Genomic DNA, 144,179 nt, shown 5'->3' on the forward strand with positions numbered 1-144,179 from the left:
GTGGTGTAATGTACATAATGTATTTTTACTTAATGTAGTTTTGGGGGGTATTTTCTACCTTTTATATTTTTCACAACTTTTTTTACTTCACTACATTCCTAAAGAAAATAATGCACTTTTTACTCCATACATTTCACCTGCATTTTGAATGCTTAGCAGGACAGGAAAATGGTCCAATTCATGCACTTATCAAGACAACACATGGTCATCCCTTCTGCCTCTGATCTGGTGGACTCAGTAACACATGCATCTTTTGTAAATTATGTCTGAGTTGAATGTGCCCCTGGCTATCCACACTCCAACATGATTTATACTTTTACTTTTGATACTTAAGTATATTTTAGCAATTACATTTAGACTTTTACTCTAAGTATTTTACTGGGTTACTTTTACTTGAGAAACGTTCTATTAAAGTATCTGCTTTTACTCAAGTATAACAATTGGTTACAATTGGTTTTTCCAACACTGAAAAAATGTGGAAAAACAATTAACTTTTTGTCCTGAATACAAAGTGTTAAGTTTGGGGCAAATCCAATACATTACTGAGTACCACTCCTCATATTTTCAAGCATAGTGGTGGCTGCATCATGTTATGGGTATGCTTGTAATTTAGCTAAGCACAGGCAAAATCCTAGGGGGAAACCATTATATGGACCAAATAGCCTATCTTCTGTATACCACCCCTACCTTGTCACAACACAACTGATTGGCTCAAATGCATTAAGAAGGAAAGAAATTCACAAATTAACTTCTAACCAGGCACACCTGTTTATTGAAATGCATACCAGGTGACTACCTCATGAAGCTGGTTGAGAGAATGCCAAGTGTGTGCAAAGCTGTCACCATGGCAAAGGGAGGCTACTTTAAAGAATCTCAAATATAAAATATATTTTGATTTGATTAACACTTGGTTACAATCAAATCAAATGTTATTTGTCACATGAGCAGAATACAACCTTACAGTGAAATGCTTACTTACAAGCCCTTAACACTTCTTTTTTCTTAAAACATTGTTGGTTAAGTAAAAAATATAAAATAAAAGTAACAAATAATTAAACGGCAGCAGTAAATTAACAATAGCGAGGCTATATACAGGGGGTGGTACCGGTTAGTCGAGGTAATATGTAGGTAGAGTTAGTGACTATGCATAGATAATAAACAGAGTAGCAGCAGTGTAAAAGAGGGGTCTGGGTAGCCCTTTCATTAGCTGTTCAGGAGGCTTTGGGGTAGAAGCTGTTAAGAAGCCTTTTGGACCCAGACTTTGCGCTCCGGTACCACTTGATGTGCGGTAGCAGAGAACAATCTATGACTAGGATGACTGGAGTCTTTGACACCGCCTGGTAAAGAGGCCCTGGATGGCAGGAAGCTTGGCCCAAGTATTGTACTGGGGACCCATGCCAAATATTTTCTGTCTCCTGAAGGGGAATAGGCTTCGTGATGCCCTCTTCACGACTGTCTTTGTGTGTTTGGACCATGATAGTTTGTTGGTGATGTGGACACCTGTAGTTTTTCCTGTAGTCCACAATCATCGCCTTTGTCTTGATCACGTTGAGGGAGAGGTTGTTGTCCTGGCACCACACGGCCAGGTCTCTGACCTCCTCCATATAGACGGTCTTGTCGGTGATCAGGCCTACCACTGTTGTCATCGGCAAACTTGATGTTGTTGGAGTCGTGCCTGGCCATGCAGTCATGAGTGAACAGGGAGTACAGGAGGGGACTGAGCACGCACCCCTGAGGGGCCCTCGTGTTGAGGATCAGTTTGGAGGATGTGTTGTTACCTACCCTTACCACCTGGGGGCGGCCCGTCAGGAAGTCCAGGATCCAGTTGCAGAGGGAGGTGTTTAGTCCCAGGGTCCTTAGCTTATTGATGAGCTTTGAGGGCACTATGGTGTTGAACGCTGAGCTGTAGTCAATGAATGGCCTTCTCATATAGGTGTTCCTTTTGTCCAGGTGGGAAAGGGCAGTGTCGAGTGCAAAAGAGATTGCATCATCTGTTGGGGCGTTATGCAAATTGCAGTGGGTCTAGGGATTCTGGAATAATGGTTTTGTGAGCCATGACTAGCCTTTCAAAGCACTTCATGGCTACAGACATGAGTGCTACGGGTCGGTAGTCATTTGGGCAGGTTACCTTAGCGTTCTTGGGCTCAGGGACTAGGGTGTTCTGCTTGAAACATGTTGGTATTACAGACTAGGAACGGGGAGTGTTTGAAAATGTCAGTGAAGACAATTGCCAGTTGGTCAGCCCGTGCTCGGTGTACACGTCCTGGAAAGCCGTCTGGCCCAGAGGCCCTGCTTAAAGGACTTACTCACGTCGGTTATGGAGAGCGTGGGCACACAGTCATCCAGAACAGCTGATGCTCTCATGCATGTTTCAGCGTTACTTGCCTTGACGTGAGCATAGAAGTAGTTTAGCTCGTCTGGTAGGCTCGTGTAACTGGGCAGCTCGCGGCTGTGCTTCCCTTATGTAGTCTAATAGTTCGCAAGCCCTGCCACATCCGACAAGTGTCGGAGACGGTGTAGTATGATTCAATCTTAGACCTGTATTGACGCTTTGCCTGTGATGGTTCGTCGGAGGGCATAGCGGGATTTCTTATAAGTTGGTCTCGCTCCTTGAAAGCGGCAGCTCTACCCTTTAGCTGAGTGCGGATGTTACCTGTAATCCATGGCTTCTGATTGGGGTATGTACGTACGGTCACTGTAGGGATGACGTCATCGATGCACTTATTGATGAAGCCATCGGAAGAATCACAGAACATATTCCAGTCTCTGCTAGCAAAGTCCTGCAGCTTAGCATCTGCTTCATCTGACCACTTTCTTATTGACCGAGTCACTGGTGCTTCCTGCTGTAGTTTTTGCTTGTAAGGAGGAATCGGGAGAATAGAATTATGGTCAGATTTGCCAAATGGAGGGAGAGCTTTGTACGCGTCTCTGCATGTGGAGTAAAGGTGGTCTAGATTTTATTTTATTTAACCCCCCCCCCCCCCCCCCCCCCCCCCCCCCCCCCCCGCCTCTGGTTGCACATTTAACATACTGGTACGAATTATGTAAAATGGATTTAAGTTCGCCTCCATTAAAGTCCCCGGCCACTAGGAGCGCCACCTCTGGGTAAGCATTTTCCTGTTTGCTTATGGCCGTATACAGCTCATTGAGTGCGGTCTTAGTGGCAGCATTGGTTTGTGGTGGTAGATAGACAGCTAAGAAGAATATAGATGATAAACTCTCTTGGTAAATAGTGTGGTCTACATACACATGGTTAGCAGATGTTAATGTGAGTGTAGCAAAATGCTTGTGCTTCTAGTTCCGACAGTGCAGTAATATCTAACAATTCCACAACTACCTAATACACACATCTAAAGGGATGGAATAAGAATATGTACATATAAATATATGGATGACCGAGCGGTATAGGCAAGGTGCAATCGATGGTATGAAATACAGTGTATATACATATGAGATGAGTATGTAAGATATGTAAACATTATTCAAGTGACTAGTGATCCATTTATTAAAGTGGCCAATGATTGCTGTTTAGCAGTCTGATGGCCTTGAGATAGATGTTTTTCAGTCTCTCGGTCCCAGCTTTGATGCACTTGTACTGACCTCGCCTTCTGGATGGTAGCAGGGTGAACAGGCTGTGATGATCTTTTTGGCCTTCCTGTGACATCGGGTGCTGTAGGTGTCCTGGAGGGCAGGTAGTTTGGTGATGCGTTGTGCAGACCGGACCACCCTCTTGAGAGTGTTGTGGGCAGTGCAGTTGCCGTACCGGGCGGTGACACAGCCCGACAGGATGCTCTCAATTGTGCATCATGCGATACTCTAACTCAGGCGAGCAAAACCTTGAGACTTCCTTTAGCTGTATGTTATTCATGTCGTCGTTCAGCCATGACTTGGTGAAACATAAGATTTTTTTTTTAATGTCCAGTTGGTAGGATATGCGTGCTTGTAGCTCGTCTATTTCATTATCCAATGATTGTACGTTGGCTAATAGGACTGACAATAAAGGCAGATCACCCACTCAGGGTGCCTTGTAAGGATCCGACGATGATCTTTGTCCCCGATATCTCTCTCTTTTTCCTAAGAATGACGGGGACGAGGGCCGTGTTGGGCGTCTGAAGTAAATCCTTCCCATCCTACTCGTTAAAGAAAAGGTATTTCTCCAGTTCGCGGTGAGTAATCGCTGTCCTGATAGCTAGAAGCCCTTTTCGGTCATAAGACACGGTGGCAGAAACATTATGTACAAAATAAGTTACAAATAATGCGAAAACACGCACAATTGGTTAGGAGATCGTAAAACGGCAGCCATCTCCTCTGGCGCCATTGTCATTACGTGATTCCATGTGTTATTTCATAGTTTTGATGTCTTCATTATTATTCTACAATATAGTAAATATAAAAAACTTGAATGAGTGGGTGTTCTTAAACCTTTGACCGGTATTGTGTGTAGATAGTTGAGGAATCTATTTAATCCATTTTGAATTCTGGCTGTAATAAAACAATGTGGAATATGTCAAAGGGTATGAATGCTCTCGGAAGGCACTGTCTTGACAATTTAAAGTTGTGCACATGGATTCCTTTTGTCTCTATGCACTCAAGTTGCAATCCCAAGTTTCAGGGGAGTTTTGTAGCCTATTTATTTTTTAGAGTTAGCCAATTTTGAAGATGACAACATTATTGGAACACTTTTGCTGTCCTACACTCTCAATACTGCCAAAACCATTGGATCAAGCTGAGAGGAGAGGGACAAAGAGGGTAGACCCACACAGCTTTGAGGGATATCTGCTGACAAGATTCTCACAGGCATCCGCTGCTTAGCTAGCCGCAAGTCTGCCTGCCCAAATCATAACATCAAGTTCCCCAAACCACCCGTTCCATCATCAGGACCATTCAAGCCTGCTTTGCTTACATCCTGGATAGATAAATAAACACTTCTCCTCCCATCCATCTCAGCTAAATGAGGAGCAGATTGGGGCCATATCATTTTGTGGTATTAGTGATTTATGTCCCCTGGAAGTGTTTTGAACTGTTAGCTACGTAGGTTAGCTTGCATGCTTGAGGAGATTTTGAAATGCGGTGCTTCCCCACTAAGACCGGAGACATGGATGTGTGTTTTTTAGCCATCAGTGTGGCATGGGGAATGGATCTAGTCCTTCATGACCAGTGCTCTGAGAGTCCAAGGCAAATATTAAGTTTAATTTTCATTTAGTCTCCTATTGACATCAATGCTGGACTAAATTGCAATTTGACTTAGTTAGTTGAAACGATGACAAAGTGGGTGACGCCTCTGTTTTGGTAAAAAGCTGAGGGATGGGCCTGGAGAAATGTAACCACTCTCAAATTCATAGAGCTATGGATGCAAGGACTGGCCATCATGATATCAAAATGTATAGTTTTAACCATGTTTTACGGCTATACATTATTTTGGTGTTCTCTGCAGTGCGCATCGCATAAAGAGTAATTTTATATTTAAAAAAAATCTAGATGATGATGATAATAATAATAAAGTTCTCCAAACAATTATATCCTTAGAGCAGCAAAAAAAACATACAAAGATGAATAAATACAGAAAAGTGGCCTCCCGAGTGGTGCAGCAGCCGTAACCGGGAGACCCATGAGGCGGCGTACAATTTGGCTCAGCGTTGTACGGGTTAGGGGAGGGTTTGGCCGGCTGGGATATCTTTGTCCCATCGCACTCTAGCGACTCCTTGTGGTGGGCCGGGTGCCTGCAAGCTGACCTCGGTCGCCAGCAGGACGGTGTTTCCTCCAACACATTGGTGCGGCTGGCTTCCAGGTTAAGCGGGGAGTGCGATTTTGTCAGGGTCGTGTTTCAGAGGATGCATGGCTCTCAACCTTCGCTTCTCTCGAGTCCGTAGGGGAGTTGCAGCGATGGGACAAGATTGTAACTACCAGTTGGATACCACGAAAAAGGGGTAAAGGTACAACCAATAAATACAGAAGGCCTTTGAACCCAGTCTGGCAAAAATAAGATTCATGTGGGGGAGAGGCCTACACACAATCTATATACACACGTGCCATTAGCCACATAGAAGCTAAATATTTGTATAATTATAGGTAGCCCTTTTTTATTTTATTCCAGGCTTCATCTAAATATTCTGCAAACGGAACTACACAATGGACAAAAACATTTTTTTCAGTTTCTCCTCATGGCTCAGCCACATAATGCCAGGGTATATCTGGTGGGCTTTCTGGAATAAGAGCAAGCGTATATCGTGGTAGAAAGGGCAATAGAGGATGAAATGAGTTTCATTCGGTATTTCTTCGAGGTCATAATAGTTACATTTCACCACAGTACCTGACCTGTTTCAATACGCAGGGGCAATATCCCTGATCTTAGTGTGCACATGGGGATCTCTTGCTTTTAGGTAGGTTGTACAAGATACATCTCTCATACACAAATTTATGATTAATCTCCTCCACCCACTTATTTGTTTTTATATTACATCAGTTTTTTTAATATCCATGTCTCCATTAATTTGGTTTCTGTACAGATGTTCAGTCACACTGTTGAAGGTCTGTCATTTCAGTTGTCCAGACTCCTATGGATAGATACCATTGTAAAACCTTACTGGCTATTCTGGCAATTGGCATACCCAACAGTCTATTCCGAAGTCTCACCATAAACTCCTTCCATCTCACCTCACAGGGTTCCCAGCCCATGTCCCAGTTATTGCAAGTGTAGGTGCAAACTTGTGGACACCTAAAAAGTAACGTACTGCTCTGTATGGACATGTTTGTTTTTGAGACACCTCTTAGCACCCCACACTCCTGCTGAATAGTCCAGAACAGGGCACCCGTGAGGTTATTTATTTTCTCTTAGAACCCCCAAAAGCTCTTCTTGCTGGTGTTCCGTATACAAAGGTAATATGTTCGTCAATAAAAATACCCAAATATTTACAATTGCTAGTAAACTCAAGAATGTCTACACCAAAACGAGAAATACTTTTCCTAGTACTTGGTTTTCTAAAATGCAGTAGGTGTGTTTTTGTCTGGTCACCATTTTTTGCACCAATTGACTATAAACTAAGATTTTCTGCAGGTCTTGTTCAGTTTCTGCCATCAAAAGGATACTTTGTTTCAGATCTTACTCCAGTATTTAACTGTTTAATTTCAAACAAAGTCGGCGAGGAGGTGTCTCCTTCTTTTACACCCGTGGGTGTCAGAAACATTAACACGCACACAAGCAATTGGTACTTTGTAAAGAGGCTGGATTGCGTGATTACATTTCCCATCAACCCCAGTTTTTAACAAACTACAGGCTAAAAGATCCCCATTTACAAAAAGTTTTCTGGAAATCAATGAAACATGCAAAAGTAGGCTTGTCTTTGTGTAATCTATTTCTGACTATTGTACAGACCGGGTAGATATGATCGATTACAGGCTCTGGATTTATGAAAAACATTTTGTTCTTTCACCAGAATGTTTGGATCCTCCAAGAAGGTCATTAGCCTACTGCTGAGGATGGATGAATATAATTTATAGACCGTACTTAATACACTTATGCCTCTATAGGAATGTAGAATTTGCCTCTTAAGCCTTGTTCACATTGGCAGTTTTTGAATTGACTGAAATCCTTTTTTTTGGGGGGTGGGGGGGTGGTTGTGTCTGAATCTGTTCTTTTTGGGGGGTTTTTCCCCCTGCAGTCTGACCAGCCAAATATAGCACATGGAATTAGATATTTAAAGCCACCTTCGTAGGTGGTTGAAAGATGGATACAAATCTGATTCCTGGCCATGCGACTTGTCTGAACCTTCAAATCGGTTTTATTTGTCCTTAATTGGTTTTTAGACTGTTTTGCCATACCTTATTGCTTGCTAGCTAGCTAGCTACTCTGACAGTTTGACAAGAGCATGTGGTAGCAACTCGCTTGTTCATTGTTTACAAACAAATTGGTGAAGGTGCTAGAAAGCTGAACAGCCAGCTAGTTGACTGCTGCTGCTAGCTGAAAAGGACTTGTTTTGTAAGTTGGAACATCTTATCCTTTTAGGCTTTTAGTGTTCTTACACTTTGATTTTGAACATTCAAAGCGACTGGGGAACATCCATGGCAGGCATTGTCACCTTAGCTTACTACACAACTTCTGAGTGATGGGAAACACGAGCGCCACCACCAATCATCCGACACCACTGCGCACACACCTGCCGTTACTATGACAACTAGCATAGCCAAATGACTGCTGTCTGAACACACACACACACACACACACACACACACATCCGATTTGGTCACTTGTAACTTGCTCTTTGTTCAGTCAGTATTCCAAAACTGATTTGAAAAACAAAACCGATTTGAGCATTAAGGCCTGCAGTGTGAACAAGGCTTTAGTGACTAAGGTCTGACTGACCTGACACACAGCATACCTGTTTGATTGAGTAGCTGCATACTGCAGTGACTCATGCTGAGAAGCGCATGCACACACACACACCTGGCCCTGCTCATCATTATCCTTGGTTCCCTGCCACCGTTGAGCTAACAGTTTGCCTTTTAAAGAAAAGCATTCATACACAGAATAATCGGGATACCAGATGTGTGTTTGTGTGCGTGAGTGTGTTTTGATACATGCCTCTTGCTCACATGGGAATGATGTGTTGCTGTAGGACTTAGTCCTATCTAAGCTTCATTAACACAACAAATCCAAACTCCTGAACTTTTCATCCATTTTACAGAACCATATATAGTAATGTTTGTATGTTTTGGTCTGCTGCTTAGACTTTGTCCTTGACAAACTGTTGCCTGAAGATTAGGACGAAGTCCTGTGCAGCGTTAGATGCTTCTGCAGTTTTCGTGCTTGTTACTTACTGCACGAGAGGGCTGTTTTTTAAAATGTATTTTTACAGATAGAGCCTATGTGTCCCAAATAGCACCCTATTCCCTATTTAGTGTGTTCTGGTCAAAAGTAGTGCACTATAAAGGGAAAAAGGATGTAATTTGGGACAAACACTGCTTGTGAGACAGAGCAAGAGGGCTGGTATTTCTACTGTGACTTAAGTAGACTTCTTACTCCATCCTTAATGATTAAGGATAGTCCTGAATGAATCGTGAACAATGAGTAAGAAAGTTAGACGCACAAATACCATACCCCCAAGACATAACCTCTCACCATTACAACTGTCGAGGGCTGAACAGCGTAGCGCAAAATAATTCTGTCCTCTGTTGCAACGCTCACTATTGAGTTCCAAACTACCTCTGGAACGTCAACGTCAACACAAGAACTGTTCATTGGGAACTTCATGAAATATGTTTCCATGGCCGAGCAGCTGCACAGAAGCCTACGATCACCATGGACAATGCTAAACGTCGGCTGGAGTGGTGTAAAGCTCGCCGCCATTGGACTCTGGAGCAGTGGAAACGCGTTCTCTGGAGAGATGAATCACGCTTCACCATCTGGCAGTCCGACGGACATATCTGGTTTTGACAGATGCCAGGAAAACGCTACCTGCCTGATTGCATATTGCCAACTAAACTTTGGTGGATGAGGAATAATGGTCTCAAATATGAAATATGTATTTTGATAATAAAAGATTTGTGGTTACTAAATGATTCCATATGTGATATTTTATAGTTTTGATGTCTTCACTATTATTCTACAGTGTAAAAAAATATAAACCCTGGAATGAGTAGGCGTCAACTTTTGACATGTGAGTACAGTTGAAGTCAGAAGTTTACATACACTTAATTTGGAGTCATTAAAATGTGTTTTTCAACCACGCCACAAATTTCTTGTTATTAAACTATAGTCTTGGCAAGTCGGTTAGGACATCTATTTTGTGTATGACACAAGTAGTTTTTCCAACAATTGTTTACAGACAGATTATTTCACTTATAATTCACTGTATCACAATTCCAGTGGGTCAGAAGTTTACATACACTAAGTTGACTGTGCCTTTAAACAGCTTGGAAAATTCCAGAAAATTATATGGCTTTAGAAGCTTCTGATTGACTCAAATGATGTCAATTAGCCTATTGGAGTTGTACCTGTGGATGTATTTCAATGCCTACCTTCAATCTCAGTGCCTCTTTGCTTGACATCATGGGAAAATCAAAAGAAATCAGCCAAGACCTAAGGAAAAACAATTGTAGACCCCCACAAGTCTGGTCCCTCCCTCGGTGCAATTTCCAAACGCCTGAATGTACCAACTTCATCTGTACAAACAATACACGCAAGTATAAACACCATGGGACCACGCAGCCGTCATACCGCTCAGGAAGGAGACGCGTTCTGTCTCCTAGAGATGAACGTATTTTGGTTCGAAAAGTGCAAATCAATCCCAGAACAACAGCAAAGGACTTTGTGAAGATGCTGGAGGAAACAGATACAAAAGTATCTATATCCACAGTAAAATGAGTCCTATATCAACATAACCTGAAAGGCTGCTCGGCAAGGAAGAAGCCACTGCTCCAAAACCGCCTTAAAAAAGCCAGACTGTGGTTTGCAACTGCACATGGGGACAAAGGTCATACTTTTTGAAGAAATGTCTTCTGGTCTGATGAAACAAAAATAGAACTGTTTGGCCATAATGACCATCGTTATGTTTGGAGGAAAAAGGGGGAGGCTTGCAAGCCGAAGAACACCATCCCAACCGTGAAGCACGGGGGTGGCAGCATCATGTTGTGAGGGTGCTTTGCTGCAGGAGGGACTGATGCACTTCACAAAATAGATGACATCATGAGGAAGGAAAATTAGGTGGATATATTGAAGCAATATCTCAAGACATCAGTCAGGAAGTTAAAGCTTGGTCGCAAATGGGTCTTCCAAATGGACAGTGACCCCAAGCATAGTTCAAGTTGTGGCAAAATGGCAACAAAGTCAAGGTATTGGAGTGGCCATCACAAGCCCTGACCTCAATCCTAGAACATTTTGTGGACAGAACTGAAAAAGCAAGGAGGCCTACAAACCTGACTCAGTTACACCAGCTCTGTCAGGAGGAATGTGCCAAAATTCACCCAACTTATTGTGGGAAGCTTGTGGAAGGCCTCCTGAAACATTTGACCCAAGTTAAATAATTTAAAGGCATTGCTACCAAATACTAATTGAGTGTATGTAAATTTCTGACCCACTGGGAATGTGATGAAAGAAATAAAAGCTGAAATAAATCATTCTCTCTACTATTATTCTGGCATTTCACATTCTTAAAATAAAGTGGTGATCTTAACTGACCTAAGACAGGGAATTTTTACTAGGATTAAATGTCAGGAATTGTGAAACACTGAGTTTAAATGTATTTGGCTAAGGTGTATGTAAACTTCCAACTTCAACTGTATATATGTGTCTGTGTTCTTTTGCCCATCTTAATCTTTTCTTTTTTTATTTGGCAGTCTGAGATAAAGCTTTGTCTTTGCAACTCTACCTAGAAGGCCAGCATCCCGGAGTCGCCTCTTCACTGTTATCGTTAAGACTGGTGTTTTGCGGGTACTGTTTAATGAAGCTGCCATTTGGGGACTTGTGAAGCGTCTGTTTCTCAAACTAGACACTCTAATGTACTTGTCCTCTTGCTCAGTTGTGCACCGGGGCTTCCCACTCCTCTTTCTATTCTGGTTAGAGCCAGTTTGCGCTGTTTCTAGAAGGGAGTAGTACACAGCGTTGTACGAGATCTTCTGTTTCTTGGCAATTTCTCACATGGAATAGCCTTAATTTCTCAGAACAAGAATAGACTGACGAGTTTCAGAAGAAAGTCCCTTTGTTTCCTGCCATTTTGAGCCTGTAATCGAACCCACAAATGCTGATTCTCCAGAGACTCAACTAGTCTAAAGAATGCCAGTTTTATTGCTTCTTTAATCAGAACAACAGTTTTCAGCTGTGCTAACATAATTGCAAAAGGTTTTCTAATGATCAATTAGCCTTTTAAAATTATACTTGGATTAGCTAACACAACGTGCCATTGGAACACAGGAGTGATGGTTGCTGATAATAGGCCCCTGTACGCCTATGTAAATATTCCATTTAAAAATAATCTGCCGTTTCCAGCTACAATAGTAATTTACAACATTAACAATGTCTACACTGTATTTCTGATCAATTTGATGTTATTTTAATGGGCCAAAATTTGCTTTTCTTTCAAAAACAAGGACATTTCTAAGTGACCCCTAACTTTTGTGTATGAGATGGATAGATATGAGCATAGAGCTGGTACGGTAAACCAAAAATGATCAACACCGACCATACTGATCACCTATTGAAGGCATTTTGCTTATCGTTCATTAGGATAAGTAGCCTATACTAGAGAAATGTGAAGTTTGAAATAAAATAAGTTTGCTTATATGGGTGATTTGTTAATGGGACAATTGATGGTTACAACCATCAAACTAGTTGTTTAAAGGATAATAAACGGCTGTATATTGTTATAAACTTACCATTCTATTTATCTCATCAATTCAGGCAATTTATTGCAATCTCATTTTTTGTCTAACATAACCTCTGACCTTTTAACTTGGAAGAAAAGCTTTGTTCACATCTGACCGTCTACTGCAGGATAGTGAGTGTTGACTATTTGTGTATGTCAGTTAGGTGTTGGCATCCATCCATGTGGGAACATTGTTTTCCTCTTTTTACTGTCCCTCTGTTTGGCTTTTCTCTTACAGTTGACCCATATTCCTCCTCCCTCCTTTCAGCGATCATTCTAGCCAATGAATCCTTTCGATTTGTCAAGTGAATCATGCATGCTCCTGGTATCAGTCTGAGTCCCTTAGTTGATTTGTTGACTCTTCTCAGGCCAGGGTCTTATTGGGCCAGGGACATGCGGACTAGGTCTGTGTCCGAAATGGCACCCTATTCCCTATATAGTACACTACCCTTATTGGCCCGGGTCAAAAGTAGTGCACTATATAGGGAATATATGGGACTCAAATTGGCTGTTGTCCAAACGGGCGACCATAGGCCAACCTTTTTCCTGTCACCGCCAAACCCAGTCTCCGCCCCGTGGCTTTGTGGGTCGTGGTAGCTGTGGTTACTGGTGGGGAGCCCTGGCTGCCACAGGTTGTCCCAAACAATACCCTATTCCCTTTATGGGCCCTGGTCAAGAGTAGTGCACTGTAAGTAGTGCGCTATATAGGGAATAGGGTGCCACTTGGGACGCAACCAGGAACTGAGAACCGGCAGTTAGTGTCTCCCCCAGTCTGGTAGTCATGTGACTGGTTCCACTCCAACCCTACCTGCCTCTCTCACCCCACTCTGGTCCCATCTGGCTGTGGAGGCTGTTTGTCAGAGGAACTAGATCTACAGCGCAAGCACGGGCTCACTCAGAAAAGAGGGAAGGCATCATGAAAGGTAGGCTTCAGTGGCTCTGTAGGATTGCCAGGCACAGAAGTCTCTTTGGGCCTCCTCCCTCCTCTCTTTTGCTGTGTTTTTGTCTTGTTTCTACTGTTCATTCATATCCTGCACTGACATATCTGCTTGGTAATGCAGTGTAAATCCTAATTTATTTGCTGTGGTGACTCCGGATGGGAAGGGGATCTGTTTTGTGTAACTAGGTCAGAGAGGAGTAGGGGTGGTGGGTGATAGAGGGGTACAGGGATGGGGGGGGGGGGGGCGAGAGATGGCTAGGGAAATTAGAGCGACGAGAGAGGGGAAAGAGTGCAGCAGCTAGAGCCTCTTGTCAGCATTGAAACTTGTTCAGATAAGGGGCTCTGTCACGCATGGCTCCCGAAAACTCTCTCTCCCATTCTCTGCCCCCTTTGTAAACACCAGACTCTTTGAAGCCTTATCTCTTCGGTGTCTGTTTATTTGGGGGATTTATAGAATTCATTTGTTTTCGTGTGATATTCCAAATGCCTGTATCGCAGAATCAAGTTTTTTGGGGGGTATTTTTCGTTTTTCATGAGCGTTTATGGCCGCTTGTTCTCATGCAGGTATTCTAGCAGTTAAGAGCGTTGGGCCAGGAACCGGAAGGTTGCTGTGTCGAATCCCGGAGCTGACTAGGTGAAAAATCTGCGGATGTACCCTTGAGCAAGGCACTTAACCCTAATTGCTCCTTTAATCACTCTATATCAGAGCACCTGCCAAATAACTAAAATGTAAATGTCTCGTTCGCTACTTCTGTGCTATGCACCTTTCCATTTACATCAGAGATCTGTATATAATGACGAGATGCTCACGTCTCCACCCTAACAATGGGAGTCGTTGTCCCAAAGGCGGGAAGGAATGCGACAAGCTTAGGTTCAAAATAAGCGCATAGAAACGCTTTGGGCTTATTTTTGGACAGTTTTTGTCGAGTGAAACCTCTCGCTTCACCTCTTTCTCCCAAGCACCTACCACTCACAATAACAGATGAGAGGTCACTTCTTCCTCTCTGACAAACTGTTTCAACTCGCTATTTGCATTTGAGGTTTGGTCCAACAGAATCGGTCATATGGACACCGAAACACATGACTACATTATTGTAATAGAGGCGAAGTTAACCTTTCAAACCATACCCTGTTTATGTTTCAACTCCTCACATTTCATGCAGACACGACTAAAACGGATGTAGCAATGGACATTCATTCTGGAAAATGTATGCTCAGTTGGTCACGTACGCATTACGGTACTACGTATAGCTAGCGGTATTCAAAGATTGTTATACTAGCTGTTTAGTCTTTTATACATTTGCAATAAGCATAAAACTATTTATATAAGGAATTGGCAACTTGTTCACATTCTGAGAAATAAGGTAGGCCGCTTCAGTTCATCCTCTGAACAAAGTGGACAGGCTAGCATGCTGGTCAAACAGTTGGAGATGGACAGAAGTTTGTGTGCATAACAATTCAACTGTTTTGCCTTCGTTAACTGAATTCAGAGCTTGTGAAATTATACCTCGATCCAAGTTGGATAAACTTGAAATATAAATATTAACTATCTACTCACTAGCACGTGGGCTTGTGCTTGAGAGATTGTTTATGCGACCGGGGTTCATTTTCTATAATCCCTGCTGCATTATTAGTGAATGTGACCTCAGCATGAGCAGTTGACTGAAATTAAGCTAGCTATAATAAAAAGACGGCCAACAATAAGTTCTCATAACATAATACCTTTCCTTTATAGAGAGTACTGGTCTGCTGACGTAACTCGGCTGATGTACGCTCAACCGGCCTCCGCGTCGTGGATGCTTGTGTTGATCCATCTGTTAGCCCCGGCCTGCTAGCTTCCTGAACACCGTGTCTCCCGCTCGCCTTATGTGGTAATCGACTACCGAACGGCTCCCTGTTTCACCTTTGCTGCTCATTGGACCCTATGTTCACAAGGCTACTCAGCTGATGCCTGCTGGACTGTTCATTAACAGAGTACTTCATTTTGTTTACCTGCCGGCCCCAGCCTTGAACTGAGGCCCTGTGTGTAGCTAACTGACCCTCTCTGCCCATTCATCACCAGTTACCCGTTGTTGTTGTCCTAGCTGTTTACCCGTTGTTGTCTCACCCGTTGTCTTAGCTCTCCCAATCAACACCTGTGATTGCTTTATGCCTTTCTCTAATGTCAATATGCCTTGTATACTGTTGTTTAGGGCAGCTCTCATTGTTTTATTTTACTGTGGAGCCCCTAGTCCTGCTCAACATGCCTCAGATAGCCCCCTTGTCCCACCCCCCACACATGCAGAGACCGCACCTAGCTTAACTGGCGCCTCTAGAGATGAAACCTCTCATCGTCACTCAATGCCTAGGTTTACCCCCACTGTACTCGCACCCTACCATACCCTTGTCTGTACACTATGCCCTGAATCTATTCTTCCACGCCCAGAAATCTGCTCCTTTTATTCTCTGTTCCCAAAGCACTAGACGACCAGTTCTTATAGCCTTTAGCCATACCCTCATCCTACTCCTCCTCTGTTCCTCTGGTGATGTAGAGGTTAACCCAGGCCCTGTGTGTCCTCTCATTTGTTGACTTCTGCAACCGTAAAAGCCTTGGGTTCATGCATATTAACATCAGAAGCCTCCTCCCTAAGTTTGCTTTATTCACTGCTTTAGCACACTCCGCCAACCCTGATGTCCTAGCCGTGTCTGAATCCTGGCATAGGAAGGCCACAAAAATTCTGAAATTTCCATCCCCAATTACAACATTTTCCGTCAAGACAGAACTGCTAAAGGGGGTGGAATTGCAATCTACTGCAGAGAGAGCCTGCAGAGTTCTGTCATACTATCCAGGTCTATGCCCAAACAGTTCGAGTTTCTACTTTTTAAAGATTCATCTCTCCAGAAATAAGTCCCTCACTGTTGCCGCTTGTTATAGACCCCCTTCAGCCCCCAGCTGTGCCCTGGACACCATATGTGAATTGATTGCCCCCCATCTATCGTCAGAGTTCGCACTGCTAGGTGACCTAAATTGGGATATGCTTAACACTCCGGCCGTCCTACAATCTAAGCTAGAGGCCCTCAATCTCACACAAATTATCAAGGAACCTACCAGGTACAACCCCAAATCCGTAAACATGGGCACCCTCATGGATATCATCGTGACCAACCTGCCCTCTAAATACACCTAGTCTCTAATGTTATCAAACACATGAATAACTTGTTTCTCTTCAAATGGGTATAGAATACAACATTTTTAGAGTCAACTAAGGGCGTTTTACACTGTCAGAATTCACTTACATGTCATGTTGGGACAGTCGGTGGGACATAAAATTGAGTGAAATTTAAAGCCAATGTAATATGTACACTGAACAAAAATATAAACTTTTACTGAGTTACAGTTCATGTAAGGAAATCAACATTATCAGTACTGACTTACCACTCATGTATGTAGTGAAACCTGTATTATTGAGTAGAACATTTAAAGTACAGTAGTGATGAATAGTGTTTTTTGCGCTTGGTGAGGCTGAGGAGAGTAGGGGAGAGAGCGGTGAGGATCCAGCTTGCTTGGTCCTGTGGTCCAAGAGGCCAGGACAATGGAACAACCAGAAGGGTGTGAAGAAGATCCAGGTCCTGCAAAGAGGGACATTTTAATTGAGGGGTTTCATGTTAATGCTATAGGGTTATGTCACACAAGCGTGGGAGAGCGCACACTGGTGGGTTTTGCATGGGGAGTGATGCAGTGGTTTTATAAGTGCAAATATTTCCACTTTGCCTCTATTGTCTCTCCGGCATTGTGGTGTATTTGCTGGTGTTTATGGAAAAACAGAAATGTAGTTAGCTAGCTAGTTGCTTTGTCTGCACAGTTTCTGTCTGTTGTGCTGACTGTTTCCATGTGGTCGACTCGGTATGTTTGTAATAAACATTCTGCCTTGCCACACTACAAAGCTAAATTGAAATCACATTTGCTCCTCTCTCCACCATGTTGTCATAGTTTTGGTTGGCTGATAAAGTGGTAATGTTTCCCCTCCACTAATTAGCCTGTGAGTCACCAGGTCTTCTCTTCTCCTTTCCTCTGTCTTCAAAGTTAACGGTTGCTAATCCACTGAAAGAAAGCACAAAGCACCTCACCGCTCTCCGCTGAACAACCTCAAAGCTCTGGCCTCATGCCCAGTACCCTATGTCCCAACCAACTGACAAAACGTATACCAGCTTCACGGTTTACTTTTGTAACACAGGGTAAACAAATTAATACAGTTTTGATATACAGCTTATTAATTTTATCATTGAGAAACTCACTTCACAACCTCTCATATTTATTTAGCCTTCTGCTCACTCAACTCCCATAGGGGATTCTAAGTCAGTACCTGGTGATGAACACTAGAGGGTACTGTTTGTTGAGAAAAAGGCTCTTTACATGGCAGTTGATGGGAATCAGTTCAGCTCTGTGTCCTGGTGACTATTCTGTGTTGCTTGCTGATTTAAGACAATCTTTTCTGGGATTTGGACCCATAACGGTCAACAGGTCTTTCATTCAATGGGTGTATTTTCCCAGTGTGAGTCCACAGAAGACCGAACAGCCGTCCTCATTGAGTTTTCGTTACCGTCAGTTGGTCATCTTTCCTTTATTTCATCACCTTTATCCACTTGATTCTAATAGAGTAAATATAGACATGATGGCATTGGGATGATAATCCCCCCCTCTGTTAGTGGGAGTGACAAGGTGTTTAGCTGCTCTCTATATGTACTGTCATGTGAATGTCATGCTTAAAGCATGGAGGAAGGCCCGTTGGCTGCCCTGTTGACAGGACAGAAGCGTTCATTCTACTGGCCTACATCCAGAACATTCCCTCACCCTGTCATCGACACAGAGGACAGTTTTAACTCCCCACATCAACCCGATACTACATGGCAACCTCCTTTTCCATCACTTCTTATATGTTACACATACTGCATGTTCCTATGGGTTGTTGATATGATGAGAATCTTAGAATAGCCTAGTGGTCCATGTCAGACCTTGACTGCCATGATTTTGTCACCCCTACACCTTCTGGAGAATGTCCCTGTCATTTTCCACTAGTCATTAATACATGTATGTCAAAGGGACTCAGAAAAGATGGCTGCCTTAACCTTCGACATTACCAAGTATTTAATGACAGAACCAGCAACATTGAGAGAATATTACCTAGCTACAGTTATTTTCTAGAAAAGTTGGCGCAAAGTGTTTGCGTGTGTCGAGGTAGTGAGGTGTCCGAGGGGATGGTTGCCCTGTGACAGCTGACTTGATCCCTGTGAGTTGAGAGAGACAGAGAGAGTGAGTGAAGTCAATTTCTATTTCTGGGAGATTGAGTGCTATCAAAGCACCAGCCAAGAGGCCATAAATGGCTGCCAGCGTCTCCAGTTACCTCCTGCTGGTTTTGGGCTGCGGACGCCCACCCTCCGCTGAGGTGGAATTCGGACCTCTTCTCTCCAGACCCACACAGCCATGTCAGGTCTAAGCCAGGGCCGTATGTATCAAGCGTCTCCGAGTAGGAGGATTGACCCCCCCCCCCCCCCCCCCCCCATGTAATCTTATTTGTTGTGATCTAAAAGGGAAAACTGATCCTAGATGAGATGCACATATTGTCCCAAGTAGCTGTTGGTTTAGTGTGGTGCTTGCAACACCAGGGTTCTGGGTTTGATTTGCCCCAGGGGACCAGTACAAAAAATGTATGTGCTCCCTACTGTAAGTTCAGAGCGTCTGCTAAATGACTAAAATGTAAATGTGTTATCCCAGCCAGGTAAAACATCCAGGGATAAATAGAAATGCTGGGATACCAAGACAGACTGGCACCTCAAGTCAAGGGGTCACATTCAGACTGAATATTTTTACACATCCTGTATGAAATTAACTTTGATTTTAGTGTGGTGTATATGCTGTGGTGTGACACTGGTACTCTTTAGTACATGTGTTGTATCAAGTGGCTTCTATCTGTAGATTGTGACTGGTTGATGGTCTGAGTAGACATACACCTGGGGGCGAGAATCAAGATCGCCTCAAGGGATGTAAGGATCAACGGAGACTCATCGCTTCCCGATTCAAATGTTTAATATTCAAGCGCATCGGTGTTTCTGCTCATAGTACATTATTTTTACCTTTCGAAAATACCTTGTCTTATGTGACAACTGATGCGTCCTTTCCGTCAGTGTGGAACTGCGTTGACAATCATTGATCTACATGTCAATGTGCATGCCGAACAACCCCAGGCAATATCAGTAGCCTAGTCAAACTGCGCACTGTGCTCAGCTTCGCCTGCTGGCCAAGGGAGGCGGCCTGTTCCTGATCACGCAAGCCACTGCTAAAATGGCTTGCATGATATTAGGCTTTATTAGTTGAGTGACAACCTGTGTAATTTGCTAGGTTATTGTTATCTATGTGATGTTAAATAGTTTTTACCTGATTTAAAGTAAGTTACCGGAGACACAACTCTAATCTGGCTATACCTACTGAACGGGGCTGACAATAGATTCTATTTTCATTGTTTAGGTACACCATCGGCAATAGTTTGGGTCGTTTTGCTTTGACCAATCCGTGTAGATGGTCATTTTTAGATGGCAAGTTGACTTTAATTTCATAACGAACACAGCAATCACTTTTGCGAGGTTCACTGCATGGCCGATGCGAGAGAAGAGAAAATCACTCTAAATTTCCAAATGATTGACATCTGATTCTGAGTTGCGGGGGGGATCTGAAGTTGTGCTATATATTCAACAGCTGAACGATGAATATGGATACATTACTACCTCAAACACTTAATCTGCAAAAATGACAAGTGAATTAGTGTGTGTGGGGGGGGGGGGGTACAGGCTACATTTCTCCCTCTAATCTGATAGTGGGGGGGTAGATGCTTAGTGTGCCCCGTATGGCTCAGGTCCCTACATAGTACATACAACATTTACACACACACACACACACACACACACACGTCAGCTCAGAGAGGCCCAGCTCATGAGCTCCATCAGAAGCAGATTATAATTTAGAATGGAAAGTGAATGTGTTTATGCAACAAATGTTATTGCATCGATTCTTTCTCTAATCAAACTTGCACCGAATCGTTTCAAACTAAAATGCATTTCCCGTATCGGAGCCCATGTATCTAGATGCGTATCGAATCATCTTGAAAGGGAAAGATGCACATCCCTAACAGCCTCTTCAACCACCCCTTTAACTCCTTGTCATTGCTTATTTCCTCTCTTCTGTGTTTGATTGATCTAGCCTGAGTGGGAAAGCACCGTTCTAAATTTGTCAGCTCCCTGAATCATGCCTGCTGCAGATATAACTGCCACACATGGGGGAGGGGGGAGCGAGAGGAGGGAGGCGGCCGTCGTTCTAACGGTGCTGGCAACTCGTGCATCATGTCAGTCGTGTCCTACTAGCCCTCCTGTGCTTAGCTTCGATCTTCTCCCAGACCCACTGTGGAACTATCCGGCCCCCAAAGACCCAACACACTAGAGACCTACCCCCACGGACTTGCCCCCAGAAGACCTACCCTAACCTAGGCACTACTACCAACAGACCTACCCCAGCCCAGGAACACCTACCCCAGAAGACCTTCCCAGCCCACGAACACCTACCCCAGAAGACCTTCCCAGCCCACGAACACCTACCCCAGAAGACCTACCCCAGAAGACCTACCCCAGCCCAGGAACACCTACCCCAGAAGACCTACCCCAGCCCAGGCACTACACTATCACATCTAATCTGAGAGGAAAACTTAAGTAAGGAGTTGAGTTGGGGAAATGTTGGGGGAAGGTTTGTGAGGAGAAGATACCCTTTTTAGTAACCACATTGAAATACTGACTGGCTTCTAAAAGCCTTTATACGGTTTGAATGGAATGCTAGCTGGGCTGTTGTTGGGTATTTTATATTATGTGTTCAGTGAAGAGGTGGTCTGATTTGATATGATCGCTGGCTGGATGACCCCTATCTATTGGAAGTGAACTGGTTTGATGATGGACCATGAGGAAGGGAGAGAGTGCAGCGAAATGGGGTGTTGCTGAACCCAATGGTGTTCTGGAACAGTCCACATCCCCATTCTGGTTGATTGGAACAGTCCTTGTTGGAACCCATTCTCGTTCTCTCCTCACATTCCCAATTTCATTCTGGTACCTGCCTGTTTGACTTGGTGCTGCACAGCAACTCACCTATCCTATCCTAGCCCAGGAGTCTTCCTCCCAGACCCGTTAGAAGTATGACATGCACAGATTTTCAGCTTAAATCAGAAAATGTCAATAGTCAGTTTGATGCTGAACTTTTGTCCACCTTTTGTTGACCAGTATAGCTTTTTATAAAATCCTTATGAAGATTCTTAATGCTCTGAAAAGGTGACAGCCCTATGACATTTCCGATCCACTTTCTCGTGAGAGATTGTTGATATTTCCACGCTCATATACTGCTTCAGATTTATTATACCACAGATGAATGTGGTGAAGTGCAAAAAGCTTTAGAATAGGTGAAATTGCGATTTGGGTAGTTGGTTTGTCTCTCTGTGTGTGTGTGTGTGTGTGAGACCGTAAAGGACTGGGACATAGCTCTGTCATGACCTGACACTACAGCTGCACATTGTCCTGCACCTGTTCTGCTCTCTCTCGGTCAGGATCAGAATACACAGGACAGAAATAGAGCACAACTGCCCTGACAAGGAATGCGCGCATGCTTGCTCATAGGACTATGGCAACATAAACAAATCTAGGGTTGGGAATTGCCAGGGACCTCATGATACGACGTTATCACAATACTTAGTATCAATTCTGTATGTATTGCGATTCTATACTGTAATTTTGTGATTTGATGTTCCAAACATATTACTCACTATGCTTTGTCTGCTGCCGAGAGACGGAGCACGAGAACATTTAGTTTTCATCAGTCATGGAAATAAGTGCTGAAAACATGTTGGCTCACTATTTAAAAAGATGGAGAACAAGCTATAGGATGAAAAATACAAGAGTTTTGGCGCAAGTACAGCCAACTAGCGCTAACTAATGCTACTGTGGCAAAAAAATATTTATTTGTGGAATGTAGATAATTTTTTTTTTTTTATAGCTGCAGTATCATCCTAGATCAGTACCACATTAAGATGGCTTTGCATATACAAATCCAGAGTTGAAATGTGATCTTGAGGCCCATTTAACACCTGTGAGGGCGCTTCATTATTTACTTAACATCTCTCAGATGGATATCACCTGTGGTCTGGACAAGACACCTTAAGTGTGTGTAGGATCCTGTGTACTTAAGTGTGTGTTTGTGCACGGTTTCCACATGTCATTTGATTGGGGCCAACTGTTGGCTAAGTGTCTATTTAGCACCGTTCCATAAATACCCAGTTTTAGCGTTATCTAATAGGCTAACTGTGATCTAATTTCCGGGTAGCTTCTGGCTTGGGTGTGAGAAAGGAAAGTCCTGATGCCGTCCCCGTAGTCTACAGTTTCAGTCCCCCCCCCCCCCCCCCCCATAAGCCTTTCACCACTTTTACTTTGTTGCCATGGCATCTAACATCAGCTGTTTGTAATAGCGTCTGAGCCCCAGGGATTCACCCTCCGTGACCATCCAGTCTTTTCAGACGTTTACTGGAAGCACTTATATACTGTAGCTGTTGTCTTGGCAGAGACTGTTTCTTCGCACTCCGATCACTTCATGTGATGACCCTGGGAGAAGTCCATTTAAATGGATCCTTCTGAGATGGAGAAAGAACTTGATGTTTTGTGTGTTAAGATTGCAAATAGTCTCCCACTGCAATGAGTGCTGACATGACCGTCGCATCTCTCTCCAATTTTAATAAAGGTGTCCATACAATCTGAGGATAGATGGGGATGTAGACTGGATGTAGAGCTTGTTTACTCCGGCCCTGCCAGGAACAGAAACGAGTCCTATCACCATGCATCTCTCAGCCAAGTGAGGAAGTAGACGCACCGTTTTGGACAGGAGAGTACTCCAACTTGACATGTCTCATGTTGTTGACCTTCTCTTCATTTAGCTTGGTGATATCTTTGTCATCACACACTCCAATAGGTCTGTTATTAGAGGTTTGTTTTGACGGCCTTGTTTGGTCTCTCCAGTGATGGGTGTCCATAGAGAAGGCTGGCAGCAGAACAGAATGTTCAAGAGTACTGACAACAAATCGCCTGGTCTTAAGGACATGTGAGACTAACAAGAACTACTGCTATGTGCAATAGATCACCTGCTAGGCGTGTAATCATTAGAAAACAAACCTAAAATGAAGTTCAGAGACGACAGAGCGTCCAACCGTTGCAACCGACAACGTTTGTTTTGGTCTGTCTTGTCATTTAAGATGGGTTGGGACTGGGGAGGCCTCGTGTTCAGGTCAGGGTTGTGTTGAGTGTGACACACAATAGCTAAATGTTTTGCAATAGGAAATCTGTTCTTCTTGGACCTCCCCTGTTTCACTCAGTTTCAAGCGTTGAATTGAATTGGATCCTGGCCTACCTGACTGTACTGTAGGATCTCTAATGGCCATCCTGAGGTGAAGGGTCAGCTGACACTTCCCTAACCTCAAATGTTGTCTGGTGATGGATATTCTGTCTGAGACAATGAGGAGGTTTGGACTTTTATTGAGCGACACGTCCAACATCCCAACAGCCTGATGGTTCATGACACAAAGGTGGACCTGAGCCAGAGCCAGCCATGCAGGAGGAAGCCTCAGACCAAAGCCAGAGGAGAGTCTTAACAAATGTCTGGCTTGACCACGCAAGTCATTGGCCGTGTCAGAATACTTGCGTTCTTTGGAATGGGTGGTTAGTAATAGGTTCATCTTATTAAATATGTCAAACTAAATAAATTGTTTTGGGACACAACATTTGCTAAACCTCATCTAAATCTAGTAATGAATCCAATTCACACACTTATCAAGAGATCATCCCTACAACCTCTGATCTGGCGGATTGTATGAGTGTGCCCCTGGCTATCGTCAATAAATAAAAAATAAAATAAAATTGTGCCGTCTGGTTTGCTTAATATAAGGAATTTGAAATGGTTTATACTTTTACTTTTGATACTTAAGTATATTTACAATCAAATACTTTTAGACCTTTACCCAAGTAGTATTTTACTGGGTGACTTTTACTTGAGTTATTTTCTATTACGTTACCTTTACTTTTACTCAAGTATGACAATTGAGTACTTTTTCCACCACTGCGTATATGAACTGTAACTCAGTAAAATCTTCAATTGTTGCATCATTTTTTGTTCAGTGTGCGTGCGTGCGTGCGTGCATGCATGCATGCATGCATACAGTACCAGTCAAAAGTTTAGACACCTACTCATTCAAGGGTTTTTCTTTATTTTTACTATTTTCTACATTGTAGAATAATAGTGAAGACATCAACACTTTGAAATAACACCTATGGAATCATGTAGTAACCAAAAAGTGTTTGAGATTCTTCAAAGTAGCCACCCTTTGCTTTGATGACAGCTTTGCACACCCTTGGCATTCTCTCAACCAGCTTCATGAGGCAATGCTACCAAATACACTCAATTAGTATGTAGACTTCTGACCCACTGGGAATGTGATGAAAGAAATAAAAGCTGAAATAAATCATTCTCTCTACTATTATTCTGACATTTCACATTCTTAAAATTAAGTGGTGATCCTAACTGACACATGACAGGGAATTTTTACTAGGATTAAATATCAGGAATTGTGAACCTTTTTTTTTTTTTTATGTGTTAAGCTGTATGGCTAAGGTGTATGTAAACTTCGGACTTCAAGTGTGTGTGTGTGTGTGTGTGTGTGTGTGTGTGTGTGTGTGTGTGTTTTATTCGAACCAATTTTTTACTTTTAGCCTCCCATAGCATGGAACCTAACTACCAGTACCTTATTTATGTGCTTTCTGACCTACATTTACATGTTAGTAATTCAGCAGACACTCTTATTCAGAGTGACTTAGTGTATTCATCTTAAGATGGCTAGGTGGGACAACCACATGTCACAGGCATAGTAAGTACAATTTTCCTCAAAGTAGTTATCAGCAAAGTCCTTTGCTTATAACTTAAATTTCACTCTTTGACAAGAGTCAGAGACTCAAAGCCACGAGAGGGTAGAACACATTTCAAATGTGCTTGTTACACTGAGCTGGTTGTAATCTAAGATATGTGAGTGTGTTCTGATTTGAAACATATTGGTGACATTTGGACTGTAAGGTTGCGTAGAATAGCAGAAGTGTCAACATTGCGCTGTGTAGAATAGCTGAGGTGAGCGGTCATACTGTATTCTTGTAGACAGCAGCGATGATGTATAGAGGGATCTATAAACAGCTGTGGCACACATGCACGCACACAATTGTCGTAGACTGATTTAAATGGCATGTAAATAGCACAGACAACTGACTCCGATAGTCACCACACACACAGAGAGGGAGGCAGAGTGGACAGTCTCGGCAAGCTAGGATGCATTTTCCTACAGGTGTGGAGGGAGAGAGCAGAGCTCCGAGGAAGTGCCTTCCAGTGTGCGTGATCTATCTCTCTGTATCCAGGATCCCCTGGGGTTTAGCCTCCTGTCTGGTAGCACTTATTCCAGTACTAACAGTAACATCAGAACTGTCAGCTCTGCTGCTTATAAATGGAACAGACCCTTACCAGATATGTGTTGATTGGGTTCTGGCTGCACTATTTAGAATCATTTGGAATTTGGAATGTACTGTGTGATTCTATAAAAAAAAATCTGAAAGTTTCACCAGCTGCACAGAGCTTTTAAAGGGGGATTTATTCGAGAAACAAACGAGGAGAGAAAAGGGAGAAAGGTCTAGGAACAGACAGGGAGAGAAGGACTGGAATTGGGAACATGTCTGCGTTCCAATGGAGCTTAATTTGAGCTCTCCATTTTAAATTGGTCTAACTTATTGTGCCCTACATCCCATTGAATTAGTATGGCCCTTTCCTTTTTTTATGGTTATTTAACGCCATAGGAAGAGAGCTGAGTAAATAGTGTCAAAGTAACCAGTCAAAGGTTCATGGGGATATGAAATATGCCGACTTTCTGGTATATTACTGTACTGTTCTGGCATCTACCCTAAAACCTTTCCTTTTGTGTATTGAGTTTCCACACAGTCATTTCTCTGGGAATAGGTACAGCTTCTCTGTCTTGGCCAGCAGAATTTTCTGGTGTTTCAGTTGATTAGTCTTCCAATGGCACAACCTCCTACCTGCTGGCTTACCTTTTGACTGTTATGGCCTTGATTCTGGCTGACCAGTGGCTGAAATATGAAAGATACTAAATAAAGGGTTCCAAAATCGGTATCTGTCCTAGTCCCAGCTTTTCCCATACACTAAACAAAAATGGGATGACAGTTCCTGGGAATATTGCCGGGTGGGAATGGAATGGGAAGAACACCAGGAATGCTTTGGCAAATGGGATCGGTGGGGGCCTCCCGAGTGGCGCAGTGGTCTAAGGCACTGTGGCGCAATGCTAGAAGCGTCAGTAGAGACCCAGGTTTGTTGGTGCGGTTGGCTTCCGGGTTAAGCGGGCGGGTGTTAAGAGCGGGGTTAGGCGGGTCATTTTGGAGGACGTGTGACTCGACCTTCCCCTTCCGAGCCCGTTGGAGTTTCAGCGACGAGACAAGATCGAAATTGGTGAGGAAAAAATGCGTAATAATAATAATAATGAGTTTGGTGAAGTATTCTGGTGCTGTATGTTGCATTCCACCTTTTTCTCTCTTTCTGTGGAAATATTTCTCTCAGGGTCTACACTAAATTAAAATCTCATAATGGGTTTCAACTCTCGAGCTGCATGCTGTTAACCAACACTGTGGGGGTAGTCTGCACACATTGTTAGTGAGCTCTAAAGAGCATTCCACCTTGAGCCATCGAGAGCCACTTCTTAGGGACGCTTTTATCTGGGTTATCTTGGGTAAGTCTGTCAAAGGGTGGGGCAACAGGGCATAGCTAGCTAGTGTTTACGGATGGAGTTGGACGTAGTTATCTTGGTCCTCCTATTTGTGGCAGTTGTATCTGAGAAAAAGCTTGTGTGTGCAGTAAGCTGAGGCCAGGATCTTTTTGGAAGGTTTGAAGTTTGTGTGCTCTGCCTTGGACATTGCCATGGTCTGGTCTTTTGGACTGATACACATTGTTCTTGGGTGTTACTGGCCCTGGTCCCAATAGAGATGGTCTGGGTAAGTCCAGACCAAGCCTGGGTACCAGCCAGTGAACTGTGACGGTAAATACCCAGTCAGTGACCTCTGCTGCCCAGCCACTCAGCTAACACCTCACCTTATTAGGGTAGCTTGAACAGAGTGAGCTGGCTACAAACGAGGCCAACCTATCTTCCATTGTGTCAGCGTGCGTGCGTGTTATGAAGGGAATGTGTCTGACCTTGTGCAGTTCTCTGACTGTCCAAGGACCAATGACTGTTATGACCGCAAACTGGGACAGTAAATTTAGACCTTTGGTCCTTCTACAAGTGTCTGAGGAAATGTAGCGCTCCCAAATACGGACTGTCCCCAATGGCACCCTATTCCCTATGAAGTGCACAACTTTTGGCAATCAAGACCTTTTTCTTCTTACCCAGAGTCCGATCAACTCATGGGTTACCATTTTCATTTCTCTGTGTGCAGTTGGAATGAACTTGAAGGTAGGCGATAACTGGAAGTCTACAAGAACCGCTAGCATGGTAACCCTAGTTAGCAATTGCGCTAGTGCTGGTTAGCAACTTCCTTCAAATTGCATGCAGGGAACTAAAAATGGAATCCATGAAAGCAGAAAGTGGGATAATTACAAAAATGTTGCTCTATCCCTTAAAAAGCAGTCTCGGCAGAATTATTCTTTTTTTTGCAGTGGCAGCTAAATTAAAGGGGAACACCATCTTTACCTCTTCATGCTATGCCTACCTTCTGTATTAGTTTATGGTTCTGTTGGCGTGATGGACTCTGGGCTGAGTACTGCTGTGTGTCTGTAGAGACATGGCCAAACGTGCTGGACAACTCCATCGTTAATTTGCCAGAAGAGAGGGATATACAGTATTTCCTGTGGGAGAAACAGTAAATCTGGGCTTTATTTCTGAGGGGGAGGCCTGGGATGAGAGGTTGAGTTCTGGGCCCAGATTTCGAGACAAACCTGCTAACGTTTCCTGCTTTCCTTCGCCACGCACGCACGCATACACTCTATCAACGGGCTCGAGGAGAGATGCTGGGGTCGTTTAAAGTGCTATTGCTGTCACTGGATGTCTTTTTAAGTGTTTGTATACAGTAATTCAATTCTTATGTTGCATTAATCTGACACCCAGGCATCTGTGTTGTGTATAATTGGTGGGGAGGTGTGGACATGCTGCTGTTACGATGATAGAGGTCTCATCGTTGGCCTGTTTTTGTTCAACATCCCAAAAAAAGTGATTTGCTTGGATTGCCTCAGAAGCTGGCTTTTGTGTACTGATCAAATTCAAAATTTGTCAAATTACTGATGTTTGTTTTTGTATTACAAGCTCTTCCTCCCTCTCGTCTCCTTATCAGTAACTGTACTAACAAAGATCAAAATGACGTTTTTTTATAAAACAGAGGTTTATAACCTTTCAGACAAAAACAAAAATGTGCAGCATTGTACGCGTCTACATTTTTCAGACAGTAGAATTCTACTTCGGCATAGAATATCAGGGAAACAATACCAAACAACAACAAATTAACTTTAATGTACTTTTTTTATTAAAAAGTGGTCTGTGCGCATGCAGGCTGCACACAGGTAGCTCGAGATTATTTGATTGACAGTTCTGGTTGCTTAGTGATTGACGATGGTCCCGCTTCAGAAGCGGCATTCCTTTAGACAAATAAAATGCCCGTTCAGACAAACAAACATGCCATAGCCGAGACGCATTCAAGGTTACCACATTCCATATGAAATGGTTATAACATTAATCTCTAGTGGTTTACCTTGAAGATTTGTTATGGGATGCAGTTGCCAGATTGGGTCACTTTTTGAATGTAATCCAGCCTAATGCAGAGCAACAATGTTTGACTGTCCCGATATTAGCAGCCAGGCGTGTAATTACAAGTTAGTGCCTCTCCATTGGACCACAGGACTGGTTACCAGATACTTGTGCGTGTGTGCATTAATACTGGTAAGTGTTAGCTTGGTCTGTTTTGTACAGTCTTGCCAATTCTTATGCTCATTCGTTGTCATGTTATGACTAAACGGCACAAACAGATCTCGCAATGGGCTAGTTAACTGCCTCTGATTCCAAACTACATTTGTAATCATAGAGCTAGTACAGCAGGGGCCTTCAACCTTCTAGCCCAGGGACCCCCTCCCAGGCAAACCGGTGACCCAGAGACCCCCATCATGTCTTATCGTCAGGTGAATGGCAAGGAGAAGTAATCAACATTTTAAAATGAATATATTTTGTAGATTATTAATATTTTGCCCTCCACACATAATATTGAAAAATAAAGATGTTTTATTGTTACAAACACTGGATAGGTGCAGTGAAATGCCGTAGTAGTATAGTGTCCCTAGAGCAAATTAGGTTTAAGTGTCTTGCTCAAGGGGACATTGACAGATTTTTGCCCTTGTTGGCTTTGGTATTCGAACTAGCGACCTTTTGTTTAGTGGCCCAACACTAGCCACTAGGGTACCTTTCACCCTTAGAAGAGGAAGTCTAAACTTTATCGTAGCCTATTAGATAAAGTTAACTCAAACACGTTTCTGCTAATAGCTAAATAAAGGTTGGCAAGTTCATTCAGTCAAAGCTTACCAGCAACCAGCGGCACACGCTGATGCCTCTTTAAAGCCTATGGCCGCATTCCTCTGCCCAGGCGTTGCTGACGCATGCCAGATCTTACAACGCATGGATAGGTATTTTATGTATCAGCTACCAGCATACGTTATAGCAATCTGGTTCCTGAAAGGCACAGTCGGTGATGTGGCACATAACGATTGGTTGACGCAGGCGACCGCGACCATTGGCTCAATATTACATTGTAGAATAATAGTGAAGACATCACAACTATGAAATAACACATATGGAATCATGTAGTAACCAAAAAGTGTTAAACAAATTTGAGATTCTTCTAAGTAGCCACCCTTTGCCTTGACAGCTTTGCACACTCTCGGCATTTTCTCAATCAGCTTCATGTGGCATATTTAACATTTTTATTTTTGTTTACCCTTTATTTAACTAGTCAAGTCAGTTAAGAACAAATTCATATTTACGATGACGCCCTACCCAATTAACACGTGTGCCTTAGAAGTTTAATTTGTGGGATTTATTTTTCTCTGCTGCAGAGGAGAAGTTCATTAGAGTTACCAGCCTCGGAAATTGCAGCCCAAATAAATGCTTCAGAGTTCAAGTAACTGACACATCTCAGCATCAACTGTTCAGAGGAGACTGTGTGATTCAGGCCTTCATGGTCGAATTGCTGCAAAGAAATCACTACTAAAGGACACCAATAAGAAGACTTGCTTGGGCCAAGAAACACGAGCAATGGACATTAGACCGGAGGAAATCTGTCCAAATGTGAGATTTTTGGTTCCAACCGCAGTGTCTTTGTGAGACGCTGAGTAGGTGCACGGATGATCTTTGCATGTTGTCTTCCCACCGTGAAGGATGGAGGTGTGGGGGTGCTTTGCTGGTGACGCTGTCTGTGATTGATTTAAATTCAAGGCACACATTTTTTTGACATTTTAGTCATTTTAGCAGACGCTCTTATCCAGAGCGACTTACAGTAGAGTGCATACATTTTATTACATTTTTAAATACTGGCCCCCCGTGGGAAACGAACCCACCACCCTGGCGTTGCAAGCGCCATGCTCTACCAACTGAGCTACACTTAACCAGCATGGCTACCACAGCATTCTGCAGCGATATGCCATCCCATCTGGTTTGCGCTTAGTGGGACAATGACCCAAGACACACCTCCAGGCTGTGTAAGGGCTATTTGACTAAGGAGGAGAGTGATGGAGTGCTGCATCAGATGACCTGGCCTCCACAATCACCCGACCTCAACCCAACTGAGATGGTTTGGGATGATTTGGACTGCAGAGGGAAGGAAAAGCAACCAACAAGTGTTCAGCATATGTGGGAACGCCTCCAAGAATGTTGGAAATGCATTCCAGGTGAAGCTGGTTTAGAGAATGCCATGCGTGTATAAAGCTATCATCAAGGCAAAGGGTGGCTACTTTGAAGAATCTCAAATATATTTTGATTTGTTTAGCACTTTTTTGGGGGGGGGTCACTACATGATTCCATATGTTTTATTTCATTGTTTTGTCTTCACTATTATTCTTGAATAAGTAGGTGTGTCCAAACTTTTGACTGGTACTGTATATATTTCCGTGGACCCCTTGCACTCCCGCCACAGACCCCCTGTTGAAAACCCTGAGCTACAGTTACAGTACATGTGCTACAGCAGAGCCTGCATTGGTTTGCCTGCCCATCCTCTGGCACCGTAGGGTCGTCACATTTTAATGACTGATGATAATAGTAAGGACGTTGGTCTGCGGGTTGGGTATGCATCAGATGGTGATAGATTTCCATGGTCAAGGGAGACCAAAAGGCGTTGGTATCCTGTTCTGTTAGGCTGTTAGCCCCACCAAGCACCTCTGTGTGACCCAACCACACCTGCGTTCAAAAAGTGTTTTATTTTTTATTTGAATTAATTCAGCTGCACTTGATTTGAGATTACCTGATGGAATGGACCAATGGTATAGTCCCAAAAGTGCAATCCCTGCCCTATCTGGCACTCCAGACAGTCTCAATCAAAAGCTAAACGTTTTGGAAAGTAAACGATAACATTAGAACCCAGGTCTGGACCCAGCAGGAGAGAGCAGAGCACAATGTCTGCTTCTCTCCAGACTCAACACTGCATTCCTCCAGTGGACAGAGTCTAGTCCTCCTCCACTCTCCTCTGTCTATATGGGGATGAATGTTAAGAGTGAGTATGGGTCTGCGGTGGTTATGGTTATCCTATGGCTGAGCTTCTGTGGCGTCCTGCTGCCACTAGGGACAGAAGAGAGCTAAAATGTTTCACCCATTCAAGAAAATGCTTGTCGTTGTATTGGGTGTAGGAGACATGTTTCTCTAAGTATTTCCACATCTAATTGGTTTCAATGCTTTGTTTTTCAAGCTACATATTAGAATATAACTGAAAATTATCTAAAAATAAATTCCCACATTGGGTCTCAAAGGTAGGTAGGGTTGGTCAGATGGAATCTCTTGTTGCGGTTAATGCTGTTATTAGTGTATTGTAGACTACAGACAAACGTATAGCCGTCTCACCTGCCGTGTTACCAGATGAGCTCACCATGGAGGGAGAGAGAAGAGTCCAAACCTGCCACCTCTAATAAACTGATCTGACGTCACACCTGGGTTCAAGTAGGACGTGTTTGGACACTGCTACTGCAGTGTTGGGTTGGTGACATCATTTATTGGCTGAGGAATCAAAGTAATTTTGTGTGTGTGTGTACCCTCAGTGTAAATCTGCAGGTCTGAACTTGTATCCTCTCTATCCCTCTGACTACACGATCTTATTCAATTTCTGTGATCACACACACACACACTACTGCTCTTTTGGATTCTCTAGGGATGGACGGCCATAGTTTTTACCATAATGATACGGTTAGTCAGATGGACAATCCCATGACTGGAGCTCCATAATCGGCAATTTCACATTCTCTCTGGCTCTCTCACCTTCCATCTCTCTCTTAGCCTCTCCCTCCATCTCCCTTTCCTTTGCTCGCTCGCTAGCTCTCTCTCTCTCTCTCTGCTCCTTCGTTCTGTCACCACTGAGAGATGAGTGGAATTTATCATCCAGCTGAGACTGTAATTTTGTCTTCTGATCTCGCTCTCTCGCCCTCCCCTTGCTCTGTAGCGTCCCACTGCTGCCTTGTCACTGGGCCAAGGGAACACAGCAGCACATTCTCAGTACTTCCACTCTACAGTATATACCTTTCTCTGAGTCTGTCTGCAGGAGATAGAGGGACACCCAGCCTCTCGGGTCCAATCTGGGAGCATAGCCATGGGGCCTAGCTAATTTCTTGCCTGTAATCAGATTAGCAGGCACTGAGCAGCTTTAGTTAGGCTGCACTGGAGGAAGGTAGGGGGATGTCTGTTTAGTATTAGCCGTTAGCCAGTTTGCTATTAGCGTTACTGCTGGAGGAGACTAGAGGGGAGCTGTCAAGAGACTCTGCTCCACTCTGACTGCACAGAGAGAACCAACGCTGCACTGCAGCCACTACCACACGCTACTACTGCTGATCGGGGATCAGCTCCCTCACTCTCTTCTTTCTCTCCTTGTCCCTCTTTCTCTAACGTTACCTGACTCTCTCTCTCTCTCTCCTCTCTCTCTCTCTCTCTCTCTCTCTCTCTCTCTCTCTCTCTCTCTCTGTCTCTCTCTCTCTCTCTGTCTCTCTCTCTCTCTCTCTCTGTCTCTCTCTCTCTCTCTGTCTCTCTCTCTCTCTCTCTGTCTCTCTCTCTCTCTCTGTCTCTCTCTCTGTCTCTGTCTCTGTCTCTGTCTCTCTCTCTCTCTCTCTCTGTCTCTCTCTCTCTGTCTCTCTGTCTGCTGAGGGCAGCTCGTCCCCGGGCACCGACTGACTGCGTTTTTTGTTTCTCTGCATCACCTTGCAGTCAGTTGCCTGCCTGCGGGTCGGACCTCAGCACTTCTTTCTTTCCAGCTCTCTTTCTCTATCCCTCTCTTCTTCTATCTGTCCTCTGTACCTACCTGGTCTTGCAAGAATGTATCGGAACGCAAACCCGTGGATCTCAAACTACCTGAGCCATGTCAAGTTCTGCAGCCAAGGTAAGATGGAGCTGGGGCTGAGGATAGGGCTTTGGGTCTGGGACTGAGGATAGGGCTTTGGGTCTGGGGCTGAGGATAGGGCTTTGGGGCTGAGGATAGGGCTTTGGGGCTGAGGATAGGGCTTTGGGGCTGAGGATAGGGCTTTGGGGCTGAGGATAGGGCTTTGGGGCTGAGGATAGGGCTTTGGGGCTGAGGATAGGGCTTTGGGGCTGAGGATAGGGCTTTGGGGCTGAGGATAGGGCTTTGGGTCTGGGGCTGAGGATAGGGCTTTGTGTCTGGGGCTGAGGATAGGGCTTTGGGTCTGGGGCTGAGGATAGGGCTTTGGGACTGAGAATGGGGGCTGGGGCTGTAGCCTGAGGAAAGTGAGGCAAAATTGTCTCTCTTAACTGGCCCCGTTTCCAGTTGTCCTTGCGCTGTCTGCAGCTGTAGCCTCCAAGGACATAACAGTCGATAAGAGACTCTCTTTGACTGCAGGAGGAGGGAGAGTTATTTCTGGGCTTTACTTTCTGTCTCTAGTTTATTTGGACAGTTATGTCAGAGATATTATGTTTTCCTTGTGTTTTCTTGTGTGTAGTTAGTTGCACATGCCTGAGTGTTTTCGCGTCAGACTGTGACAAGAACTCTGAGTGCGTGTTTGAGTGCGTGTGTGTGTGTGGCCTATGTTTCTCATTCTCACAATTGTAAACAATTCCCACTCTCAGTAATGCGTCCAGAGAGTGGAACTAGGTGTTGAGTGGTGGTTCTGCTTGGTTAACTGGCTGAGAATTCACAACAGGTGTTCCTGGTGCCCCAACACCATTGGTTCCCAGCCATTAAAACCCAGTAGGAGATCCCATGTCCCAAATGGCACCCCATTCCCTGCATAGTGCACTTTTGGCCTATGGTCAAAATTAGTGCACTAGGGAATAGGGTGCATTTGGGACAGAACTGGGATCTGGTGGGTTGGAGGGATGATGTGTGTTATTAGCATAAATTTGACACACTGCTGTTCCCAGACCAATACTTAGCCATCAGTCATTTGATCAGCCTTTGACTACTTGCGTACTGCTAACGAGTCCACCATGGCTAATAAAGGTTCAATTAAAAAAATAATACATGTGCAATGTTCTTGCTAATGAAATGAGACTAGGCTTGGTTAGCTATTTATTGTCTTGATTGATTGATTGTCTATAATTGGCAAACACTAATACTATCTACTGTAGGCTAAGGGGTTTAAGGCTTTGATTGGCTCAGTCTCACCTGACTTAGTTACCCCTCCTAGTATTTATAAATCTAAACTAAACCCTTCCCTCACTTTATCTCTGATGCTGGGGGAGGTGTGTGTGTGTGTGTGTGTGTGGTAGAAGATGGGGTAGTAAGAGTTGTGATGTAAGTGATCCCGTTGTCGTTTTAGTGACATTTCTTTTTGGGCTCTCTCTAGTTCAGGGCTGCTCTGCTCAGGGTAATCCCCTCTAAACAGGGACATATGCTCTTGAATGGTCATTTCTACACACACTTAATTGATCAGCCCCATGTGGTTGTATTGCCTTCTCCAAGTATTAGTACTTGTGTATAGAACCTGTGTATAGAACCTGTAGTATTAAGTCTGTAAATGACAAGGAGAGAGATCTTACTCGGAACAGTAAACGGTCATTTCGCCCTCATAGCGACATAGTGTGTTTATCATGAAATAAACCACTGCTAGAACATCTAGGATCAGACCCCTTCATTGATGAATGAAATCACTTGATCCCCATGTTTCACTTTACTACAGGGGTATCAAACTCAATCAGCACACTAGCCATATAGAAAAAATACAACAAGTTTGTGGGCCAGACATGGCCTATGTTTTGTTTTTACAAAACACTTATATACAACTGGCCCAAACTGGCTGTTTTATTAGAGATAAAAAAATATGGCCTTTTTATAATGTCTGCTTATGTACATAGGATGCTCTATATAGCATTTTAACATATTAAAATAAGAAAATTATTTCTCCACCCTAATCAAAAAGTGTTTTAATAACTGTAAATGACAAAAACGTAGCTACGTTGTAACCTTTTCTTTTTTGTTGCATTGCATGGATCACCAGTGTAGTTGAATGCAGCATTGCTGTATGGTACACTCAATGTCTTCAGCCTAGTTGAGTATTCAGCCTAGGCTACTGCTCTAATGTTGCTGTAATAGGCCTATATTTTGTATTTTTTTTGCAGGTTTTGTTTTTTGGTTATTCATTGTCAAGCTTTAGAAACTGAAGCCAGACTGTAACATTTTAGTAGCCTAGCTAGGACTGTGGCATGTGTCTGGACACTATCCCTCTGCTGTGCGCTGTAAATGGGACACATGAAAGTAGCATACCACCCAGCATCCCGCTGCTGACTTGCCTCTGAAGCTAAGCAGTCCTGGATGGGAGACCAGATGCTGCTGAAAGTTGTGTTGGAGGGCCAGTAGGAGGTACTCTTTCCTCTATTAAAAAGAATGTATCCCAATGCCTAAGGTCAGTGATTAGGGACATTGCCCTGTGTAGGGTGATGTCTTCCAGATGGGATGTTAAACAGGTGTCCTGACTCTCTGTGGTCACTAAAGATCCCATGGCACCCCGGTGTCCTGGCTACATTCCTAATCTGGTTCTCATACCCGTCATGGCCACCTAATCATCCCCAGCTTCCAATTGGCTCATTCATCCCCTGTGACTATTACCCAGTTCGTTGCTATAAGTGCTCTGTCAACTTACCTGGTAACACGAAAGCAGTGCAATTGATGTTGAATCGACCGACACACATGCATCAGGCTGTAACTTCATAAAGTAGATGACTCCGCTGTTGACTCATTTATACTCGCTTGTGTGTCCTATTGTCCTTTAGTAGTAATTTATACCCACGTGTGAATCCTTTATCTTCTAACTTATTGACAACCAAGATTACATTTTCTGTAGGCTACAGCAATGACCCATTGGAACCCAAACTTTGCATGGATGTTTCGCTTACAACACGTTAAAACCTTCGGTCCGGTAGAAGATGCCATTAGTGATGACATGATACAGCGCACTGGATGGGTCTGGGAGGAGGGGTGTGTGTGGCAATGTTGGCAGTGCTTACTGTGACTTGTAGTGCAGTGCATCGTGGGTGGTATGGAAGCGGGCCAAGAATGACTTGATGAACCCAAATCATTGTGCGGGACGGATAGAAATGTGTCACGGATTCGGCCCCGCGGGCCTTGTGTTTGACACATGCTTTTAATAGCTCAGTCTACACGTGTGACGGTGTGAAGAATGTTTCACCTTTTAACACAAGGGTTTGGGACATCTGTGATCATTGTAGTGGTTTTATGCCTGTGTGTGGAACGTGTAATGCAGGAAGCACCCTCCTTTCTTTCTGTAAGGGTTCCTCTGCTTTATTGCATAGGGCTGCTTCTGATCTGATGGTCCTCCATTCCCCCTGTAGGGCTCAACGTGTTCACTCATCCAGCACCTTTAGCACTATGCCCTCAACAGCTACGTGTTGTTTTGCGCTACAGGGATACTGGGTTAAAAAGGCTAATCCCCGATCTGTTTGTGCCGCCTTGCCCATTCCTATGGTCGTTATCAAGCTTTGTCAATGACCGCAGGAGTTGGCTATTCAGCACAGCCTGGTTTCTGGTGTTTAACTGGTAGGCAGTAAGGACAAATATCTATATTAGTCCATTTTAATTCTCTTGCCTACATTGATAGACAAGATGAGTGGAGGTGTACCTACATAAAATGTTTTCCTTCTCTGATCACTCTATCCCTGTCACTTTATCAGCTGGTAAGATGACCTGTAGGCTACGATATAAGGAGGGTGGCTAAGGCCTGAGCTAGTATGTGTTTACCGGATACTACCCAGCTGAAATAATACTAGTCTCGTACCAAAACACATCTAGGCGTAGGGACTCTTCTTTCTCCTCCCTTCTCAAATGATGTTTTCCCAAAGCGGGGGGATTTTAAACATCATCCAAATATCCTTAATATGGACTAACAGATCTGGAATGGCGGGTGGTTAGGGGTGGGGGGCTGGCAGGCAAAGTGGAAACACATGTGTTCTCTCTCTGTCCCACAGAGTGAGTGAGTCAGTCAGTCCAGCCCTAGTCCGCGGTCAGTAGGGTCATGTTCATTAGGGCACAATAAAGCAAAACCTTGTGCAATGGAAACAAAACAAGTATTTGTTATTGTTCAGGTAGTGTTTCAGTCAGTTGTCATCCATTTGGTACCCAGTGAATATGAAGAAGAAAAGGAGAGCTGCACACTCTTGGCGCTCAGATGCAATAATTGAATAACCTAATAACGTTGATATACCCTGATGAAGACTGCTTGTCTGTCGAAACGTTGGTTATTAGGTTATTCAATGATTGCGTCTGAGCTACAGGAGTGTGAGGCTCTCCTTGTTCTACACCGCTAGCCAGCACCTCTAAACCCGTGCCTTTCTTTCCCCTCCAGATTCACCCAGTGAATATGACCCAGGGCACAGTGTTGTAGGAGCGTTCAGATCCAGCTATGTTAAACAAACATGTCTCTCTGACATGTTAATGAACCATGTCAGGTCTATTCGTGCCGTTTTCTATCGGCAACGTTCCACAGCGTTGAACCTAGTGAACAGGACCCTGCTGCTCTATAACCAACCACACTGAGGTCTAGAACGCTACAAAGCATTGAGCATTCTTTAAAAGGGCACGGTAACATCCAGCACCCACTTATATTAGGCTTCTACTTTGTAGTGATAAGGGTTGGTTTTTCCTGAGGATGGTGTGCTGTTTACTTCACATAGCTACCCATTTTATAATCAGTCTGCTAATAGACTGGAGATGGGAATTAACGGTCACTGTTTTTATGTCAAAGAAAATTCAAGACCGGTCTTGATGGCCATGCTACCGTAACATTGACATGAAACAGTTTCCACTGTTTTAGTTTTTCTATGCTTAAGATTGTGTTGGACATATTCAAGGCTGCTGCTGTCATCATAGGAGCTCTGAGGGTTGTGTGTTTTATTAGGGCAAAGCTTGACAACGGTCTTTGCATCGCTGGTAGCTGAGCATAATGTGTTGTGATGACAAGTTGGTAAAGGCTCATCGGTCACCTGTGTGTGAGGGTTAGTCACCATGTTTTTCATTTTTGGCTCCTCTGTATTCTGCACTCCGAGAGAGGCTTCTACTGGGTAGAATTGGTAGGTCTCACTGGCGCTGCCACACACGTGCGCACTTGCGCAGAGACACACTAAACACACACTACATGCACACAGACGACCTTGACGTGTGATCAGACTTTAAAGCCTGCATCCGTCTCAATGAAACGCAATCAATCCTCTATTGCCTTGAGCTGTGACCTCCATAGCGACAAGCCACTTCAGATGGATCCATAGTGCAATTTACAGTGTGTGTGTGTGTGTCCTGTGAGACCACTGTCTGAACTGTCACCTGGTTTCTTCAAATAAACACCATTCTTCCCTCCAAATGCCACCAAGTAGTGCACTATAGAGGGCCATTTGAGACACACTCCGTTACATTGTTCAACATGATTCAATAAAGGTTTTTGTTTTCCAATTTATTCACTTTCTTAATTTATATCCCCAGTGGTGCGTAAAGTCTACTTGATTAATGTGCTTCATGCCGAGTCATCCTCAGATGTTGGATGACCTTTTAGGAGCCTCTCATACACTCTGCCTTCCACTGTGTTTTTGTTCATTTAAAAACTGTGCGATTTAGTTTGGTCATTCAAAATTGCCTGTCAACTCTTCTCTCACGCAACTGATGAAGATCTCTTGGTATGGTCTAGTAGTCTAAATTGTGTTTTCTCTCCTTCTGCAGGACTTGGGAGTGAGACCCCCGTCAAACTTGGAAACGCAAGACTTCTACAGAAGACGGCTCTCGGGTAAGATTTTTTTGTTCACAGATAACATCAGTATTTGTGTACTGTATCTGTTCTGTGTATGGTACCATTGCATTTCTGTTAGTCTCTTCAGCCTGTGTATACCACTATGCTGCCCTGTGTGTGTGTTTTTATACTGCAGCAGGCCTGTTGGGACAGTGTCCAAACGAAGTGAGAAAGTGAAGGATAAGGTCACTAGTCTGAACGCCACCGCAGCATTAGTGTGATTGCGTTGTGTCAACGTTTTGGCCTGGTGTCAAGTACTCCACCCTCCAACATTCATGACTCCACAGCTCTGCATATATGCATCCAGTATCCATCCAGTTCTATACGTTTACAGTATGAGTACAGTATATGTTTATAGTTCTATACATTTACAGTATGAGTACAGTATGTGTAGTGTTTATACGTTTACAGTATGAGTACAGTATACGTTTATAGTATGAGTACAGTATGAGACTACAGTACATTTACAGTTCTATATGTCTACTCAATCTATGTATGAAGGTGATTTATTGTCCATTTGAATTCATAGTTAAGGAATGATCAATTGTAGGCTACCCCCAAATAAGGTATATTTGTCATAATTTACTCAAATGATGAATTACTTAAGAATGGGTGTGTCGTGTGTTCTTAGCCCTGTAATAAGCTAGTTCCCAACGGCCCCTTCCCTCAGATACTCTAGTGGTATATTTCATACCAGAACTGGTTTGTGGTGAAGATGTCCAACCCACTCCATTACAAACAGCCCTCAGGATATTTTTCAAGAATGTTCTTTTCCCAATGTAATGCTTTGCTAACAGCTCTTAGTGTGGCATATTGTAGATTTGAGTCTGTGAATAGACCAACAGATTCTACGACCTTGATGTGATTTATTCAACACTGAACACAAATATACATTTTACTGAGTTACATATAAGGAATTCAGTCAATTGAATTAAGTTCATTAGGCCCTAATCTATGGATTTCACATGACTGGGAATACAGCTATGCATCTGTTGGTCACAGATACCTTTAACACAAAAAAATGACAGTGTGTGTGGATCAGATAACCAGTCAGTGTCTGGTGTGACCAACATTTGCCTCATGCAGCATGGCACATCTCCAGGCTATTGAATGTGGCCCGTGGAATGTTGTCCCACTCCTCTTCAATGGCTGTGCGAAGTTGCTGGATATTGGCGGAAACTGGAACACGCTGTCTGGGGATCACACAGGCCATGGAAAAAACTGGGACAATTTCAGCTTCCAGAAATTGCGACATGGGGCCGTGCATTATCATGCTGAAAGATGAGGTGATGTCGGCAGACAAATTGCACGACAATGGGCCTCGGGATCTCGTAACAGTATCTATGTGCATTATATTGCCATAGATGATAAAATGTAATGGTGTTTGTTGTCCGTAGCTTATGCCTGCCCATACCATAACCCCACCGCCACCATGGAGCACTCTGTTCACAACGCTGACATCAGCAAACCACTCGCCCACACGACCCCATACTTCTCCAGCTTGCCAGTGGCGATCGAAGGTGAGCATTTTCCCACTGCAGTCAGGTCAAGACCCTGGTGAGGATGATGAGCACACAGATGAGCTTCCCTGAGATGGTTTCTGACAGTTTGTGCAGAAATTCTTCGGTTGTGCAAACCCACAGTTTCATCAGCTCTCCGTGTGGCTGGTCTGACGATCCCACAGGTGAACAAGCTGGATGTGGAGGTCCTGGGCTGGCGTGATTACACGTTGTTAGGCCGTTTGGACGTACTGTCAAATTCTCTAAAATGACGTAGGAGGCAACTTATGGTAGAGAAATTAACATTAGATTATCTGGCAACAGCTCTAGTGAACATTCCTGTAGTCAGCATGCCAATTGCACTCTCCCTCAACTTGAGATATCTGTGGCGTTGTGTGACAAAACTGCACATTTTAGAGGGGCTTTTATTGTCCCCAGCACAAGGTGCACCTGTGTAATGATAATGCTATTTAATCAGCTTCTTGATATGCCACACCTGTCAGGTGGATGAAGTATCTTGGCAAAGGAGAAATGCTCACTAACAGGGATGTAAACAAAGTTGTGCACAATATTTGAGAGAAATAAGATTTTTGTGCATATGGAACATTTCTGTGATTTTATTTCGGCTCATGAAACATGGGACCAACATGTTGCGTGTATTTTTGTTCAGTATAATAATGAAAATAAATGCAGAAAGTTTTGTTAATGAATTGCTCATTTTAGTTGATAGTATTGGACCAGGATTCACTGGTCGGCTATTTAGATTCTTAAACATGTTTCAAAACAATCTCACTTCCAAAGATGGTAAACATTTTTACATTTGGATCCTCTTATAACCTCAGAGAATTAGTGAATGGGGGGGAAATCGCTAGTTGCATATCGGAAATCTTATTATAGTTAGTTTGACTTTTTTTGCTAGGCAGCGCTAGTCGCCTGCACCTGCGTCAAACTTCCGGTATTTTTCATCCTAGACCTATAGCTATTTCTCAGTCTTTTATTTCCATTTAATGACCAGAACTCTTTTTCTAATGCTCTCTCGTCTCTGCAGCAGACGTATTAATCAGGTTTCCATCCAACCATTTAATGCGGATGAATGACCTGATGCATAAAAAAAGTCACGATAGTCCTTATGGAAAGGAAATTTGTCGGTAAAACTTCCCAATGTTGAAGAAACAAAATGCACCAAACAAGATTACTGTTTTTTGGTCTGTGAAATACATCATGCGACAAATTGCATTGGAAACTATTTAATGCACAAATATTGATAGAAAACCATGTCACAGTGAACTTCGATTCATACAATGACGTTGTAGCCTACTACCACGAATTGGAGGAGCATGAATAGTTTGTAGGCAGATGGAATAAGTTATGAACTTCATAACTTTTATGGTGGTTAAGTACACGGTGATGAGCTTCATACAAGTAAATAATAAATATCGAGGCTAGGTCATCATTTGAATGACGCTGGTGACATGATGATCGGTGCTTGGCTGCCAATTATAAAAATAAATAATAATAAAGCTTGCTTTTTCCATATCTCATCATATAACCTACCCTGGCCACGTTATCAGCAAACTGTTGGCTATTTATCACAACAGTTTTTGTGACAAAACCATCCTTAGAGTTGAAAATGCAATGGCAACACAAACTTAAGCTTTCATGTACCAAATTTAAAAAAGCAAATCGTCAAAGTGCTCTAATGTGCACTACGTCATGCACAGCATTTTAACAGCTAAATAGTCAGTTTGATGGCAACACACCTCTGGTGGGAAAATGTGCATATTCTTTTCTATGTAGACTTGAATATTCGCATGAATCTGTCTCCAATTGGATGAAAACCTAGCTATATTGAGCAATTATGTTTGGAACATCAAAATGAAATCGCAATACATATAGAATAGAGAGAATCGCTATACCTATCATATCTGCACCGAAGTATCGTGAGGTTCCTGGCAATTCCCAGCCCTACTGAGAATCCAGAACGCCTTTTTCTAACCCAGTCAATGATTCCCCTTTAGTCCATTCCTTTTCAGAGCATGCATCCCAAATGGCACACTATTCCCTATATAGTGCACCAGTAATATCAACACTTTTGGGTAGTGCAATATATAGGGTGCCATTTCAAATCAAATTTTATTGGTCACATACACATGGTTAGCAGATGTTATCGTAAGTGTAGCAAAATGCTTGTGCTTCTAGTTCTGACAGTGCAGCAATATCTAACAATTCCACAACAAATAAGAATATATACACTACCGTTCAAATGTTTGGGGTCACTGAGAAATGTCCTTGTTTTTTAAAGAAAATAACATTTTATTTTGTCCATTTAAAATGACATCAAATTGATCAGAAATACAGTGTAAACATTGTTAATGTTGTAAATGACTATTGTAGCTGGAAACAGAAGTTGGAGGCCCCGGTGCACAACTGAGCAAGAGGACAAGTACATTAGTGTCTAGTTTGAGAAACGGATGCCTCACAAGTCCTCAACTGGCAGCTTCATTAAATAGTACCCGCAAACACCAGTCTCAATGTCAACAGTAAAGAGGCGACTCCGGGATGTTCCTCTGCCCAGTGTCTGTTCTTTTTGCCCATCTTAATATTTTCTTTTTATTGGCCAGTCTGAGATATGGCTTTTTCTGTGCAACTACCTAGAAAGGCAGCATCCCGGAGTCACCTCTTCACTGTTGACGTTGAGACTGGTGTTTAGCGGGTACTATTTAATGAAGCTGCCAGTTGAGGACTTGTGAGGTGTCTGTTTCTCAAACGAGACACTCTAATGTACTTGTCCTCTTGCTCAGTTGTGCACCGGGGCCTCCCACTCCTCTTTTTCTTCTGGTTAGAGCTAGTTTGCGCTGTTCTGTAAAGGGCGTAGTACACAGCATTGTACGAGATCTTCAGTTTCTTGGCAATTTCTTGATGGAATAGCCTTCATTTCTCAGAACAAGCATAGGCTGACGAGTTTCAGAAGAAAGTTCTTTGTTTCTGGCCATTTTGAGCCTGCAATCGAACCCACAAATGCTGATGCTCCAGATACTCAACTAGTCTAAAAAAAAGGCCAGTTTTATTGCTTCTTTAATTTGCACACGTTTTCAGCTGTGCTAACATAATTGCAAAATGTTTTCTTATGATCAATTAGCCTTTTAAAATGCTAAACTTGGATTAGCTAACACAACGTGACATTGGAACACAGGAGTGATGGTTGCTGATGATGAGCTTCTGTACGCCTATGTAGATATTCTGTTAAAAAAATCTGCTGTTTCCAGCTACAAGTAATTTACAACATTAACAATGTCTACACTGTATTTCTGATCAATTTGATATTATTTTAATAGACCAAAAATGTGCTTTTCTTTCAAAAACAAGGACATTTGTAAGTGACCCCAAATTTTTTAACGGTAGTTTCCATATAAATATATGGATGAGCAATAACAGAGCAGCATAGGCAAGATGCAATGAGTAATGCAAGATATGGAAATATTATTAGTGGCAATATTAAAGTGACTAGTGATGAATTTATTCAAGTGGCCAATGCAGCCTCTGTTAGTGATGGCTGTTTACCAGTCTGATGGCCTTGAGATAGGAGCTGTTTTTCAGTCTCTTGGGATGCCACCAGAGTATAATCAGATTGTTAATTTCTCCTTACTGAAACGTAACCTGTTCTGACCTGTTCTGAGTTATTCAGTTTTTATTTCTGCCCCCTCTGCAGCTTCCAGAAAGAGTTTTCGTTCGAAGGGAAGGACGACCCAGCCAAGAACACCAAGGATATAGATGTCAAACTCTTGGCAAACCTCCCCAAAGGTGACTCGGTGGTTTCAGCGTGCTGTGCTGCATGAAACACATGACTATCTGACAAAGTCTGCATCCAAAATGGCACCATATTCTCTTTCATAGTGCGGTACTTTTGATCCGGAGCCATTGGGATACATTCTCTGACAGAGACTTTCCCAGGGTTATGGGGCCGAGGGAAGTGGTTTCTATTGTGCGACTTGGTTGGAAGGTTTGTTTGATGGCACTTGTTGCCTTGATAAGGTTCAGTTAGAGATAATATTGTGTGGTTTTATGGGTACAGCGTGTGTGTGTGTGGGCTAGGAGGTGATAGTGTGTGTGTAGTCCTGGGGTGTGTGTGTGTGTGTGTGTGTGTGTGTGTGTGTGTGTGTGTGGTTCAAATGGGGGAACTGGAGTTTGAAGACTCTTGACAGGAGCAGTAACCCTCTGGTAAAAGTAGGGATGCACCGATTATTACATTTTTGGCCAATATCCAATATTTTCCCTGCCAGAAAAACCGATACCGATAACCGTTATTTAAAATTTTAGCGGCCTTTTAAGCATTCTAGTACAGTTAAATAGTGATAACACACACACTGACCAAAAAGTTATTTTGTTGGCGTTTACATATGTCTCCATTACCAGTAAAACATAATCAAAATCTATTTCTTTCACTTACTTGCTGTGCTGTTTTGTTGTTTGTTCAGTCGTTTCATTCTCAACCAGGATTTCATCATACATGTCAACCAGTGAAGTTTCAGCTCTGTCTGTCTGTGGCCTCTCTTCCTCGGTGCGCACTGTCACTGTGTCCATTTCCATCTTGTCCAGCTGTGTCTGTAACATTTCATGTAAAACCCTGTTTCTTGTCTGCATTGAAGAGGTGGTCCTTGTGCCTAGCATCGAGCATGGTGGCAACACAGTAAAGAGGCTCAGAGAGAAGGCCACCGATTCGCATCTTCACAGCCTCTTGTAGAGTACTTTTACAAGTTTTAACCCCACAGTATGTGTGGGCAGTTTTGTTGAGCAGGCGTTTCAATGCCATGACAGAGGGTATCACATCTGCTGCAGACACAGTTGAGCTTATTTCTCCAGTCAGTTGTTCGAATGGAGCTAGGAGTGTTCATGTTTTAAACATGTTCTCAAATGCCATTGAAATGGCAGCAGTGGTATGAGAACCAGCACATTCTTGAACATGCATTACGGTTTCCTCAGTTCGAAATCCTTGCTGACCCACTGTGCTGTCAGACTCAGCATGCTCATGGGGCTGACATCGCTGGTCCAAATGTCATTCGTAGAGCTAATAGCAGTGACGCCCATAGTAAGTAGCTCAGGGATATGCGTTTTAACAATACTGTGTAACTCCGGTAGGGCAACATATGAAAAATAGTGCCTACTTGGTAGTGTGTACTTGAGTTTGAGGTGCTCGACCAGTCGGCGAAAGCCAACATCATCCACGACAGAGAACGGTTGGTTGTGGAGGGCAATGAATTCCATTATTCTGCCATTTAATGGATTTCGCCTTTTTGAGTTGTCTCAATGAAATGTTCTTACTCTTTTAAATGACTGCTCGACTTGAACTTGTTTAGTTGTCGGAAGTGTGCGCTTAGTATTTTTCTACATTTTGTTCTGTGCAGTGCTGTATTTTTCGTGGTGTCATCTACCAACGTTATATAGGTATGCACGTCAGCTTTGACATCGGTTTTGCACATCGGCGTTAAACTAGACATTGGGCCGATTCCGATATGCTTACCGATATCTGTCCTTTGCGAAACGGGTGCGCACCGATTTTACATGTAGAATTGAGTGAAAATGTTGGCAGTCAGATGTCTACAACGGGTGGTCGGCTGACAAACTTTAGATCCACATTCGGTGCGACGTGTGTGAGCCTTAAAGGGGGAATCTGATCCAATCCAATAGGCCGTTACCTGACTGTGGCCTGTTCCTATGGGTCTGGGTGTGTTCTGAGGGATATCTCCGGTGCCTCTATGTAGGCACTAGACGCGGTCATTATTTTAAGATCAATCACATGAAAGACAGTGTTTTTCCACTAGTGCCGGCTGTCACCTAAACAGCCGATTAGTCTCATTTTCAGCCGGCTACTTTTTCTACTTAAATTAACTAGGCTACTTTTCAATTCACTAGTCAGAAAAAAGTAAGTCGAGCCCTCTCCCGCTAGAATGAATGATATCCGTTGTTTGTTTTTTGTAGAGATCCTTTTTGTAATTACAAAAAGTGCCCATCATACAATTTGTTTGATTTAAAATGTAACCTTGAATGAATATAAAATGGAGGTAATTATGGCTATTTACTTAATTTCTCTGTTTTAATCAAATATAATTTGAAGAACAAACATTGTGGCAATGAATATCTTGCAGTAAAATACTTTAATCTCAAGAGAAGACAGGTTTGATGTTCTGATAGTCCTGATCTAGGCCTGGACAATATCCAAAACGACTAACAATACACTGAATTCATACATTTTCAGTCATTTAAATTGTAAAGACATCTCCATAAAGTATTCAATAATTTCGCTGTGCATTTCGGCTCAAATCATAGCATTAGAATGTACCAGAGGCCACCAAAATAGAGCTTGTTCGGCAAAAATGTCTTGACACAGGGAAGATTCTGTATGTATGTATGCATGTATGTATGTACAGTTGAAGTCTGAAGTTTACATACACCTTAGCCAAATTCATTTAAACTCAGTTTTTCACAATTCCTGACATTTAATTCAAGTAAAAATTCCCTGTCTTAGGTCAGTTAAGATCACCACTTTATTTTAAGAATGTGAAATGTCAGAATAATAGTAGAGTGATTTATTTCAGCATTTATTTATTTCGTCACATTCCCAGTGGATCAGAAGTTTACGTACACTCAATTAGTATTTGGTAGCATTACCTTTAAATTGTTTAACTTGGGTCAAACCTTTTGGGTAGCCTTGAATTTTGGCCCATTCCTCCTGACAGAGCTGGTGTAACTGAGTCAGGTTTGTAGGCCTCCTTGCTCGCACACGCTTTTTCAGTTCTGCCCACAAATGTTCTATAGGATTCAGGTCAGGGCTTTGATGGCCACACCAATACCTTGACTTTGTTGTCCTTAAGCCATTTTGCCACAACTTGAAGTATGCTTGGGGTCATTGTTCATTTGGAAGACCCATTTGTGACCAAGCTGCAACTTCCTGACTGATGTCTTGAGATGTTGCTTCAATTTATCCACCTAATTTTCCTTTCACATGATGCCATCTATTTTGTGAAGAGCACCAGTCCCTCCTGCAGCAAAGCACCCCCACAGCATGATGATGCCACCCCTGTGCTTCACGGTTGGGATGGTGTTCTTCGGCTTGAAGCCTCCACTTTTTTCCTTTAAACATAACGATGGTCATTAAGGCTAAACAGTTCTATTTTTGTTTTATCAGACCAGAGGACATTTCTCCAAAAAGTACAATCTTTGTCCCCATGTGCAGTTGCAAACCGTAGTCTGGCTTTTTTAAGGCAGTTTTGGCGCAGTGGCTTTTTCCTCTTCACAAGGTCCTTTGCTGTTCTGGGATTGATTTGCACTTTTCGCACCAAAGTACGTTCATCTCTAGGAGACAGAACGCGTCTCCTTCCTGAGCGGTATGACGGCTGCGTGGTCCCATGGTGTTTATACTTGCGTGCTATTGTTTGTACAGATGAACGTGGTACCTTCACGCGTTTGGAAATTGCTCCCAAGGATGAACCAGACTTGTGGAGGTCTACAATTTGTTTTCTGAGGTCTTGGCTGATTTCTTTTGATTTCCCATGATGATTTCCCATGATGTCAAGCAAAGAGGCACTGAGTTTGAAGGTAGGCCTTGAAATACATCGACAGGTACACCTCCAATTGACTCAAATGATGTCAATTAGCCTATCAGAAGCTTCTAAAGCCATGACATAATTTTCTGGAATTTTCCAAGCTGTTTAAAGGCACAGTCAACTTAGTGTATGTAAACTTCTGACCCACTGGAATTGTGATAGTGAATTATAAGTGAAATAATCTGTCTGTAAACAATTGTTGGAAAATTTGCTTGTGTCATGCACAAGGTAGATGTCCTAACCGACTTGCCAAAACTATAGTTTGTTAACAAGTTTTAATGACTCCAACCTAAAGTGTATGTAAACTTCCATCTTCAACTTTATGCATGTGTGTATAACCACTTCCTATACTCGGTCAATCATCCTAGGAATCCAAGATGGCGTAGCAGTTCAGACGTCCTGTCGTGTCCCGTGTATATATATATATATTTACATATTTTTTCTTCACTTATCTTTTTACATTTTTTTATTCTAAATACTCAACCTCAAAGCACTCTCCTGCAACCCGCCTCATCAATTTAAAAAAAAAAAAGAAAGTATTATTTACCTCATCTGAATTCCACGACAGAAGCAAGCCAGAGGTTAGCCATTTTCACTGGCTAACGTTGAAGTTCAGCTAGCTACGGTTAGCTGTCCTCAGCTATCCATTAGCTCGAAAAGCTATCGCCAGTTTTTGTACAGCGCGACTCAGACCAGAGCATATCGGACCTATTCTCTCTCCTTTCCTCGATTTCTACCGCAGGCTCTGGACATTTACACCTGGATCTTGCAGCTAACTAGCTGCTACCTGAGTGACTATTGGTAACGTCGGTCTCGGAATTAACACACACTATTACGGAGCTAGCTAGCTAGCCAGCTGAAGAATTCCGTCAGCCACTCGTGGGCTACTCCTGAGCTAGCCAGCTGAAGTGTCTCCTGGGCTACAACTCACCTATCCTGACCCGTTTTACTGCCGATGCGGAGCCCCATTGGGTCTTCACGACTGGATCACCGACGTTATCTGCCCGAGGGAGTTGTCCAACTGGCCCCTCCGTCGCGACGTAACCTGATCGCCCATCTGCGGCCAGCTAATCGTTAGCTGTCTTTTCGGCTGCGATCTGAATAGGTCTGTCGGACACTTTTCTTGGGCCACTATAACTAACTATTTTGCCAACTTGGACAGGTCCCCCCTTCCACACGGAACCCCACTAACCCACAGACGGAAACGCACGAGGCGGCTAAAAACAGACCTCCCTCCCATCTTCCACCAGCTTGCTACCTATGGCCCGGCTAGCTGTCTGATTCTCACTGGACCCTCTGATCACTCGGCTAAGCATGCCTCTCCTTAATGTCAATATGCCTTGTCCATTGCTGTTCTGGTTAGTGTTTATTGGCTTATTTCACTGTAGAGTCTCTAGCCCTGCTCATTATACCTTATCCAACCTCTCAGTTCCTCCACCCACACATGCTATGACATCTTCTGGTTTCAATGATATTTCTAGAGACAATATCTCTCTCATAATCACTAAATGCCTAGGTTTACCTCCTCTGTACTCACATCCCACCATACCTTTGTCTGTACATTATACCTTGAAGCTATTTTATCGCCCCCAGATACCTGCTCCTTTTTCTCTCTATTCTGGACGTCACAGACGACCAATTCTTATAGCTTTTAGCCGTACCCTCATACTTATCCTTCTCTGCTCCGCTGGGGATGTAGAGGTGAATCCAGGCCCTTCAGTGCCTGGCTCCACACCTACTCCCCAGGCGCTCTCTTTTGATGACTTCTGTAACCGTAATAGCCTTGGTTTCATGCATGTTAACATTAGAAGCCTCCTCCCTAAGTTTGTTTTATTCACTGCTTTAGCACACTCTGCCAACCCGGATGTCCTAGCTGTGTCTGAATCTTGGCTTAGGAAGTCCACTAAAAACTGTGAAATCTTCATCCCTAACTACAACGTTTTCAGACAAGATAGAACGACCAAAGGGGGCGGTGTTGCAATCTACTGCAGAGATAGCTTGCAGAGTTCTGTCCTGCTATCCAGGTCTGTACCCAAACAATTTGAACTTCTACTTTTAAAAATCCACCTCTCCAAAAACAAGTCTCTCACCGTTGCCGCCTGCTATAGACCCCCCTCGGCCCCTAGCTGTGCTCTGGACACCATATGTGAACTGATTGCCCCCCATCTATCTTCAGAGCTCGTGCTACTAGGCGACCTAAACTGGGACATGCTTAACACCCCAGCCATTCTACAATCCAAGCTTGATGCCCTCAATCTCACACAAATTATTAATGAACCCACCAGGTACAACCCCAAAGCCGCAAACACTGGCACCCTCATAGATATCATCCTAACCAATGTGCCCTCTAATTACACCTCTGCTGTTTTCAACCAAGATCTCAGCGATCACTGCCTCATTGCCTGCACCCGTAATGGGTCAGCGGTCAAACGACCTCCACTCATCACTGTCAAACGCTCCCTGAAACATTTCAACGAGCAAGCCTTTCTAATCGACCTGGCCCTGGTATCCTGGAAGGATATTGACCTCATCCCGTCAGTAGAGGATGCCTGGTTATTTTTTAAAAATGCCTTCCTCTCCATCTTAAATAAGCATGCCCCTTTCAAGAAATTTAGAACCAGGAACAGATATAGCCCTTGGTTCTCCCCAGACCTGACTGCCCTTAACCAACACAAAAATATCCTGTGGCGTTCTGCATAGCATCGAACTGCCCCCGCGATATGCAACTTTTTAGGGAAGTTAGAAACCAATACACACAGGCAGTTAGAAACGCCAAGGCTAGCTTTTTCAAACAGAAATTTGCTTCGTGCAACTCCAACTCTAAAAAGTTCTGGGACATTGTAAAGTCCATGGAGAATAAGAACACCTCCTCCCAACTGCCCACTGCACTGAGGATAGGAAACTCTGTCACCACCGATAAGCCCACTATAATTGAGAATTTCAATAAGCATTTTTCTACGGCTGGCCATGCTTTCCACCTAACTACCCCTACTGCATTCAACAGCACTGCACCCCCCACAGCTACTCGCCCAAGCCTCCCCCATTTCTCCTTCTCCCAAATCCATTCAGCTGATGTTCTGAAAGAGCTGCAAAATCTGGACCCCTACAAATCAGCTGGGCTTGACAATCTGGACCCTTTCTTTCTAAAATTATCTGCCGAAATTATTGCAACTCCTATTACTAGCCTGTTCAACCTCTCTTTCGTGTCGTCTGAGATTCCCATAGATTGGAAAGCAGCTGCTGTCATCCCCCTCTTCAAAGGAGGTGACACTCTTGACCCAAGTTGCTACAGACCTATATCCATCCTACCCTGCCTTTCTAAGGTCTTCGAAAGCCAAGTCAACAAACAGATTACCGACTATTTTGAATCCCACCGCACCCTCTCCGCTATGCAATCTGGTTTCAGAGCTGGTCATGGGTGCACCTCAGCCACGCTCAAGGTCCTAAACGACATCGTAACCGCCATCGATAAGAAACATTACTGTGCTGCCGTATTCATTGACCTGGCCAAAGCTTTTGACTCTGTTAATCACCACATCCTCATCGGCAGACTTAGTAGCCTTGGTTTCTCAAACGATTGCGTCGCCTGGTTCACCAACTACTTCTCTGACAGAGTTCAATGTGTCAAATCGGAGGGCCTACTGTCTGGACCTCTGGCAGTCTCTATGGGGGTACCACAGGGTTCAATTCTTGGGCCAACTCTTTTCTCTGTATACATAAATGATGTCGCTCTTGCTGCTGGTGAATCTCTGATCCACCTCTACGCAGACGACACCATTCTGTATACTTCTGGCCCTTCTTTGGACACTGTGTTAACAACCCTCCAGACGAGCTTCAATGCCATTCAACTCTCCTTCCGTGGTCTCCAACTGCTCCTAAACACAAGTAAAACTAAATGCATGCTCTTCAACCGATCGCTGCCTGCACCTGCCCGCCCATCCAGCATAACTTCTCTGGACGGTTTTAACTTAGAATTTGTGGACAACTACAAATACCTAGGTGTCTGGTTAGACTGTAAACTCTCCTTCCAGACTCACATCAATCATCTCCAATCCAAAGTGAAATCTAGAATTGGCTTCCTATTTCGCAACAAAGCATCCTTCACTCATGCTGCCAAACATACCCTCGTAAAACTGACCATCCTACCTATCCTCGACTTCGGCGATGTCATTTACAAAATAGCCTCCAATACCCTACTCAACAAGCTGGATGCAGTCTATCACAGTGCCATCCGTTTTGTCACCAAAGCCCCATATACAACCCACCACTGCGACCTGTATGCTCTCGTTGGCTGGCCTTCACTTCATCATTGTCGCCAAACACATTGGCTCCAGGTCATCTACAAGACCCTGCTAGGTAAAGTCCCCCCTTATCTCCGCTCACTGGTCACCATAGCAGCACCCACCTGTAGCACGCGCTCCAGCAGGTATATCTCTCTGGTCACCCCTAAAGCCAACTCCTCCTTTGGTCGTCTCTCCTTCCAGTTCTCAGCTGCCAATGATTGGAACGAACTACAAAAATCTCTAAAACTGGAAACACTTATCTCCCTCACTAGCTTTAAGCACCAGCTGTCAGAGCAGCTCACAGATCTCTGCACCTGTACATAGCCCATCTTTAATTGAGCCCAAACTACTACCTTTTCCCCTACTGTATTTATTTATTTTATTTATTTTGCTCCTTTGCACCATATTATTTATATTTTAACTTTTAACTTTCTTCAAACTACAAATCTACCATTCCAGTGTTTTTTCTTGCCATACTTTATTTACTTTGCCACCATGGCATTTTTTTGCCTTTACCTCCATTATCTCACATCATTTGCTCACATTGTATATAGTCTTATTTTTTTCTACTGCATCATTGATTGTATGTTGTTTTACTCCATGTGTAACTCTGTGTTTTTGTATGTTGTCGAACTGCTTTGCTTTATCTTGGCCAGGTCGCAATTGTAAATGAGAACTTGTTCTCAACTTGCCTACCTGGTTAAATAAAGGTGAAATAAAAAATTAATAAAAAATTAGTCAGTTGCAGTTTGGACTTCATATCTTTTATTGTTGAGGCGGGGTGCAGATTTTGTCAGTTCCTTGTGAATGTCTCTCTCAGCGATTTGTCACTGTGTTGTAAGAGAACAGAGTAGCTGGAGGAATCGTCACCTCATTATAGTTCAAAAACAAGACCAACAAACAAACAGATCTGTTCTTGCTCTAGATGTGAAAGTAGCCTGGTCCCAGATCTGTTTAAACTCTACATTCAACTCTGTTGGATAATGAGCTTAAATTGTCCAACCTCATCTGCTGTGATGCCTTTCTCCTATCATGGCTACTGAATTGGGAATTTATAAACATGATTGATAACTCTCACATTTTTCCTCTTGTACCTAACTTTGTTTCCATCTAGTTTCAGAATTGAGGAAGCGTTTTGAAAGCATCAGCCCAAGCACTAGCTGGGAAATGAACAGGTACGACTACGACGTTCAGCTCCCTCAACCATGTAATGAAGCAAGCAGTTATTGTAGTGGTGACTGTGATGAATAACAATGTGTGTCCTCAGCATGTGGCCACTCAAACAGGTATTCTGTCATGTCAGTCAGTGTGTCTGACTCTGTGTAGGAAAGAGAGGATTGCCCGGCGGTTGGAGGGTATAGAAAGTGAGGTGCAGCCCGCCATATTACCCAGCTGCCCCGGCCTAGTAACCAATCGGCTGCTAGAGGAAGACACACCCCGTTACACACGCGCCTCGGACACCTGTGACCCCTGTGTCGGTGAGGATCAGTAAACCGCACACATTGTACCTAGTGTTGAGCTACTTGCACGACCCAAAGAATGACAGAACTTGAGCATTGCTAGAGCTCCGTATAGTATATAATTATCGAAACCCGACCCACGCTTTTGGATATGAGCTTAGTCATTTGGAAGATATGCATTGACTTCATACATTATATACACTGAGTGTACAAAACATTAGGAACACCTTACAAATATTGTTGTGCCACCTTTTGCCCTCAGAACATCCTAAATTTGTCAAGATATGAAAGCGTTGAACTAATGCTGCTAGCTATTGTATTGTCATAATATTTTGTACACTGTGTATTACTTGTGTAGATTTGGTCTAAAGATTTTGTCTCTGTCTATCCCCTGTCACAGTGCAGTGTTACAGTAGGGAGGACATGGAGAGTCCAGAGATGATGACCCATCAGCAGGTCACTGCTCCAGAGAGGCAGTCCAGAGCCCGGAGCCGGCCTGAGGGCCAGACCGTCCCAACTGAACCCATTTACAGCTCTGACTCCGCAGGTACCGACCTGGACTCCAAGGCAGATCGGATTGCTCGCTACAAGGCGGAACGGCGTCGGCAGCTGGCCGAGCGCTACGGTATGTCTCTGGACCAGGAACCAGATGCCACCACCGATCACTTCTCCTCCCGATCTGGCTCCGCCCGTGGTCGCAAGGAGTCTGACACCTCTTTGGTGAGGCAGCAGGGCTACACAAATGTCAAGCCACGCCCCAGGGCGGAGTCTGTGGGGGATGAACCCTCCTACACCTCAGGTAGCTCCAGGGTGGGGAGAGTGGCCCCCCAGCCACAAGGCTCCGGCCAGGGGCGACCCAGGGTGGACTCGTTCACGGAGAGGGAGAGGGTGATGAACCTGGAGAACCAGCGCAGGGCGGGGCAGCAGGAAAGGAACATCAGCGCCCTAGAGCCGCCGCTTCCCTCTTCCGCCAGCTACATGGATGTGACGTCATCGTCGCCCACCTCGGCCAAGGTGCCCGTCGCTAACGACTACACCATCACAGGGGTGCCCCCCAGCTCGCCCAAGACGACCCGGAAGTCCTCGCTGCCCTCCCCCAAACAGGAAGTGTCCCCTGGGGACCTGTTCATAGAGCAACAGGCCCACAACATCCTCGGCAGACAGGGGTGAGTGGACCGACCTACTACACTGTCTAGTCCTCTTTCTCTTCCCCGCTCTTTCTCTTCCTATTGTTAAGGTTCTCTCTCTGTACAGTATCTTTCCCCTTACTGTAAATAAAACGTATGGAGAGGAGGAGAGGGATCATCGGTCTCTCCCTCTCTCTCACACGCACTCAGTCTCCTTGATCCTTTTAACAGAACTCTCACGAGGTCGTCCTCTTGGCAGGAACATTATCTGCGTCCAAATGGCACCCTATTCCCTATATAGTGCACTTCATTTCACCAGATCAAAAGTAGTGCAGTAAATACTGCACAGGGTACTATTTGGGATGCACACAATAATTTATAGCATAGAGGAAGAGCGATCTGTTCATGCAGCAGCATGCTCAGTCAATCCAACAGGCTTTACACACAGCTGAAGTCCTCCCAGGTCCAGTTTTTGTTGTTGCTGCATCGTGTTTGATGTTGCTGCATTTACAGTGCCTTCAGAAAGTATTCACTGAGGATGGATAAACAACATTGTAGTTACTCCACAATACTAACCTAATTGATAGTGAAAAGAAGGAAGCCTGTACAGAATAAAAATATTCCAAAACATGCATCCTATTTGCAGCAAGGCACTAAAGTAATACTGCAAAATATGTGGCAAAGCAATTAACTTTTTGTACTGAATACATTGCTATGTTTAGGGCAAATCCAATATAACACATTACTGAGTACCACTCCAAATTTTTAAGCATAGTGGTGGCTGCATCAAGTGATGGTTAAAGGTTTTCAGGATAAAAAAAATAAACTGAATGGAGTTAGGCACCGGCAATATCCTAGAGGAAAACCTGGTTGTCTGCTTTCCACCAGACACTGGGAGATGAATTCACCTTTCAGCAGGACAATAACCTAAAACACAAGGCCAAATCTACCCTGAAGTTGCTCAACAAGAAAACAGTGAATGTTCCTCAGTGCCGAGTTATTTAAGTCCAAACTCTACTTGAAAATATATGGGAAGACCTGAAAATGGTTGTCTAGCATGATCAACAACCAGTTTGAGAGAGCTTGAAGAATTTTGAAAATAATAATAGGCTAATTAATGTTGCACAATCCAGGTGTGGAAAGCTTTGAGACTCAACTGTACTCGCTGCCAAAGGTGCTTCTACAAAGTATTGACTCAGGGGTGTGAATACTTAGGTGAGAGATTTATTTTTCAATACATTTGAAAAAATGTCTTAAGTTTTCACATTGTCATTATGGGGTATTTTGTGTAGATGGGTGAGAATATATTTAACACAACAAAATGTGGAATAATTCAAGGAGTATGAATACTTTCTGAAGGCACTGCATGTATTTTCTTTTTGTGCCAGAATATTCAGTTGGTTGAAAAGCGACTTGTAGGGTATAGTTGATCAAACTTAAGGAGCAGCTTTATTTGTTGCTTCGCTGAACAGTTGCACAACCTACTTGAGCCAAAGTCATAAAGTCAACAAAAGCCCAGGTTATGAGACTGCTGATACAATGCAATTCCAACAATGACACAATATTAGATGTTCATTTAGGGATACTTTATTTGGGATTCATGGTCCAATGCAGTGTTGTGTCTAGTCTGGAGACATGGAGTTGTTCTCTCCTCAGTCCCTCAGGCTAAATTTAACAGCCAGCTAGCTGTAGCCTGCTGGTGCTAAACGTTGACTCACTGAGGGGAAACGATTAGAGACACATGCTCCCATTCCACAAGGCATCTCTATCTCTCTCTCCGCCCTCTCTCTCTCCGGTTTCAAAACTTGTCAGCGGCTGTGTTTCGTTAGCCATCAGGATGGGTGTTGGGTTACGGGGCGCGATGTGACTCCTCGGTCAGAGCTATGAGCACAGACTGAGACACAGATGAAAGCCAGCAAGGCCACGCCGCCCACCTGGAGAAAGAGTTTAGCGTTTAAGACACGGAGCAGCTCTCGCTCTCGTTGAAGCGCTCGTGCTCTCGCTCGCTCTCTTAGAAAACCCTCTGAGTCACATGCTGTTGCCCTCTGCTGGGTGAGGGCATGGCTCTGGATATCTGGTAGGACAGATGAAGGACATGCACTCAGTGGCAAGTTTTGTGTTGTTCAATCGTTGCTCAATTGGTATCAAGGGACCTAACGTGGGCCAGAAACATTCCCCACACTAGTACACCACCAGCCTGTACAATTGACACCAGGCAGGTTGGGTCCATGGGCTCATGCTGCTTATGCCAAATCCGGACTCTGCCATCAGCATGACGCAACAAGAACTGGGGTTCGTCAGACCAGGCAATGTTTTTCCACTCCTCAGTTGTCCAGTGTTGATGGCGCTGGAGCCTCTACTTGTTGTTTTTAGCTGATAGGAGTGGAACCCGGTGTGGTCATCTGCAGCAATAGCCCATCTGTGACAAGGATCGACGAGTCCGAGATGGCGTTTGGCACACCGCTGTTGCACTGTGCCGTTATTACATCAGTTGAATGTCTACTATTTGGTATTTTATTAGGATCCCCATTAGCTAAAGCCCCAGCTACTCTTCCTGGGGTCCACATGAAACATGACATAATAGAGAACATTTAATAGACAAGAACATTTCAAGGACAGAACTACATCACTTTAAAAAAGGCATACGTAGCCTACATATCAATACTCAAACGATCTACTGTAGGTCAAATTTTCCATAGACGTGTGGTACTGTGCATTGCGATACATGCTGCTGTGTGCGTCATGTCTGCGTGTCCTATCATTTTCCCAAGCCCCATTTGATGTCTCTTCATTGTTCATTTCGATGAACATTCCCGGATAGGATTTATTGTTTCATAGTTTGACATCTCTCCAAATACCAGAATGATAACCGAGCTCCCAGTAGAATGGGATATCCACTGAAGTACAAGGCAGATGGATGGATGTTTCTTGGTCATGCTAAATGTGAAGTCAGTTGTGTTTGTGCTGCAAGTGAAATGCTCGGGGCGGCCTAGCCACTCACTCACCCAGGGTGCGTTCGAAATGACACCCTATTCCCTATAATAGTGCACTACTTTTGACCAGAGCTCCATAGGACTGCGGTCAAAAGTAGTGCACTACATAAGGAATAGGGTGCCATTTTGGATGCAACCCCCAGTTTCGCTGACTCACTGCGTCTCCCATCCCATTGGTGCAGCCCGGAGGTGAAACTAACCAGCAATTGGTTCCTCCAGACCGATTCGGAAGGCAACACCCAATCCCTTATCAACTGGCCCTCCAGGTACAGGGTGTTTGACCCTCCCTTTCCTCCACCCCTCCCTCCCTCCCTTCCCTCCACATTCCCATCTTTTAACCGAGCCCGTTATGCCACCGTCACATCAGACCTCATTCCTCATCAACATTAATGGGTGCGTTGCTGTGTTTTCATTTCACTGACCAAATGCCCCCCCTCCTCCCACCCCCTTCGTGTTGTCCAGTGACTCTAAAGCCGGTTCTGTCTCAATGCCTTATAGAGTTGTGGCCTTACTTGCAGTAAGTGCTCTATTGCAGGACTCTCCCTCTTGTTTCTCTACTGACTAGGCTAGACTGTCTGGCCTAGTCAGAGAAACAAGAGGGAGAGTCCTGCAATAGAGCACTTACTGTAAGTAACGGGAGAAGGGAGGATGAAGGATGATGCTGGGAGTCAGACCGTGAGAGAAACCCTTTAGTCACGGCTCATCCCCCAATCCTTTCCCAGCCTTGACTCAGCAAATAGATCTTGTACAGTCTCTATCCCTCAGGCCTACACACAGTCTGAGGAACTTGAAATTAGAGCTGCAATTATAATTATTGCTGAGTTGGCTCCAATTTCACGCCAAAACATTTACTCTAAATCTCCTTAGATCTTGGCTAGGGTTGCAAAATTGCTGATAACTTTTGGTTAGAAGATTCTCGGATTTCTTGCTTATTCCCTTGTTAACTCAAGTAATCTTCCAACCAGGATTCCTGGAAAACCGGCCCATTTTGCAACCCTAAACTGGGCTCAGATCAGTAGTACTCTTGTGGGTACGACAGAGCAGTCCAAAAGAGATTCTGAGTGTATGTCAAGCCTTATTCATGGAATTGACAGGACTTTGTTATTATGGTAGGATATACGATCCATTTCTGACCAGATAAACCTATTATCAGCCACAAATCCCAAATGGGTTGTAAATAGACGGCTTTCAAAAAAGCCACAAGTGAGGGTGATGCCAGTAAAGTCCCGAATTGTCTGATTCTCTGCAGTACATCAGATATCAGCCTAGAATTGTGAGCCTAACAGAATGAAGAACAGCTGAACCTCTAGCAACGACTTCTGGATTTAGTCATAAAGGAATGTCGTTCAAAGATGAGGAGAAAAGCAGACACAGTGAGCTAACCTTCCACAGCCAGTCCTAGGCCCTGTTGCCCACCACATTCACAAAACACAATCTAATACAAGGAATAGCAACTTTGCTTAACTTTCTTCTTAAGTCTATAGGTAAGGGCAAAATGGCAGTTAATAAGAAATGAAGTGTTCTGTGAATCCAGGCACAGGCCTACTCAGCTGTGGAAGACTGTTTTGGAAGACTGTTGTGGAAGAGTCCTCCCTGACCTTAAGTAGTAGAGACGGGTGATGAGAGAAGGAAGAGGAGAGGGAGGGACTACTTTAACACTCCCAGAACCCCACAGCCATCACATACAAGTCTTACAAGTGCTACTGTTAGCGTTGCATTAGCCACCACCTGACAACAGCTGCTAGCTAGCCTAGCATGTTACCAACCAACCCCCACCACCATTCAGCATGGTCTGACTGTGCTCTGCAGCCAATTGATTCCCTGTTTGTTTTAGTTCTTCATGCATTTTGCATTAGTATCTCACTGGTTAGATGGTATTACAGTACATTCGTATGACGGTATTTTTCTCTGGGGATATCTGTGATACTGATGACATTTTGACCATTTTCTATAAATAAATACATGGAGACACACTTTAATAAGGGGGAGGAGGGGTTGAGAAGGGAGAGGGGTAGAGGGGAAAGGGAATGATTTATGGCTGAGGGAAGGAAAGGGATGTGTTGGGCTTTCACCATTTATTTCTCTTTTCTCGCTGCACTCTGAGTTTCAGTACAAACTGCAGTGAGTTGTTAACCCTCTCGGTCTCTCCCTGAAGAATCAGAGTTAGGGAGAGGCTCGTCAGGGAGGAGGGAATCCGACAGAGTCCAGAGCTGGGCCACCGTGTCGCTGAGGCCCCCCTGTACAGGAGACAGCCCCAGGCCACCACCTGCCCCACAGCCTACCACCATGACCACCAGGCTCCAGCCTACACCACCACCAACCCTCCAGGCCCGCAGCCAGCCTACTCTCACCCCCAACCTCAGCTCACCCGTCCTGGGCTGAGTGATGACCCCAGCTATCTGTCCATGGACACCGGCCCCGGTCCCAAGGCACAGCAGCCCCAACAGCCTCAGCCGGAAGAGGAGATGGAGGGAGAGGTGGATGAGGAGGGGAGGGGCGCCCATAGGGAGGGCAGACAGGAAGTGAGGACGGAGGGACTACTGAAGAGCAGGAAAGCTGTGCTGCCATCGGAGATCAGACGCAGGGAGAAGAGCACAGAGGACCCGCGTGGCAGCGGCCCCAGGAGGGGCAGCAGGGGAGAGGAGGAGCAGGCTGGCTACAGCAGGGCCCAAGAAGGCCAGGGAGTAGGACACGGGAGGAAGGCTGAGCCGGAGGGGCCCAGAGGAGAGTGCATGGGAGGAGGGAGAACCAGGATGAGACTGGAGGGATCGGACACAGACCCTGAACCAATCAAACCTACAGGGGAACACGTCTCCCGCCTGCTGGCCGCGGAGGTCAGAGCCTCAGAGGAGCGCCAACAACCGTGGAATGACAACGCCATTTACATCCAGACCAGGGGAGGAGCCATGACCACAGACACTCCCGTCTCCTCCAGGCGCCCCACGTCGGACACTGGGGCCCCTAGAGGCTCCATCCCCAAGACCCAAGAACCAGGGCCAGGGTGGGTCAGAGAGGCAGCAGTCCTGCAACAATGGGCCAGTGAGGATGGGATCGGTAACGGAGACCAGAGCCCTCCAGAGACCAGGGATGCTCGTGTCTCTGTGGCCAAGCTTCGCCACTCCTACCTGGAGGGTGCTACGACTGCTACTGCCCCAGTCGTCAGGAAACCGAAGCTGTAGGTGGTTCTCTTCTGTAGTACAGTGCTGTTCTACAATCTATTCTGCTAGGAGCTGCTGCTGGCTTCTATCAGGATCTCGCTCGCTGCCCTGCCTAGCTAACACCAACCTCCTGACTGAAATAATCGGTGTGATTATTCTGAACAGGGTTTCTTCTACTAACGCATAGTAGAAACACTCATCCAATCACTAACGCTAGCAGTAGAGCGTTTCGCGGCGGGGGGTTGACTGCTGCTTTCTCTTGGGCTGAGTGCCTGGACTAGCTGATGGACAGTATGGGGTGTGTGTTGTGTGTAACACGACGTAGTCGCCAATCAAGCGAATCTTTGCATGCCAATGGCTTCCACTGCTCCTCCAATGTAAAAAATCTGGGGTTGGGATTTTGTGTGGAAGCTCGCCTCTGTTAAATGACTGCATATCTTTCCCTGCTCTTTCTTTCGTTCCCTCACCTTGCTATTTTTCTCTTTCTTTCTTTCTTCATCGCCCCTTCTCCCTGTCTGCGTTGCGCCCCGAAGGGAGGAAGAGGTAGAGTGGGTGTACCCGGGGTGTACGGGGGTCCCCTGGAGAGGGCAGCGGGACAGTACGGATGTCCCATGGAGGGGGGACAGGGGGCGCAGGCCCAGACTCTACATCTCCCACGGAGAGAGTAGAAAGACTTCCGAGAGGTTTAGGACCCAGCCCATCACCTCGGCTGAGAGACAGCTATCTGATAGGTACAGTGTGTGTACTGTGTTTTTTAACGCATGGCAAACAGAATTGGTCCTCGTGAAGACTAGTGAGAGTGGCTAGTAGTCTGCTGTGAAGGAACACACTTCACAGGCTCATCAAGAAACCTATGCATTCTCTCTCAGGCCGCGTGTACTGTAGGCTGTTTGGGTGTTTTCATGCATGGTGAATATAGTCCTTATTTCTCCCCTTAGGAAAACACTATAGAGAGGGTCCTATAAGGAAGTGTTACTTTAGAGTAGGGTTGCAAAGGGAGGGTATATTACTGGGAACTTCAGGTTATCGCTGGTGTCTGTAATTATTTCTGTCCCTCTGTGTGGCCTCATCACAAGTAAAATATATACAATCATTCAACACATGTTTACAAACTGGTGGCAGTTTTATAAAAAGTCAATAGGGAAAATAATGCCGTTGTTTTTTCATTAATTAGGCTAGTTTCTCTTGAACTATATGGTCTATATAATAGAAACGTATGGACATGGATATAAAAAATATATACTTTATATGAATAAAATGTTTGTTATTCAAATATAATTAGATTTTCTGTTATTTACCAAAATTACTAAACATTCTGGTAACTTTGGTAAATTACAGGTAGCTTTGCAACCCTAGACCATGAGTTTTCTTAAATCAACCGTGGATCACACACTAGCCTACAGCATGTTTGTGTGTTCACATATCATGTACATAGGCACACAGGCTTATCCAGGGCAAAAACCAAAACGTGCAGCCCGGTGGACACCAGGACAGAGTTTGGGAAACCCTGATTTAGCAGACGCTCTTATCCAGTGCGATTTAGTTAGTGCATTCATTTTAAGATGGCTAGGTGGGACAACCAAATATCTGTCATAATAAGTACGCTTTTCCTCAACTTTATCTACTTGTATGTCAGTAGGTGAAAAAAGTGAAGTGCGATGTTGGTTCAGGAAAGACTTCATTTTAATAATTGTTCTTTTTTTACTGGGTGGGGGATTATTTTAAGATGCTCGTTAATGGTACAGTTTCAGATGTTTTTGGGGAATATGGGAAGGGTCTTTCCTATCCTAGCTTCAGGGGGAAGCTACTTCCACCTTTGGGGTGCCAGGACAGAGAAAAGCTTGGGCTAAGCGGGAACTGCCATCCTGTAGGGGTGGGAGGGCCAAGAGACCTGAGGTGGCAGAATGGAGTGCTCGTGTTGGGGTGTAGGGTTTGAGCGTAGCCTGAAGGTAGGAAGGGACAGTTCCTCTTGCTGGTCCATAGGCAAGTACCATGCATGGTCTTGTAGTGGATGTGAGCTTCAACCGGAAGCCAGTGGAGTGTGCGGAGGCTCTGCGCTCTTCAGCCGGGCTGCAGAGTTAGACAGGCAATTAGAAATGGAAAGGGGGATACCTAGTCAGTTGTACAACTAAAACTGAAACGTGTCTTCCACATTTAACCCAACTCCTCTGAATCAGAGAGGTGTGGAGGGCTGCCTTAATTGACACCCATGTCTTCGGCGCCCAGGGAACAGTGGGTTAACAGATTTTTACCCCAAAGGTCTACCGCCTGCATGCTGAGTCTATCCTGCCAGTGGATATTTCATGTGACCCGCGGGCGGATGAATCACTCCTTTTGTTTACTTTTTAAGGTCTAGCAGTCCTCTCTCTCAGCAGACTTATTTCTGTAAGGCTGTCTAATGCCTTAGACAGGACAACTCTCTCTGTTGCAATTTGATTTCTGTGCATGCGTCTCAAATGGCACCCTATTCCCTATATAGTGCACAACTTTTGACCAGAGGCCTATGGTAGTGCATTATATAGGGAATAGGGGACAATTTGGGACTTAGCCGGTGTAATTTCTGAACACCACCTACCCCATCACATTACCCCTGTGGCTGCTGCTTTCTGTCTGCTCTGTCGCTCCACTGCCTTGCTGGTAGTTGTACTCACAGTAGTAGTCCTTTACCATCGATTTCTTACCACTTGATAATGGATTAATAATATGAGTCCTGGTGAATTTCACTGCTTCAGTACTGGTTTTTCCTTTTCTTTGCCTTTTCTCCTATAGGTCTTGTTTGGGCCCAGATCTACCCAGCACTGAAGGTAAGTTCCTTTTGAACTTCATTGGGAAAAGATAAAAGGACGTTTGTAGCTTTGCTTTGAAAAGTAAAAGTGCATGCCATCGAATAAAGTTAATGTTTACTCTCCGCAGGTCTGTAAACATTTTAGAAAGATTCCCATTAATGACAACCGCTTAATGACGCAAGGCTCGTCATTACACTTCTGATTTTCTAAAGTAGAAACTAAAAACATTTGAACTAGTTTTATAGAGTCATTATTGGTGTTCACAGTAGCATAACATGGCTACAGTTTTACTGAGCAGAGTACTATTCATCCATCTGGTTCCTATAAACACACACACACACACACACACACGGTTTAATACCCACCCTCAGTCAGTCAGCAGTGTGGTGCGGCGTCAGTCAAAGGGGATGCTTTCAAGGTGATGTCATAGTGTCCTGCAGTGTGTCTGAAATGGTACCCTATTCCCTATATAGTTTAGTACTGTTAGACTAGGGCTCTGGTGAAAAGTATCACACTACATAGGGAATAGCGTGCCATTTGGGACCTAGACCCCCACCCCCTCGTACCCCTCTCAGATCACACCTGTATGTCTGTCTCTGCTGCTCGGTCTGCCTCCCAAACACACTGCGGTCACTTGCATCAGTGCAGCTTAAGCTTGTCTTTGTTTTCTACACATTACAGATGGTGATGATCATGATGATTATAAACCTTTGGCCTGTAGTATTTCAATTTGCAGGCACAGGCATTGGTATTTAAAGTCACTGTTTTGTTCATGATTCAAGCAAGCTGTTTTATTATGGGAATTGGTTTTCAAGATTCTCAGAATCTGGCTCTATTTGACACTGGATTTTTGCTCATCTTTCTCTCTCTGTTCCTCCCCTCTGTCTGTTTCTCTCTCTCTCTGTCGGTCTCTTCTCTCTCTCTCTCGCTCTCTAGCGGATGAAGAGAAGTTGGATGAGAGGGCCAAGTTGAGTGTTGCAGCCAAGCGGTCTCTCTTCAGGGTACGAAAGACACAATGTTGCTTTGGTGTATTCTCTCACCTGTGTTTACGTTGCTTCGGGGTAGCAAGGCGTGGACATGAGCTTGTAGACACACACACACACACACACACACACACACACACACAGCGTTCCTTCTCTGTGACTCAGTTACTCGACACATTGCTGTGAGCAGAGCAGCTGACTCTGAGTTTGATTTAGGCCTGACACAGACCGACGGAGAGAAATATGCTACTAATCAACTGCATAAGCATTGAAACTGTCTACTTTTCCATACAGAGTCGTCTTTTGGCCAACTTGCATGTGGAATATACTGTCAAGAAGTGCCAAGCTGTCCAAGTCATAGTAATAACACAGAGACAGCATATTTTTTAACTGAAGTCATAGTTTGCTCAAGCAGAGCAGGTCAAGCCTTTGTGCTCTTGCCAACTCCATTGCTGTCGTTGGCATGACAATTCCACAAGGAGTTGGCAAGAGGGCACACTGGCACAAGAGGGGAAGAGGCGAAGCGAGAGAGCTGACCCGCCCCAAAAATGTTCACACAAAAATAAAGCGTGAAGTTTTAGAGGTGGGTATTTTTTGTATGGAGGTCAATGAGAGAGTTTTGAGTTCGGTCAACATAATATTTAATTGCTAATTTGCTATGTGAGGCCTATTTGATCAAATATCCGTTTTGTAATGTTTGCAAGAATGTACTGATATAAGTGGACGCGGGTGACACCTGCCTTTGCACACCTTGATTTCCATTTGTTAGAATGGAGACGTTAGTATCTTGTCAGTACATAGACCGTCTTTGCAGGCACTCGGGCTAGGTCAAGCACAGTGTGCTTTCTTTTCAATCTGTCTCATGCTATCTCGGGCTACGTCATGATTAACTCTTTCCTCATATTTTAAGACAAAGTCCACCTTCACTCGCTATGCAAATGCTTCATTAAGATTTACAAAAACAAACAACCATTTCTTCCGCTCTTTTGATTAGGTACTTGGGCAACTCCAGAGGCTCTGGTTAACTGAACACGTTTCTTTAGTCTGTATTGGAATTCTATTGGAATACATTTTTATCTATTGGGCTCCCTTAACTCCCTTAAAACTGATAGTTTGAGCTTTTCATTGAAATTATGACACATTACTTTGGTCTCCTTGCATGGCCTCCGCAGGAGTTGGAGAGGAACACTGACGGGGGCGCCCCCAAACCCCAGTCCCGGAACGCGGCCATCGAGAGGCGACTGAGACGCATCCAGGACCGCTCTCGTACCCAGCCAGTCACCACTGAGGAGGTGGTCATTGCTGCCACGTAAGTCCCAAGTACACCTCCCCCTCCATCCATCTCTTTATTCCTTCATCCTTCCATTCCTCTGTTTCTCTCTCCCCTCTCTCTCAGCTGCCTGTGTGGTGGAAGAGCTGGAGAGATGGAGAGGAATGTGGGCTAGTTGTTTTAAACCTCAATCCATGAACCCGTCAAATGTGACCTCAACCTTTGATGTCAACACGTTAGGAAACAGACTTAATAGCTATGGGTTACCCGTCAAAACCGAAGCCCTTTTCTAGGAAGTGTCACTCCCTCTGTTCTGAGAGGTGATACTGTTGGCTCTCTGAGTCACAGTTAATGTGATTCAGGTGCTATGTTAATTCTGACATACTGTATGTTCCAATATGTTGTTCTCACATTCCTAGCCCGTTGGCCAACTCTCCTATGATGCGTCCCAAATGGCACCCTTTTCCCGACACGGTGCACTACTTTTGATCAGCGCCATATGGGCCCTGGTCAACGCAAAAGTAGTGTAGGGAATAGGGTGCCATTTGGGACGGAGCCGTTATGTTGATCGATTGCCACAGTCAGTGTTTTGATTTGAGAACATGATATGTGATTTGCCTGCTGGTTCCAATCAGTTGGTTAATAATGGGAGGATGGAGAAAGTGGCTAACAAGTCACAGGGCTTGCCACTGATCCATAGAAAATATCAACTATGCAATATACTCACTATACTCTGTCCTATTGTGAAGTCTACCATCTTCATTTACAGAGGAATTCCATTATTTTTATGTTTTCCTTGCCCTTTTAAAGAATTTTCTGGATCTTTTCTTCTCCTTCTGTCCTCTCGCTCTTCCTGTTGGCACCTGTGTCCCCATGTGACTCTGTCTCTGTCCCCTCCGTCTGTCCCTGTCTGTACTGTCACTGTAAAGTGTCCCGGCTCCCTCGTCACAAACTGTGTCTGTGGATACGACCCTAGCACGCATACCGAGCCCCACACTAGTCAGCTGCTCTGTAACACCGTACAGGTACACGCACGTCAGCACACGTGTGCATGGTGTTTTAGAGGTTAGGGGTCATCCTGACCTGGCCCAGGGACTAATCTCACTAGCTTGGTCCCAAATCTGTTTTGTGCTGTCTTTCCAACTTAAATGGTCAGAGTTGGTAAGACTGCACAAACAGATTTGGGACTAGGCTACAATTTAACAGCAGCTACATTGGTTGAATGCATGGTTGGTTTTTCAATGTTGTTGTTGTTTTTGGAAGCGAACTAGCGTTTGTTCCAAACAGTCTGTGTTTGGTTATATTAACCTTTGTTTTCGTTACTATAAATTTGTTCTCACCAGGTCAGGAGTAGTCTTTGGATGTGTGGCGCCACCTTGTGTATTTTGATGGAACAACCTGCATGTTTAATCTGTTGCAAACGTTTCTCAATTTTCTCTTTTCTTAACCCTTTATGATCTTACACTGTTGTCAAATTCATGGTATCCAAGATCTCTTTCAACCTCTCAAAAAATGTTGCACAGAGATTGTGCTTTGTCAACCGGGCAACACAATGACAGTGTATTTGTTCACACTGTGGGCTATGCGCTGGACTGTACACCCTGTCTCTGTGTGTAGCATGGCTCTCTGGCCTGCATGATCCGGCCTGCCTTCATGTTTTTCTCCCCCCGTCCCCCGTCTCCCCCTCTGTCGGTGTTCCTCCTCCCAGCCTGCAGGCGTCCTCACAGCGAAGCGCTGCGGCCAAGGAGCAGGCCAGGGAGGCACGGCGGGTCCAGGATGCCTTGGAGGTCCAGAGGGAGGGGCAGCGCACCACCTCCATGCTCCTCCAGACCACCTCCTCTCCCCCCGAGGAGACCCAGGCCCAGCACCATGTATGTATTGACGAATGATAGGACCACAATGGAAATGTGTTTTTGTGTTTTGAACGGTTTTTTTCTTTGTGTTATCCTCAATGATTTTAAGTGTGTTGTATCAACATGTGTGGTTGAATTGTTTTTAAATTGTAAAACTAATCAAAAACCCAGCAGGGCCATGGGGACGCAGAGCCAGATCTGTCCACCCTCAGCCTGGCAGAGAAGATGGCTCTGTTCAACAGGCTGGCCCAGCCTGCTACCAGGGTGACCCGGACCAGGCCTGATACCAGGGGGCGCAGGGCCAACGCCCGCTACCAGACCCAGCCCATAACCCTGGGAGACATGGAGCAGGTAGGAACAGAGATGTATTTATTTACAGTAAATGGTGCGGGTAGGAACAGATGTATTTATTTACAGTAAATGGTGCGGTAGGAACAGAGATGTATTTATTTACAGTAAATGGTGCGGGTAGGAACAGAGATGTATTTAATTACAGTAAATGGTGCGGGTAGGAACAGAGATGTATTTAATTACAGTAAATGGTGCGGGTAGGAACAGATGTATTTATTTACAGTAAATGGTGCGGGTAGGAACAGATGTATTTATTTACAGTAAATGGTGCGGGTAGGAACAGATGTATTTATTTACAGTAAATGGTGCGGGTAGGAACAGAGATGTATTTATTTACAGTAAATGGTGCGGTAGGAACAGAGATGTATTTATTTACAGTAAATGGTGCGGGTAGGAACAGATGTATTTATTTACAGTAAATGGTGCAGGTAGGAGGGGGTTCTAGCTGTATCTGTGTGATGGGATCATTGCTGTAATCATTTACTATAACCCTTCTTAGATTGCTCTTCCTTATCTCGTTCTAACGTTGATTCAACCCTCTTATCCCACTTTCAACATAACCCATTGTTTTCTTGTGGCAACCTGTTTAATATCGTTTCAAAGAAATGTTTCACTCGCACTCGCACACCTTTTTCCTAAGTGTGTGAGACTGTATGTATCTCTGGAACAGGACCCCTCAGACACAGACCCTTGTGATGAACAGGAGCTGTGGGACGAGGGCCCAGTAGGAGTCCCTCAGGGCCAGTGTGACATTACACAAGTAAGGCTCTACCGTGGCACTGTGGCCATTTTGTCTCACCAGCGTCCCTGCGTTTACCTGCAACTGGTGTTACGCTTGGCTATGGCAACACTTCAGCCTTGTCCATGTGCTTTTTGGTGAACAATTATAGAACATGCAATAGCATTATCTGGGCAAGCAGCAAGCGTCCCATTTCAGTCTATCATGAGGCCGTTTTCATGTGGTTCTTGAAACCACTGCACTCAGAACTGGTGCATTGACCCAAATTAGAACGTCAGCTTCATTAGAGAAACGCTTTGAGTGTGGATGCTCTTCTGGTTAATCTGGGGCTGCTTCATATGAAAGTGGAGTACAGTGGCATTGCATGCCCTAGAAGCTTTTGAAGAAAGTGTGTCTCGCTTCTGCTGCTAGTTCTTCATTGGCCTGTGACGAAGACAGTGTTGTGTGATGTGCGGACGAAGGCTGGGAATGGCTTGGTCCCAAATGGCACCGTATTCCCAATATTCCACTGAGCTGCTCTTTGGCATGAAAGAGGTGGAGCAGAGGAGAACAAAGGGCTGATCCCTGGTCCATTCTCTGAATGGAGGGATGGACTGAAAGCAGGTATTTGTCAGCCAGGGTTCATCTCCCACCAGTCACTGTGTTAGAAACAAGGTTGTTGTGACTGAAAGAGCGGGACGAATGAATGGACTTCTTGGACTGGTTAGTATGCCATACATTATAGGGAAGCACAGTAACGCTTAAAGGTCCAGCGCAGTCAAAAACATGATTTTCCTGGCTTTTAAATATATCTCCACACTATGCGGTTGGAATAATAGTGTTCAATTGTGAAAATGGTGATGAAGTGTAAGAGCTGTTTCGAAAGATCACCTGAAATGTCAGCCTGTTTTGGTGGGATGGTGTTTTGGCCTGCCTGGTGAAAATTAGTTCTAAGACCAATCAAGAAAGACTTCCAAACTTCCGCCAGTAACAGCTCGTTTTCAGTTTTCCCAATCCGACAGTCCTAGCAAAATACTTGCTTGAGAAATTGCTTTTGCTAAGAAGCCATGTTTGTTTTCCATCAAAATGTTCAAAAGGAAACAATCACAGTACGGTACTCAGTAGTGATTTGATATTGCGATAAAAGCGGCTGCAATCGGACCTTTTATCATTGTTCACTCCTTTAATGGTTTCAAGGTACGAGTGTAGCTTGTTCAGACAGAGCTTTGAGATACGACTACTTTCCTCTCCAAAACAAACTCGTCTCTTAAATGTACAGTGTTGTAATCTGAGCAGATTACCTCGGCGGAAACAGGTTTTTATGTCCATCGTAAAAGTGATTAGTGAAATCTGTCCTTTGACTTAGACGATGAGGAATGTCCTTGAACTTGATGCTGTCCACTGAATAATCCTAATACTACTCATGTGTAGGACATCTTCAGACCACAACAGGATGTGGAAATGATGTCACCACGAAGATGAGACTATTCTTAAAAGGGAACGTCAGGAGGTGTTCGCTTTATTGATTAACATCAGATTTTTTCGCTGATTTTATAATATTTTTGTCAGTTGAGAAGTGACATTTTTGGATTAATGGATGATTGCATCAGTATCTCCTCGTCCTTGAAAAGACTGATTCGCCTTTATTCTTGGAGCATGATTCTGTGAATAGAGAGCCAGAGTGGGTGGCTGAACTCATCCTGCCCTTCAGAATGTTGGCTGCATCTGGGTTCTGTTCATTAGTGCAGACTGTAGCAAAAGATTTTGCAACCAAAAATGAAAACAAGTGGTTCTTAGGTCACTCCCCGTTTCGGTCTGCTTCTTTTTGGTTACCAGTGAATATGACCCTGGACTCATTGTGCTTTGTGGTTGTCGGGGGTGGGGTGGCAGGCGACATGACTGGTCGGGCATGGCTTTGTGATGTGGGCTGTGATTGGCTAGACAGACTGCAGTTCTTTTGAACCACACGGGCAGGAAGTGCGATGAGTCACTCTGTGATTAGTCAGCGTGATTATCTAGAGATCCATTGTCTGTCTGGTAGCCTTGCTGCCTCTGTTACCGGGCGGACGAGCGCCTCTGCTGAGTGAACTTTCATCCTCTCCAGCTGACCTTGTTTTTTTCCCTCTCTTTCTCCCTACTTTCTTTGATCACTGTTATCTCGCTTTCTTTCCTCTCCCTCTGTCTCGCTCCCTCTCCTCTTTTCCCTCCACACAGATCCAAGCCGGGGCCAGGTTCGACCAGCTCTCCTCGTCAGCTCTCAGACCTGGGGCCACGGTCTCCACAGACCACGCAGGGGACATCCACCTGGTTAGGGGTTGCGAGGGTAGCCCCGCCGAGGCCACTCTTGCTGCACCCAACCCTGGGTACTACGAGAGGTCCATCCCCCGGCACACCAGTCCTCCCACCCAGATCACAGAACCCTTCAGTGCCGTCTGGAAGTCTGTGCCCGGCCCCCACCACCAGTCCTCTCTGGATCTCCAGAGCCACCAGCCTGACACGACCACAGTCCTCCCCCAAGAAGAGGAGTGCGGTCTGGGAGGAGGGAAGAGGAAGCTGCCCTCTCCAGAGGGAGTTGTCAGACAGGCCCCCCTGCCCCAGCCTCCGGCCTGGTCTGGGGGGATGGAGTGGGAGGAGGTGCAGCGTGTAGCTAGGAGAGGTGAGGGTGTGGAGCCCCAGCGTTCGTTGATGAGATCAGAGAGCCAGGACCAGAGACTGCACCAGGAGCAGAGGGGCTATCTAAGACCGTTATCACAAGAACTACAGGACCCAGACAGACTTGGGTCAAAGGTCATCAGCACTGGTAAGATAATCCTCTAGGGGAACAAGCCTGACCGTAGGAAGGAGGGATGTCTTTTCTGTTTCTTTCACTTTCTCTCACTTTGCCTCTTGTTCACTCATACTTTTGAAAAATCCACTTCAAATTCTTAGAAATTCTTTCTCTCCTCTCCCTCATATGAGTGATCATCGGTGTGTGTGAGTCTTATGAATTCATTTCCCATTCCGGTCATCCGACAGATCATGTTAGCTGTCTGTCTTGGTGCACCCACTTCTATGCTCTTGTTGTATAGTAAATCCATCTACACTACTCACATGTCAACATAGCTAATACTACCACACTTCAAGTACCAGAGGCTTGATCTCTCGTTAAAAAAAAACACATTTCCTGTTGTCTGTAAATTATGTTCACACACACAGGCTGTGGTTTCCCTTGAAGCTTTCCCTTATTTGACAGTGGGTAGACGCTAGCTGGCTCGCCCCTGTTTGTCTCATCAGTCTGCATTAGCGTTTGACTTGTCCCCCAGTGTGCTAGGGCACAGACCAGTCAGAAGAAATATGTCAGGACAGACAGACAGAGGGAGGGAGAGGCCAGTGGCCAGATGCACAGAGAGATGCGTTGCTAGATGCAGAGAGGCAGGCAGAGAGGCATAGAGAGGAAGACTGGGAGAGGAGGGCTAGTAGTGTCCAGGGGGCCACAGAGGGAGAACTAGCTGAAGAGAGAGAGGAACATTTACTGCTTTGTGGACTGTGTTACGTTGTGGCTTCTGTAGAGGGAGGTTCTCTGTTAGTGTTCACACAACTAGAGGAGAAACTAGGCTGAGGCTTTTAACACTTAGTGGCCGCTTTTCATCAGCCGCTTCCAGCTTCTTGATAAGTGAGTGTAGATTTGGTGTGTGTGTGTGTGTGTGTGTGCGTGCGTTCATGTGAACATGATTGTGTGTTTGATGTGGCTTTTGCTCTGCCTGCTGGTTATTGATTGTGCTAGGAGCTCTCCTAATGCCTTTTTGTGTGTGTGTGTGTGTGTGTGTGCGCAGAGCTGCCGGAGCCCAGCGTGTCATCGCTGAGAACAGCAGTAGCAGCAGGGCCACTAAGGAGTGTGTCTCTCGCTCCACATACACAGCTGTCTCAGGAGCTGGGCAGAGCGGACACGCACACGGACCGCAGCAGTGGTCTGGGGGACACACACAGCCTGGTCCAGGAGGACATGGAGCTCTCCGAAGCCATGTCAGCTAGACAGATGTCCATCAAAGACAGGTGAGCCACTCTTCTCTTTCTCATCAAAGAACCCCTGGGTTGACCAGGCAAAGCCTCTAAGCAGTAGTCGTCTCCGTTCATCCGTTTTGGGTAATTCTTATTGGCGAGGCAACTTTGCTCATTCTTTGTTTACACATGTGAGAGCATATGACATTGTCTGAACGGGCTGTGTCGTTTTTGTAAATGCTGTGTTTGTCGGTCAGAGGGGACAGCGACAGCCACATTATTATTATTTTTTTTTTAAATGATTGACTTGTGTTGGATATTGACACTCATGACTCAGTCGGTATGTTTATGCTTGTCGACTTGTATCGGCTTTTGATCTGTGGACTGTATAAGACTGCTTTTTGTTTTTGTTCTTATATTAGTACGTTATAGAGATGGTGAGAGCCTCACCTTGACTCTCATTGTGGAATGTAGGTTGCAAATGAGGTGGAAGGAAAGAGGGCAAGAGCAAGCAAGGGACCGTTGGGTTCGTTTTGACGTGAGTTCAAGGAATCTATTTTGGGCGTTAGGTTGTCTGGTTGGTTGGTTGGTGCCGAGCAACCCAGGAGGAAGGTCGGCGAAAGAGAGCGAGAGAAAAAGATGGGGAGAGAGATGCTCTAACTAACAAACCCCATTCCTCTTGTCTCTTTTAGAGGGAGAAAGTTGTTGTCTCCTGTTGCTGCTGCTGCAAATCAACCTGCTATAGCCACGGTAGCTAGCCACCTCTATTCAGTGATATTATTAGTGGCAGCAGAAATTGAGTTTGAATTGGATTTGAATTTAGCACTACTGTCATCTCTGTCGTAAATAGGTCTCTTAACCTCGTCGACGAGATTCGGTCTCTAGAACTAGGTCTATTGCTAAGCAATATACTGAGGCGTTTCCGCAGTTAGTCAGAAAAGCATTTTCAAAGTGGATCTAGATGGCTAGTCTCTTTATGAACTACTGCTGTCTATTGTAATCGGTGTCGTTGTTTTGTCAGGCTCTGGAGCGATTGGGGAATGCCGATCTGTGGATATGTTCATTTAAATCTACTTTAGGGAATTGGAATGTTTCCAATACAACAGTATTGCAGACCAGTGGTTTCACACATCCAATCTAATAATTACATAAGCTTGTTTCAGTCAGTTCACCCATGTCAACAAGCTGGCCATTGAGTGGCTGCAGTTGTTAACCCAGCAGGCTAGGATTGGCTTTTAAATTGATTGATGACATAATGGAATAACGTGTGTGTGTGTGTGAAATCCACCTCTATTCAGAACTATCTGCAAAATTGAGAAGGTGCATCCTCTTGAGCCATCCATGAAGTGCATGAAGGATCTATCATTGGCGTCACGTCACAAATTCTTTCGCGGTTTGTGGAACCTCTTGCCTCAAGGTCTCGTGTGTGCGAGCGGTTTGCTTTGTCGGCACTTCTTCTCAGCTACAGCTGCAAATGTCTCTCTGTAACCCCATTCTTTTCTCCAGGCGTCATTCTCTGACCCGTCCCCCAAAAACAGGACGCCCACTCATGGTTGGACACAGAGCAGTGTTTGTGAGTGGAGCGGAGGGCCCCAGTGCCCCAGGCTTTAGGACCACTATGCCTGTCTCCTACTAGGAATGCGTCCCCTTTATAGTCCACCCACTTTTACCGGAGTCTCCTAGAAAGCGCCCTCTACCCTCGAGGTTACATATAGTCTAAAGCTGGAGATAAATGCTGTTGTTCTTCAGTCTGAGGGACAGACTATGAGTATGGTTACATGCACACAATATTGCGATTGTCATGGCTAGTCAGATTTAATATAGTAATTTAATTAAAACGTTTACATTGCAAGAATAACGATGTCCCTAATAATCCTGTTTCCATGGACACATCTGAAATCAGGCTACCTGATGGCACTCTGATAAACGAGGAAAATCGTCAACCCAAAATAAGCATTCTACTACAGCGAACATGTTATTTCTGGGAAACCTATTTGATTCTGAGTTCGAACATATAAAGTTTATGTAAAACTACTTCTAAGACAGATACATTGTTGTTCCGAACTCCATTCACGCTAAGGAGGGCGGCTCACTCGGCTGGTGCTGACTCGTACACCGATCAAATACACCGCTGGGGCCTCCATTGAGGTGTTTGCATGTCCTAATCATTTGAGAGAGTGCTCAGAAAACCAGGTCTTTTAATTCCGCGTAAACTTACTTGGATTTTTACCGTACGCCGATTTTAAGATGAACAGAGGAAGGTGTTTTACATAAAGTTTTACATCTGCCTACTGCCATAATCAGGTTTTATATTGAATTGTTACTGTGTATGTAAACGTATTCACTGTGGCTATGATCTGAATTTATCTGTGATTCAACTAACAGTAAAATATAGATCGGTCTTGTCCGAGTCAATTTAGTGTGTGTATATATAGAAGTTACAGTATGTGCCTGTTTGTTGATTTGATTTAACTGAATATAGTATTTCTACCTCTGAAGTCTATTTAATACCTCCATTCGGGTACATATGCTAGCCATTGCCAGTGGTACATTTGACTATTTTGATGGCCATAATAACACTGTTATCTTCAGGGTTCTTGGGCTTGTCCATTTGAAGTGAAACTAAATCAGACATTGGCAGCAGACTCCCAACTCTTGTTTCAGCATGACAGACAGTTGTAAGTGTGGTTTAGCCCGACTGTGCTGTTGGTGTCATCATCAGTGTGTTTAGCTATAGTCCAGAATGAGGCTGACAGGGAGCCTGCAGTGTGACCTGCTCTGGTTAGGCTCAGCATCACTCTGTCTCTGCGCCCAAAATGGCACCCTATTCCTTATGTAGTGCACACATTGTGACCAGAGCTTTATGGTCCCAAACATGGTGTCGGAGCATCCACGCTCTCTGATTGGCTCCTTGTTGAGATTCTTCATTCTAAATAATGGACCTAGTTTGTAGAGTGACCGGCTTGGTCTAGGCTAAGGAGATGTTCTGGATTGTAAATGTATGACTTAGCGGAGACCATAGGGGCATCTATGGCGAACTACAACTCTACCATCCATCTCTCCATGAGGCAGAGTTCAGCTCTCACACAGGCTGCTGTCATTTTTCCAGTTGACCTTTACTGGACAGCTGGGTAAAAAGATCCACTGCATGCTGTGTAACCTGTCTTTTGTGTGTTGCACAACCATGGTCCCCGGGCAGAACCAAAACTGATGGCTCTGTCTGTGTGTGTGGCGCTCTGTCTGTGTGTGTGGCGCTCTGTCTGTGTGTGTGGCGCTCTGTCTGTGTGTGTGGCGCTCTGTCTGTGTGTGTGTGGCGCTCTGTCTGTGTGTGTGTGGCGCTCTGTCTGTGTGTGTGTGGCGCTCTGTCTGTGTGTGTGTGGCGCTCTGTCTGTGTGTGTGTGGCGCTCTGTCTGTGTGTGTGTGTATGTCTCTCTCTGTCTGTCTGTATGTCTCTCTCTCTCTCTCTCTCTCTCTGTCTGTATGTCTCTCTCTCTCTCTCTCTGTCTGTATCTCTCTCTCTCTCTCTCTGTCTGTATGTCTCTCTCTCTCTCTCTCTGTCTGTATGTCTCTCTCTCTCTCTCTCTCTCTCTGTCTGTATGTCTCTCTCTCTCTCTCTCTCTCTGTCTGTATGTCTCTCTCTCTCTCTCTCTCTGTCTGTATGTCTCTCTCTCTCTCTCTCTCTCTGTCTGTATGTCTCTCTCTCTCTCTCTCTCTCTCTCTGTCTGTATGTCTCTCTCTCTCTCTCTCTCTCTCTGTCTGTATGTCTCTCTCTCTCTCTCTCTCTCTGTCTGTATGTCTCTCTCTCTCTCTCTCTCTGTCTGTATGTATCTCTCTCTCTCTCTCTCTGTCTGTATGTCTCTCTCTCTCTCTCTCTGTCTGTATGTCTCTCTCTCTCTCTCTCTGTCTGTATGTCTCTCTCTCTCTCTCTCTCTCTGTCTGTATCTCTCTCTCTCTCTCTCTCCTGTCTGTATCTCTCTCTCTCTCTCTCTCTCTGTCTGTATGTCTCTCTCTCTCTCTCTCTCTGTCTGTATGTCTCTCTCTCTCTCTCTTTCTGTCTGTATGTCTCTCTCTCTCTCTCTTTCTGTCTGTATGTCTCTCTCTCTCTCTCTCTCTGTCTGTATGTCTCTCTCTCTCTCTGTCTGTATGTCTCTCTCTCTCTCTGTCTGTATGTATGTCTCTCTCTCTCTCTGTCTGTATGTATGTCTCTCTCTCTCTCTCTGTCTGTATGTATGTCTCTCTCTCTCTGTCTGTATGTATGTCTCTCTCTCTCTGTCTGTATGTCTCTCTCTCTCTGTCTGTATGTCTCTCTCTCTCTGTCAATTCGATTTGCTTTATTGGCATGACGTAACAATGTACATATTGCCAAAGCTTACTTTGGAGACAGACACAGCATGTTAATATTGTACGTCTCCCTCTCTCTCAGGCTGGCCCTATTGAAGAAGAGTGGCGAGGAGGACTGGAGGAACAGGATTAATAAGAAGCAAGACGTGGTGAAGGTGGCCGTGTCAGAATGCCACACTCAGCTATGGGAGGTGGAGCAGAGCTTCAAGAAGAAGGTAACCTGACTACCACTCTATATGCTGTCCTTTATCCACACATCCAGTCAGACAACTCCACCTCTACTATAGACTTTACACAAACACATGCTTAGCCTTTTGGCTGAAACTGATGCGATAAAAACTAGTCAAATAGGCTGTTTTTTCAGCCATCATTTTGGGGAAATCAAAAACCTTAATTTGTTGCCTACTTTTCTAATCAAGTGAACCCAAAAGGGCAAATTGTAAAAACACTTGCCTAAATGAATGAATCCTATGTGCAGAGTTTGTTGCTTCCTTCCCTTATCGCCTTCAGACACCTTTCATTTGTATCAATGAACCATAAATGAAGTGTAATGATTAGTTGAATAAGAAGTTGTTGTGAATGGATATTAAGTCACAGCTGTGGGTGTCTCTAAACAGAGGTGTTGTGTATGTTGTCATCTATATTGTGTGTCTGTCCATTCACTTATAAAGCATGCTACTTATGACGCTTATAAGCTTCCCGAGGCAATTCTTTGTACCAGAACTGCCTTTCATATCTTCAACTGCACTTACACTCAAGTATGATAGTCATTGGTGATTACTCAGATGCCTTTTGGAAAGATATATGTAGTACTGTATTAACAGCTAAGTTGTGTAAATTGTTAGGTCACCGTGTGTATTCTGAAGACATTGTACGGTTGTTTCCAAGTAAATGTAGTACTTCGAAGACCAGATTATATATGTAAGGTTGGCATAGTTTCCTTAATTAGGTTTTCTGGCCAAGAGAACTACCTGTGAAATATCAGGAAATGTATTCATTGATTTGACAGACATGTGCTTTCTAGTTTTGCACATTTATTTGGCAAACATGAGGCTATGAATCGAATTCTGTCATTTGAATGTTTCATTTGTCTACTGTTTTCTTTCAGACCTGCGCGTGTCTCGTCTTTAGCCTACTATAATCATTGCATGTTCTATATAACTTCTCCTATATAACTTCTCCTATTCTGTCTATTTGTCTTTCCTTATGTTTGCATGTCTTTTTTTCCATCTAAAATAAACCTTTATTTCAATCTCTGCATGCGCACTGTAGTTGTTATGTTTTGTGAGTTTTTTAAAGGGTGATTTTTCCACATACCTCTTTTTAGAACTATTCTCCAAACGTATCTATCCCCTTTCCGTCCATGCACCATGTTTTGGCTCACCAATCCATGTTTTTTCAGCTTTTGTCGTAACACAAGTGTTTATTGACTATAACTGAATGAAAATATTTCCTGGTGTTCCACATGCGATGACACTAGTCCAGAACAAAATGCACACTGCTCTTGTCAAATCATTACGCCCTTAAAGGATATAAAATTTTTTTTAAATGTAACCAAAAGAAGGCTTTTAATACCTGCGTCCGTATTCATGAAGTATCTCAAAGTAGAACTGTTGATGTAGGATCAGTTTTTCCTTTTAAATCACAATGAATAACATGGACAGGGACAGGGGGGGACCTGACCCTAGATCAGCTCTCTTACTCTGAGATGCTTCATTGGTTACACACCCTGATCTTTTACCTCTGTAGATTAAACTAAGAACACTGAAGAAACTAAATGTATAAAGTTGAGATCAAAGCATAGAAGTGAAACGAGTAGTGAATCAACTAAAACCGGCCAGGCTTAGGGCTTCCAAGGAAATCAAGAGGAAGGATGGATGTTGGAGTAGTGATGATGATGGAGTAGTGAATCAACTAAAACAGGCCAGGCTTAGGGCTTCCAAGGAAATCAAGAGGAAGGATGGATGTTGGAGTAGTGATGATGATGGAGTAGTGAATCAACTAAAACAGGCCAGGCTTAGGGCTTCCAAGGAAATCAAGAGGAAGGATGGATGTTGGAGTAGTGATGATGATGGAGTAGTGAATCAACTAAAACAGGCCAGGCTTAGGGCTTCCAAGGAAATCATGAGGAAGGATGGATGTTGGAGTAGTGATGATGATGGAGTAGTGAATCAACTAAAACAGGCCAGGCTTAGGGCTTCCAAGGAAATCATGAGGAAGGATGGATGTTGGAGTAGTGATGATGATGGAGTAGTGAATCAACTAAAACAGGCCAGGCTTAGGGCTTCCAAGGAAATCATGAGGAAGGATGGATGTTTTTGTTTTCGCTCTTTATTTCTTTTTTAAAATAGTTTTATCCTCCCGTTCAGCTTTTGCCAGTGAGCTCAATCAAGACCACCTCCCTTCTGAGATCAAAGGAGATGTACTGCAGCCTACAGTACAGTAGAAATTGAAGAGATTAGGGAAAAACAACCCCTTTATGGGATGTCATTGGTCCATGCTTATTAAGAGTTTGAGCTACACTGAGTCACTGCTTAAAATGCTTAGAAGTACAGCTAAAAAAAGCAACTTCAGTGACTGAAAGTGGGAAAAAAAAGTGTTGATCCTAGAAACGTTGTTTGAATGACACCTGCTGGAATATAGTTTGTATTTCAAATTCAACCTCTCAATAATCCAAATATCAGTGACGGTTTTAGAGGGAGAGCGGTTGACGTTCTGGGTCAGCCATGCGGATGACAACCTAGTCTACAGAAAAGAACACTTGTCCTTTTTTCTCCCTGCTGTGTTTCTTTAGGAGGAAGGGATGATGATGATGGATGAGTTGGCTGTGTCTGATCAGCTCTGGGTAAGACCGGTGTGTTAGGTTCCCTGCTAACACACACCCTGGCGTGTTATACACTACTAGTGGTGCTTTACGGGTGAAGGGTTGCAACGTTCCGGTAACTTCTCAAACTTCTCAGCTTTTCCTGAAATCCCGGGTTGGAGGATTCCTGGATTCCCTGCTTATTCCCACCTGAATCCGGGAATCTTGCAACTGGGATTACTTGAAATCCTGGGAATTTTGGGAAATTTACCCTATCAGTTTTTTCATTTAATACCGTGGTGCGAGTGGCCTGCTCTAATTCAGTCCTGCCGCTCATCAGGGGTCATATTAACTGTGGTTGATGCTGTAGCTTCAAGTCTCATCGTGTGTGTGTGAAGTGGTGATTTCATTGTGGATTGTTGCTGAAACCAATTCACCAGCTCGTATTCCTTGTCCATACAGCCATTAAACCCAAATGTATAAACTGCGTGATGTTGAATGTGTTGAATGTGTTGGATGAAGGTGTGCGTGTAAGCTATGACAGTGATTCCCATTTACAAACCACTGTCAAATTACAGATCTGTATAACAGATTGGAGGTATCATTGTTTATTCCCCTCTGTCATTGATTATGTCCTTTCTGTCCATCTGTGGGAACCTGTCTGTCTTCCCTGGCCCTCCCTCAATAGGAGCCGGTCTTTTCCACCCCTTTCTCTCCTCCTCCTGATCTCCCTGACGGGGATCTAAGTGTCGATCAGTACAGCCAGGTGAGACCATGCATCCGGTGTAATGGCCTTCATACTGTACCTGCTTGCATAGACAACCTAGCTGCCGGCTGGTCTGAGCTGGTTTTAAAAAAAAAATTTAAGCTGTTAAAGCCTCTATGCTTTATGCAGTTAGTGTTATTTCGCGATAACGTGCTTATTACCAAATATCTATACCAAAGATCATGATGCGTCTGTAGGCATACAGTATCTTACCATGGTGAGCTCATCTACTTTATGAAGGCATGTTCACTATATCCACTGTATACTCTCCCAGAAAATGTCTCTGACTGTTTTCTGCTCCAACTCTCCTGTTAAATCTGCTACCCTGCAATTATAGGACTCTTCAGAGTTGTTCTTACTCCTAGAGGGCTAGCCATGCGTCTGGAGGCGTTGTAGTGATGTTGACGCTTCATAGCTTTGACGCTTCATGGTGATGGCGAGATGAAATGTCACACCTTTTGGCTAGGCTTCTGGCTAGCTCTTTTTTGTTGTTGTTTTTGGCTGCATCCTCCACTCTTTCCTCTCATTTCACCCCCTCTTCTTTCCTTCCTCTGTTCTTCCTTTCCTCCTCCCATCACCCATCTTCCTGGTCAAATGAAGGCTACCAGCCCCCCCACGTCGAGCATCTTCAGCCCCCCCACATCCACAGTGACCAGTCCCTCTATGGCTAGGGATGAAAGGCACCCCTGGAGACGGAAGGTGACACATTCCCCCTCTCCAGTAGTCAACAGTCACAGGCTACGTCCCAAATGGCAACCTTATTCCCTATGTAGTGCACTACTCTTGACCAGAGTGAGGAGCCCTGGTCAAAAGTAGTGCACTATGTAGGGGATAGGGTGCTATTTGTGACGCACCCACACACTCGCAGGTAGCCCTGCGGTCATACGCTACAGAATATTGGTGTCTAGGGGACCCTTGTTTTGAGGATGTGTGTGTATACTTATGTAAATTAGCTTTTTGCGGGTGTTAGCATTTGTGTGGTTGAAAAACATAATTCTAACAGGTGAAAATGTGTGTGTGCTCGACATGCCTGTGACGCTTTGTGTTGTGCTGGTCGTGACGTCTTCCAACTCCCATGTTCTGCTTCTGTTGTGATTGGGTTCTCCTACAGTAGATAAACTGTAAAAGAGTACTGTGCATTCATGCCGTTCATCCACTATCTGCATTCTCTCACTTCTCTCTGTCAAACCGGTCCATTCATGTGATGGGGAAGGCCGTTTTCTAAAGGGTAGTCTGTGGATCTGCGAGAGTAAGACACCAGGCATTTATTTTAATGCGGAGGCCTGTGAGTATGTCGGCCACTCTGAGCCAAGGGGGTTGTTTGTTGTTCAGTGGTTTGCTACAGTTAGTGAATGGAGATGATATATTAGTTAGTAATATCTGTGGGGTTGTGGTGTAGTACGATCTTCAAAGTTCTGAACATTTCACCTCACTGAATGCCACCCTATTCCCTTTATAGTGCACTACTTTAGACCAGGGTCCATCAAGAGTAGTGCACAGTAGGGAGCCATTTGGGACACAGCCAGTGCTTCACATCACTGAATACACCCCAGTTCCCCCTAACCTCGTGTGTGTTCTCCTAGCAGAGGATGGGAGGAGGAGAGGAGACCCAGAGCCGCCGTATAGACATGTCTATCCAGGAGAGGAAGCAGCTGATCGTAGCCCGAGAGGAGGCCTGGAAGTCCAAGGGCCTCGGGGCTGCCAACGACTCCACGCAGTTCACCGTGGCCGCACGCATGGTCAAGAAAGGTCAGGGGTCATCTAATGCTGTATGATACACACGCGCACACCCCCGCGGCAAAACACGTGCGTGCATACGATCACGCATCCACAGAGCTAGGGTTTGTGTAGTCAGTAGATAGAAAGTGGTCTACGGTGTCAATTCCCACTTCTGTTATACCCATTCCATATAATCCTGCAGTTCCTTTTTTCACTCAGGCAGTTGTAAAAGACATTTCACTGCACCTATCCGGTGTATACTGTATGACCATTTAATTGTTTAGAATTTTGTTATTTTTTTCACTTGTGCAGGAAGTTCTTTAATGGACCCCCTATAATCCAATTAGCAGTATGACCTACATTAGGTGCGGTACCCGTCAGACAGACAGACGCGTTTCCTGTCCCCAGTCACGCCCTCATTTACTCCAAGTCTCGTCTGTTGTTTCACATAGTGGAACATCCCATTTATATCGTGTGTCTGTTTCAGGTCTGGCTTCTCCTTCAGCTCTCATCAACAGCCCTGTCATGTCTCTCCTCTCCAAACCCAAGAACACCACTCCTGCCATCTCCAAGCCTCTAGAAGGTCAGTAGCCCAACTTGGCTGTGTGCACTCGTTTACTTGCCCTGATTGACTTAAAAGCATCGGATTGGTGAAGATAGATAGTTTAGCATGTTTATTAGACCAGTCCAAGCGTTTAAACTCTTGAGGAGGACTGAACGAGTTCACAGTGAGAAGGGCATAAAATAATAATTCTGCAAGAACCTCTCCTCTCTGCTGTCTCTCTTTCTCCGTCATGTGAGGCCTCACCTTATCCATTTACTCACCTTGTTGTTTGGGGTAAACGGTTGTGACTGGGTTGTGTGGGGTAAACGGTTGTGACTGGGTTATGTGGAGTAAACGGTTGTGACTGGGTTGTGTGGGGTAAACGGTTGTGACTGGGTTGTGTCGTTTGGGGTAAACGGTTGTGACTGGGTTGTGTGGGGTAAACGGTTGTGACTGGGTTATGTGGGGTAAACGGTTGTGACTGGGTTGTGTGGGGTAAACGGTTGTGACTGGGTTGTGTCGTTTGGGGTAAACGGTTGTGACTGGGTTGTGTCGTTTGGGGTAAACGGTTGTGACTGGGTTGTGTCCTTAACTGTCATTAGACACATGCCGTCCCAATGTAAACACCATGAACAAAATCTCGAAGTCTTGTTTATCCCATCCGGGTTATTGAAAAGTATTTTCCACTCAACTTTATTTCCATCACTACAAAACTACTGTATGTACCAATAAACTTAGGACTGACCTACAGAACGGAATAATTTTTCCGATGTTGAGAGTGGGTTATAATCAGTCATCTTTATTTTCCTTTAATGAGAAATGAAGGAAATATCTGATACTGAAGGTGTTTTCAAAATGATTTTGCTGTATGCATGGTACATCTTCTAAACGACACGTGTAATCACTATAGCGACAGGAATTATTGGTGTGACTGTGATCGTTGTAATTCTGTCTGGCAACCAATGTCTAATTGAATGTAAACCCTGGGATAGTTTTTGGTTGTCCTCACTAACTGAAAAGCATTTATGCACGAGAGAGTTAAATGTCAACTTAATTGCAATCAACACATGCTATTCCAGGTTGACACATATCTGGTGCATGTGATTGACATTTTTCTATGGATGGATCTCTTCTAAATTCATTTAAATGCACACTCTGGTCAAAGGTTATAGGGAATAGGGTGCCATTTGGGACAGTGACTAAGTGTAGACGTCTGTCACTCGCCATTCAGAGTAATTCCTGTGCTATTATGTTGCTTTGCAGAGATCGAGGCAAAACCGGACATGAACCTGGAGTCAGACAGAAAGTTGGATAAGCTGGAGTCTTTCCTGGGCAGGTTGAACAGTAAAGGTCAGTGTCTTGTTCTAGTATACGGCCCCTCCCCCTTGACCCTAACCCTGTGATGTTTGCAGAGCTGTAAGGTGGAAGCAATATGGCGGAAGCTCTACCTCTTCACTGCTCATACCTATCCAGACCCTTCAGATCTGCAAACATGAAAGAGTTAAAGCCAAGGGGGAGAAGCACAAATTGGCAGCGACTGTCTCTCTTTTGAGGCCTTAGATAACCCGTCTTCCGTGTTGTCCCTGTCAGTGGGCGGCCTGCGTGAGTCAACCATCACGGTGACGGAGAAGACGGTCAAAGAGGTCATGAACTTGGATGATGAGATGTTTGATAAGTTCTACCGCCAAGTGGCTGAGATGCCCCTGAACATGAACAGCAAGGTGGACATCAACGATGACTTTGACGACATTTTCGGTGGTACACAGATGCCCAAGTAAGCACGCCCGTGCGCGCTCACACACACACACACACACACACACACACACACACACACACACACACACACACAGTGCAGAGGTCAGGGTTGAGTAAACACTGTAAAAACCTGGCACCTGCTTCCTGTTGAACTCTGAGCGCTCTCCTTTCCCCTCCCTAGGCTGACCTCCGCCATGGTGCAACACAAGCGGTCCGTGCGTCCGGTGCGCAACGTCCAGTCGTCCAGGAACCCTCTGAAGATGCTGGCGGCCAGAGACGACATCAGACAAGAGTACACGGAGCAGAGACTCAACATCGGCCTGCTGGAGAGCAAGAGGATGAAGGAGGAGAAGAGTGAGTCAGCTCAACAACCTGTAGCCTAGGTCATGCTAGAGGTTCTGGAATGAGAGCAGGGTTGGCAAGAGGTTCAGCTGTCTGAAGAGGAGGAAAAAAGAATCCCGGCATTTCAGTTGTAAATTAAGTAAAAACCAGGCTATGCAGAGGTGGCTGGTGTACTTTGTAGTGCTATGGGAGGCTGTTCTACAATATGTGTGACTGACACTCACATTAACACAACCACAGCAGCACCATGGGAAAGTGTTCTCCTGTATGTCCCACGACAGGCGACTTTCCAGAGCACACTTTCAATGTTTATATTCGTATCTACTCCCTAAACTACACTGCTTGAACTGATTCAAATCAGGCCTTGTTCTATAAATAAGTTTAACACCATGAATCCTGGGACAGGAGACGTAAAAGCTGTAAAAGGGGATCTACATTTAAACGCATTGGCGGCATCCCAAATGGCACCCTATTCCCTACGTAGTGCACTACTTTTGACCAGGTCCCATAGACATTTGGTACGCAGCCTTGTTTCCTGGTATTGTTCAAAGCAATCCTCAAAAGTTCACTGTTGTTTTTCTACCATTGTGAGTAGGGTAACTTGTTCAGCGGGCTGTGTCGGAGATAACAGCGTCACTAAAGCTACAAACTGAAACTCGCAACTTCCTCTTTCCATCTCTTAGGAGAATAATAAAAACACTCCATGAGACCGGGGGCCCTGAAAGGTTCTGGGCTTTGTTCTAATAACTTTAGGAACACTCTTGTATTTCAGGGTTGGGAGTATTGTGTTGCTTTTAATCTCATTACATTTTAGTATTTATAAAATCTTCAGCTGTAGTGTGTGTGTGTGTGCAGTCGGTCTCTGTGTATAATGTACAATATGTGTGTTTATAAGTCAACTGTGTATATGATGCATCTATATATCTCCTACTCGGTCTCTCTGTATTCCAGTGAATAAGAACTCTGGTTTCTCAGAGGTGGCACTGTGTGTGTGTTACACTGTGTACAAAACATTAGGAACATCTTCCTAATTTTGAGCTGCAACAGCTTCAATTAGTCAGGGATGCTGGCCCATGTTGACTCCAATGCTTCCCACAGTTGGCTGGATGTCCTTTGGGTGGTGGACCATTCTTGATACACAGGGGAAACTGTTGAGCATGGAAAAACCCAGCAGCGTTGCAGTTCTTGACACACTCAAACCGGTGCGCCTGGTACCAACTACTGTAACCCGTTCAAAGGAACTTCAATCTTTTGTCTTGTCCATTCACCCTCTGAATGGCACACACACACAGTTCATTTCCCAACTGTCTCAGTCCGTCTTTAACCTGTCCCCTCCCCTTCTTCTACACTGATTTGACATCAATAAGGGATCATAGCTTTCACCTGGCCAGTCTTTGTTGCGTAAAGAGCTGTTCATAATGTTTTGTACACTCAGTGTATGTCTTCTGTGTATAACTCCTCTAACCGACGGGTCCATCTCTGTTCCAGTGAGTAAGAACAGTGGATTCTCGGAGGTGGCTCTGGCTGGGCTGGCCAGTAAAGAGAATTTTAGCAGCGTCAACCTGCGGAGCGTCAACATCTCCGAGCAGATGTCCAACAACAGCGCCGTGCCCTACAAGAAACTCATGCTCATGCAGGTCAAAGGTGAGACGGACAGATGACCTCTCGTGACCTCTCGGCTCACTAAAAGTCAACTCTGGGATCAGTCATGATAAGAAACCCAGGGAAAGAATGTGGTTGGCTGCACGCGCTCCCCCCCCCCCCCCCCCGAACAGAGATGATTAGATGGTGACATGAATGCTGCTTTCACCTTTTAACCACCCACCACCATCTGCTAGTAGTTCTTAGGAGAGACATGCATATCAACAATGCTAAACGGAACAGTGTAATAGGCTAAGCGCTAAGCTGGAAGCCCAAATACATTATACACAGCAGTCTCTCTGACAGTATTTTACAGCAACAACAATCGCTTCCAATATACACTCCTTTATCTGCAGCATACTGACGATGGTTTGCCTTCACAAAGAAGGAAGGCAGTGCGTTCTCTCACCGTACTGTCACAGTAAGGAGACCAATATCTTGGTCTGTGTCTCAAATCGCTCCCTATTCCCTATGTAGTGCACTACTTTTGACTAGTGCACTATATAGGAAATAGGGTGCCGTTTTGGGATGCCGGATGGCCTAGATTAGACAGATATTGAGAGCAGCCTCCTGGAATAGACCGACGAGGGAAGACCTCTGTCTTCCATGAATCGCAGAGACACACTGTAGCCTGTAACGAGCATGCTAAGACTAACCATCCAGAACAGTAAGCAGCAAAACATTCCCTATATAGTGCACTACTTTTCATCAGAGCCCTATGGGCCCTGGTGAAAAGTAGTCCATTGTGTAGGGAATTGGTTGTGCTTTCGTTGTCTGACTGCTGCACGCTTATCGTCTAAATTAGCTTATTATTTTCTTCTGGCAGTTTTTTAGTCTGGGGAAGGAAGAAACTGTTGTGTGCATTGTGCCTATTTTCTGCTTATTGCATGTGGGTCAGGCATACAGTATCTGTCACAACAGTAACCCATTTCCTAGTGCTGCTGAGGTCCACAGAGGAAAATAGCCTAATTGGCATTTTTACACACAGCCACGAAGGATGCTCTTCCAGGGTGTCCTTTCCTTTCCAGAGGATATTTTAAAAACAGACTGTGTTTGTTGTAGTTATTTTGGTTCCTTTAGGCCACCACACCACTTCCATGCAGCTGTGGTGCTTAATCATGTTACCCAGGTCACCTCTCTCTACCGTGGGAAAACCAAATCCAATTAACAGTTTTGGACACAATCTTCATGTATAAAGTTAAGTATTCTTAACTGCCTCTTAACTGCCATTCAAAATCAAAACAACCACTAATATACCATATCTATCCGTGTCCGTCTGTTATATTAACCAGGCCGACGGCATGTCCAGACCAGACTAGTGGAGCCCAGAGCGTCCTCTCTGAACAGCGGGGACTGCTTTCTGCTCATCACTCCTCATCACTGCTTTGTCTGGACTGGAGAGTTTGCCAACGTCATCGAGAAGGCTAAGGTAAGTCTGTTGATCTTGTTGCTGTGTTCAGCAGTTATACATACGCATCAAATACACTCACATTGTCATAGGTTACATGTAATTGTAAGCAGTGCTGTCCACACGGTGTTAGCGTTGTGTAGGTATGCTCAGATGAACACGTGTAACCCTGTCTGTCAGTGGGTTTTAAAGGTCTGTTGTTATTAGGCGTGCTGCTTCAAGTCACGTGCAGGAAGTAAACCCGGCCTTGGGAGGAAGTAGCGTTGGCGTAGCAACACAGGAAGTGGTGTGTGTGCGTGAGGGGAGAAAAGCTGCCGTAACAGGAAGACTCTCACCGAGACACAAACGCAGACCTAAAGCTGTTGTTTCAAACAGACTCTAGCTCTTATTGGCCAGGAAGAAAACTGACCTGATTCTGAAATTCTATTAAAAAAAAGATCATTCAGACTATAAAAACTCATTGGGGATTTGTTCACAACACTTGCGTAACAGGTCTGTCTCGGGATATGCTTTTTAAGATGACATCTATTCACCTCACTCTTAATAGCTCATGAATTCTTGAAAGTCGGGAAAATCCTTGTCCGCACAAGGATTTTCCCGACATTTTTTTTATATATATATATTTTTTTAACAAATAATTTTGTAGCATTATTTGAGCTTAAAAATTACATTTAGGGGAATTTCATAAGGGAAAATATTTGTTTTGGGAATTTTCAAAATATGATTCATTTCTATGCCTGGAAATGCCCTTGTCTGGAGAAAAAGATCCCAATTTCAAACTCTACTAAAAAGTAATGGGATATTAACTGAAAATAATCTTATGTAGTTTCCTGCACTATCCCTCTGACTTTAAATAATATTTCTCCTAAAACTGATTCCTAAAAGATGTGTCCTGAGATTAGTCTAAAATCCTAAATGAATCAGGAATGAGAAGGGTCAGCTATACCATAAGGACCCCTTGTTCATGTCCTCATTACATGTAGTCCAACAAGACCACTCATAGTCTGGAAAGTTCTCTACTTTTGATAGATTCAAACAAACGATATTGGAATCACCATGGTTTCAACCGTGATCTGTCAACTCCATCTGCCTGATAGAATATGCATTTTGGTTCAAATATGTTTCATTTTAATTTAGTTTTAGAGTCAAATCAACTAAGGAATAACTAAATTGCTACTGTGTGTACCATATACCACGTCCACTCCGTCAGAGTGCTGAAAGATCTGATTAGAACGCTTATCATTTTTATTGGGGATTTTCAAATGAACAATTTTCTGTATTTTACAAATGTTTGTATTGATCTTTTGTTTTTAGAGGCAAAAATGTATTTTTGAGTATCGCTGTCATTAATATTCTGAAATATTTTAATCCCTGTTCTGCAACATATGTTTAAACTGTCAAAATATATATTTCAAATTTTAATATTAAGACAAATATTTGTGGGAAAAAAGATTGTCCCTTTCAAGAATCATTGAGCTATTAAATATGTAGCACAATGAATTGCACTTGATTTGGGCCTAGAATTAACAATTTGCTTCTTTTCTGTCTTTCCTTCTCAGGCTGCTGAGTTGGCCCAGTTTGTTCAGACCAAGAGAGATCTGGGTTGCCGTGCCAACTATGTAGAGCTGATCGAGGAGGGCATCAACACACACAGCTATGCTGCCAAGGAGTTTTGGAAGATTCTGGGCGGACAGGCCAGCTACCAGTGTAAGGATGAAGTAGTTAATGGGTTATAACTGTGGAGTTAACATTTTACCTACCAGTACCAGCTACCAGCGTACTAACTGTCTGTTAGTTTGGCAAACATATTTCAATCAGTCATGTTTTGGGGTCCCTTCTTTTGGCTTGATACATTCATGGCTATGTAGGTAAAAGTTATTTATTTTTAATGTGTTATGGATCCCCTCAACTGAAATGTTACCCACAAATGATTCCCAGTTATTCCTTGAATGCATCATCAGTTTTTAACACTTCCTGTAGCCGCGGGGACGCCAGACGAGGATGAGCTGTATGAGAGTGCCATCGTAGAAACCAACTGCATCTACCGTCTAGTGGATGACAAACTGGTCCCCGATGACGATTTCTGGGGGAAGGTTCCCCGATGCACCCTGCTCAGCCCCAAACAGGTTAGACATTACTACTACTACTACTAACATTGTTTGGTATGAGGATATAGATTTTCATTCTGACTGGATTCCAATCAAGTTAAGACCGAGATGGAAAAAGAAACCTGCTTGATCCTGGTTGATATCTCCTAAGTCAAGATTTAGACCATAACAGGTACACTACTCTGACTTGTGAGTTCCTCACTTTCAAATGACCATTTTGAGCTGAAGGTGAAAGTACATCATTGTACTGGTGCTGACTGCCCGTCTCTGTGACCCCTGGTCTGCAGGTGTTGGTGTTGGACTTTGGCAGTGAGGTATATGTCTGGCACGGTAAGGAGGTGACTCTGGCCCAGAGGAAAGTAGCCTTCCAGCTGGCTAAACACCTGTGGAACGGAACCTTCGACTACACCTGCTGTGACATCAACCCCCTGGACCCTGGAGAGTGCAACTCACTCATACCCAGGTACTGGGTGGCTCACACACATTCTTTCTCACTCTCTCACACACACACACACAACACACTAAGCCAAACCATACAGTGAGCTAGCCTTCTCTTTTAGCACCATCCCATTCCTCCAATTCATACACAGTACTGACAATACATCCTGATATGTAGGTCTCACGTCCTGGAACGTAACACATTTCTCATGTATGGTTGAGAGTGGGATTCCACGACCCTGTGAGGGTTAGGATTTTACTTGAGTTGCGAGGTAACTTCAAACCGTCTGTATTAAAACCGCTCCGGTTAGCGCAGGTGGGCTATTTCCATAACACCATGTACCTCCCTGCTATGAAGAGCCTAGCTAAGTATTCCACTACAGTATGTGTAAACAGCTCTAAGGCCAGGCTCAGCGGAACACAAGCCCTACATGGGCAGGATGTCATCACTCTGCTTTACTCTAAACAACCTGCCTCTATGCCCATGGACAGTTTGCTTCTTTAATAACAGACTTGCCAGATGGTCATTGCAAACAATTTTAAACTGACCTGCCTTGAAAAATAAAGGTTTAATAAAATATAATATAAAAGGCTCCGAACAGCTCTTACCTCTCTACCTCTCCTCTCTCTCCATCTGTGGTGTGCAGGAAAGGCCAGGGCCGTCCGGACTGGGCTGTATTTGGGAGGTTGACACAACACAATGAGACCACCCTATTCAAGGAGAAGTTCCTGGACTGGACAGACTCCAAGAAGAAAGGCACAACCAAAAACGGCCACGAACACCTCAACGAACACAAGGTACAGCGCCAAATAGTTTTTAATAGTTTTGTTTTTTTGTTCATCTCCTCTTCATTGTTTATCCTGTAGCTTCTCAAGAATTCCTTATAAGACTTGCCAAATTATACACTATTAGACAACAGGGAACAAAACCTCACTGTTCCAACACCTCATTCCCCATCTCCCCCTCTACTCCTCTCCTCCACCACACGCATCTCAACGTCCCGATGGCTTCCTTAACCCGTTTTGTCGCTTTGCCCTCCCTTCCAGGAGCAACAGACCTCGGAACAGAATACAACGCGGTCCTACGATGCGTCCTTGATGCTGCCGTTACTCCAGACCCCGGTGCGCACGGTGCTGGATGGGGTGGACGTGGGTCGAGGCTACGGCCCTGTGGCGGGGGACGACCGCAGGCACTTTGAGATCAGTACCACTGCTGTGGACGTATGGCACATCCTGGAGTTCGATTACAGGTGGGTGGGTGTGTAGCACACTATACAAATGGCACCCTATTCCCTACATAGTGCACTACTTGGACCAGGGCCTATAGGGACTGTATAGGGAATACAATGCCATTTGGGATGCATAATATGTGTGTGTCGTGGTGGGGTTGTGATAAAGGAAAAATACACATTTCAGTGTATTTGTATTTATTCCGGATCCCCATTAGTTGCTGCCAAAGCAGCAGCTACTCGTCCTGGGGTCCAGCAAAATGAAGGCAGTTTATACAATTTTAAAAAAACATTACCATACATTCACAGATTTCCTCAACACACTGTGTGCCCTCAGGCCCCTACTCCACCACTACCACATATCTACAGTACTAAATCCATGTGTATGTGTAGTGTGTATGTTATCGTGTGTTGTTATGCATGTGTCTGTGCCAATGTTTGTTGCTTGACAGTCCCCGCTGTTCCATAAGGTGTTTTTTATCTGTTTTTTCGATCTAATTTTACTGCTTGCATCAGTTACTTGATGTGGAATAGAGTTCCATGTAGTCATGGCTCTATGTAGTACTGTCCAGTCTGTTCTGGACTTGGGGACTGTGAAGAAACCTCTTATGCCTTTTCTTATGGAGTATGCATGGGTGTCCGAGCTGTGTGCCAGTTGTTTAGACAGACAGCTCGGTGCATTCAACATGTCAATACCTCTCATAAATACAAGTAGTGATGAAGTCAATCTCTCCTCCACTTTCAGCCAGAAGAGATTGACATGCATATTATTAATATTAGCTCTCTGTGTACATCCAAGGGCCAGCCGTTCTGAGCCAATTGCAATTTTCCTAAGTCCTTTTTTGTGGCACCTGATGACACGACTGAACAGTATTCCAGGTGCAACAAAACTAGGGCCTGTAGGACCTGCCTTGTTGATCGTGTTGTTAAGAAGGCAGAGCATCGCTTTATTATAGACAGACTTCTCCCCATCTTAGCTACTACTGCATCAATATGTTTTGACCATGACAGTTTACAATCTAGGGTTACTACGAGCAGTTTAGTCATCTCAATTTCCACATTATTTATTACAAGATTTAGTGAGTGTTTTGTTCCAAATACAATGCTTTTAGTTTTAGAAATATTTAGGGCTAACTTATTCCTTGCCACCCACTCTGAAACTGCAGCTCTTTGTTGAGTGTTGCAGTCATTTCAGTCGCTGTAGTAGCTGACGTGTATAGTGTTGAGTCATCCGCATACATAGACACTCTGGCTTTACTCAGTCAGTGGCATGTCATTAGTAAAAAATTTAAAAAGCAAGGGGCCTAAACAGCTGCCCTGGGGAATTCCTGATTCTAGCTGGATTATATTTGAGAGGCTTCCATTAAAGAACACCCTCTGTGTTCTGTTAGACAAGTAACTCTTTATCCACATTATAGCAGGTGGTGTAAAGCCATAACACAAGTTTTTCCAGCAGCATACTATGATCGATAATGTCAAAAGCTGCACTGAAGTCTAACAAGACAGCTCCCACAATCTTTTTAGCATCAATTTCTCTCAGCCAATCATCAGTCATTTGTGTAAGTGCTGTGCTTGTTGAGTGTCCTTCCCTTTAAGCATGCTGAAATTCTGTTAATTTGCTTACTGTGAAATAAACTTTATCTTATATCCTACAGCCGGCTGCCCAAGCAGAGTATCGGACAGTTCCATGAGGAAGACACTTACGTGGTGAAATGGAAGTACATGGTGAGCACCGCAGGTTAGTTTCGAGCCACCGTTGAGCGACATCTCAACACTGTCACACACCACAGAGCGTGCTCTCTCTATCGTTCGCTCTCTTTTGCTGCTATCACTCTTTCCATCGTGCTTGTTCCCTCTCTGATGACACACTTAAAGCAGTGCAGGTAGGGATTTTACGTTATTTAGCAGAGGGACATTCCTCCTTGATTTTAAACACCCATCTTCTCCATGTGAAGACCATGTAAAGAGAGAGCCCCCCCCCCACCTCACTATGTTAGGGTAATAATTAACCATTACCTAAACTCATAGACACCGACTGTGCTGTTCCAAAGCCTCGCTCGCTGTAGGAATCCATGTTCTTTCAGACTTCAAACAAACAATCATTAATATCCTTACTAGTACTAGTAGGACAGAAGTGGAGATGAGAAGCTGGGATGAGTTCTACTGGTTAGCAGCAGTATGGCTACTTTTCTTCTGCACAGAGTGTCAGTGTATGGGCTGCAGAAGAGGATAGCTGATTATAGCAATGGGGTATCACATTTCCTTACATAGGACACCGATACATACATGCAGACAGACAGGAAATACTGCAAAACTCCCTGCTTTGTTTCCACTTTTTTTTATTTTTTAAACCCCATCATTTATTGGTTTGACAGAAGTGTCACAGCTGTTTATAGGTCTCCCTGGTGTTTATTCATGATGTGAAAAGTTGTTCATCGGCGTTTGTGAATCCGTCTGTCTGTCCCTAGTTGGGAAGAGACATAATCCAGACGCGGTGAGGAGTGCAGGAGCTGGGAAGGAGAAGTGTTCCTATTTCTTCTGGCAGGGACGGAATTCTACCGTCAACGAGAAGGGAACGTCCGCTCTGATGACTGTCGAACTGGACGAGGAGAGAGGAGCACAGGTAGTGTGTGCGTGTGCGTGTGCGTGTGTGTGTGCGTGTGCGTGTGTGTGTGTGCGTGTGTGTAACCACTCTCTCCTCTGCTCCTACAGGTCCAGGTGCAGCAGGGGAAGGAGCCTCCATGTTTCCTGCAGTGCTTTAATGGAGGGATGGTGGTCCATGCAGGGAAGAGAGAGGAGGAGGAGGTGAACTCTCAGAGTAAGCTGCACTGTCCATATCTATTACGTACAGATCTGCTATCATCATTTGATCACTCTTGTCACAGAATTTTCCTGCGGAGCTGGAAAATGCTGATTGGAATGTATTCAATTGATTTAAAAAGGCTTCTAAAGTTTGTAATTTCCCCTTAAAATCGCTGACTTGATTTGCCTTAATGAAGTATGTGTCAACCCCTACAAAATGTCCATTCAATATAATCCACATCATTAACATTTTCTGTTATTGTCCTGCTGTGATAAGCAGGGTCAAATTAAGATGGTAAATCATTACCATCCACTTTCTCACCATCCTTACCTCTCCTTCTCATCAATACTATCGTCCTTTCTCCTGCCATCATCCAACTCTTTTCTTCCTTCTCTTTCTTTCTCGCGTGTGTGTGTGTGTGTGTGTGTGTGTGTGTGTGTGTGTGTGTGTGATGACATGTTTGAAAGAGTATGTTGGGTGTGGAACACCAATGGATCCCATGAAAACATGTTTTTCTCCAAATGCATGATTTATGTCCCATTTGCTTCCTGCTGTCCTCTCATCATAGAGAGAAATGTTATCTGTCTGACCTGACCTCTAACCCCTCTTGCCCCATCAGATGACTGGCGGTTGTACTGTGTGCGTGGTGAGGTCCCTGTGGAGGGCCACCTGCTGGAGGTAGCGTGTCACTGCAGCAGCCTGCGCTCCCGGACCTCTATGGTACTGCTCAGTGTCTCCAAGGCAACCATGTACTTGTGGCACGGCTGCAAGGCTCAGCTCCACACCCGCGACGTGGGGAGCACCACCGCCAACAAGATCAAAGAGCAGTGAGCGGTGACACATTCATAACTAGATGCAGCAGGCATAAGAAGACATGTTTATGTCCTAGACATTTTGCTGTCCAGTTGATTTTAGGGTTAGGGGTCAAGGCATGCCATGCCAATGTGAGATGTTAAAGGGCTCAATATAAGGGCAGATATTATTGATCAAGAATGTTTTGAAGTGTATAGAATTGTATTATTGCTGATCAATTTGAGTAGGTTTAACAATGTTCTGTATGAGTCAGTGTTCAGAATGGTGTCAAAAGTTTTTCTAACAGTATGATGGCAGTGGTCCATGTGCCTGTGTGTCTGCAGGTGTCCGTTGGAGGCGGGGCTCCACAGCAGCAGCAAGGTGACCATCCATGAGTGTGACGAGGGGACGGAGCCTACGGGATTCTGGGAGGCTCTGGGGAGGAGAGATAGGAAGGCCTACGACTGCATGATACAAGGTTAGTGGGAATCGCGCGCACAGGAAAGCCTATGACTTCATTCTGAGTTTACTCATAAATCTGTCTTTGATGTTGAATTCCAATGGAGTAATTGCGATGTACTCGTTTGCTTGTAGACTGTAATAATTTGATTGTTGTATATTCTCCCATAGAAATATCATTACTAGAATGGGAAAGTGTTGTGATTTGATGAACTTTTGACCCCCAGATCCAGGGAAGTTCAACTTCACCCCTCGTCTCTACCAGCTGAGCAGCACGTCTGGAGAGTTTGTAGCCGTGGAGTTCTTCTATCCAGCCAGAGTAACAGAGGCAGTCAACTCACTGCCCTTCCTACAGGAGGACCTCTACAATGCCTCACAACCAGGTACTGTACTGTACCGCACACACACACACACACACACACACACATAGGTAATGCATGACTAGAGACTGTACTACTACAATCCTCATAGGTTTGACCTCTGTCCGTATGTGTGTATCACGGCGTCACTTCCTGTTGCCCTGTTTTGACATCGCTTCCTCTTCATGAAGGCTTGTTCCTGGTAGACAACCACCACGAGGTGTACCTGTGGCAGGGCTGGTGGCCCCAGGATGGCGAGAGCCCCGGCTCTGCCCGTATCCGCTGGGACGCAGACAGGAAGTGTGCCATGGAGACGGTGCTGCAGTACTGCACAGGTATTGGGCACCACAGCTGTCAGGTGGTAGTTAGTTACACTGCTTTATGGACACATTTTCCAAAAACATAATGGGAAAAGGTGGACAAGATGCCAAATGAAAGCAAATAAGCCCTTATAAGATAGTGTTACTGTTGGCTTAGTGGTTCTAGGCATATCCTCTAGAGGGTGGAAATGTGGAATTGTTTGATTTGATACTAACCATTAAATTGTTTGCGCCCCCCCCCCCCCCCCCCCCCCCCCCCCCCCCCAGAGAAGAATGAGAAGAAGCCTCCCAAGTCATATCTGATCCATGCGGGACTTGAACCTCTAACCTTCACCAACATGTTCCCCTGCTGGGAACACAGAGAGGACATCGCTGAGATCACTGAAAGGGTAGGTCACCTGGCTGTCGCCCATCCCATACATATTACACCCACCTTAAATAAACCTCAATGGCCATTAGAACTCTGATTCTACGTTGACACCAACTCCTCCAGTTGACGGCTTATTTCAGACAGATTGTCCCCTGGTCAGCCCTATGTTTCGAACCCGGCAGCCCTCGGGGTACTGGCCTGCCTCGAGGCTACTGCCAACCCCAATGGGATTGATTTGGAAAGTGTGTGTACTGACCGTGACGTTCTATTCATATCACTGTGTGTCCCAGGAGGCGGAGGTGTGTAACCAAATCATCCTGGTAGAGGACGTGTTGGCACGGCTGTGTAAGACCACCTACCCCCTGGCGGACCTGCTGGCGCGGCCCCTACCCGAGGGAGTGGACCCCTTACGCCTGGAGATCTACCTAGACAATGATGACTTTGAGGTGAGGCCACTCCCACACCTACCACCAACTCCCTGGAGAATTATGACTGCTTTCTCTCTAGGTGTCCCTTGGCTCCATCATGTTATATTTCCACTTAGTCTGTGGTTCTGTGGTGTTGGCGGACAATAATGAGCCTCTCCAGTGTGTGAGTGACAATGGATCACAATGGAACGTTGTACAATGGTAGTCAAGGGAAACGAGTCTAAAATGGACCTCTCTAAAATCCATAAAAGTCAAACTTTTTTTCAGTCTTTAACTTTGTCTGTTTATGTAAATGTGTCCTCCTTCATCCCTCTCTGTCCTCTCTCTCTGACTCATCATGTGTTTAACTCTTCACTTCACCTTCCAGGGTGTAGGGGCTTGTGGGAAGGTGAGTTTTTTAAATTGAGAGCACAATTGGCCCCAGACACATACACAGCATCCTCACTTTGACTGATGAACTAGATCACCCATAATCCTAATCCTGTGTGTGTTGCTTTCTGTCTCACATCCCTCCTCACTGTGTGTGTGGCTCAACAACATCTCTCACTCTGAACCTCTCTTGCACGGTTTGGTCGGTTTCCATTCGCAAAGTAATAGCTGTGTGGATTTTCAATACAGGAAGCTGCTGGGGTGATGAACTGGACCACTGATCATGGTGTGGCCTATGAATGATGTATTTGTTTTTTGCAGCTCACACATTGAAGTGATCTCACACAGGAGTTATGGTGGTTGGTAGATTTTGTCTTTATTGTGTGCTCACAATGTTCGCAGAAAGGGCTGGAGATGTCAAGGGATGAGTACGAGCTGTTGCCGGGCTGGAAGCAGGTGAATGTGAAGAAAGCCAAAGGATTGTTTTAGTACGTTGGACAGAACGCTTGACCACCGGACAGCATCATCATCAGCAAGCGACGGTCGGTCGCTAAGGTGCATCGTGGTCCGATTGGAACGAGGGCCCGCCACTGAGAACTCTTTAGTTTGACCAAGAACGCCTTCACTTCTGGACTGGAGAGAGCTCGGAAACAGGCTCTTCTGAGTACCCTTCTCCACGATGGAAGGAGGAAGGAGGAGAGATGCAGTGGGTGAAGGGAGTGAAAGATCAGCGGAGGTGTGCAAGCCTCTTGTAGTCTTTTCTTTTATTTTATTTGTATTGTTGGTTCCCATTGTTGATTTGTAGTATAAATGGAGAAAGTTCAGAGGTGTGTGTGTGTGTGTGTGAATGGACTCTTGAGTGGATGTTTATGTAATGTCAGCACCTGGCTTGTTAAATCTACACAGTGTGTGTGGTGTGTGTGTGTGACCATGCCTTTACAGTATCAACCATGCAGGGTCTGTCAGTTGTTCTGGGAGCAGGAAAACCACTCTGCTCGACACACTCCAAACAGACTCTTTCTGTAAGCAATTTCTTTCGTGTGTTTGTCTTTCCAAAAATAATGTATATTTATATTGACATATATAATAGGAATTAAAAGCCTTTTGAGTATTCAGAAATGAAATAAATGTTTGTTATTCATGCTGAGGTTGTCATATGTTAAGTAGTAGGACAATAATGCTCCTTTCCCCCCCAGAGACTGTACATGTCGCCATTTTATTGAAGAAATCCTGTATCTAGTACATTCTGTTGTATCTGTTATTGCTATGAGGATGTCCTGCATCGGTCAGGTGCTCAGATTGAAGAGAAGTGTTATTTTACGGGCATGAATTGACAGAAATAAAAAGAGAAAGGAGAAGGATCTTTCTATTTGAATTCAACAATGTATAGTGCCTTGCTTTGATGTACACTTTATATACAGGAAGACGGTAGTCTGTGTTATAAAGACTCCCTTTGTGATATAAAGTATATTGGAGAAATAAACACTTAAAGTAAATCTGAGGAAGTTGTTTTGCCTCTATCACCTGAAATGGGACATTTTGTCTAAATGGATGTCCCAAAATGGTAACCTTTTCCCTTTTATAATGCACTGCTTTTGAGTAGAGAACCCTATGGGCCCTGGTCAAAAGTAGTGCACAAAATAGGGTACCATTTGGGGGGGGGGGGGGGGGGGACACGTGCTTCCATACAATGCCTAAACTCTGAAAATGACATGCAGCAAACTGGTAAGTCCAGTACGTTGTTCTCTCAGATAAAATGACACGTATGTTTATGCGTGTGTATATCCAGTACCTGTATGATATGTATACTGAAGAAAAATATAAACGCAACTTGTAAAGTGTTGGTTTCATGAGCTGAAATAAAAGATCCCAGAAATGTTCCATTTGCACAAAAAGCTTATTTCTCTCTAATGTTGTGCACAAATGTGTTTACATCCCTGTTAGTGAGCATTTCTCTTTTGCCAAGGTAATCCATCCACCTGACAGGTGTGGCATGTCAAGAAGCTGATTAAAAAGCATGATCATTACACAGGTGCACTTGTGCTGGGGACAAAAGGCCACTCTAAAATGTGCAGTTTGTCACACAACACAATGCCACAGATGTCTCAAGTTTTGAGGGAGCATGCAATTGACATGCTGACTGCAGGAATGTCCACCAGAGCTGTTGCCAGATAATTTAATGTTCTCTACTAGAAGCAGCCTCCAACAACGTTTTATAGAATTTGGCAGTACATCCAATCGGTCTCACAACTGCAGACCACGTGTAACCACGCCAACCCAGGACCTCCACATCTGGCTTCTTCAACTGCGGGATCATCTGAGGCCAGCCTCCTAGACAGCTGATGAAACTGGAGTATTTCTGTCTGTAATAAAGCCCTTTTGTGGTGCAAAACTCATTTTGATTGGCTGAGCCTATGCCCTCCCACACCAACCAATGACTGCTACCCTGCCCAGTCATGTGAAATCCATAGATTAGGGACTAATTATTTTATTTCAATTGACTGATTTCCTTATATGAACTGTAACTCAGTAAAATATTTGGAATTGTTGCATGCTGCGTCTGTTTCTGTTCTGTATATGTTGATAGCCTTCCATGTAGCTCAGTTGGTAGAGCATGGTGTTTGCAATGCCAGGGTTGTGGGTTCGATTCCCACGGGGGCCAGCACAGGAAAAAAATGTTTTTATGAAATGTATGCATTCACTACTGTAAGTCGCTTTGGATAAGAGCATCTGCTAAATGACTAAAATGTAAATATGCTTTATTTAAGGGTATGTTGCACATTTCCTCCATCAGAGGGCGGTGAAAGACTGATAATAAGGTCTGTTCTTGTCACCTCTACAATGGAGAGGGTGTTACTGAAACCCCCAGATGGATCCGTGGGTTGCTGTTGAGTCATGTCAGGGTGCTGAAAATGTTGCTCTTTTTGTTGTGATCAGTTTGCTCGCCCATGTAACTAATGATGTTACTGAGTAAAGTGTGGTCTGAGGAGTACACCCTCAATTACCTACTATGAAGTTGAGGTTCTGTATTAAATATTATTATTCCAGACTACATACACTACGTGACCAAAAGTACCTGCTCGTCGAACATCTTATTCCAAAATCATGGGCATTAATATGGAGTTGGTCGCCCTTTGCTGCTTTAACAGCCTCCACTCTTCTGGGAAGGCTTTTCCATTAGATGTTGGAACGTTGCTGCGGGTTCTTGATTCCATTCAGCCACAAGAGCATTAGTGAGGTCGGGCACTGATGATGGGCGATTAAGCCTGGCTTGTAGTCGGCGTTCCAATTCATCCCAAAGGTGTTTGATTGGGTTGGGGTCAGGGCTCTGTGCAGGCCAGTCAAGTTCTTCCACACCGATCTCGACAAACCATTTCTGCGTGGACCTCTCTTTGTGCACGGGGATATTGTCATGCTGAAACAGGAAAGGGCCTTCCCCAAACTGTTGCCACAAAGTTGGAAGCACAGAATTATCTAGAATGTCATTGTATGCTGTAGCATTAAGATTTCCCTTCACTGGAACTAAGGGGCCTAGCCCGAACCATATAAAACAGCCTCAGACCATTATTCCTCCTCCACCAAACTGTGTTGTTGGCACTATGCATTGGGGAAGGTAGATTCTCCTGGCAAACGCCAAACCCGTTGGACTGCCAGATGGTGAAGCGTGATTCATCACTCCAGAGAAAGCGTTTCCACTGCTCGAGAGTCCAATGGCGGCAAGCTTTACACCACTCCAGCCGATGCTTGGCATTGCGCATGGTGATTTTAGGCTTGTGTGAGGCTGCTCGGCAATGGAAACCCATTTCATGAAGCTCCTGAACAACAGTTTTTGTGCTGACGTTGCTTCCAGAGGGAGTTTAGAACTCTGTAGAGAGAGTTGCAACCTCGGACATTTTAACACGGTCCCGTTCTGTGAGCTTGTGTGGCCTACCACTCCTAGACATTTCCACTTCACAATAACAGCACTTTCAGCTGATCGGGGCAGCTCTAGCAGAGCAGAAATTTAGAGAACTGACTTGTTGGAAAGGTGGCATCCTGACTTGTTGGAAAGGCCATTCTACTGCCATTGTTTGTCTATGGAGATTGCATTGCTGTGTGCTCGCTTTTATACACCTGTCCGCAACAGGTGTGGCTGAAATAGCCGAATCCACTAATCTGAAGGGGTGTCCACATACTTTTGTATATATAGTGTATATCATGATTGTCTCATCACTCAAACTCACAGTGCCATGCAAGCATACAGACCAGACTAGACCATGTTTCTGAATGTCATCACATGGCCTTGTTGTCATTATCAGTCCCAGAGCTCTGCTTATGCAGACACACAGACTCAGACCCACTACCCTGTGAGGGCCCAATATGCCAAGGGAGTTTTTTATGTATCCTTTTAATGGATATTAAAGGTCAGGTACTCTTGTGGCTGCTTCTCCCTATCACTTGAAATGCTCTACGGGGTAACGTGTCCATGTTTTTAAAGATAACAGTTATTCAAACACCACCGCTGTGTTTAGTGGGGTCAGTGGTGATGAATGTTAATACAGTGACAGTTTGTAAAATGGACGATGTAATAATAAGCTTGTTTCTATTTTGGATGTCAAGATCTGAACTGTCATGTCACCATTTCTCGACCCGGTGCATAGATGACGTTTGGTGCAGTTGTGAAAATGTTGAGTTTCCATCAACCTCACCTGCACTGCACTCAATGTAGATATCAAAGAACACCGCAGTTCGCGGGCAGAGTAGTGAGCAAAACCATTCACTTAAGAAAAAAGGTGTGATTATAAATAAGATTTCCTTTTATTATACGTTGTCAAATTCATAAAAATATATTTGCTTCCATTTTAGTAAGGTTGGCAATATGAGAGATCTTCAAACTCACCATTTTTGTATTATTTTCCTTGAAAGAATAGCTTGTGGGTTTTGAGTGCTTCTCCCCTATTTGGAAAGTTGGTGTGCCTGCTCTTCAGTCTGAGAGAGATATTCTGAGAGCAGGTTTTTGTCTCCTTCCTCAGGACTTAAAAAAAAACTGTTTAAAACTGTATAACACACCTGGTTCATATATCCCAAAGTCAATTGCGAATGTGACTATGTATATATTTATGTTGCCGTTAATGTATTTAAAGCCTATTTCGGCAAGTTAACCAAGTTTTTGCTGGTTTAGCTAGCCGTGTTAATGACGAGCTAACTTGCACCATCAGTCAAAGCACTGTAATGCCACGCTAGCTATTGCTAGCAGGTGATTTGTTGAAATATTAAGTGAATGTTTATTTTCTTACTACCTTAAAAGTTGTATATGAAAAGGGTTGTACTTGTGCTCTGTATTTATGGATTAATGTCACTTCACATTGAGGGCATGTACCATTACTGTTGCTCCTATCTAAAAGATATCTTGTGTTCTACCTAACCAGTGAACGCGTGGCAGTGACCGTCCTGTCATCACTGTTTGATATATTTTACTGCAGGTATGCTTTACTGTATTTTAGTTTTTTTCTAAACACAACGCATTTAAACTATACGATCACTTTGTGCATTGTGTCTGAGAGGGATATCCTGAGAGCAGATAAAAACCAAGACAACCTGAAGTGTGAGTGTCCGTGTGCCTTTCTTCTCGGTGGCTATATGAAGTTGGTTACACAGTCACAGAAGGACAACATGCACCACAACCTGTTAGTATTGCTGGCTCTGCTTCTGCTCATTGTGGATCCAACACCGTTCTGTTGTGTTCACTCGGAGGGCAGGAAGTCTTTCAGTTCATGCTTTCTCCATCTCTGTCTTTGAAATGTCCCCAAAAAGAAACCGATGTCTCCTCAGTTTGCATTGTTGTATTCAGTGGCACAGTTCGCTGTCTCTTCCAACATGCATGCGTGCGCAAACACCAACACACACACACAGTGCTGAATACAACACTGTTAGTGCTACTGTGTCTACTAGCCTGCCACATTGTTCGATGAACTGTAGCAGCTCCAAATCTCCAGTCTGTTTGTGAGGTCTACTGAGCTTGTCCCAGTCTACCTTCTAAGGGTTTTGATATACGACTTGCCATACCTCCCACTCTACCACCCACTCACTAAGATTCTCTCTATCCTCTCTCTTTACCTCTTCACCTCTCTCCTCTCTCTCTTCCTCTTCACCCCTCTCTCCTCCTCCCAACTATCCTCCCTCAATCTCTTCTCTGTTTACCTGTGTACCATCCATAATCCGTACTACTGTGCCGAAAGACAGAAAGAGACAGGCAAAAAGAGAAAGACAGAAAGAGAAAGACAGAAAGAGACAGGCAAAAAGAGAAAGACAAAAAGAGAAAGACAGAAAGAGAAAGACAGAAAGACAGAAAGAGAAAGGCAGAAAGAGAAAGACAGAAAGAGAAAGACAGAAAGAGAAAGACAAAAAGAGAAAGACAGAAAGAGAAAGACAGAAAAAGAAAGACTGAAAGAGAAAGACAAAAAGAGAAAGACAGAAAGAGAAAGACAGAAAGAGACAGGCAAAAAGAGAAAGACAGAAAGAGAAAGACAGAAAGAGAAAGACAGAAAGAGAAAGACAAAAAGAGAAAGACAGAAAGAGAAAGACAGAAAGAGAAAGGCAGAAAGACAGAAAGAGAAAGGCAGAAAGAGAAAGACAGAAAGAGAAAGACAGAAAGAGAAATACAAAAAGAGAAAGACAGAAAGAGAAAGACAGAAAGAGAAAGACAAAAAGAGAAAGACAGAAAGAGAAAGACAAAGACAAAAAGAGAAAGACAAAAAGAGAAAGACAAAAAGAGAAAGACAGAAAGAGAAAGACAGAAAGAGAAAGACAGAAAGAGAACGACAGAAAGACAGAAAGAGAAAGACAGAAAGACAGAAAGAGAAAGACAGAAAGAGAAAGACAGAAAAGAGCTGTAGGTAGTCCCAGGTCTGGGTAGCATCGTTGCTCATCCAATCCGTCTTAATGCAGGTCTCTTATGCGTGAGTGACTTTTTGTATCATAGCCAGGGAGTCTGTCTTGGTATCAAGGTTCACATCATGTCAAGCTGCTTAGGGTAAGAGTCTGTCTCAGGGTAAGGGAATTGGAGTAAATTATACATCAGACCAGTAGAATGGAACAAAACCGAGCAACTGCCTGCAATGCACGTTATCGTTACCTCAGGTTGATCAAATGATTCCACTCTTTGCATCCGCTTTTCAAATTGCACCACTTTTTAACGTTATATTTATTTTCTCCAGCACCATACCAGTGTCTACATACAGTACTATATGTGAAAAGGGAATGTTTCTACATTCCCTGGTCAAATAGATAAGGAAGAACAGGTCCTAAGAACAGTTCACACTTTATTTGGATAGTCCGGATAGGTACTGCTTGCTACGGTTACGGTTAAAATAAGGGTTAGTAGATAGTTGAAATGTTACTCATAGCCTGTAGCTCTGCAGATTATCCAAATAAAGTGTTACCAAAGGAAGTGCCATATGATTATGTTTTCACATCCGTCCATGTTCTCCCTGTGGCTGCTATTGATGGCATTGCCAGTTGAGGACTAATACAGAATACTGTATCTGTGGATTTGGCACTGGATACTCTGTACAGTGATTGTATATACTGTAGGCTAAGCTACAAAGTATGTATGTCTCTATCTCAAAGTATGTCTCTGTCAGACTGTGCATACAAGGGTTGTGTTCCAAATGGCACCCTATTCCCGTTATAGTCCGCTGCTTTTGACCGCGGCCCATAGAGCTCTGGTCAAAAGTAGTGCAGTGTTTTGGGAATAGGGTGCCATTTGGGACGTAGATAGGATTTGGAAGGTATCTCCCTAATGCTCTCAACCATCTGTCGTTGCTTAGGCCCTTTCCACTGGAACATAATGTTTACGATAAGTGTTAATTCAAGCTTAAGGTGCGAAGTGGCACAGTTTAGGTTTAGCACCTTTTGTTTCCCAATATTTGCATTTGGCGTGGTGCCTCCTCTCTCCTGTCCTTCTGGTGCCTCCTCCTTCTCCCTCTTCCCTTTCTTCCCTCTCTCTCGTACACTCCTTGCCTCTCCTCCCTCTCTTCATGGCATCCCTCTCTCCAGAATCCATAGAAGACCACAAACTCAGAACAATGACAAGCGTAATAAGGCTTAGCACGTATTCTTCTGTTTCGGTTTTGTTCTTCAAGTTTCTATTTATGTTTGAGATTATTCCAGAGCTCGTCCTCGCATCACAAAAGAGCTATGTTTCTCTCCTGTCTCTTCTCCTTTTCTCCTCCTGCATTTCGTGTCTCCTTCTCTCATTCCTTCACTCTCTGGTTGGGAAGAAAACACTTCTTGGAGCCAGAGTTTCCTGTCCAGGGACTGAAAAGTGTGTCTTAAATGGCACCGTATTCCCTATATAGTGCCATGGGATCTGGTAAAAAGTAATGCACTATATAGGGAAAAGGGTGCCATTTGGGATACAGCTGAAGAAAAGCATCATCAAAGACTGTTGAGGTGAAAAGCTAAAATGATTTATGGGAACTAGCTTAGTCCTTATTCAGTCCTTGTGGAGAGCTGTCCTTATTCACCCAGATGTAGTCTCTATCCTAGAGGAGTACATAAAGCCTGACTGGATTTATGCCAAGTGGATGGAGACTGACTGTAGACTAGCCTCCTTCCTGCCTGTTGTAGTTCCCTTTGTGACTAACAGAGCAGTGCACTCGGGTTGCATTTGAAATGGCACCCTATTCCCTATGTAGTGCACTACTTTTTGACCTGGGGCCCTGTTGTTGGGACATCACCCTTGTCTTTCAGTTCAGCCTCCACCATTTTGTTTTGTAGGTCTTAGGCTAAGGTTTTAGGTTAATTAGCAGGCATACGTTGTGACTACAGGTCAGTCAACGTACATCACAGGCACAACGAAAGACAGTACTGAGATCTCCATCTAATCATTTGTGTGTGTGTATTGTGCCACACAGAGATGTAAATTCAGTAGTTGGACCTGAGTCAAGAGCTTTTGCCCTCCCACTGCCTGCCACCTGGCATCATTACAGACCCTGCTTCCAGCCTAGCGGTTAGCGCGTTAGACCAGTAACCGAAAGGTTGCTGGTTCTAATACCCGTGCCAACAAATTGAAAACTCTATTGAAGTGCCCTTGAGCAAGGCACCTAACCCAAATTTGCTCCAGAGGCATACTACTATGGCTGACCCTGAAAAACAACACATTCCACTGTACCTATCCTGTGTGTAGGACGATACATGTATTTATTTTTATTAACAACAACAAACAGACCTTAATGTTAATGGATGGCTGGGGAGAGGTTGAATGATCTCTGAGTTGGACAAATGTGTTTTTCTTCTAAGATATGCCAGTCGGTCATAGAGGAGGAGGAACAACTTGATCATTTCACCAGTGTAAACAAAGTAAATTCACTTGACAATACAGATTTCTTGGTGTGTTTTCAGGAAGGGAGAGGGAGTCAGGTGCACAATTTGGGACGCACAGGGAGAAACTAAATCACAGAGCTATGTTACCATGGAGAGAGTGACTCAGCCCAGATCATTCCTCATCCTCCTCTCGCTCTTCCTGTCTCTTTCTCCCTCTCTTTCTCCCTCCCCTCTCTCTCACACAGCCCAGAGCCAAGGAAACAAAAACGTGATCCCAACTTTAGATCCTAAGGTCCAACCGACCACTGCTGTTTATTTTAAAACCCGAGGTTCAAACTGATGCCTGTTATTCCGTTCCATTGGCGGTCAACACACCATGAGGAGAGTGACTCAATATTTGGTTGTAAAAAGCATTGAGGAAAACCCCCTCAAGCCGCTAACATTTACCACTGCTGTTATGGCCTAGTTCACCTCCAGGTGACAAAAGCCTTGTTTTTCCCCCCAAAGCACACACATGCACATACACACACACATGCACATACACACACACATGGTGTAGTGCTAAACAGATGGTCTCTGTCTGATGCTTAATTAGTCTCTAATAAGGAAGGTAACGAGGACGTACCTTCAAAACAGCCTGGTCGTGTTTCTTAAATGAAATGAGCCAATGGAAGATGAGGAGGGGGGGCCGAGCAGCGTGATCATACTGGAAATCACGATGACCTATTTTTGTCCCCATTCTTGTCAATATTTGAGGATAATATGAAACTTTACCAACGTTATCTTAACTGTGCAACCTACCTTGCCTGTTCTTATGCAGTCTGTCTTTGCCTCTATCCCCTCTCTCCTCTTCCCTCCATCCTGATAGCCTGATAGCAGTATGATTTATCCTCAACACCACTGGCCAGAGTATCAATATATAGAAAGGCAGTAAACTCCTACTACCCATAAAAATTATTAAAGTACCTATTTTTCCTAAATCTGTGCCCTCCCCACAACTGCATCTGATTTCCTGTGTAAACCAAAAACATGTGATGTTCCATGGTCTCATCCAGACTTTTTTTCTTTGCAGTTTCAGGAAATGAAAACCATGATGGAAAAGAGAACAAAAAGCGGAGAATAATCGGATCCTCGTTGGTTCAGATGGTACTGAGGTTATAATGCCTGTGTGTGTCAGAATGGTTAATTGGGAGAGACTGATGCTGGCTCAGGTGTGCTTCTATTGTCCACCTCTGGCCAAAATATACAAGATTCTTGTCATGTGGAGCATATTTTCTTCAGTCCTCAGTCATTTTTGACTTAATATCACTCGGATATTTTCGATTCAACAGATGAAAACACCCATAATAATAGATATTGTTAATATTGTTTATTCAGGCTGTAATGCAATCCTTATCAAAGAATGCAATCATGTATTACACATATCATGCATTACATTACATTACATTACAGATATATCATGCATGACCCAAGAGAAAACTCTCGGGTTATATATAAATACTGTGACATCAATACTATTAAAATATTTAGTCAAGGGAATTAATTTCCACAATATGTCAATTTCTATAAATACAGAGTAGTGAATAATGTCAGGGGAAATGTGTTGCTTTATAAAAAGCAGTGGTTCTGAAAAAGCATACCTAAATTAACACAAAGCATCATTTCAGTTGTCAAAGCAATCTCAAACTTTATCTGTATTTTTAGTCATAGGTCAAAACAGGCATGTGGAATGTAATAACCATTAACCCTTCACACTCATGGGAATAGGCCTTTATGGATAGGGCTAAATTGAAGTGTTTCTTACACAGAAGAAATATCAAAAGCATATGCATCATGTGGTAACAATTGAAAGGGAACAGTTTGGAGATGATGGTGAGTGGTGAATGGTGAGTACACAACAGTTGAAGACTGAATCCAAACACTACACTGTTGATGTGCAGTTTACATGTACTGTACTTTTCGCTGCATTTGTTGAGAACGAAATCTGAAAATACTCTGGATACCTTCAGTAGCATGATACGAATATTCCTGGAAAATGTGCTGTAGGTTCAACATAAGACAAAAACATGACAAGGGTTTGAGTGAGAGGACTAACTAGTATCTCCAAGTGGCACCACACCTGTCCAAAGTGTGCCCATTTCCTACATAATTTCAATCAACTTTTAAGACTCAAAGAAGAGTCTTCAACGATAACATACTTTTTTTGCTCTCTTAGCTGTGCCGTTGGCTAACACTATATTATAGTGTTAGCCTTTCGCGTTTGTGGTGCACATAGAAAGGAGTCATGAGTGCATTCGGGTGCTGCACATTTTCTTCACAATAAACAAACAGGCTCATTCTGTTCTGAACAACCCAGGGTATGACGCCATGTACATCATGTGAATTGCAGATTTGGACTCACAGGTGTTTGGCTAGCTTGTATGACATCAAAGCGGTATTTATTATAATCCTCAACGTCTCATCTGTCAAAATACATAGTCCTCTTAATGTACAACATTCAGTCAACAAAAAATGTGCCCAATTAGCAGGAGGGATGGGGGCAACTTCTGCATAAATCTGCCATTTTCAACCCGTATGCGGGTACGAGTGCAAAGGGCTACAACAAAAACTGATTCCGTTTTCTCTGGCATAGAAAAGGAAATAGTAGAACCTGTTCTCGTGCCATGCTGCACTACAACGTCATCTTTTATTTAAGTACACCTTAAAGAAAGTGACCTCCTTCCAAGTACTGCCCTGTAAGAGGTCTATGGTGGGCGAGGACTGGAGCCAGTGGCGGTTCTAGACCATTTCAACTGGGGGGGGGGGCCAAGCTGGGGTCAGTTGTACTGATAGAGGGGCCAGTTACATTAGACGTTATTGTTGTCATATCGTTTTCTTCACTGCATTGCAGGCATTAGCAGGCAAAAGACCATGTTCATAATCATCATCGTTGCCATTGTCTAATAACGGATGTAAAAAAAGAACGATAGCAAAAATAAGTTATGTAAAAATGATTTCATACTCCACATTTAGGGGGGCCAAGGGGGCCCAAAATTGTTGTCACAGGGGCACTGCCCCCCCCCCCCCCCCCCAGAACCGCTAGTGACTGGAGCCCTAGCTAGGGGCTAACCTATGCCAGAATGCTCCCACCCACTGTGTTACTGTTACACAGTATTATGCCGTTGCCTGGTGTGTCACTTCTTTCCTATGTCCGTGTGGGGTGGCGATGAAATAATCGAGAAACTCAGATGCCACCAGCTAGCTCTAACGTCTCTCGCTCCCTCTCTCTATCTCCTCTCTCTATTCCTCTCTCTATCCCTCTATCTATCTCCCTCTCCTTCGCTCCCTCTCTTTTGCCCTCTCTGTTCTCCTTTTCCCTCTCTGCCCTCACACACACAGCGCCCACACTCAGCAGAGGAGAGTGATGAGAGGGAGTGTTGGCCTGTCTGTGCTCACCACAGGACAGCGATGGGCGTGAGCCCTGCAGACTCAAATAAACACACACACACATTCACACACTGGGCTGTCTGTGCTAAACACACTCTCTTACAGCCAGGGTGACCTGCTCTCAGCGAGCATGCTGGGACAACAGAGCAGTACTACGTAAGAGACTCCGTCTGTCATCTTTAGTCTCACACTGAACATTCGCACGCACGCACACTTCAGCCTCAGAGAGAACATGAGAAAATAGTGCTTTTGCTGTAAAACCCAGATAGCCGACGGACAGCGCTACAGGCTAAATGATGTGAAGAGACGTGAGGGAGAATTCTGCTGTGCTGGCCGTTTTGCGTGGCTGACTAGCCGCCAGGATAACAGGGAGGGCTATGTCCCAAATGGCACCCAGTCTCCTATAGTGCACTACTTTTGACCAGGGCCCATAGGGTGATGAAACAATGGTAGCCCATTCATTTTCAATGGAAGGAAATGAAGTGGGCGGGGGGATGTGAACAGGGCGGGACCTAAGTTGACCAATCGAAGCATACTATAGCTTCCGGACCCTATTGGATTGGCTGTTGATACCTAGCAGTGTACCTAGCATGATTGGTAGCTTGCTAGGACCCTCATGAGGGTGAAGCTAGCGTGGCTATCCAAATTATCATGTTCAGTGGATATCCCCCCGACACTGCCAGTCCCCTTGTCCACACTTTAGAAGAGGAGGAGGGCTTCAGACAACGCACTAACCTGCCAGGATAGCACGGTCACAGTAGGGTGGTTAACTACCTACATTTCCCCAAAGAGTGTCCGGAGTGCCACACACACAGAAGAGGATTTACAATCTTCTGATGTGGACATCGCATCTCAACTATGAGAGGGAACACAGAACAGAGCAGGAGCAACACGGTTCTGTCAGTTTCACATTGGTTTCACCGTGATTAGAACCGGCTGGAGTCTGGGTTCTCTCTCTTTTGCCAGTCAGACCTCGGTAGAACTCAACTCTAGTTTGGACGGTTCTGCCAGAACCTACGGTCTGAGCTGTGCGTTTTTGTGATGTGTTCAGTGTGTGTGTGATCGAGTTGTGTTAGACAATATGAGGCATTAATATTCGCTCTCAGCCATCTGTGTGTTTGGGTCTGCCATTGTGTGTACTTGAACAGTACTACGTTGAACAGCACGAGCGGCCATGTTTGCTTCTAAATGTCAGCCTGTCCCAGACGAGGCTTGAACACATAGTGGAATGCAATGTCTTGCATTTAAAGAAAAGACATCCATGTCCTCAGTAAAGATTGAGGTTTTAGACTGGGTTTCTGTATAGCACTTTGTGACATCTGCTGATATAAAAACGGGCTTTATAAATACATTTAATTGATTGATTGAGGAGAGACTGCTGGAAACAGTTACACTGTTAACATGTTGTTCTCTTCAGGGAAAACTTGACCTCTGCAATTTGTCAATGCTATGGGTCAGCAAATGCCATGTCATGTCCACACTGTAATATTCATGACATGACATTGTCCTTTCTTGAGTCACTGAGGTGTGGTTGGCTAGTAACTAAATGTAAATCCAGTCTCTCACTCACTCGCTCCCACGCACGCACGCACGCACGAACACACACACACACACTCACACACACACAGTAGAGGTTGGATCACACCGTCCTCTATATCTATAGAGGAGGAGGAGGGAAGGACTACTAAATGGATGGAGGGAGGGGAGGAGTAGAGGAATGTATTATTTATTGTTTGATTAGGGCCTTGTTCTACCCTATTGTAATCCTGTTGTTCTGGAGGGCTGACAGAAAAGTGTTTTGCAAATTCCCTCCCTCCCTCCCTGCGTTGCGTGATGAATGTTGCCTTAAGCAGACAGAAGTGAGGTTTATAAATGCATTGTGCCCCGAACATTTCAAAATCAAGTTGAGAGGGGAAGAAAAATTACCTCAGGAAAATAGCTAAACCTGAGCAATAAAAAACTCTTAATCTTACCTTGAAAGCCGCCCGACGATAGAGGTGGGTGCCTCCCTTTGGAAAGAAAAACAGGACTGCAGATTATTTCCATTTGAAAGAACATGCCAAATTACAGAAATGTGTTTTCAATCGCTCTCTTTCACAAGCGGCAACAGATGGATGGAGGCTGTGCGTGCCTGCATGTGCGTGTGTGTGTGAGCAGATTGTGTGTGTGTGTCAGCAGATCATGTGTGTGAGCAGATCGTGTGTGTGTGTGTGTGTGTGTGTGTGTGTGTGTGTGTGTGTGTGTGTGTGTGTGTGTGTGTGTGAGAGCAGATCATGTGTGTGTATGGTGCTACATGGAACCAACCAGCAGCCCGCTGCAGCCAACAACTTCCAGTCTCTTCCACAATCAGATACAGAATTAATAAATCGACCACAGAGTTCTCATTCAACAACTCCAAAGACAAGGTCAATGTAACCAGCTGTATTGTTAGGTTTCTCAGCCATCTTCTCTTATTTGAATGCCAGCTATGAATATGTAACATTGGCACTGGTTGGCTTTACTTTTCTGCTGCCTGTTTGGGAGCTTATTGTCTCTACAAAAGCTAGCTCAGGGCAACAATCAGTGTCAAGCAACAACGTTCTGTATCACATGAATGAGATTAAAAAAACAGGAGACATTTTTAGAGCTGGTCTTCAAAAAAAGCAACAGTCAGTGACCAGGATGGTGAACCAGGTCCAGATATGGCACACTGACATGCCAAACAAGAGCATATCCTGGAATGACGATGACGACAAAGATGAGGATGATGATCATGATGATGACAACAATGTTGATGATGTGATGACACACTCCTGTTCCCCAGAGAGAGCAAAGTAAAAACAGCCGGACTGAGCATCTGCAGCAGTGCTACTTTGAATCACATGGAAGGTGAGGTGAGTGAGTGGCAAATTACAGCAGTGACTGTAGATTAATGGTGAGCTGCTGGCAGACTGACTAGTTGCTGAAGGGCCGGTGACTAAGGACCTGCCTAATCAATTTCACCTGAGAGGAGGAGGGGGAGATGAGAGGAGATGAGGGAAGAGGAGGGATGGAGAGTTTTTTTGAGGTGGCAGGCGGCTAAGTGAGTTATAGTGTCTCGTCTTGTTCTCTCTCTGAGGAGTGTCTGTCCATTTGGTCCCCCTGAGAAACACCGCCCAGGCTGAACTCTGACCCCCTCTCCTCCTCACCACACTTCTCTCCACTGGCGGAAGGAGAGAAGGAAGGAGAGCAAGAGAGGGCTATATGAAGGGAGGGATGTCAGAAAGGTGGAGTGTTTTGTGAGAGGACATCTCTTCCCTGTGGCTCGCGGTCTGCTATTAATTATTCAACAGAGGTGTCATGTCCCCTCCACCCTTCCACTTTGTCGGTCCTCTCGCTCTCATCCCTCTTTTTCCTCTCTCATCCCCCTCTCTCTCTCTCTCCCTCACACTAATTTTCCCCAAAAGGCTTGAATCAAGAGCAGTAATCAAGGAGCTGTCAGACTGACGAGGGCCATTTGATCAGGTGAGGAGAGAAAAGATGGAGCCCTCCATCCCCTCCTTCACCTCCATGACCTCCATCACCTCCATACCTTCTTCACCCCATCCCTCCTTCACCCCCTTCAGCAGACAAATGCAAAATGTCCCCTCAGGGTTCCACTCCATAATCTCCAATCACCAACACCTTGGTTATGTCCCAAATGGCACCCTATTCCCTATAAAGGGCACTGGTCAAAAGTAGTGCACTATATGTGGAATAGGGTGCCGTTTGTGATGCATCTCTTGAGGTCTCAGCACAGACCTCCAACACAGATATATTCTCCCATTTGGGAGATGGATGTACAGTACAATGAATGTACAATGTACAGTACAATGAAACCAATCTGCAACAAATTGATTGAGTGATATTGTAACCCCCAAACTTTGTGTGATATAGAAACATATTATACTTATGTCATGATGAAAGCCCTTTACGATGATGTAATAAAATATACATTTCATTCAGGAAATCCCATCAAACACCCAGGCACTCAGGGGAATAGTAGGCTACCAGTGTGACGGAAATAAGATGAACATACAGGGAAGGCCTTTCTGACAGTCCAGCCATTGGCAGTATTGAAAGGTACGATACTGAGACAAATGCAGGGAAGGTAGAGCAAGGCACCTTAGCAGCAGCCTGCCCTCTTTCTCTCCATCACCTCTCTTCTCCCCTCTCTTCCTTTCTCTCTCTCTCCTCTCTCTCTCCTTCTCTCTCTCTCTCTCTCATTCTCTCTCTCTCATTCTCTCTCTCCTCTCTCTCTCTGTACTTTCTGCCACGGGAAGAGATAGCGAGGCATTGAAGTCGATCCCACTGTGAATAAAGCAGAGGTTCTTCTGAATCTAATTTGAGAAAAGAGACGTAGTCGGCAACACGAGGGACATACTAAAGCAGGTACAGTACAGGCAGATGAATCAAAGCTGCCTTTCGCTTTGAAAGATCAAAAGATTTATGAAACGGGAGGAAAGGCTGTTTTTGGAAGATCTTTAGGGGTATTTCCCACCTCTGAGGTCCCTGGTCTGCTCCTCAGTCTGCCAGTGCTACTGCTGAAGCCCAAATTGAAACTACCAGACTCCAGATCCTCAGGTTCTTCTGAGGTTAATTTTGGTCTGCGTCTGGAATAGTATTCCCTATGTAGTGTACTACTTTTAACCAAGGCCCACAGTATTACCTTTTTGTTTTCCATGCTTCCTCTGTTGAACATCCATATATTACCTGGGGTAAAATGCAAATGGCCCAAAATGTATCAAGTTGTGTTTTATTAGTATTTAGTATTTTATTAGGTTCTCCATTAGCTGTCTCTGAAGCAGCAACTACTCTTCCTGGGGTCCACAAAAAAATACAAAATGACATGATACCGAACAACAACAGACAAGAGCAGCTCCTGGCGAAGTGTACTTGGCAGAAGAAATGGGACGGTAAATGTAATCTAACGTTGGTGATAGATGAGCCACCTTGGATCCCTAAATGTCCTTGATGAACTGGTGACACAGAGCAGCAATATGGTTCCCACGGTGCTGCCTGTCAGCACAGGCCTACCCATGAGCCTGGGTAAAATCCAGCCAGGGGTGTATCAGCGTTTGTCTGCCTGGCTGGGGCTGCCTGTAGCTGGGGTGAATTTGTACCACCTACCCCTTAAGGGACTGACTGACTATTGTACTCCTTTCTGCGGGTGATGGTTTTGTTTGTAAATTGTTTGTGGTTGATTGGTAGAAGGACAGACGCTAGGAGACGAGAAGCAAGTACAGGGAGTGAACATTTAATAAATAATGGACATGAAACAACATACGGACAGCATCTGGACAGGGGAAACAAAACAACATTAATGCTGACACGGGGATCAAACTGAGGAACAAACAGATATAGAGGGGCAATCAAAAGAAGGGAAGGAGTCCAGGTGAGTCCAATGAAGCGCTGATGCGTGTAATGATGGTGACAGGTGTGCATAATGATGGACAGTCTAGCGCCCTCGAGCGCCAGAGAGGGGAGGGGGAGCAGGAGCAGGAGCAGGCGTGGCAGTACCCCCTCTCTAGGGGCGCCAACCGGTGTCTCACCTGGGCGAGCCTGACGGGCCGACCGAGGCATGGGAGCCGGCCGAGGCAGACTTGAAATCATTGGCCACTTTTATAAATTGATCACTAGTCACTTTAATAATGTTTACATATTTTGCATTTACTCATCCCATATGTACAGTTGAAGTCGGAAGTTTACATACACCTCAGCGAAATACATTTAACCTCTACGGGCTAGGGGGCAGCATTGAGAATTTTTGAAAAAATATGTGCCCATTTTTAACTGCCTCCTACACCAACTCAGAAGCTAGAATATGCATATTATTGTTCAGGTTTGGATAGAAAACACCCTAAAGTTTCTAAAACTGTTTGAATGGTGTCTGTGAGTATAACAGAACTCCTATGGCAGGCAAAAACCTGAGAAGGTTTCATGCAGGAAGTACCCTGTCTGACAAGGTGTTGTTGTTCTTGCTTCTGTTTATTGAAGAGTCAGGATCTTAGCTGTAACGTGACAATTCCTAGGGCTCCAATAGGCTCTCAGAACCCAGGAAAAACCTGAACGATGACAAGGCAGCCTCAGGCTGAAACACAGAATCCCCTTTTCCAAGTGTCCCATCAGAGGACAATAGAATTAGGCGCGTGCGCGATTCGACCCCGTGGAGTATTTTCCTTCGGCTGTTTAGCTAATTGCAGATTCCCGGTCGGAATATTATCGCTTTTCTACGAGATAAATTGCATAAAAATTGATTTTAAACAGCGGTTGACATGCTTCGAAGTACGGTAATGGAATATTTAGAATTGTTTTGTCACATTCTGCGCCATGCGCGAGACCGTGATTTAGCATTCTGATAGTGTCTAGAACGCACAAACAAAATGCCGCTGTTTGGATATAACGATGGATTATTTAAGACCAAACCTACATTTGTTATTGAAGTAGAAGTCCTGGGAGTGCATTCTGACGAAGAACAGGAAAGGTAAGACCATTTTTCTTATAGGAAATGTGATTTTGGTGAAGGCTAAACTTGCCGGGTGTCTAAATAGCTAGCCCGTGATGGCTGGGCTATGTACTTAGAATATTGCAAAATGTGCTTCATCCGAAAAGCTATTTTAAAATCGGACATATCGAGTGCATAGAGGAGTAATGTATCTATAATTCTTAAAATAAATGTTATGCTTTTTGTGAACGTTTATCGTGAGTAATTTAGCAAATTGTTAGTAAATTCCCCGGAAATTTGCGGGGGTATGCTTTTTCTGAACGTCACATGCTAATGTAAAAAGCTGGTTTTTGATATAAATATGAACTTGATTGAACAGACATGCATGTATTGTATAACATAATGTCCTAGGTGTGTCATCTGATGAAGATCATAAAAGGTTAGTGCTGCATTTAGCTGTGGTTTGGGTTTTTGTGACATTATATGCTAGCTTGAAAAATGGGTGTCTGATTATTTCTGGCTGGGCACTCTCCTGACATAATCTAATATTTTGCTTTCGTTGTAAAGCCTTTTTGAAATCGGACAGTGTGGTTAGATTAACGAGAGTCTTGTCTTTAAATAGCTGTAAAATAGTCATATGTTTGAGAAATTGAAGTAATAGTATTTCAAACGTTTTAAAAATCGCGCCACAGGATTCAACTGGCTGTTACGTAGGTGGGACGAATTCGTCCCGCCGGTCCCATAGAGGTTAAAATCAGTTTTTCACAATTCCTGACATTTAATCCTGCTAAAAATTCCCTGTCTTAGGTCAGTTAGGATCACCACTTCATTTTAAGAATGTGAAATGTCAGAATAATAGTAGAGAGAATGATATATTTCAGCTTTCATTTCTTTAATCACATTCCCAGTGGGTAAGAAGTTTACATACACTCAATTAGTATTTGGTAGCATTGCCTTTAAATTGTTTAACTTGGGTCAAACGTTTCGGGTAGTCTTCCACAAGCTTCCCACAATAGTTGGGTGAATTTTGGCCCATTCCTCCTGACAGAGCTGGTGTAACTGACTCAGGTTTGTAGGTCTCCTTACTCACACACACTTTTTCAGTTCGGCCCACAAATGTGGTCAGGGCTTTGTGATGGCCACTCCAATACCTTGACTTTGTTGTCCTTAAGCCATTTTGCAACAACTTTGGAAGTATGCTTGGGGTCATTGTCCATTTGGAAGACCCATTTGCAACAAAAGCTTTAACTTCCTGACTGATGTCTTGAGATGTTGCTTCAATATATCCACATAATTTTCCTCCCTCGTGATGCCATCTATTTTCTGAAATGCTCCAGTCTCTACTGCAGCAAAGCACCCCCACAACATGATGCTGCCACCCCTGTGCTTCACGGATGGGATGGTGTTCTTCGGCTTGCAATCCTCCCCCTTTTTCCTGCAAACATAACAATGGTCATTATGGCCAAACCATTCTATTTTTGTTTCATCAAACCAGAGGACATTTCTCCAAAACGTATGATCTTTGTCCCCATGTGCAGTTGCAAACCGTAGTCTGGCTTTTTTATGGCGGTTTTGGAGCAGTGCCTTCTTCTTTGCTGAGCGGCCTTTCAGGTTATGTCGATATAGGACTCGTTTTACTGTGGATATAGATACTTTTGTACCCGTTTCCTCCAGCATCTTCACAAGGTCCTTTGCTGTTGTTCTGGGATTGATTTGCACTTTTCGCACCAAAGTACGTTCATCTCTAGGAGACAGAACACGTCTCCTTCCTGAGCGGTATGACGGATGCGTGGTCCCATGGTGTTTATACTTGTGTACTATTGTTTGTACCGATGAACGTGGTACCTTCAGGCGTTTGGAAATTGCTCCCAAGGATGAACCAGACTTGTGGTCTACAATTTCTTTCTGAGGTCTTGGCTCATTTCTTTTGATTTTCCCATGATGTCAAGCAAAGAGGCACTGAGTTTGAAGGTAGGCCTTGAAATACATCCACAGGTACACCTCCAATTGACTCAAATGATGTCAATTAGCCTATCAGAAGCTTTTAAAGCCATGACATCATTTTCTGAAATTTTCCAAAATGTAGGTACAGTCAACCATGACTGACCCACAGTGACTTATCAGTGAAATAATCTGTCTGTAAACAATTGTTGGAAAAAATGTATTGTGTCATGCACAAAGTAGATGTCCTAACCGACTTGCCAAAACTATAGTTTGTTAACCAGAAATTTGTGGAGTGGTTGAAAAACGAGTTTTAATGACTCCAACCTAAGTGTATGTAAACTTCCGACTTCAACTGTATATACTGTATTTTTATACAATCTATTGCATCTTGCCTAAGCCGCTCGGTCATCGCTCATCCATATATTTATATGTATATATTCTTATTTCATCCCTTTACTTAGATTTGTGTGTATTAGGTACAGTAGTTGTGGAATTGTTAGATTACTTGTTAGATATTACTGCACTGTCAGAACTAGAAGCACAAGCATTTGGCTACACTCGCAATAACATATGCTAAACATGTGTAATTTGATTTGATTTTGATATCCTTGAATCTATGACTCAAACTCCAACTCCAGCTCTTCCAACACACAAATGCATCATAGTTAAAATGTTGCAGTATGTCTGGGTTGGATGTGGTGACTGCTCTGAGTTTTAGGAAATGAACAAACTGTCTGTCAGGTATGAACAATGTGGTGATTTCTTTTTAAATGCTGTGACCACACGCAGTATTTCCCCTCAGCGTTTTAGCTTTCCTTTGGAGCTGAAGATTCACCGTGTTCAGGTGGCAGGTGATGACAGTTAATGAAGCCAGCTTTAATATCCACTGTGGATCCTCCAGCTCTGGCTCCTCTTGCCCCTTGCTTATAACAAATTCATGGGTTGAGGGAGGAGAGAGAGAAATCTTTCCAAAACTTTGCCACGAGACTGCCATCTCACCTCATTGTTAAATATCAAGTCGCAGTATTCTGTCTGGTATTCCTACAGCAACTCGCAGAACTGCCGGTGATTCAGTGTCCTCTCAATATTAATGTTCAACAGGCGCACGACTTGCTGCATCACATTCTGTAAGTCACAGTCTTTGAGTTTAGCCACAAGTGCTTCCTGATGAATGATACAATGAAACATAGCAAATTCGGGAATATCCTCTCTTTCTTATCAAGCCTATGAGTCCCTTCTCCTTCCCTCGCATGTTTGGGGCGCCATCAGTGCACACAGATGCCAGATTTGACCAGTCAATATTATCATCAGCAAAACATGTAACAAGGGCTTTCAGAATATCCTCTCCTCATGTTGGTCCCTGAAGGGGCAGTAAACATAAAAGCTCCTCTCTGAACAACTCATTTTGAGGGAAGAGGACCCAAACACATAATTGGGAAATGTCACTTAGATCAGGGCTTTCGTCAAGCGTAATACTAAAACACGGCGCCACAGATATATCAGTAATGAATTGCTTATCGATGTCCTCGTCGATGTCTTCTATGTGTCTTGTTATGGTCGAGTCTGAGAGTTGCAGTCCCTTAACTTCCCTGGGCCAAGCGTCCCACCTAGTCAACATCCAGTGGAATCGCGTGGCGCGAAATACAAATACCTCAAAAATGCTATAACTTCAATTTCTCAAACATATGACTATTTTACACATTGTCCGATTTCAAAAAGGCTTTACAGCGAAAGCAAAACATTAAATTATGTCAGGAGAGTACCCTGCCAAAAATAATCACACAGCCATTTTCAAAGCAAGCATATATGTCACAAAAACCAAAACCACAGCTAAATGCAGCACTAACCTTTGATGATCTTCATCAGATGACACTCCTAGGACATTATGTTATACAATACATGCATGTTTTGTTCAATCAAGTTCATATTTATATCAAAAACCAGCTTTTTACATTAGCATGTGATGTTCAGAACTAGCATACCCAACGCAAACTTCCGGTGAATTTACTAAATTACTCACGATTAACATTCACAAAATACATAACAATTATTTTAAGAATTATAGATACAGAACTCCTTTATGCAATCGCAGTGTCAGATTTTAAAATAGCTTTTCGGCGAAAGCACATTTTGCAATATTCTGAGTAGATAGCTCGGCCATCACAGGCTAGCTAATTTGACACCCACCAAGTTTTGCGCTCACTAAACTCAGAATTACTACAAGAAAAATTGGATTACCTTTGCTGTTCTTTGTCAGAATGCACTCCCAGGACTTCTACTTCAACAACAAATGTTGTTTTGGTTCCAAATAGTCCATAGTTATATTCAAATAGCTCCGTTTTGTTCGAGCGCATTTCGTGACAAAAAAAATCCAAATATTCCATTACCGTACTTCGAAGCATGTCAAACGCTGTTTAAAATCAATTTTTATGCTATTTTTCTTGTAAAGTAGCGATAATATTCCAATCGGGTGACGTTGTATTCATTCAAAGGCTGAAAGAAAAAAATTGAGAATTCTCATGAACGCGCATCTCCAGTGTCACTGTTCCCAGCCCGACCACTCACAAAATCTCCTGCTGTTCTTCGCCCAGAGACAGGAGACACGTCATTCCACTTTCTGGCGCCTTCTGAGAGCCAATGGAAGCCTTAGAAAATGTCACGTTACAGCAGAGATGCTGTATTTTTGATAGAGATGCAACAGAAGGACAAGAAATTGTCAGACAGGGCACTTCCTGTATGGAATCTTCTCAGGTTTTGGCCTGCCATATGAGTTTTGTTATACTCACAGACACCATTCAAACAGTTTTAGAAACTTCCGAGTGTTTTCTATTGAAATCTACTAATTATATGCATATTCCCGTTTCTGGGCAAGAGTAGTAACCAGTTTAAATCGGGTACGTTTTTTATCCGGCCGTGCAAATACTGGCCCCTAGCCCCAACAGGTTAATTTGCTTTAAAATTGCTTCCTTGTTTGAGAAATCAGCATACAATATTTCGGCTGAGGCCAAAAAAACATTATTTGACAATCTCCGCGTCTGTTTCTCTCGAGTATACAAGCAAATGTTGCCTCTGTCGTTTTCTCTGCAACAGTGCTAGATCTGTCCATCATTTGTTGTTGTCCTTTGAGCTGTCCTTTTAGTTGTGCTATTTAGTTGTTTCTGAGGTAGCTTTGTGGCGGATATGTTTTGTCAAAGGGGGCATGGTGTGACTGGAAATGTCGCTCTAAATTTGCTCGATTAAAACAATTGACTGCCTTCTGGCAAATAAAACAAAGTGAGCTAGTCCCATCATGCAGTATAAAAAAAATACTTGTCTGTCCATTTCTCTTGGAACTTTCTGTGTTCTTCTTGAATCGACCATATACTTCTCTTAGCCACCGGAGCCATGTCAGCTAGCAGCATTTCCCCACCTCCATCTTCCTGATTTTCATAGCTGTCCCGTTGTTCTCCAGCTCTTCCCCCTCATTTTCATTGTCAATAGATTCACGTTTCTTTTTTACAATAAATCTACCATTTACATTTACATTTAAGTCATTTAGCAGACGCTCTTATCCAGAGCGACTTACAAATTGGTGCATTCACCTTAAGATATCCAGTGGAAAAACCACTTTACAATAGTGCATCTAAATCTTTTTGGGGTGCGGGGGGGGGGTAGAAGGATTACTTTATCCTATCCCAGGTATTCCTTAAAGAGGTGGGGTTTCAGGTGTCTCCGGAAGGTGGTGATTGACTCCGCTGTCCTGGCGTCGTGAGGGAGCTTGTTCCACCATTGGGGTGCCAGAGCAGCGAACAGTTTTGACTGGGCTGAGCGGGAGCTGTGCTTCCTCAGAGGTAGGGAGGCGAGCAGGCCAGAGGTGGATGAACGCAGTGCCCTTGTTTGGGTGTAGGGCCTGATCAGAGCCTGAAGGTACGGAGGTGCCGTTCCCCTCACAGCTCCGTAGGCAAGCACCATGGACTTGTAGCGGATGCGAGCTTCAACTGGAAGCCAGTGGAGAGAGCGGAGGAGCGGGGTGACGTGAGAGAACTTGGGAAGGTTGAACACCAGACGGGCTGCGGCGTTCTGGATGAGTTGTAGGGGTTTAATGGCACAGGCAGGGAGCCCAGCCAACAGCGAGTTGCAGTAATCCAGACGGGAGATGACAAGTGCCTGGACTAGGACCTGCGCCGCTTCCTGTGTGAGGCAGGGTCGTACTCTGCGAATGTTGTAGAGCATGAACCTACAGGATCGGGTCACCGCCTTGATGTTAGTGGAGAACGACAGGGTGTTGTCCAGGGTCACGCCAAGGTTCTTAGCACTCTGGGAGGAGGACACAAGGGAGTTGTCAACCGTGATGGCGAGATCATGGAACGGGCAGTCCTTCCCTGGGAGGAGGAGCAGCTCCGTCTTGCCGAGGTTCAGCTTGAGGTGGTGAGCCGTCATCCACACTGATATGTCTGCCAGACATGCAGAGATGCGATACGCCACCTGGTTATCAGAAGGGGGAAAGGAGAAGATTAATTGTGTGTCGTCTGCGTAGCAATGATAGGAGAGACCGTGTGAGGATATGACCGAGCCAAGTGACTTGGTGTATAGTGAGAATAGGAGAGGGCCTAGAACAGAGCCCTGGGGGACACCAGTGGTGAGAGCACGTGGTGCGGAGACAGATTCTCGCCACGCCACCTGGTAGGAGCGACCTGTCAGGTAGGACGCAATCCAAGCGTGGGCCGCGCCGGAAATGCCCAGCTCGGAGAGGGTGGAGAGGAGGATCTGATGGTTCACGGTATCAAAGGCAGCAGATAGGTCTAGAAGGATGAGAGCAGAGGAGAGAGAGTTAGCTTTAGCAGTGCGGAGAGCCTCCGTGACACAGAGAAGAGCAGTCTCAGTTGAATGCCCAGTCTTGAAACCTGACTGATTAGGATCAAGAAGGTAATTCTGAGAGAGATAGCAGGAGAGCTGGCCAAGGACGGCACGTTCAAGAGTTTTGGAGAGAAAAGAAAGAAGGGATACTGGTCTGTAGTTGTTGATATCGGAGGGATCGAGTGTAGGTTTTTTCAGAAGGGGTGCAACTCTCGCTCTCTTGAAGACGGAAGGGACGTAGCCAGCGGTCAAGGATGAGTTGATGAGCGAGGTGAGGTAGGGGAGAAGGTCTCCGGAAATGGTCTGGAGAAGAGAGGAGGGGATAGGGTCAAGTGGGCAGGTTGTTGGGCGGCCGGCCGTCACGAGACGCGAGATTTCATCTGGAGAGAGAGGGGAGAAAGAGGTCAAAGCACAGGGTAGGGCAGTGTGAGCAGGACCAGCGGTGTCGTTTGGCTTAGCAAACGAGGATCGGATGTCATCAGCCTTCTTTTCAAAATGGTTGACGAAGTCATCCGCAGAGAGAGAGGAGGGGGGGGGGGAGGAGGATTCAGGAGGGAGGAGAAGGTAGCAAAGAGCTTCCTAGGGTTAGAGGCAGATGCTTGGAATTTAGAGTGGTAGAAAGTGGCTTTAGCAGCAGAGACAGAAGAGGAAAATGTAGAGAGGAGGGCGTGAAAGGATGCCAGGTCCGCAGGGAGGCGAGTTTTCCTCCATTTCCGCTCGGCTGCCCGGAGCCCTGTTCTACCAGACTGCAAAATTAGCTAGTAGCAAACTGATATGTGTCGGCCGCTGGAGCTGAGCAGTTACGTTCTATTTCGGCAAACGTTCTATTTCGGCCTTTCTGTTCATCAGCTGCACTATGCTGCCATCTATCTGCCAATATATATACTGCTCAAAAAAATAAAGGGAACACTTAAACAACACATCCTAGATCTGAATGAAAGAAATAATCTTATTAAATACTTTTTTCTTTACATAGTTGAATGTGCTGACAACAAAATCACACAAAAATAATCAATGGAAATCCAATATATCAACCCATGGAGGTCTGGATTTGGAGTCACACTCAAAATTAAAGTGGAAAAGTACACTACAGGCTGATCCAACTTTGATGTAATGTCCTTAAAACAAGTCAAAATGAGGCTCAGTAGTGTGTGTGGCCTCCACGTGCCTGTATGACCTCCCTACAACGCCTGGGCATGCTCCTGATGAGGTGGCGGATGGTCTCCTGAGGGATCTCCTCCCAGACCTGGACTAAAGCATCCGCCAACTCCTGGACAGTCTGTGGTGCAACGTGGCGTTGGTGGATGGAGCGAGACATGATGTCCCAGATGTGCTCAATTGGATTCAGGTCTGGGGAACGGGCGGGCCAGTCCATAGCATCAATGCCTTCCTCTTGCAGGAACTGCTGACACACTCCAGCCACATGAGGTCTAGCATTGTCTTGCATTAGGAGGAACCCAGGGCCAACCGCACCAGCATATGGTCTCACAAGGGGTCTGAGGATCTCATCTCGGTACCTAATGGCAGTCAGGCTACCTCTGGCGAGCACATGGAGGGCTGTGCGGCCCCCCAAAGAAATGCCACCCCACACCATGACTGACCCACTGCCAAACCGGTCATGCTGGGGGATGTTGCAGGCAGCAGAACATTCTCCACGGCGTCTCCAGACTCTGTCATGTCTGTCACATGTGCTCAGTGTGAACCTGCTTTCATCTGTGAAGAGCACAGGGCGCCAGTGGCGAATTTGCCAATCTTGGTGTTCTCTGGCAAATGCCAAACGTCCTGCACGGTGTTGGGCTGTGTGACTGACTTGGAGTTACATTGTGTTGTTTAAGTGTTCCCTTTATTTTTTTGAGCAGTGTATTTTCAATGAAGCTACTCAGGCCTGCATTAAACACATTGAATTGAAATTGTATCATTATTATGTATTAAATCGGAAAATCACCGCGAGCCGCAAATTAAGGGTTTGGGTCGTGCAATGAGTACCAGTGCATTAAAGGGTCTGATGCTGTCATACATGACTACAAAGAGCTTATTTTACAGGGGGTCAAAGGGTAAGGGTTAGGGTTGAGGCTATGGTTAGGGTTGAACCGGGATGTGGACATGAAGCTAGGTTTAGGGCTGTGCCTTATCAGACCCTGTTAAAATAGGACAATTATCTGGTGTCATTCCAGGCCTATTGGCCCATTGAGTACATAACCTTGTTGAGAACCGCCCTGGTTATCAGGCTTCGTCTCAAATCGCACCCTATTCCATATAGTGCATTTCCTTTGACCAGAGCCCTATGGACCCTTGTCAAAAGAAGTGCACTTTATAGTGAATAGGGTTCAATTTGAACAGAGGACAGGAGGGTTAGTGAGGTATTGTGGGAGTGAACATAATTGTCATGCCATGCCCTTTTATGGTATTATCCCCTGACCTACAGCACACCAATAAATTGGGAGGGACAGAGATGACATGCTGAGGTCTTAGCATCCCTGAGGAGGAGGAGGAGGAGGAGGAGGAGGAGGAGAGGGAGGAGGAGAGGGAGGAGATGGAGGGGGAAGGGGAAGGGGGTAGAGGGAAGAAGGGGATGGGGTAGGAGGGAGAGAAGGTGATGAGAAGGTGAATAAGTGATGTCAAGTAAAGGACAGATGCAATCCATGGTGTGTGTGTGTGTGTGTGTGTGTGTGTGTGTGTGTGTGTGTGTGTGTGTGTGTGTGTGTGTGTGTGTGTGTGTGTGTGTTAAACCCTTTAAAGGGGCAGAACATTTAATTGAATTCTGCAGAGCTGCAGTGCCTTTTATTCCAGTCATGATTGAGCGCCGCTCTGCTGTGTTGTGCTAGTCCTAGCAGACACACACCTGGAGTCAGACAGACACATACAAACAGGCACACACACACACACTGTAGAGAGAGGAGAGCTGGGTGGGCTGGATAGACTCTGGAGGCCCCACACCACTAGGTCAGTCAGAGTTGCAGGGTGGTTGTGGTTAATTGTAATGTTTATCTAACAGTTTAAAAGTCCCTGACTGGTAACTGCAGGGGAAGTGGTGAAATGCCAGTTCTGGTTCGGAGCCCCAAAATGGATGGAGCACGTGTGAAGAGTGTAAGTGTAATGGATGAGTAGAGTGAGAGTGATGGTGCGAGCTGAGCAGAGTGGATGTGTTGTATCAGTGTATCACTGTCCAGCTCTCCAAACTCACTGCATCGTTTATCAGACCCTGAGTATGGAGGACGGTCTGGTCTGTATGCTATTACTGGAGTTCCCATGTATTGGGTGTGCTTTATACTATGCATGTCTGTGTGCGCTATGGTCTATTGCCAGTGGATTTTGCATACACGCAAGACAAACGTCCTCTCAAGTGCAATAAAGGCTTTAATAAAGTATTCTATACAGGAGGGTTGGCAAACTACAGGCACTCACCAAACAGACAGAGAAACATACATTTACTGAATTTCTCTTGTTCTCATACATATTACCAAAGAGCGGGTGAGCAAGAGAGGCAGTAGCTGTTTAAATGTCTTAGCTAGCAAGTAGCAGAGATAAAGCAATGTGGTCTATATTAAAAGGAATATTGCCTCTGAGCAATGACAAGCATGGGCAGAAAACCTTCTACAACCCTGCATAAATTACATTTCGCTAAATTTCACCAGATCGTATCAAACTCTAGAATTGTGTGTGTGTGAGTGTGTCATATCAGATTCCTGGGAGTACCACTTACAACAAGGACACGCGTACAGACAGTATACTACACATAATCTAATAGATACAAAGTCATAATAACAATGGATTGTTCTACTACACAATCCATGTATTCCATGTATTCCTGGAGCGAGGGAGGGAGGGAGGGACCTTCAAGGGGTCAGTAGTTAAATACAGCACAATGACAATCCAATCGCCCTCATCTCCATCAACATATTAGAAGAGAGAGGTCCTCTTCAAATAGCCACCTCTGTTGATGAGACAATGACCGCTATGATGAAACAAATATTACTTGTGTGCATACAGTGCCTTCAGAAAGTATTCACACCACTTGACTTTTTCCACATTTAGTTGTGTTTACAGCCTGAATTTAATATGGATTAAATAGACATTTTATGTCACTGATCTACACACAATACCCCAATGTCAAAGTGGAATTATGTTTTTAGAAATGTTTACAAATTAATAAAAAATGAAAAGCTGAAATGTCTTGAATCAATAAGTATTAAACCCTTTTGGTATGGCAAGCCTAAATAAGTTCAGGAGTAAAAATGTGCTTTTGTTATGGCAAGTCTAATTCAGTTCAGGAATACAAATTTGCTTAACAAGTCACATAATAAGTTTCATGGACTGTGTAATAATAGTAATGAACATGATTTTTGAATGACTATTGAACCTCATCTCTACCCCACACATACAATTATTTGTATAGTCCCTCAGTCGAACAATGAATTTCAAACAAAGATTCAACCGCAAAGATCAGGGATGTTTTCCAATGGTTCGCAAAGAAGGGCACCTATTGGTAGATGGGTAAAAATGTAAAACGCAGACATTGAATATCCATTTGAGAATGTTGAAGTTATTAATTACACTTTGAATGGTGTATCAATACACCCAGTCACCACAAAGATACAGGCGTCCTTCCTAACGTAGTTGCTGGAGAGGAAGGAAACTGCTTAGGGATTTCCCCATGAGGCTTATGGTGATTTTAAAACAGTTAAAGAGTTTAATGGCTGTAATATGAGAAAACTGAGGATGGATCAACAACACTGTAGTTACTCCACAATAAAAACCCAATTGACAGAGTGAAAAGAAGGAAGCCTGCACAGAATACAAATATTCTAAAACATGAATCCTGTTTGCAACAAGCCACTGAAATAATATAGCAACAAAAAAAATTGTCCTAAATACAAACTATTATATTTGGGGCAAATCCAATTCAACACATTACTGAGTACCACTCTCCATATTTTCAAGCATAGTGGTGGCTGCATCATGTTATGGGTGCTGGGGAGTTTTTCAGGATAAAAAAGAAATGGATTGGAGCTAAGCTTGGGCAAAATCCTAGAGGAAAGCCTGGTTCAGTTTGCTTTACACCAGACACTGAGAGATTCATTCACCTTTCAGCAAGACAATAACCTAAAACACTAGGCAAAATATACACTAGAGTTTCTTACCAAGAAGACAGTGAATGTTCCTGAGTGGCCGAGTTACAGTTTTGACTGAAATCTTCTTGAACATCTATGGCAAGACCTGAAAATGGTATTCAAGCAATGATCAACAAGCAATTTGACAGTATAATAATAATGGGCAAATGTTGCACAATCCAGGTGTGGAAAAGCTCTTAGTGACTTTTTTTTTAAACAAATGTAAGAATTTTTCCCTACTTTGAAATTACAGAGTATTTTGTGTATATCATTGACAAAAAACAAAGACAATTAAATCCATTTGAATCCCACTTTGTAACACAACAAAATGTGGAACAAATCAAGAAGTGTGAATACTTTCTGAAGGCACTGTACATGTAAATGTACATTATAATCTATTACACATGTAAATGCCCTCTATTGACAGACCACATTGTAGAGAAGGGAGTGGATACAACCTTTAGTCCAAGCCAGTGAGCTAGTGGTCTGACTGTGCTGATTCCTTTTCAACAGTTTAAATGTTTATTTTCTATCAACAATCTGCCCGTCTTATAGCAGTTGCACTTACTATGATTACACTCACCCACAGACACACACACACACACACACACACACACATGGCATTGTATACCATACATTCTGGTATGTAGTGGTTGAGTAAATGGACATAATATTTTTGTGCTATTTCCTGAGCACCATTTTTTTCTCCTGTTGGCTTCTCTTTAAATTTCCCTGGGGACGCTGGACCTTGGGTTTGGCTCCATGTCAGAGCCTCAGTCTGGGTTTGGCTCCAAGTCAGACACTCAGCCTGGGTTTGGCTCCAAGTCAGACACTCAGCAGCTATGAAAGTTCATCAGGCTTTTGCTCCATTACTGCCCTTAGCACACCATATCCTCTTAGCAGTTAATGGATGCGTCCCAAATGGCACCCTATTCCCTATATAGTGTACTACCTGTATAGGGATCTATGTAGGGGATAGGGGGCCATTTGGGATGCAGACATAACTCTTAAATGACATTTTCTTTGAGCCCAGCAGAACTGGACCTATGGCAATACCTGAGCTTGGTAAGTCTCAGATATGACTGAAATCCTTTTATGAAATGGCCCGGCACAACCTGATCTGATACCTTGTGATTTTACTGGCTTACATTTTATGTTTGCTATTGATATCAAAATCGTAAAACTGATTCAAAATGGTCTAAATTACTGAAGGCAGTTTGATGTGATAATATGTTCCCTTACAGAAAAAACCTATGAATTTCACGTGATAACACGTGTTTCACATGTGATCTAAAACTGTTTGAATGGTGTCTGTGAGTATAACAGAACTCATATGGCAGGCAAAAACCTGAGAAAAAGTTGACCAGGAAGTGGAGGATCTGAGAATTGTAGTTATTCTTTCTAGTCCCTTTCGAAACTACAGTATCTGTGCTGTTACGTTGCACTTTCTAAGGATTCCATTGGCTGTCTAAAGCCTTCAGAAAGTGGTTTGAGCCTTCTCCTGTCTCTGGGCAGAGTATAGGAGCTCAGTTACTGAGTGGTCTGCCTGGCAACAAAGGGATTGGATATGCGCGTTCCTGCGAGCACGCTGTTTTTTCTTTTTCTCCTTGAATTAATACGCTATTGTCCGGTTGGAATATTTTCTCAAATTTACGTAAAAAATACCATAAAAATTGATTTTGAACAGCGTTTGACATACTTCTAAGTACGGTAATGGAACATTTTGACTTTTTGTGTCTCGAATTGCACTCGCTTTACCCTTTGGATAGTGACCTGAAAGCATTAACAAAACGGGGTATTTGGACATAACTATGGATTATTTCGAACAAAAACAACATTTCTTGTGGAAGTAGCAGTCCTGGGAGTGCATTCTGACGAAGATCAGCAAAGGTAAGAGCATATTTCTAATACTAATTCTGAGTTTAGGTTGCCCCGAACTTGACAGGTGTCTGAATATGTACTCAGAATATTGAAAAATGTGCTTTCTCCGTAAAGCTATTTTAAAATCTGACACAGCGGTTGCATAAAGGAGTTCTGTATCTATAATTCTTAAAATAATTGTTATGTATTTTGTCAACGTTTATGATGAGTATTTTTGTAAATTCACCAGAAGTTTTTGGTGGGAATACATTTTCTGAACATCCCGCGCCAATGTAAAAAGCTGTTTTTGGATATAAATATGAACTTGATTGAACAAAACATACATGTATTGTGTAACATAATGTCCTAGGAGTGTCATCTGATGAAGATCATCAAAGGTTAGTGCTTCATTTAGCTGTGTTTTGGGTTTTATTGACATATATGCTTGCTTGGAAAATGGCTGTGTTTTGCTTTCGCTGTAAAGCCTTTTTGAAATCGGACAATGTGGTTGGATTAAGGAGAAGTGTATCTTTTAAATGGTGTAAAATAGTCGTATATTTGAGAAATTGAAATTATTTGATTTTTGAGGTTTTGTATTTCGCGCCACGCTGTTCCATTGGATATTGGCTAGGCGTTCCGCTAGCCGAACGTCTGTCCTCAACATTAACAGTGAACACTGAGGCTGTACCCTTACAGTTTTACACAGTAGTCAATAGGCTATTGTGGCTATTTGAGCATAATGTAGGCCTACCAACAAAACCAATGGAGCAAATCCCATAACATTTTCACATGGAAATAGCTTTTGATTTCTATGATATAGCCTACAATAGCTTATACGTGGTGTTCAATGCAGGCCTACATTGCATGAGACTTAAAAAAAATATACATTATGAAGGGAGGAATTAATTAATTAATTATTTTTTTACTTGGTCTGTAACACCATGGGCCAAATAGGTGACAGTAAATGGCATTGTATTTAAGTTGTATGATGCAAGAAACCACTTAACGAAAGACAATTCATTAGTATTACCATATAGATAATTAGACAATGTAGGCTACCCCTCTGCCTATTAGCTTATTTCCATATTCAAGCCTGTCTCAATATACAACACTGCCCCTTAAATTAAGAGATACGATTTTTACCTGATTGGCTTTTCAAAGACTGCTTGAAATGTAGCCTACAAATGTTGTGCTCTTGTAGGAAGCAGTAACTCCACATTGCTGACCTATACTTATCTATAACTGGGCTAATAACTCACTAACTAGCAAAGAATATGTACAAATGTGCACATGCGTGGCCTTGCGCTCTGATCTGTACTGATCTGAAAAGCTCATTCACTCACAGGTGATTGAAAGACTGCTCCTGGGCTACCCTCACCAATAGAATTCTACTCAGTTGCACTCTGGCTCTGCCTACAACAAAATCACTGACTCAATCTTGCAGTTTGTTTTGGTTTGTTGCATTGAAGAGGGGCGGATACAATGTTGACTAGATCATGGAAAACATGTTGAGCTATATCAGGGGCGCAACTTTGGTTTTAGAAGTGGGGGGGACATAATTATTATTACAGCATACCCGACCGCTCGGAGGTGTCTGTATAGTCCTAAAGCACACCGTTGCCTCGTTTTGTATCACATGCGAATGATAAAACTGGGGGGGACAAAAATGCAATTTCAGAATGTGGGAGGGTCATGTCCCCCCTGTCCCCAATGAAAGTTGCGTCCCTGATCTATATAGTGCAACCTCATTGGGCGAACTCAGTGAAGTTCAATCTCTTGCACCTCTGTGCTGCCTGACATTTCTTCTGTGCGGCAGTCCTGGTGGAGGTGCACGGCTGAGCATGCGCGCAGCTTAGAGGGAACATTGCACTGAACCAAGATGAGGACATGATGAATAATAATTACTGTATAAATAAACATACACAATGTAATCATGTATGTTAACGTGTGTCAAAAATAGCCTACTGAGTGGTGCAGTAGCCTAAGGCACTGCATCGCAGGGCTTGAGGTGTTACTACAGACCTGGGTTTGATCCCGGGCTGTGTCACAGCCAGCTGTGTCCAGGAGAGCCATGAGGCTGTGAACAATTGGCCCAGCGTTGTCCGGGTTAGGGGAGGGTTTGGCCGGCTGGGATTTCCTTGTCGCATCGCGCTCTAGTGACTCCTGTGGCGGGCTGGGCGCCTGCACGCTGACTTTGGTCGCCAGTTGTACGGTGTTTCCTCTGACACATTGGTGCGGCTGGCTTCCGGGTGAAGCGTGCAGTGGCAGGGTCGTGTTTCAGAGGACACGTGGCTCTCGATCTTCGCCTCTCCTGAGTCCTTATGGGAGATGCAGCGATGGGACAAGACTGTAACTACCAATTGTATATCATGAAAAAGGGGTAGAAGTTCCAAAAATATATATGTACGTTGAAAACACACTGTTTGCGTGTGTGTCCTAACGACTCATTTTTGTTTGCAGGGCATCATCTGTGAAATCGTGTGTAAAAATTTGAATCCACTTGTAAAAGGTTAGGTGATCATGTGAAAATCCAGGTGAAACTTCATTTGAAATGTCATCACAAGTGAAGTGTTGCAAAAACATGGTTTCATATAATTTTTTTGTGTGTAATTTTGTGTGAAATTTTATTTCACAAAATGTTAAAATTTCACATGTGAAATTGTGAGGGTTGGTATATAATGTTACGGTAGTGTGGTACTATTAGACATTAGCACTCCTTCCACCTCCCTCCCTCCCCCACCTACTCAACACAATCAACACTGCCAAATATGTGACAGATTACTTTCTCTGGCACACACACACACACACACACACACACATACACACACACACACACACACACACACACACACACACACACACACACACACACACACACACACACACACACACACACACACACACACACACACACACACACACACACACACACACACATTCTCTTTTCCACATTCATCATACCCACTATCAACATAGACAAAGAGAGGCTTGGCGAATTATTGAATCCCCTCCCACACAATCACACCCACACCTGCTCTCAATTTTTACCATAGAGAAAGATGTAGAGGATCTAGACATGGACCAAATCACCAAAATCCCTTCAGAAAGTATCACTTCTCCAGTCTCGAGATGGAGAAGAGTAACATTAACAGACGTTAGAGTATTGTATCATGTTCAGCTCCTCATCAGACTATAGATTTTGGGTCCATACCATTACTAATTCATGTTAAGGGTGGACCCTCCCTCTCCCCGAAGGAAACCTGATCGGGATCAATAGAAATGACCTTGGGTGGGCTGGTCTGGGCTCTGTTCAGCAGGGTGTAATGTCACACATCGTTACACAACGTTTAGATAGAAATGTATTGTTTAGAACATACAGTATCTCACCAAAGTGAGTACACCCCTCACATTTTTGTAAATATTTGAGTATATCTTTTCATGTGACAACACTGAAGAAATGACACTTTGCTACAATGTAAAGTAGTGAGTGTACAGCTTGTATAACAGTGTAAATTTGCTGTCCCCTCAAAATAACACAAGACACAGCCATTAATGTCTAAACCGCTGGCAACAAAAGTGAGTACACCCCTAAGTGAAAATATCCAAATTGGGCCCAAAGTGTCAATATTTTGTGTGGCCACCATCATTTTCCAGCACTGCCTTAACCCTCTTGGGCATGGAGTTCACCAGAGCTTCACAGGTTGCCACTGGAGTCCTCTTCCACTCCTCCATGACGACATCACGGAGCTGGTGGATGTTAGAGACCTTGCACTCCTCCACCTTCCGTTTGAGGATGCCCCACAGATGCTCAACAGGGTTTAGGTCTGGAGACATGTTTGGCCAGTCCATCACCTTTACCCTCAGCTTCTTTATCAAGGCAGTGGTTGTTTGAGCACTGACAGGCTGACCCCCCACCCCTTCAACCTCTGCAGCAATGCTGGCAGCACTCATACGTCTATTTCCCAAAGACAACCTCTGGATATGACGCTGAGCACGTGCACTCAACTTCTTTGGTCGACCATGGCGAGGCCTGTTCTGAGTGGAACCTGTCCTGTTAAACCGCTGTATGGTCTTGGCCACCATGCTGCAGCTCAGTTTCAGGGTCTTGGCAATCGTCTTATAGCTCAGGCCATCTTTATGTAGAGCAACAATTATTTTTTTCAGATCCTCAAAGAGTTCTTTGCCATGAGGTTCCATGTTGAACTTCCAGTGACCAGTCAGTATGAGGGAGTGTGAGAGCGATGACACCAAATTTAACACACCTGCTCCCCATTCACACCAGAGACCTTGTAACACTAACAAGTCACATGACACCAGGGAGGGAAAATGGCTAATTTGGACATTTTCACTTAGGGGTGTACTCACTTTTGTTGCCAGCGGTTTAGACATTAATGGCTGTGTCACGTCCTGACCAGTAATAGGGGTTATTTGTATTGTAGTTTGGTCAGGACGTGGCAGGGGGTATTTGTTTTTGTGGTTCGGGGTGGTGGTTTGTTTAGAAGGGTGTTTGATTTATTATTTCCGGGTTTTGGGTTATGTTCTATGTTTTTTGTATTTCTATGTTCTCTCTAGTTTAGTATTTCTATGTCTAGGTAATTGGGTGTTGGACTCTCAATTGGAGGCAGGTGTTTTTAGTTGCCTCTGATTGAGGGTCCTATATATAGGTATGTGTTTGTATTAGTGTTTTGTGGGAGATGTTTCTGTGTATAGCTTCAAGCCTTACAGGACTGATATTCGTTGTTGTTTCTTTTTTGTGTACGTGTTTATTTTTGGTTCACCTTCTTTGCCAAGTAAATAAAAAAGAAGATGAGTGCACATTTCCCCGCTGCGTCTTGGTCCGTTTTATCCGACGACAACCGTTACAGGCTGTGTGTTGAGTTATTTTGAGGGGACAGCAAATTCACACTGTTATACAAGCTGTACACTCACTACTTTACATTGTAGCAAAGTGTCATTTCTTCAGTGTTGTCACATGAAAAGGTATACTCAAATATTTACAAAAATGTGAGGGGTGTACTCACTTTGGTGAGATACTGTACATGTCAGGTAAATAGGGGGATCATGTTAGCTCTATTCATTACATTTCTATCTGCCTGCAACGGTCTGAATGTTTCACCTCACTGAATACACCCCAGAAGGGAATCCTGACTGATCTCTCCAGGCGCCGAGTTTTATTAGGAGCTGGATTCAATCCGTATCGCAAGAAGTATTGAGGAAGAACTGCGTTATTGCTCGACTGAAATTTAAAGGCATTGTTCCCCCGTTTGCGGAGACTGCATTCACGGTAAATTCTGCCTATGTCCCTAAGGGCGGGATTCAATCCGAAACCGCACCATAGTGCATTTGACATTTAAAGGTAATTTCCAATTGAGCCGACATCTGCAGTGTTTACCTGAAATACGATCTCCGCAAACTTTAACAGCCGCATTGTCTCCAAGCACGATCGGATTGATTGCTGGCCTAAAGCTTTATTACACAAGCAAATACATGAAGAAATAGATGATCAAACCAGGGGGATGTAGTTGATGTATTTTATTGTGAGATGGGGAGTCATAGAAAAAAAGAAACAAAAACTATCACTATAAAAATGATCATGGATTAAAACAAATACATATAAAAGAAGTTGTGGCCTTGACGTAGTATACATACAAAGTAACAAATTGGCACAAATAAAACACAAAAACTTCAATATTATTTTGGCTTGGCAAAAGGACAGGTTCATGGTTAAGGGTCATCCTTCAATACAACAGCACACTCATGCTATTAGACACAGTTAGTTCTCAAAAGGTTTCAGTAGCTTCATATTAAAGTGGGCAAAAGGTAAAAACTAACATGAGAATGAATGGATTTAGAAAGGTAACATGTTCCAATTTCAGGCTTGTGGGGTGTGTTGACAACTTTAGATGTATTTTCGTTCTAAAACATACTTCAAAATGCCAGAGCTTTTTTTTTTCGTTCCCACCTTTGTTGTAGTCAGCTTACATTTGAAATGATTTTCATACTAAAATATATTATTGTATTAATACAAACTACAGTATTGTACACTACATTGTGTAATAAATAACTATAAAGAAATATAAAATAAAAAAAATACACATAAATATAAAATGTTTCTATAACTAAACAGATAACCCATATCATTGGGAATGGGAAAAATACTGCCTTTTCTGAAAACATACAGTACACACATTTTAACATGAACATACAGAACAATCCAACAACAAAACAACAAAATAATACTGACAGGTAAAAAATATTGTCTGAATAACCATTATGGGATCATATTTGCCTACTTTTGTTACCTGAAGAGAGCGCGAGCGTTTCACAAGTGTTAAACAAGTGCACTGGAACTGGACTGGGGGAAATTATACATTTCAAGGCAGGAAATATTTCAAAATCATGTTTCATCGTTCCGTTAAAACATGTGCATTGTAAGTCCTTTTAGTCTTTGATTGCTCTGATTATAAAAGAGGCAGATCTTTTATCTCAAATATGTAATTCATGTCTAAACTATAATTCATGGTAACGCTATAATCTACAACATCAGGACTAGTGGTAGTGAGCCAAAATCAACAGGATATCGGCTGAAAGAGTTGACACGTTTGAGCTGCTATCAAATCTGGGCCTCGAAACAACCTGACAACAGCTGCTAAGGAAAAACAGCAGTATTCAATGGCACTTTTGATACGCATCATGTCTTTTTGTTTTGCATAAGGCTGGGAGTGGGAATATGATTCAGGGGGCAAATGATCTCACGATTGTTCTTCTTTCTTATTCTGCTTGATCTGATTCTGTACATGTAACACTGATGATAACCGATTGATGAAATGAACAACCGAACGAACAGAACATTTTAGAACAATGTATCAATGCAGACTCCTTCGATACTCCCCTTGTCTTCTTCTTCATCTAAAAGGTAATCAACTACTGGAATATCATCATGGATGAACTCATCTCACAATCATTTTCTTCTTTAAGGCTCACAATCCATGTACAACAAAAGGTATGCTAACATCACCAGCTAACATGCTGATGATGTATACTGTACGTCTAGTGCCATAACACTGAAGGGTAGACAACACAACTGTTAGTGCCGTAAGTAAACCAAGCCACTTGTAGTGCACAGGATCTTTTTTCCTCCAACTTAATAAAATACTGATATTTTTTTGTTCATTGGCAATAAAAAGATATAGAAATCTCTCCTAACTGTACAGGTTTTTAAAGGTTAAAATATGAGGGATAAAATTAGTAACACTGATAAAAAGAAATGACCCAAGGTTGATTTAGTAATAAAACATTATCTAAAACGTGTCGGCTCTAGCTTCCAAAGTCCGTATAATGCATTTTTTGTTGTTAAACTTTGTGTTTTAGTTTTTTACAAATACATTTTCTAACACTGAAAATGTTTCTCCTCCTGTGGAAAAAGCCACTAGTATTTTTTCAGGCACACCTGGATTCATACACAGTAGTGAACTGAAATGCAGCGTCCGTCAGATCAATCCAAACTTTAGCTCTCTATCCTCTCCCCCAATGTCATGGGGAAAAAGGATCCTTCCATTTCATTAAGGAAGAAGCACGGGTCTGGTTCCTCCTTGTTTTAATTCGGATCTCCTTTCTCTCCTGTCGGTGTCTGGTTCTTGTCTTCTGAAACAGTGTTCCTGTTTGTTTCACCTTCATTCTCTTTCATGACCTCACTTTCCTCCGCCGCCCTCGACCCTGACTCTTCCTGGTCCTCCGAGGACAATCCTTTCTCTGTGTCCATTGTCTCCTCCTTCTCAGACAGCTTCTCCTCCACCTGCTCCTCAGCCTGTTCCTTCTCACCTCCATGTTCCTCCTCTTTCTCCCTGTTCTCCTGTACCTCCTCTTGCCTTGTGTCTGCCTTTTCCCCTGTAACCTCCTCTTCCTCCTGCTCCTCCTTTACTTCAACCCCCACTACCCCCTCCTCTTCTTCTCCTTCTTCTCCTTCCTCCCCTTCACCCCCCACCACTACTCTCTCCACTCCCTGCTCTTCCTCATTCTCTCCCTCCTCTCGACCAGTGTCTTCTTCCTTCTCCCCCTCCGCCTCTTCCTCTTCCTCCTCGTCCCCTCCCTCGTCTCCTATCCGCACCACCTGTATATCATCCATATCCAGAACTCTGTCCGGATCCCCCTCCACCTCCTCCCCTGCCGCTGTCTCCATGTCCTCCTCCTCTCCCTCCTCCTCGCTCTCCTCCTCGTCCTCCCTGGTGCTGCTCCCTCGCTCGTCAGAGTCCAGGTGGGAGGAGGTGGGCCTGCTGTCTGACAGCTCCTGCTGCTCCCCTCCGAGGCCCAGCGCCAACCCCACAGGGCTCTCCATCTCCTCCTCCAGCACCTCCTCCCCTATACCTCCCTGACTTCCTTCCTGCGCCTCTTTCTTGCAATAGGAGTAACGGTGGTTCATGTGCTGGGAGTAGGAGCCCGAGTGAGAGAAGCGCTTGCCACACTTGTCGCACTGGTAGGGTTTCTCTCCAGAGTGGAGACGCATGTGTTCTATCAAGTGGTGCTTGTGTTTGAAGGCCTTCCTGCAGATACCGCACTCGTGGGGTCGCTTGCCTGTAGCAGGGGAGAAAATAAACAGTCAATAAAAAGGTATCTGAAACAGAGTGATAAAACATTCAGGCTCAGGATTATTGTTGAGTGAAATCACAGAGTAACACCGTATGGGCTTGTAACAGGAGTTGCACCCTCCTTGAAAAGTACAGGTCAAACTGTTGTAATTCTGTTGTGCTCGTGACTGTTGTGCTCGTGAAATGGTTTTGATTATTGCGCCAAAGGTCGGTGAAAACCATATTATTTATCATCACGTATCCATGGTAAATATTGCAAACAATACAACACAAAAACAGGACAAAGTGAATTTGGATGTAAAAACGGTGGTTCTACGGCAGGTATCAAAGTCATAAAGACAGAACGCCTCAGAGTGGGTTGACCTGTGCTTGGCCACAACACTACCCATGTTCTCATTTAAAATTACTAACAGAGCTCTGATGCAACATCCCTTCAACATTTCATACCGGAAGGTAATGTGGTTGGCAGGGGGAGTCCTGGTGGAGTGCGTGTGTGTGTTTATTGGGTAATAGCTGCTGGAATGGTGGTGTCCACCGCCCTTCTGCAATATACACTGGTATAACAACTTTGCAGTCAGTGTGTGATTTCTGAAATTTCCCCCTTCAGTTTCACTTCGCCTCATGTTTTCCTGAGGTCTCTCTGGGGAGGTGCAGTGAGGCTGATGTTCAGGAGGTATGAAATGGAAGAAAACTGTCTAAAATGGGGAGGTACTATGTGAGCATTTTATTTTTCAGTTGCAAAGCGATTCGCTGCATGTTGCACCCTAAAGAACATGACCCAGGTCTGATTGATCTAGTCCCTGATGTACCTGTGTGTTCGTATTTATGTCGGAGCAGAGAGCTGCTCTTCTGGAAGATCTTGTCACACAGGTCGCAGGCATACATCCCACTCTCCGTTTTCCTCATTTTCTTCCTGGAAGGGGCGGAGTCTGAGTCGTTCAGCTCTTCCATGGTGGACACACCCTCTGAGCTGGTGTCCTGACGCTCCTCCTGAACAACAAATATCAATACATGAGAATATATCATTTATAATGTATTATGTCAGATCTAATATGTATGGATATATGTAATATAATGTTTACTGTTTTTAAGTATCAATTGTAACAGTACTACAGTAATACAGTTATAGAGAGGCCAGGAGAAGTGTCATGAAGTGTCATTCTCGGATTATAACGGTTAACAATATGTGCAAGACAATAATACAGGCAATTTAGAGATGGAAGTGATTTGGTGGAGGTGTTTTTTTGGTTTGTCATTCTGTTTCTCAAGGAAAACAAATCAAATCAAATGTTATTAGTCGCATGCACCGGATACAACAGGACCTTACAGTGAAATGCTTACTTACGAGCCCCTAACCAACAATGCAGAAAAAAAAGTTTTTAAATACGGATAAGAATAAGAAATAAAAGTAACAAGTAATTAAACAGCAGTAGTAAAATAACAATAGCGAGACTATATACAGGGGGTATATATACAGTCAATGTGCGGGGCACCGGTTAGTTGAGGTAATATGTACATATGGGTAGAGTTATTAAAGTAACTATGCATAGATGATAACAACAGAGAGTAGCAGCAGTGTAAAAGGGGGTGGGGGGGGGGGGTTGCAATGCAAATAGTCTGGGTAGTCATTTGATTAGGTGTTCAGGACTCTTATGGCTTGGTGGTAGAAGCTGTTTAGAAGCCTCTTGGACCTAGACTTGGTGCTCCGGTACTGCTTGCCGTGTGGTAGCAGAAAGAACAGTCGCTGACTAGGGTGGCTGGAGTCTTTGACAATTATTAGGGCCTTCCTCTGACATCGCATGGTATAGAGGAAGCTTGGCACCGGTAATGTACTGAGCCATGCGCACTACCCTCTGTAGTGCCTTGCGGTCGGAGGCCGAGGAGTTGCCATACCAGGCAGTGATGCAACCAGTCATGATCCTTTCGATGGTGCAGCTGTAGGACCTTTTGAGGATCTGAGGACTCATACCAAATCTTTTCAGTCTCCCGAGGGGGAATAGGTTTTGTCGTGCCCTCTTCACGACTGTCTTGGTGTGCTTGGACCATGTTAGTTTGTTGGTGATGTGGACATCAAGGAACTTGAAGCTCTCAACCTGCTCCACTGCAGCCCCGTTGAGGAGAATGGGGGCGTGCTCGGTCCTCTTTTTCCTGTAGTCCACAATCATCTCCTTTGTCTTGATCACGTTGAGGGAGAGGTTGTTGTCCTGGCAACACACTGCCAGGTCTCTTACCTTCTCCCTATAGGCTGTCTCGTCGTTGTCGGTGATCAGGCCTACCACTGTTGTGTCATCGGCAAACTTAATGATGGTGTTGGAGTTGTGCCTGGCTGTGCAGTCATGAGTGAACAGGGAGTACAGAAGGGGCTGAGCACGCACCTGACGGGCCCCCGTGTTGAGGATCAGCGTGGCGGATGTGTTGTTGCCTACCCTTACCACCTGGGGGCGGCCCGTCAGGAAGTCCAGGATCCAGTTGCAGAGGGAGGTGCTTAGTCCCAGGGTCCTTAGCTTATTGATGAGCTTTGAGGGCACTATGGCGTTGAACGCTGAGCTGTAGTCAATGAATAGCATTCTCACATAGGTGTTCCTTTTGTCCAGGTGGGAAAGGGCAGTGCGGAGTGCAATAGAGATTGCATCATCTGTGGATCTGTTGGGGCGGTATGCAAATTGGAGTGGGTCTAAGGTTTCTGGGATAATGGTGTTGATGTGAACCATGAGCAGCCTTTCAAAGCACTTCATGGCTACAGACGTGAGTGCTACGGCATGTCATGAAGTGATGGTGTAGGCTGACTAATACCACATTCTTTCTATAGCTCTCAAGGTACCATAACCTCATCCGAACCAAACGGCTAGTAACACTTTTTATTGGCTGAGTGAAAAAGACCATCACGATGATATCATCCCACCTTGGTGTTGACCCTGAAAACCAGTCATCCCCATCATCATGACTCATCAATGGTGAGTAAAAACCCCTCAGAAACACCCTTTACTGCGCCCATCCCTTCCTGGGTGTAGGTTGCATATGGATTTGTCCCAAATGGCACCCTATTCCCTTTATAGTGCACTACTTTTGACCAGGGCCCATAGTGACCTCTGGTCAAAAGTAGTGCACTACAAAAGGTAGAGTCGGGATGATACCGGTATCATAATAATTTTCCCATGGCAACAATGACAACACGAAGCAGACCAAACTCGTCAGTTATCATCAGAACCCTAATATAGAGAATAAGGTGCCATTCCGGAAGCATACTACAACTGAGTATTCAACACTGAGACACTGAGAGAGAGAGGAAGTACAGCACAGTAGCATCAGCATCGTTAAGGAACTGATATATAATACCTATACGTACAGCGAGGGCTTTTAACAAGGCATGCTCTATGCCAGTCCACTTAACAGGAAAGCATAATACAACAACAAAAAATCAATGGTGAGACAGGAGGCTGGGCCTTTAAACAGATTCCTACCAATCAATAGGTCTCTACAGTAAGTGCTGCCTCATGTCTTCTGGCTCGGTGACAGCAGCAGCACAGTGCTGGGCTGGGGGAGTGATGGCTCTTCTATCCATCATTATGGATCATTAAGTGGCCTGGCTCTTACTTCTAATACTACTGCATGAGAGTTTTTTGGCAGAATTCAGAATGGCACTTTCTGTATATAATACATCCGGGATTTTTCCTCTGTTGTATAGCTTGTTAGCATGTTAGACATTTT

General features: G+C 44.1%; 2 protein-coding genes across 15 annotated transcripts in view; one reads left to right on the forward strand and one right to left on the reverse strand.

Annotated features, from left to right (window-relative positions):
• Positions 1 to 20,848: 20,848 nt before the first annotated feature.
• svila (supervillin a) lies at positions 20,849 to 100,833 on the forward strand. 14 transcript variants are annotated; one of them, XM_029699622.1, is made up of 45 exons: positions 20,849 to 21,030; positions 39,841 to 39,904; positions 45,116 to 45,207; positions 54,405 to 54,465; positions 54,594 to 54,768; positions 55,151 to 55,916; positions 59,053 to 59,136; positions 61,026 to 62,045; positions 62,562 to 62,759; positions 64,798 to 64,832; positions 65,751 to 65,815; positions 66,970 to 67,106; positions 67,997 to 68,092; positions 68,776 to 68,938; positions 69,092 to 69,271; positions 69,942 to 70,031; positions 72,204 to 72,789; positions 73,802 to 74,021; positions 78,391 to 78,523; positions 81,103 to 81,153; positions 81,800 to 81,877; positions 82,478 to 82,576; positions 83,461 to 83,626; positions 84,084 to 84,179; positions 85,404 to 85,490; positions 85,731 to 85,914; positions 86,077 to 86,249; positions 87,726 to 87,881; positions 89,171 to 89,307; positions 90,846 to 90,993; positions 91,267 to 91,412; positions 91,682 to 91,857; positions 92,480 to 92,630; positions 92,880 to 93,082; positions 94,717 to 94,799; positions 95,530 to 95,684; positions 95,774 to 95,879; positions 96,484 to 96,691; positions 97,001 to 97,134; positions 97,343 to 97,498; positions 97,666 to 97,809; positions 98,062 to 98,183; positions 98,455 to 98,610; positions 98,960 to 98,980; positions 99,364 to 100,457. In XM_029699622.1, exons 6-45 carry the CDS (start codon positions 55,174 to 55,176, stop codon positions 99,448 to 99,450), a joined length of 7,173 nt encoding a protein of 2,390 aa, XP_029555482.1. In that variant the 5' UTR covers positions 20,849 to 21,030; positions 39,841 to 39,904; positions 45,116 to 45,207; positions 54,405 to 54,465; positions 54,594 to 54,768; positions 55,151 to 55,173; the 3' UTR covers positions 99,451 to 100,457. The 14 variants fall into 14 exon arrangements, 13 of the variants coding, with proteins under 13 accessions (XP_029555482.1, XP_029555474.1, XP_029555389.1 ...); XM_029699614.1 differs by having other exon boundaries at positions 54,617 to 54,768; XM_029699529.1 differs by lacking the exon at positions 20,849 to 21,030 and adding an exon at positions 33,754 to 34,044 and having other exon boundaries at positions 54,617 to 54,768; positions 99,364 to 100,833.
• Positions 100,834 to 137,403: 36,570 nt separating this feature from the next.
• The window catches only part of LOC115153939 (zinc finger E-box-binding homeobox 1), a 69,441-nt gene continuing 62,665 nt past the window's right edge, over positions 137,404 to 144,179 (reverse strand). The window contains exons 8-9 of the mRNA XM_029699647.1: positions 141,281 to 141,461; positions 137,404 to 140,457 (exon numbers count right to left, since the gene is read on the reverse strand). Coding sequence (XP_029555507.1) covers positions 139,484 to 140,457; positions 141,281 to 141,461 — 1,155 coding nt within the window. The 3' untranslated portion in view covers positions 137,404 to 139,483. The remainder of the gene's footprint in view (positions 140,458 to 141,280; positions 141,462 to 144,179) is intronic.

This window comes from Salmo trutta, chromosome 2 (assembly GCF_901001165.1).
Source record: "Salmo trutta chromosome 2, fSalTru1.1, whole genome shotgun sequence".
Lineage (NCBI taxonomy): Eukaryota > Metazoa > Chordata > Actinopteri > Salmoniformes > Salmonidae > Salmo > Salmo trutta.

Excerpts from the sequence above, each read along its gene's own strand:
- svila (XM_029699529.1), top strand. The coding sequence starts at position 33,981 with ATGTATCGGAACGCAAACCCGTGGATCTCAAACTACCTGAGCCATGTC. Across the intron at positions 85,491-85,730 it reads GGGCAGGTTGAACAGTAAAG|TGGGCGGCCTGCGTGAGTCA; the intron begins GTCAGTGTCTTG and ends TGTCCCTGTCAG. Across the intron at positions 98,184-98,454 it reads TCGCTGAGATCACTGAAAGG|GAGGCGGAGGTGTGTAACCA; the intron begins GTAGGTCACCTG and ends TGTGTGTCCCAG.